General features: G+C 58.9%; 5 protein-coding genes and 1 non-coding gene across 6 annotated transcripts; 3 read left to right on the top strand and 3 right to left on the bottom strand.

Annotated features, from left to right (window-relative positions):
* Nucleotides 1-4,434: 4,434 nt before the first annotated feature.
* AOC1 (amine oxidase copper containing 1) lies at nucleotides 4,435-20,545 on the bottom strand. Its single transcript, XM_056857192.1, has 6 exons — nucleotides 20,197-20,545; nucleotides 13,334-13,441; nucleotides 7,160-8,710; nucleotides 5,934-6,222; nucleotides 5,085-5,217; nucleotides 4,435-4,713 (listed from the first exon to the last, which is right to left on the bottom strand). Exons 1-6 carry the CDS (start codon nucleotides 20,543-20,545, stop codon nucleotides 4,435-4,437), a joined length of 2,709 nt encoding a protein of 902 aa, XP_056713170.1.
* Nucleotides 20,546-20,699: 154 nt separating this feature from the next.
* LOC130484898 (small nucleolar RNA SNORD49) lies at nucleotides 20,700-20,769 on the top strand. Its single transcript, XR_008933708.1, has one exon. It is a non-coding gene; the product is annotated as a small nucleolar RNA SNORD49 (small nucleolar RNA).
* Nucleotides 20,770-30,980: 10,211 nt separating this feature from the next.
* On the top strand, nucleotides 30,981-40,061 carry ASIC3 (acid sensing ion channel subunit 3). Its single transcript, XM_056857194.1, has 9 exons — nucleotides 30,981-31,541; nucleotides 35,792-35,942; nucleotides 36,514-36,641; nucleotides 37,105-37,255; nucleotides 37,805-37,861; nucleotides 38,084-38,237; nucleotides 38,436-38,527; nucleotides 39,368-39,447; nucleotides 39,975-40,061. Exons 1-9 carry the CDS (start codon nucleotides 30,981-30,983, stop codon nucleotides 40,059-40,061), a joined length of 1,461 nt encoding a protein of 486 aa, XP_056713172.1.
* TMUB1 (transmembrane and ubiquitin like domain containing 1) lies at nucleotides 34,431-104,807 on the bottom strand. Its single transcript, XM_056857786.1, has 3 exons — nucleotides 104,347-104,807; nucleotides 102,610-102,973; nucleotides 34,431-34,445 (listed from the first exon to the last, which is right to left on the bottom strand). The coding sequence occupies exons 1-2, from the start codon at nucleotides 104,805-104,807 to the stop codon at nucleotides 102,613-102,615; spliced, it is 822 nt and encodes a 273-aa protein (XP_056713764.1). The 3' UTR covers nucleotides 34,431-34,445; nucleotides 102,610-102,612.
* On the bottom strand, nucleotides 43,065-49,693 carry CDK5 (cyclin dependent kinase 5). The gene is made up of 12 exons (XM_056857785.1): nucleotides 49,620-49,693; nucleotides 49,368-49,456; nucleotides 49,133-49,200; nucleotides 46,738-46,798; nucleotides 45,874-45,930; nucleotides 45,690-45,785; nucleotides 45,251-45,325; nucleotides 44,468-44,564; nucleotides 44,281-44,350; nucleotides 43,829-43,889; nucleotides 43,534-43,614; nucleotides 43,065-43,151 (listed from the first exon to the last, which is right to left on the bottom strand). The coding sequence occupies exons 1-12, from the start codon at nucleotides 49,654-49,656 to the stop codon at nucleotides 43,065-43,067; spliced, it is 879 nt and encodes a 292-aa protein (XP_056713763.1). The 5' UTR covers nucleotides 49,657-49,693.
* Nucleotides 77,566-95,256, top strand: SLC4A2 (solute carrier family 4 member 2). The gene is made up of 22 exons (XM_056857788.1): nucleotides 77,566-77,628; nucleotides 80,259-80,433; nucleotides 80,759-81,030; nucleotides 81,104-81,228; nucleotides 81,725-81,951; nucleotides 85,759-85,895; nucleotides 86,585-86,765; nucleotides 86,947-87,082; nucleotides 87,334-87,517; nucleotides 87,854-87,968; nucleotides 88,122-88,306; nucleotides 88,397-88,622; nucleotides 89,081-89,293; nucleotides 90,952-91,100; nucleotides 91,589-91,783; nucleotides 91,952-92,182; nucleotides 92,776-92,865; nucleotides 93,098-93,264; nucleotides 93,448-93,701; nucleotides 94,454-94,623; nucleotides 94,857-95,030; nucleotides 95,159-95,256. The coding sequence occupies exons 1-22, from the start codon at nucleotides 77,566-77,568 to the stop codon at nucleotides 95,237-95,239; spliced, it is 3,750 nt and encodes a 1,249-aa protein (XP_056713766.1). The 3' UTR covers nucleotides 95,240-95,256.
* Nucleotides 104,808-116,609: the final 11,802 nt, after the last annotated feature.

A 116,609-nucleotide genomic window follows, 5' to 3' on the forward strand; every position in this document is an offset into this window, starting at 1 on the left:
GGCGGGGTTTGGGGAGGGGAGGGACTTCAATGGGGGGGTCCATAGAGTCCACCTTCCAAAGTGGCCCTGTTCCCCAGGGGAACTGACATCTGGAGGTCAGTTGTATTCCCAGGAGATCTTCAGCCACCACCTGGAGGTTGGCAACCCTAGAGCTGGAGGCCATGTGCGCCTGTGGGACTGAACGAGGAGTTCCCCAGCCTGGGCCCAGCCTGGCTGCCCCTGAGGGTCTGCCCGTGGGGAGGGGGCTGGGTCAGCCACTGGGAGCCGCTGTGTCCTGCCCTGTGTGTCTGTCCGTGTGCCCCTCGACTCAGCCGTTGCGGAGAGATGGAGCAGGGGGAGGGGCCCATTCTCGCGTATCCCCCCCGCCCTATGTGCCCCTGGAGGCAGATGTCCCTTGTGTCCCCCTGGCCTGTCTGTCTGTGGGAATGCCCGCTCCTGGTGGTGGGGGGCCAGGGGGCTGCAGCCAGCTCTCTCTCTCTGCTTCTGGCACTCACGTCTTTGGAGCGTGGCTTTTGGCCACTCCGGCCCCTCAGCCTGTGCCCTGAGTGCCCAGGGAGGGGTTTTAATGGGAACAGAAGAGTGGGGACCGGAGCCAGGGGCGCTGCCTAGTATGGTGCTCTGAGGGGGGCGCTAAAGGCAGGTGGGTGGCATTTGCCACAGCAGAGTGCCCAGCGGGCGAAGGTGGTCCTCCACGGCTGTTTGTGGCCCTGTCCTCAGGGGCACTGCTGAGACAGCCATCGTCCCCGTCCCCCCCCACCACGAGGAGTGTGAAAGGTCACTCCTCTAGAACATTTCCCGGTGAGGATCTCTTCCCAGCTCCGTGGGTCTCTGTTGTGTCTCCCCATATCCTGTGGATATTTGTGTGTGTGTGTGTTCTCCCCAACCAGTAGCATGAACTGTTTCTGGCCCCATAACCTCTGTCCTACTGACTGTAATGGGGGGGGGATGCTTGCCCCTCTCCCCACCCCTGCCACCATGCTCCCAAATAAGGCTTGGGAGGGAGCCGTGCCCCTGCCTTCCCCCGCAGGAGCTGAAAGGCAGGTTCTCGCCCGTTGTCTTTCCTTGGTTCCTTGTGGTGGAAATTGGGGAAGGGGTTTTTTGCCATCACGGGTCCTTATAGCCCCCATTCCTTTGCACACCGTGGGTGCTCCAGTGACGTCAGACTCTGCTGGTCCCTGAGGAGGTCTGAATGCACATGACGAACCCCCCCTCCATCTCCCCCCCCCTGCATGCTGTGCTCAGCATTAGGGAATGTAGCCCAATAAACTTGCAGTCAGACGGGGCCTTCTTCGTTGCTGTTTGTGTCCATCCCTGACACCTCTGGCGCACCTCTGGGGTCAGGACGTGGAAGCCCCCCCCCCCTCCACCCTGACTCAGGGCTCCATCCTGCATGGGGGAAGCTACCGATGCACATCTGCCTTTACTGAAAGGAGTTTGGCAGCGTTTATTCTGTGTTTTGGATCGTTGAGAAATGGACTGAAAACACAGCGGCCCATACTGGAAGCCCCTTCCTTGCGTGTGGACCTCTGCTGCGGCGTCCTGTGGAGTCCTGGGTGCAGCTCCGGTGGAGGAGGCGGGGGCTTTTCAGCTCAGAAGAAATACGACCAGACTAGGTGGGACATTCTGCACAAGCGAGGCCAGAAGTTTCCTCAACCCTTCCCTGTTCTTCTCACAAGCAGAGGGCAGCTGCAGAGAACTGGGTCTCCAAAAGAAGGACGTCCTTCCACCTCCCCTCCATGCTTTTTTCTGACCTGAAAAGACCCCAAGGGGGCCTTATTTGCAAGTAGCCCCCCCCAAGGCTCCAGACGAAAGCCGGCAATTTGGCTTTCTCCTGCTGCGCCTGTGGCACTCAGAGGACAGCAGCACCGGACAGAGGGTGCTCTTGAAGCTGGCCAGCCCAGGCCCTTCGCGGGCACCAGCTCAGCCTTCCTCCTCAGCCCTGCAGGCCCCCCGCCTGTCGAAGGGTCCTCGTGGCCGAGGTGGCCCTGGCGGCATCTGCTTCCGGTGTCTTCTCTCCCAAATCCTGTAATGGGGGTGAGGGGTGGGGGAGAAATCTCAGAGCTCCCCCCCCCCGGGACCTACACGTGCTGCCTTTTAATTCACCTCAATGAGTGAGTGTAGAAAGGCAGGAGGTCCATGAACCCCGGGATCCCCACTTGCTCCCAGGGGAGGGGGAGATAGGGGCCCCTCTCTCGAGGCCTCACTGCTGGCCCCTTCCCCGCTGTCTCTCTGGGCACTGAAGAGTCTTGAGATGTTTGACGGGGTGGGGGAGCGTGAACTCTGCCCCTGAGGATCTGCGGCAGGATGCTAAGGCCGTGGATTCACACCTTCCTTCCAGAGGTGCAGGAAAGGCCGGGCACCTTTGGCAGAGAATATGTGGTTTTTAACTGAGGAATGGACTACGCTTGCCTGTGCCATCAAAGGGTTGTTCTGAAGGGCACCTCCTTCCCTCTCCAGGGGTGCCAGCGTTTCCCTCTGGCATGGGGGAGGGGAGGGGCAGCCCAATTCTGACTGCAGCCATGTTGTGTGGAGATGGGGCTCATGCCCAGAACCATTTTCCTCCCCAGCAACGGCCATGGAGAGCGGCTGTCTGCCCTGCTGGGGAAACTTAGGCGTACGAATGAGCTGAGGCCACGCCAGGCCTGCAAAATGGCCCCCTCCTCTCCCTGCACACCACTGTTGCGGTGCAAACCCTGCGGCTGCCTGCCTGAGAATTCCATCTCAACACAGGACTCTGGGGCGACCGGGTCCAGGGCTGCCCTGGGAACCGGGGTGTGTGGGTGCTCGGCTTTGCCAGGGGACCCTCGGAATCATCTTCAGGCACCGATGCAGCCGGACACTTCCAAGTGGCCCCCTCCCTCTTCCCTCCCCCCGGCCCTTCCTGGCCCTCCTGCCCCTGAATGGTGGGCTGGGCCCCTGCCAGCGTGAGCAGCCACGGCCTGAGGGTCACCTCCAAGGGCTTGGGTCTTGTTGGAAAGGGGGGGCATGTTTTCCCAGGAGCTGGGGGGGTCCTGCTGGACAACAAGGCAAGACATGAAGCTGCAAAATAAAGCAAAACCTTTTTTTATTTTGTATTTCCAACGACCGCTCATAACAATTAAGTGCCATTTAAGAGCCTTGGGCATCCCCAGTGACCCATTTACCTGCAACATTTTGTGCAACCGAAAGTGCAGCTGGGGGGGTGGGGGCAGCTCACCTCGGCCTGAAGCACTCGTATCCCACCCCACCACCCCACAGAAGCCCTTTTGAAACGCTGGTGGTGGGAAGAGGGGCTCTGGGCTCACTCCTCATAGCTCTGATCAGTATAGTTTAAGGCAGGGGGCATCAAACTCAATGGTTAGGAGGGCCGGATATGACATGCCACTTGGTCGGGCGGGGCCATGCCTCGCCAGCCCAGATTGAGAGTGGGGGTGGGTGGGTGGCTGACTCGGCCGGCTGGCGGCCCGGATAAGAGCTCTCAAGGGGCCGGATCTGGCCCTCGGGCCTTATGTTTGACACCCCTGGTTTAGGGTATTCTGAATACATAACCCTCTTCTGCTGCACAGAGTGATCTGCTGTCTTCATCTTAAGCCTCACACCAGCCCTGTAAGGTTGGTTGTTAGGTTCTCGTTTCACAGAGGGGTAGCTGCATCCCACCCCCTGATTAGGGCGATAATACCCTGGGGAAACTTTGAGGGAAGCCCCCATCAGAATGAGGTCTTGAACCCAACATCCCCCTCATCCCCCACAACACCCCCCATGTGATTTAACTGACAGCGGGAACGTGGCGAGGGGGGGGTGTTCAACATGGCTTTTAGGCCAAGGCCATGATGGGGCAAAGAACACCCGTAGCCACATCCCCAGAAGAACATTCCAGACCTCCCCGCTCCCGAAGAACCAGGGGCCCGGTGACCACTGTCCAAAAATCCACCAAACCCAGCAGGGGAGTGCCCCCCCAACAGGATGTGAAGGGCAACCCCCCCCCCGAGTGTGGGGTGTTCAATGGCACAGTGCTTCAGAGCAGGGCTGGCAGTGGCTGCGTTGATCTAATTACCTTTTAAAGCTACCTTGCCCAGCAGTCAACACCACATCTTGTGACAGTGAGTTCCACAGGTTAATTTTGTATCTTGACATGAAATGCTTCCCTCTGCCCACTTTGAACCTATCACTGCTCAGTGGCCTTGAGCAACCCTGAATGCGAGTGTTATGAAAGAGGTTTTAGTGAGTCAAAGCCCACCAGCGTAGCCTCCAACACTGCTGTCCCCAGTGTTCCTGCCAGGGCTGCCTCTTTGGGCCTGGACCGGAGTTGCTGCGGCATTTGATCCATGTTGCACACGCAGAGTTCACACGCGGTCGCTGCCTCTGCGCTGTGCCTGCCCCATAGAGGGAGCTGCAGGAAGACAGGCCGGTGTGTGTGTGTGTCGGGGGGGGGGGTGGAAGCCATCTGAGAGTGCGCTACACCTGGGAGTAAGTGCCATTGTAGCTGAAGGGTGTGTCCGAAATGCAGCTGCCGGGGCTGTTTGGTGTCCAGCGCTGAACGGTCACCCCCTTGCTGGGGCCGTCCTGGGCGGGACGGACGATGACGGTGCGGCGGGAGGCCACGGAGGGGTCCTCGTCAAAGAAGTTGAAGGGCCTCAGGAGGAAGCCCACGGCGTTGCCGGGCGTGGAGGTGTTGGGGACGTCCTCGGAGTGTGGGATGTGGAGGAAGCCGACCGTCACCCAGGCCACCAGGTCCTGCATAAAGAACCCTCCAGTTAGGGAGGCAGCCCGCCGCCCTTCTGAATGCTGTTTGGCTGCAGCTGCCTAACCAACAGGGACTTCTGGGGGAGGCCCAGATAATCCCCAAGCGCCACCATGACCCACCAGTTTCCAGCCCTCTCTTCAGAGCAGAAAAAGGCTCGCTCCGACACTGCGCAGAGGAGAGTGGCCACACAGGCAAAGGAATCCCGGCTGCCCGTGAATCTGTGGGTACTCTGGGCAACGGGCCGCAGCGGATCAACGTGGCAACGCCCCTCCGGACGCTGAGCCGAGCTCCCAGTTGGCCCCCTCTCTGGGAAGCCCCTCCCACGGTGCAGTGCACCCCCCCTCCCTCCCCCCAGCCTTACCTGGTCATCCAGACTCTCGTCGTCCTGGAGAAAGCTCTCAAAAGACACGTGGGGCTCCCAGGGGTTGTTCTGGATGTAGATGCTGCTGCTGGTGTCCTCGTCCTGGTGGTGCTGAGTCACCGCTAAGTGGTACCTGCCAGGGGACGCAGCCGCTCAGCACCACAGGAGAGCGGGGGGGGGGGCCCACAGGGAGGGGATCGGAGCCCCTGGCCCGGGACAGCTGCTGATTTGGACTCCCTGGGAACGCTCCACAGGCCAAGAGGGTCGCTGAGAGGCTGAGCTGACGGGCAGCGTTCACCCCACCTCAGGACGAGCCCCCCCCCCCCCGCTTTCGGGTGCCCGAGGAAGTCCGCTCCGTCCTCCTGCCCTGCCCTGGGGCTTAGCAAAGCCAGTCCCGGCCCCCCTGCAAAGGTCCGCCCGGGACCTGCGGGCATTCCGGGCCAGAAGTGAGCTGCAAGCAGGAGAGGGCCGGCCCGGCCCCAGGGGGGTGGGGGTGCCCCAGGCGCATGACTCCCCCCCCACCCCCGCCCCGCAGGGAAGCCCCACTGGTGCTGCTGGGCTGGGGCCTACAGGATGCCCGTCTCTAGGGTTGCCAGGTCCTTCTTCGCCCCTGGAGGCGGGAGCGGGGTGTGGGGGGGGCGCAGTTTCGCCGTTCCCCGCTGCCTTGCGTTCCTCGGGCGCCCACGCGCCAGGGCTGCCGGCTGCCTGCTGCGTGCAGGGTGACGTCGAGCTTCGAGGGCGGCCGCCTGTGCCTTCGGGAAGGCCCGTGCCGCGGATGCGGGCCCCGCCACGTGGCCTTTTCCCCGGGAGACCCCCCCGCCCGGCCCGGCCCGGCCCGTCCCGGCTGACCTGCTCCAGGAGACGCCGCGCTCCTCTTGCCAGCGGCGCGGCAGGACGCGGTGGGCGTGCGAGGCGGGCTGCAGGCGGTAGCTGCGCGGGTGGCCGCAGGGGCCGCGGCGGTGCGGGCTGGAGAAGAGCAGGTAGCGCGGCAGCGGCTCGCCCACGGGGAAGGCGGCGTGGCTCTCGCGGAGGCGCCGCTCCCGCCGCAGGACGGGCTGCAGCAGGCGCCGGCCCGCCTGCCAGGGCACGGCCCGCTCCTCGAAGGCCAGCTCCTGCGTCTCGAAGGCGTTGCCGGGCCCTGCGCCGAGAGAGGCTTGAGCGGCCAGAGGCCCGTGGCAGGGGGCAGGGGTCCCCCCCATGGGGTTGCCAGCCTGCAGGTGGGGCCTGCAGATCTCCCGGGCGACGGAGATCCGCTTCCCGGGAGGAAAGGGCTGCTGTGTGGCCTTATGCGCCCCACAGAGGTCGCTTCTCTCCCCAGAGCCCCCCTCCTACGCTCCACCCCCCAAATCTCCAAGGATTTCCCAACCTGGACTTGCCACCTCTAAGGAAAACTGGGAAGAAGGGCACGGGCGGCATCTTTTGGGCTCAAACTCTCCGATATTTAAAAAGTGTTGGGTTGGCGCAAGAGCAGCTGAAGAGTGGGACCCTCCTTCCCCGGGGGCATCTCCTTCCTCAGGGCTGGCAGGGGCACCAAGACAAGCCTGTCTCCAGGGGCCTGGATGGGCCCCCTCCTCCTGCCCTTTTGGGTTGGGGCGGAGCTTGCAGGTGGGAAGGCGTGGCTTACAGGCCCAGCCCTTCTCATTCAGGTAAGGTCTATAGGGAGGAGGGAAACCCCACCTTGTTTCCTCTCTGCCCCACCTGCGTAGGTCCCTTCCACATCCGCACTGCTGCTTGGGGAGGGGGGTGCTGGGGGCCCCTTGCAGCCAGGGAGGGGGACTGGCCCCAGGACTGCTCCCAGCACCTGGAGGTCAACCAAGGCAGCTGGGGGCTCAGTGGCCAGAGCTAGATCCTAGCGTCCCTCCCAGTACATTGAGCTGTGGCAGGCAGTGCACACAGAGAGCAATCAGCAGGGCACGGGGGTCGAAACAAGTCTGCTCGGCACTGGAGCCCCCATGGCGGTGGAGCCCCCATGGCGGTGCCAAGGAAGTCGGGCAGTGGGCAGTGATGAGTGTCCTGCCCAGAGCGGGGGCAGCAGACCAAGAAGCACCAAGTGCCCTCTGGAAAACGAGACCCACCTGCGATGTCCAAGTCAACCTTGTAATGGACCAGATGCGTGTGCATGTTGCCCAGAACATGGCTGTGGATGCGGTTGCCGTAACGGAGGCCCTCGGGTGTGTAGAAGGAGGCATGGACGTAGCCCGTGGCGTGAACTTTGGTCTCCAGCACACCGTTGGGGAAGAACATGAAGTCCCAGATGTAGTCGTAGTTGTACACCGTGGAGGTGGTGCGGAGCACAAGCGCATGACCCTCTAGGCCTGCGTAGAAGTTGGAACCGCCATGGAAGTTGCTGTCAAAATGGCGCCTCAAGGGCACTCCAGTGGGCAGCTCAAAGATGCAGATGGCACGGGGGTAACGGACAGGTCCGTCGGCATCGCACATGTGATGGGCATCCAGGAAGGTGGCGACCTCTGGGCAGTCAATTCCAGGAGCCAGTTCATGAGAGAGGGAGCCCATCACGTACCCGACATCGATGTATTTCGTCTGCATGGTGCCTGGCGAGCTCCCTCCGTAGAAGGCAATGGCCTCCTGCACACTCAGCTCATAAACGATGCGCTCGCCGTTGAAGCGCACATCAAAGAGCTGCAGGCCAGTGGAGGAACGCAGCCGGAAAGCCAGGCTCCAGCCGCTGTACTCTAGCCGGTTGCCACGGACGTAGTAACGGTGGCCGCCCGGTTCACATATTTTGGCCCCGTGCATGTCTGTAGGGGGCCCCGTGGTGAAGTTCCCACGGGGAACAAAGGTGGAGAAGAGGCTGTGCTCTGGGTGCTCAGGTAGACGCACCGTGTCCACCTGGCCCTGGGCGTATCTCTCAGCCAGCTCCTCGGGGCTGTCAAAATACTGCCCGTTGTACCAGACCTTCTGCACTTCCCAGGCGTTTGGGTCAAGGGCTCTGTGATCAATCAGGAGCTCCAGACCGACTGGGTGCAAGAAAGAGCCCTCCACTTGTCTCTGCAGGATAATCCACGTGCGACGCTCACCTGGCGCCAGGCCACGAGGGGAAACGTCTGTGAAGGTGAAGCACCGGTCGCCACACGGCTCCAGTCTGAAGCCGGAGATATCCTGCAGAAATTGCTCCAGAGGGGCCAGGCCCACCTGCATGCTCTTGTAAAGTAGCTGGTACTCTAGCTGGTTGACAGGCCTTGAAGTGTAGGCCACAGGTGGGCCAAAATGGCGGTAGAAAGTGGGCCTGGGCAGAGGTCCCACAATGTACTCAGTGACGTTGGGCTTGGCCTCGGCGCCAAAGAAGACCACAGCTCTGGCGTGGCGTCTTGGGCGGCGCCCGCCTCCATCAAGGTAATGTAAAGCCTTGCTTTTCTTGGGGGCCAGGAGCTCCACCAGGAAGAGGCTGTTCTTGCGCAGGGTCCCCCCCTCGTTTGGCTCTAGCCCCAGTTCTGGCCGACTCATCAGGAAGCCTCGGACGGCCCGCAGCTCCTCGGGGGTCAAGTCAGAGAAGATGGACGCTGCCTTCTGGGAAGGTGGGGGAGGACTGGAGGTGGCCCCCACCAGTGGGCTCAGCAAGGTGGCTATGATGACCACTGAGGTCGACCGCATCCTGACTCCGACCCCTGCTGGAGAAAGCGGGTGGGTGGGTGTCAAAAGGTGGTAGGGGAGTACAGCACACACATGGACCTAAGAAATGAAGCCCAGGGAAGCGCTCTCTCCCTCTCTCTCTCCCTCTCTCTCCAGCTGCCAACCTCCAGGTGGGGCCTGGAGATCTCCCAGAAGTACAGCTGATCTTCCAGCCTACAGAATTCAGTTCGCCTGCAGAAAATGGCCACTCGGGAGGATGGACACTATGGCGGTACTTGCTGATTGGCTCATTTGCACTCGCTTTGATGATTTCATACTTATTGTCGAAGGCTTTCACGGTCAGAGTTCATCAGTTCTTGTAGGTTATCCCGGCTGTGTGACCGTGTATTTCTTATTGTGTGGCATGATAAAGAGAACAATTCCTTTTTCCAATGAAAGATAAAAGTCTCTACAGGTTTTCTGTCTGGTTTGCTGGGTATAGTTCAAAGAAAATACCAAGACCACGGTCACACAGCCTTGATAACCTACAAGAACTGATCTCATACTTAGTTAAGAACCAGTCACTTATCTAAATAGTAATCACATGATTATGGTACAAGAGATTTCAAGAAAGATAAGATCGATAGTTTTCTATAAATATGCAAGACTGTGATGAGCAAATCAGATTTCTTTGGATGGGAGTCTCAGAAGAAGGTCAAGTGAGATTTCTGGGGGTGTAACGGGCTTTTTGATAATCCCTAAAAGTGGTGAGACAAAAGCTGAAACCTGATTTGCTCTTAAAACTGTCGCTTGCTATAATGTGATTAAGCAGTGCTGGGAACTTTGAAAAGTTCCGCATGTCCCTTCACTGTAATTGTAGGGTTAAATTTTTCATGCATGTATTTCTTATTGTGTGGCACAATAAAGAGAACAATTCCCTTTTCCAATGGAAGATAAAAGTCTTTACAGGTGTTCTGTCTGGTTTGCTGGTTATATTTCAAAGAACCAAACTCACCCCTTATTTGTCTGTATTATCAGATTTAAAGGTTGATAATCATCCTTTAATAGTTAAATCCTGGCGGCAAAGCCTATTCAAACCGTTTAACACAGGCAGGATATAAACACCTATAGAGGTGTTAGGCAGGGTTGTCTTTTTGCCTACTATATAAATAATCTAGTTAACACATTGAATGCACCAGATTTGCAACCTCCTAAACTGGCAGACAGGCATATTCATATACTGCTCTATGCCGATGATGCGGTAATTCTTTCAAGAACCCCAGTTGGTCTCAGGAGGGCGCTTATGAGAGTGGCAACGTTTTGCGAGAAAGAACGCCTGACGATCAACTATGATAAAACAAAAGTCATGGCCTTTGGTAGACGTCCTAAATATAGGAGATGGAGCATTAATGGCCACAAGCTGGAACAGGTCACCCAACATAAATATCTCGGAACAACAATCCAGGCATCTGGATCCAAGTTGGCCCATAATACTCATGTAGCCAATTGGGGGGAAAGGTCAGCCCATTTGATAATCAATTTCCTCCGGACCAAAGGGGCACATTACATTCCAGCAGCACTCAAACTTTATCAGGCGAAAACCCTAGCACAAATGCTGTATGGAACACAACTCGACTCTTCACCCTCTTGTCTTACACCCTTGAACGTGTGCAGTCTAAGTTCCTTAGAGCTGCCCTGCAATTGCCAAGATGTGTTCCAAATGCTCTGATACGTTTAGAAACTGGCATGATGAAGGTGGAGGCAAGGATTGTCCTGTCCTCGATCTCTCTCTGGCTGAAAATTAACTTCAACCCTAATGGTCTTCTCCCACTGATCCTATGCGACTCCTTTAGATCCAGATGGGTGATAGCCGTAGATGTCAAATTAAACAACTTGGATTTTACACCCCCAGCTTTACTTCAGTTAGGGTGGGAACAAGCTAAGTTAATTATATCCCAAAGGATCAAAGACATCAAGAGACAAACAGATCTAGCAAGGGCGCCTCTATTCGCTGCACCCCTCCATATTAAATACATCCTAGCACCAGCAGCCTATCTCCACTATTTAGAGATAAATAATTATAGAAGGGCCTTTACCGTGGCCAGATGTGCAGCCTTACCATTTGCTTTGCTTGAGGGGAAATATAAGAAGACACCCTGGTAAGAGAGATTCTGCCCCTGCAAATCAGGGGACTTAGAAACTGTTGAGCATACCCTCCTGAACTGCAATTTCTATACATTACCCCGTTCAAAGTTTATTGAGCCCCACTTACCGAGATTGAGACCTGACAGGGCAGGTGAAAGGTTTGAGATTCTCCTACAAGGGGGTAATCCTTCAACCACTCTTCAGGTTGCAAAATTTTGATAAGCAGCAATGAAAATTCATCGCCTTAGAACAGCGCAATTGACAGATGTGTCCCAGCTGTCATTCTTTTTTAAAATGTTTTAAGACTCGGACTGTAATTCTTTGATTGTAAGAATCTATTAGTCCATGCTTTCCGTTTTATCATGTTTTGACTGGCTAAGTGCCGCAAATAAATTATCTATCTATCTGTCTGTCTGTCTGTCTGTCTGTCTATCTGTCTATCTATCTATCGGCAGGATAAATGCTGCTGCGGTCCGTCTTGTTTGTGGGCTTCCTAGAGGCACCTGGTCGGCCACTATGTGAACAGACTGCGGGACTTGATGGGCCTGGGTCTGATCCATCAGGGCCTTTCTTATGTTTTTATGCTCTTAAAGCCCATTAACAATTCTTGAGTCTCAGTTCTTTAATTGGATGTGGGAGGGATGGAAGCCCCTGGTTCTGGTCCGGGAGCAGGGAGCACACACACAGAGAGAGAGAATGACAAGGCCAGGCAGACCACAGGAGGAAGTTGGGCCGCAGAAGGATCTGCCCCCCCACAAAGTTCCTGGCAAAACAAAATTGTGGCTCAAGTGCGGGTGGACTGGAACCCACATCCTCGGAGGGTCACTGCCCCTCGCTTGCAGGCATTTGGGGGTTTGCACACAAATGGCCAGGCCTGGAGCTCTTGCCTTTTGCGGACTTTTGACTCGGCTGTTGCAGAAAAGCCTCCGTGGTGGAGGTCCTTCTTCAAGCACTGGAAAAAGTGGGCTCTGGTCCTCTCATCGTGTGCCACAATAATGCTCTTAGCCCATAAATGTGGTATATCACTTACTCCAGAGCTGAGCTGGTGAGCTTGAAGCTGAGGTGCAAGGAAGCTTCCCCGCCCCGCCCCCATTTTTTTTTGCCATCAAGTTGCAGCTGACTTCTGGTGACCCGGTGGGGTTTTCCAGGCAAGAGATGTTTGCCCTCGCCTGTCTCTGCTTCTCCCTGCCAGTTCTCTAAAAAACTGAACTGTTTTGCAAACTTAGCTGTTAGACACATTCTTTTAGCAAACCTTGGGCTCACCCGACAAAGACCTCTCCCTGGCCGCTGCTGGGGTCTCAGCAGGTACAGAAAAGAGACCCGATCAGTGACTGAGGGGGAGAAGACATGGGGGTGCTGGGGATGTGCCCCTTTCCTCTCATCACCCGCATAGGTGCCAATGCACCGGCATGGGTAAGAGACCCTCCGCACATGAGTTTGGTGCACTGCATTTGGCCCTTCTGTCTCACTGGAGGCTTCCTTTCACAACTGGTGGCACAAGAACATTGCAGCCCTCTGTTGCCATGATCTACATGATCCTCCCAATCCCCAGATTTCCTTTTTTTGAAATACAGATGCCTCTAGCCTTTTCCCTTGTGGACCCATGAAGGCTTCCCCTTACATCTTGGATTAATAGAAAAGGGCAAGAGTCCAGTAGCACCTTAAAGACTAACAAAAATATATACTGGGCTCTTGCCCTTTTCTACTACTGCAGACAGACTAACACGGCTATCCACTGTGAATTATCTTGGATTAAGAAGAAGAAGAAGAGTTGGTTTTTATATGCCGTCTTTCTCTGCCTTTTAAGGAGTCTCAGACTGGCTTACAATCTCCTTCCTTTCCTCTCCCCACAACAGGCATCTTGTGAGACAGGAGGAGCTGAGAGAGTTCAGAGAGAACTGTGACTGGCCCAAGGTCACCCAGCTGGCTTCATGTGGAGGAAAGGGGAAACCCAACCCAGTTCACCACATTAGAGTCCGCCGCTCTTAACCACTGCGCCACGCTGGCCCATGATGTTCGGGAGTCCAGGAAGGTCCACTCTTGGTGGTGGGGGGGAATAGGATGCCTGTCTCCCAGCCCCCCACTCCCACCGCTTAATGCAGGTTGTTCCCATGCCCTGCACTCACTCCTGAAGGCATACCCGCCCCCGCACCAAGACACTCGATGGCACAGATACATGTGCTTTTTGTCGTTCCCACCCACTGTAAACACGCCCCCCCTGCACAAATTTCCAGGATCTTGAGGAATCTTCCTGAATGCCTTCCCCAAAACGTGTTCCTCTATGCCAGTCTGGGCTATCCATAGGTGCTCTCAGTGTCTAGCTGCAGCAGCTCTGGATGTAACCACATCTGGATACAACCCTAAGGCTGAGCAGGGACAATTGGAGCCCCTCCCCCCATGGCCAGCAGACCCCTCTGCCCTCAGGGGGGCTCATGCAGGGGCTACTCACTGGTCTGGCTGCCTCCCGGGTGCGTCGCCTCGGCCTGGGTCCCTCCAGCACTGAGGGCTTCTCCTGCAGGCAGCCCTTCTCATACCTGAGCAGGGAGGGAGGCGGTTGGCTGCATGGAGGCGATTGGCTGCAGCCAGGCAGGAGGTGGGGCTGAGAGGCAAGTGCCTGGCACAGACCTGGGCTGGGGGGGCACCTGGCAGGGAGACAAGAGCTGGACAGAACCAGAGCGACAGCCATAGCCCTGCTGGGCCTGACCGCAGTTCCAAGACAAGTCAGACAAATTCAGCTTGGAGAGCCAAGACCGAGGGGGGCGGGGGGAGAGGAAGCTCGGAGATGCTCCAAGGCCTGACGGGGGCATCACCAAGAGGACAGTTGTGGCCTGGATCCGCCAAGGACAGAGCAAGAAGCCAAGGGTTCCGATGGCAGAAAGGGAAAAACATGCTGGTTTGGGACGGGAGGCTCCCTTTTCCATTCAGCCCTGGAAGAGTTTGTGCCAGGAAGAGACGGAATTGGGCGACGCTCTGAGAGCCAACCGTGGGACGGAGTCTTGGGAGTCCTGTCCTTCAGAGGGAGCCACTGTGGCTCCATGGACAAACCCCTGCTTTGCCTAGGGAAGCCCCCCCCCCCATTCATTTCCTGCCCACTCCAACGAAAAGGGTCAGGAAGGACGGGCCTCCTTTGCCAGAGACCCCGGAGAGCTGCTGCCCATCAGAGCAGGGCATTGATGGGCCAGCAGCCCCAGTCAGGGGGAGGCCATGTCCTGCACTCATGCCACGCATTCATGGAGGGCAGGGGATCGCTCTGGCACGCAGAAGGACCCTCACTGGTTCCGCCCCCCCCCCCGGCTTCCCCATCTTGGGGGCTTCCTGTTTGCGAGCTTCTGGTGCCACTCAGAGTGGGGGGAGGGATGACAGTGATGGGGGCAAGGCCCCTCCCCCACCCCTGGAAGCACTGCACCCTGGGCCTGCTAATTCATGCTGGTACAGGTTGTTCCCATCTCGCACTGAGAACACTCAGGTGAGTTCCCCCGCCCCTCCAGCCACCTGCCCCCATTTTATGGCCCGGCCAAGAGCAAACTCCAAGACTGCTCCGGCTGGGCTGGGGCTGGGCTCTGATAACGGGCTCTGGGGCTGGGAAGGAGGGAGGGAGGGGAAGGACTGTCAGAGCGGGAGATGCTCCCTGCACAGAGGGGTCAGGCTCCTGTGAATGACCTGCCAAGCCCCCCCAAAAAGAGCAGCCATGCTCACTGTCTGGGGTTGCCAACTTCGAGATTAGACATACATGGAGATTTGAGGGTGGAGCCTCGGAGAGTAGAGGGATTTGGGGAGAGGAGGGGCCTCGGTAGGGGGTTAATGCCCTGTAGTCCACCTTCCAAAGCAGCTGTTTTCTCCTGGAGAAGTGGAATAAATGTTTTAAACAAATACATAACAAACAAATAAGTGATTTAAACATAATAAATGTTTATGAACTATGGCTAACAATAAAATGAGGTTGAGAACTCACAATGTTGTTAAACATTAATGATAAAATCTTCCCTGTCATTCCTGCAGGCGAGGGCTGTGGTGTGACGGGGGCTATTTCAGGCTTCAGGGGGTTTCATACAATGACAACAGCTGACAAGACAGTATCAGAAAAATTATTGATAGCGATTTCTGTCAGGGATGCAGAAAACTCCAACAGTTTGCACTTGGCAGATGCAGAAAAAGTCTTTGATTAGGTTAATTTGTTTGTAGGCACTGATTGATGGAGAGCTAACGTCGACATCTTTAGAATGCCTGAATCTGCTTTCTGACACACACACACACACACACCCTTCTGCTAGAATTGTTGTTAATGGGTGTGTGTCAACCCAACTTTCCCAGGGAGTAAGATTCTGGCTCTTTGATTTATATATTGAGGTTTTCGCTGTGGTGACCCGGATGGCGCCCTGTCCTGAAGGCGGGCATCTTGGAGACCGCGTCAGCAACGCTCAGCCAGAGGCGATCGTTTTCACATCAAGCTGCCCTACCTCTTCTCTGGTCTTATGGGTTTGCTAAGCTGATAGTCAAGATAAACCTGACTTCATGGGCACAAACCCGGACTATCAGACCGGCCTGGAGCGAGGTCACATGACCACATCTGTGTGGAAGGAGGGGGACATTCATCTCCCCAGAATCTCTCTGGCCAGCAATGACTCTAGATGGACATTCAGAAAGCCAGAAGGACATTGGAGAAGTGGTCCAAGGGGAATTTGTTCCTGGAAGGGGGAGATTCACACAGGAACACACACAAATTGGGGCATGGAGTTCCACAATTTAACTATGTGTTGTTTGAAGAAATACTTCATTTGAACCCATGAAACTGCCTTATACTGAACCAGACCCTTGGTCCATCAAAGTCAGTATTGTCTACTCAGACCGGCAGCGGCTCTCCAGGGTCTCAGGCAGGGTCTTCCACGTCACCTTCTTGCCTAGTCCCTTTAATGGGAGATTGAACCTGGTTGAACCTGGGACCTTCTGCATGCCAAGCAGATGCTCTGCCACTGAGCCACAGCCCTCCTGAAAAATTAAATTGTGCATAGTTTGCAGAATGCCAGGAGAGGGGGAGCCTCTAGGCTCAAGGAGGGGGGAGATAGAAGGTTAGTGGGACAGCGGCCGAAACAGCAGCTTCGGCCCTCCGTGTGGGACAGCCTCGCAGGGCAGTTATAATTTAAGTAACAAGAAGTGCCCACAAACCCGGTCTGAAAAAAATAATGGGGGAGGGGCCATCGGTTGCCCCCACACACACACATGACCTGTATTGTCTGCAAAAACCTGAGTGAAGAAGCAGCGGCCATTTCAGATTCTTGTAGAAGCAACCGGCCACCCTCTCTCCTGTGCACCTGGGTCCCAAGCGTCACATGAACATACGAAGCTGCCTTCTACTGAATCAGACCCCTGGTCCACCAAAGTCAGGATTGTCTACTCAGGCCGGCAGCAGCTCTCCGGGGTCTCAGGCAGAGGTCTTTCCCATCACCTACCTGCCTGGTCCCTTTTAACTGGAGATGCCGCTGGGGATTGAACCTGGGACCTTCTGCATGCCAAGCGGATGCTCTACCACTGAGCCACGACCCTTCCCCAAACACTATTCTATTCCATGTTCAGTACACTGTTGTAGCACTTCTGTTTTTAACCCTCGCTGATTTGCAGAACTGAAGATGGTCAATTTGAGCCAGGGCTTGAGGTTGCCCCTTCCAACACTAGCCTCTGAGGGAAACAAGGTGCCTCTGGGTTTGTACAGAGTGCCTTCCCCTAAGCAGAGAGGATCTATTTGCTTCCTTTCTAGCCTGTCTTGAGGATGGCTTTCGGCCACCTCTCCTGATACACTCACCTGAGCAAAGCCTTCCGAAGACGCCACCCTGCAAATGGGCAATATCAGTGGTGATCCACCGCACCTGGGCATCTTCCCTTGTAGCTCCCACCTTGGGGAATGGCCTGCTGGAGGAGATCAGGGAGGCTGCCACGCTATGTTATAGCTTTGCAGAATGCGTACAAGAAGAGTTGGTTTTTATATGCTAACTTTCTCTGCCACTTAAGGGCGACTCAAACCAGCTGACAATCACCTTCCCCTCCTCGCAACAGACACCCTGTGAGGTAGGTGGGGCTGAGAAAGTGTGACTGGCCCAAGATCACCCAGCTGGCTTTGTGTGGAGGAGTGGGGAAATAAATCCAGTTCACCAGATTAGCCTCCACCGCTCATGGGGAGGAGTTGGGAATCAAACCCAGTTCTCCAGATCAGACTCCACTGCTCCAAACCACTGCTCTTAACCACTACAAGAGAACCGTTCAGGAGGGCAGCTGTATACAGGGACATAGTGATAATGTCTGCCACAATTTGAGGCAGCTTTCATGGATTGTTTATTGTATGTTTATACTCTTTGCATAGCAGTGCTCTTTTAAATTTGTGTAATGCGCCTTAAGTCTTAGCAAGAACAGGAGATGACCAATAAAGTCGATAAAGAATGCAAAAGGCTCAAAAGAAAAGCCAAAGGCCAACAAACACCCTGTGGCTCTTCTGGCACCGAGCATGGAAATCAAGCAGGATCAAACATCGTCAGTTTTATCCACGGATTGCTCAGCAAGGGTGTCAGCGTGAGCTCCAAACACGGGTGAGGAGGACCAGGGGATTAAAAGCTCCGGCCCTCTCAAAACAGCCTCTCTGGAAGCGCTGAGTGGATGCACATGTGACAAAGAGGATTTGGGCACGGCCGTCAGCACCTCCCCCCCCCCCCCCGCCCAGGCACAGCAAGAGCTCCCTCTGCTTCAGCAGGAATCTTCCAAACCCAGATCCTTAGCGAAGCCAGGGGAGGCCGGGATTACTGAGGTGGAAAGAGGACACTTTGGACTCGCAAGTGCGTCAACAGCCAGATGAGTCCGCCCTCCTGCCAGAGAGGATCAGGGCAATGTACAAGCATGCAGCGTGTGTGTGTGTGTGTGTGTGGGGGACAACGCACCCCTTGCAGGTGAGGGCCCCGGCTTCCAAGGAAAACTGCAGATGTGGCACCCTGCCTCTCGCAAAGCCCGCCCTGCAGCTGCTCTGCCGCCTGACCCCCACCAGGAGAGCAGCAAGGCCTTCTGTCCCGCCTCAAAGCAGTTTCCAGGAAAGAAAGTCTGCAGGAGGAAGGGCCCCCATCCTTCTTGAGTGACCCAGGCCTTTGCGGGGGGAGGGGAGTCTGCTATGCCCAGGACTTTGATCTTCTGTGGCTGAGGAGCCACACCTGGGCATCCTGCCAGGAGAAAAAAGACACCCCCCCCCAAGGGGACTGGCCCTGAGGGGAAGAGCCCGTGCGAAGGTCACTGGCAGCACAGAACAAAGCCAAGGAAGAGGCAAAGTCTCCGATAAAGAGAAGAGCTGTGCTCTGCCTGCCCCACCCCCAGCCCTTGGCACAGCTGCAGCAGGGGAGGGGGTGTGTGCTCCTGCACTGCCAGATTGTCAGCGAGGGCACCCAGTCGGGCCCCAGATAAGCAAGCTCCGTGTTCTTCCCCCACCCCCCTTCCCGGTCTCGTGGGAAAGTCTCTTCAGTTTGGGAGGAAGGTGTGAAGGCTGGAGGCACTAATACTTCCACTTCAAAGCAAGCCTTCCTATTGTAAATCTGCTATCTGTTCTCAAGGTGTCAATTCTGCCAGAACCCTGGCATCTCTAGAAGCTTGAAAGAACCCAGATGTTTTGCATTTCAAAGCCATTACGGGTAATCAATTCTAGTGTGTGTCCCCTATAGAGATGACCTGTATTTCCCCCATCTGTATTCTGACCTTACGTTTGTATGGACCTACTGAACTCGTTTTGCTTTCTTAATAAAACTTTAACTTGCTGCACCATCTGGAGTGAAGTTTACTATTACTGATATGCAAGTCTGACACAGATGTGGCCCTCTCAAAGGCAAGGGAAATCTCTGGCAGCCCCCCATCCCCCGCCCCCCTACGAAGGAGCCTCTGGCACAGACCTGGGGGGCTCTGTTTAGCCCGGGAACAGGGGCCAAGGGAGAGAGGGCTGCCCCAGATGACCCACCCTGGTGGAGAAGGGATTTGAACCCAGAGCAGCCCTGAGACACATTCCCAGGGAAACACCCCAGACAAACACTGATGTGGACAAGGACTGGAAGGCTGCTGCCTGCAGCAAGGTCTCGGGCGGGGCACACCCCTCGGGCCAAGGCAGGACATGGCCGGAGGGCCCTGCTCCTAGGTGCCCTTCTCAGCCCATGCACACGCACAGAGGGCACTCATGCCTGGGGGGAGGGGGTGCGAAGAGGAAACCTGCTCAGGAGGCGGCTTCTGTTTGGCCTCTTCCCCCAGGGGATGGGGGGGAGGAATGTCGCTTTTGTCCTGTAAGCAGGGGGATGCCTGGAGGGGGAAGGAGCAGTGGGTGCAAAAAGGAGGTTCCACCCCTCATTGAGTGTGGGGCTGCCTGGGCCAGGCCTTGTCCTGGGGGGTGGAGCTTTTCCAGCCTCATTCACACTGTGGTTGGACTTGCTACTAAGGGACCAGGAAGAGTCAGGAGGGGAGTGCTGTGACCCACGGCCGTCTGTCCTGTGGAGGTTGGGGGTGCACCTCTGCCCCACAGAGGGGGGGGCTGCTAGGGGTGCCCCTTCAGTGCGCCCAGGTGCCAGAGCCCAGCCTTTCTGCCATGGGGGTGCTGCTACGCTCTCCCCTTGCCTCCCTAAGGCATGCTGGGGCTGGGGCATGTAGGTCCCACCCACCCCCCTGCCTCAGCAAAACTGGCCGGGTTCCCTGGCACAAAGGGGAGGGGCAGTGTGGCTGGGTGGTGGAGCCTCTGTTCAGCATGCAGAAGGTCCCCGGTTCAGTAGTAGCAGTTGTCTGTACTGAATATTGTCGAAGGCTTTCACAGTCAGAGTTCATTGATTCTTGTAGGTTATCCGGGCTGTGTAACCGTGGTCTTGGAATTTTCCAAGACCACGGTTACACAGCCCGGATAACCTACAAGAACCAATGTCTGTACTGAGTTTCTAACCTTAGGTAGAGGTGCAGAGGTGTGCAATTGGGTTGCTCAACCTCTAGCAGGTGGCTGGAGATCTCCTGGGATTACAACTGATCTCCAGGCGACAGAGATCAGTTCCCCTGGAGGAAATGGCCGCTTTGGAAATTGGACTCTGTGGCATCGGGGAGAGCTGTGGCTCAGTGGCAGAGCGCCTGCTTGGCATGCAGAAGGTCCCCGGTTCAATCCCCAGGGGCATCTCCAGTTAAAGGGACCAGGCAAGGAGGTGATGTGAGAGACCCTTTTCTGCCTGAGGCCCTGGAGAGCCGCTGCCGGTCTGAGTGGACAAGACTTGACTTGGATGGACCGAGGAGGGTCTGATTCAGTCGAAGGGGCAGCTTCCTGTGTGCATTATTCCCCGGGGGGGTGGGGGGTGGGCTGGTTCAGCAGAAAGAAGGCAGCTTCATGTGTGCATGGGACCCTTTCCAAACAGGTCACGTGCCCCGCGTCCAGCGCTGGGGGGGGAGTGTCTCCAGCCCCCTTCTCCCCAGCCCCCGCGCTGCGGCCACTGGGCGACGTAGCAGCACTCGGCAGCGTCTCCACCAGCAGAAGGCGCGACCATCGGAGGCCGGGGGGAGGCCGGGGGGGCGTGGCCCGGTTCCAGCGGCGGACTTTGCCGGGGCCGCGCCCAGCGCCACTCCTCCCCGCCCCTCCCGTCCCGATGGTCCCGCCCAGCGCCACTCCTCCCCCCCCGCGCCGGGCGCCGCGGTGGTATGCGCCGCGGCCTTAAGAGCGGCCCGCCCGCCGCCCGCCGGCCCTTGTCGCGCTGCCGTCGCCCGGGCGCCATCTTGGCGGGGCTGAGGGGGTGAGCGGGCGGGGGCGCGGGGGGCCTCCTTCCTTCCTTCCTTCGGGGTGGGGGGCTTCTCCTCGTTTCCCGTGGGGGGCGGCGGCGCCCCCTTCTTTCCCGGCCTGTGGGGGGAGGGAGGGAGGGAGGGGCCCGGCGGGGTGATGAGGCTGAGATAGGAAGTGCCGTCCGAGGCGAGACGTGACGAGGCCTCCTCGCGCCTGACCGCCGGGGGGGAGCGGGGGGGAGGGGACGCGCGCACGCGCACACACGACCCCCCCCTTTCCCACGGCTGATGGCGGCGTCTCCCGCGCAGGTGCCACAGGCGGCGAGGGACGGACGGATGGATGGATGGGCGGCCTGGGGGGGGGGGCGCCCGCGGCTCTCCTCCCCCCCCGCCCCAGCGCTGAAGGTGGGTGCACCACCGGCCCCCCCCGCACCCCACCCCCCCTCGTGATGAAGCCCAACCGCAACTCAGCTGGAATTACCGGCAGACGCCTGCTGTTGACAAGGGTCTTTCTGAAGGGGGGCCGCGAGGAGGCCCGGGCCCGGGGGGGGGAGGGGGCGCTCCGACGGGCCCGGGCCTCCTTTGCAGGAGGGAGGGGCTCCTACGGGATTTCGGCTCTTCCGGGGGGGGGGCGGCGGTCACAAGATGGCTGCCGCGGAAGGCGGTGGGGGGGGTGGGGGGCGCGGGCCACGTGCGGCCCTCATGGCGGCGGCGGCGGCCCTTCCGCCACGGGCGCCTCGCTGGGCTTCTTCGCTTGAGCCGCGCGTGACGGGCCTCTGGCCCCTGCGGACGGGGACGGGGGGGGGGTAAAACAAGGGTAGGGAGCCAAACGAAGGCGACGGTAGTAAAGTCGCCGCCTGGGAGGGGCAGAGGGCCGTCTGTCCGTGGCTACTGGTCCGAAGGGCTGCCGGTCCCGACGCACGCCTGCTCTCGAGGAGCCCGGCCCGCTCCGCTGGGCGCCGCGGAGCACAGGCAGGACCAGTGCTGCCCCGGTCTTGCTTGCGGGGCGGGCGGGGGGGGGGCTTCCCGGAGGCCCCTGGTTGGCCACAGTGTGTGAACAGACTGCCGGGCTGGATGGGCCTTGGCCTGATCCGGCAGCGCCTTTCCTATGTTCTTATAAAAAAAGGCGCATTTTATAAACCCCAGTAAGGAATGCCAATAAATAAAATGAAAGGCAGAAGCGCTGCTTGACAGGGTGCCTTCTAAAATTAACATCTAAAAATATTGTCTTTTCATATACACACACCAGAAAGTCTGCATGCCGAGCTAACTCAGCACCTGGCAGTATCTGTCTTTGCAGGCATCTAATGCACTTAGAGAATGGGAAGGGGAAACGCTTTACTTTCCCCCAGTATCCCTGCACCACAAGGCCGTCTCTCCTGAGCCCAGAGCCATTTCTGCCTGGCACTGTGGCTTGTAAAAACAACCGTTGGTGCTGAAGGGCTGTTAAGAGCTCATTGCGCATGTGATACATATACAACGAGAGAGATTCTGGCCAGATTTTGGTGGGAACATAAATTATTTTTGAAGAGTGGTGTCAGGTTTCACCAGAATTAAAAAAAAATCTGGTAAATTCAGCAGATGTTCCAGTTAGGCAGCCCAATCGTGCTTAGTCAGCATGAAGTCCCACTGTGTTTTTAGAATGCCACCCTGCCGCTATTGGCACAAGCAAGGTTGCCTGCATAAAGCCAGGGGGGTCCGCATTATTACTTAAACATAAAAATCCCCCACCCGGCCCTGCTGCAAAAACACTTAAAGGGCACAAAGAATACCCACAATTGAGTGTTACTTGCATTCCTCAGGGGTAGCAGGGGCAGTTTCCCCCCAGTGGATCGATCGTCCCTCCTCCATTCTTAAACAATTAAAGGCCCACAAAGTGCTCAGACTTTGGCTGATTCCCTGTTGGAATCAGTAAGTGGACGCGAGCACTGTGCCCAGGATTCTTTCTCCCAAACCTGCAAGAGAATATTGTCTAATTCCATTTTCTATACTCCCTGTAATTCCCATCACACAGATCTGATTTATTTGGGTCACCCTTTGCCAGGTGGGTTAACCCTTTCATGCTTGAAGGGCTCTCATTGAAGTGAAAGCCGGCTTCTGAATGTGTAGAGACCTTGGAGGTTGTGCTTTTGTGCCCTATTTTGACCTTGCAATAACTTATCCGTACCCCTAAGCCATTTTCCACCCACCACAAAGGAATATGGGTATGGTTAGCACTCAATCCACCACTGAAGTCTTCTGTGGCTTGCAGATTTCCTGCAAATGGAGACAGTGTGACTTTGCAGAGGTTGGGAGATTGTGGTTACTGACCACAAAGCCTATGTTTCCTGGGCAGGAATTCAGTAGCTTTGTCCACAGAACTTGCAGATTTATTTTTTCAGCTGCAACAACTCAGATGTGTTACATCCCATATTTGAAACTTTATTGGCGTACAGTTCCCTTGCTGGACTTGAGCAAGTGTGAGCCAGCCCTTCTGGTTTGAAAATCCAGCCATGCCCCCCCCTCCCCCGTACTGCCTGCTCTGTTGGTGCAGAAGAATGTCGGGCCCTTTTGGACCACCCAGGAAGAAATAAAGGGGAACAATTCTTTGTTTTCAGGAGCGATAGCACTCCATCCCCAGAAAAGTGTTGATTGGGATACTGAGAAAGTGGTGGGGATTGGACCAGGGAGGGCCTCTCGTCCGGCATCGTGTCCCACACAGAGGCCGGCCAACTGCCCTGGGTGGCCCACAAACAGGACATCGACACTGATGTTGCCTCCTGGCTCTGATTCTCAGAGGTTTGCTGCCTTGGTTCACCATGGCTAGGTAGCCGCCGGTGCTCCTCTCCTCCATGAATCTGTGTAATCCCCTTTAAAGGCCTGTGCCTTGGCCATCACGACAGCCTCTAGCAGCGAATTCTACATATGAATCAATCCTTAAGACAAATACATGGAAATAAGCCTGCCAAGTTCCATGTAATCTGAAACTTGGCATGCTTCTTACCAACTGCATAGATTCGGCAGAAAGATCAGATGGGGTTGGTTTAAGGCATTTTCACCGCATGCAAGGCATTTTCACCTCAGGCTTACGGCTCTTTCTTGTCAACAGATTGCTTCTAATGGTGTTTCTTAGAGTATGACTGAGCAAGAGATCAACTCTTCAGTCTTCGGCTGGGTGCTGCAGTAGACAGCAGAGGATGGTGGACTTCCCAGTGTCTCCCAGAGGTGAGGCCGGAGCATGATGGACAAATGGACAGAAGGGGGCCTGGGGCTTTTCTCCTCCCCCCCCCCCGCCCTAGCACTGAAGGTAGGTGCACCACTTGGCCTCTCCGCAGACCCCACCCCCTTGTGATGAGCCCCAACCGCAACTCAGCTGGAATTACCGGCAGACACCTGCTGTTGAGAAGGGTCTTTCTGAAGGGAGAGTGAGGATTCGCACCTGGGCCATGGGGAGGGAGGGGCGGCAGCTCAATCCCTGGCTGAGAGGGGCCAGGCCAGAGGGGAGGGGGGCCGCAGACCTGGGTGGGCATCAAGCTCTTTTGGAGGAGGAGGTGAGTGCCCAGCTTGGGAGCTGTAAATCTTGTGGGGAACAAATTTACTATAAAATCCCAGCCCAAACATTGCCCCCACCCCACTTGGTGCAGCTGACAAGCATCCTTCTGCTTAAAGCTTGACCCTGAGCTGGCGGCCAGAGGGAGGCTCTCGACTTGAGCTGTGTGGGGCTGGTGTGCGTGGTCGACTCTTGTGCCCGCTTCTCGGGAGTCCTGGGATGAACGGGGGTTAAGTGAGGTGGCCACGGCCGTTGAGGGACCTTGGCAGAGGCAGACTCTTCCCTGCTGGTTCTAGGGCACGGCTGTGGAACTGGCATTGGGCAGCAAAGGGGGCTAGAATGAGCTGACCAAAATGTGACTGGCTGTGGCATTATATTCCAGGTTGTGCCAGTCGACGGCATTGCTTTGCTCAAAGGAACCCCTCCAGGCCTTGAATGGAGCTGCTGCGTGACATGTGCTTCAGGCAAAGCAAGCAGGAACCAGGGACCGTCTTCCCAAAAGGAGCAGAGCGACACGTGCCAGTGTCTCTGGCGACCTCTGCCCTGCTCCCCTCAAGGATGGGACGTGGCAGGCAGGCAGGCCTAGAAAAACACACGGTGTTCTGTCTGAGACCGGTTTCCTCTTCCCAGAACTGGAAACATTTGCTGTTGCAGGAGGGGAGGGATTGTTGGTACAATTGTTTGTATTAACTGTGACAAACCTAAGTAAAATAAAAATGCCTCAGCTGAAGAGTGTGTTACTTTTTGTATCTACCAGTCAGTGTCCAGATAGTCAGTCGCTGACCCAGGGCATCATCTTTCCTCAATTACTGGGAAACCAACCATCATTAGTGAAAAGGATGTGGCTGGCAATCACTTGGCGTCTCTCACCTGTCCTTCCTGGCCAAAATGATAGAAAAAGCCATTGCGGGAGCCGTCCTGGGCCTTCCTGCCTCACTTGGCTGCCTGGGACCCCTTTCAGGCTGGGCTGTGGGACAGGCCTCAGTGAAGGCCAAAGTCATTGCAGGGGCTTCCTTGGGCAGCTGAAGGAGTTTTCTGGGGCGGGGTCCTGTTTCAGATGGGCTCTGAGAAGGGGCTGAGTCGGGCGCCCACCTGCCCTCAGCCAAGAGGGACTCAGAGGTGGTTGCCCCACCTGGAGGAAGGATGGCAGCTGGAGAGGGAGTGCGACAGCCCTGCAGTGCAGCTGCGGTGGTTTTGGTGGGACATCTGTGAGCCGATGGCATGAGGCCAAGCTGGGCAGAAGCTGGCAAGGAGCTTACCTGGGGTGTAGGAGCAGCCTGTGTGTGTGTGTGGGGAGCTAGATGGTCAGTATATGGCATAAAGCTGCCTTACACGGAATCAGTATTGGTCTCAGGGTCTCAGGCAGAAAAGGGTCTTTCACATCACCCACTCGCCTAGTCCCTTTAACTGGAGATACCAGGGACTGAACCTGGGACCTTCTGCATGCCAAGCAGAGGCTCTACCACTGAGCCACAGCCCCTCCCCAACAGACAATCCACATATGGTATATATGAACACATGAAGTTGCCTTCTACTGAACCAGGCCCTGGGTCCATCAAAGTCAATATTGTCTACTCAGACCGGCAGTGGCTCTCCAGGGTATCGGGTAGAGGTCTTTCACAATCTGTTGTGGGGAAGGGAAGGTGATTTTAAGCCGGTTTGAGTCTTAAGTGGTAGAGAAAGTTGGCATATAAAAACGAACTCTTCTTCACATCACCTACCTGCCTAGTCCCTTTAACTGGAGATGCCGGGGATTGAACCTGGGACCTTCTGCATGCCAAGCAGATGCCCTATCACTGAGCCACAGCCCCTCCCCAGGACTAGCTGGTTGCAGGATGAGCCCTTGAAGGTCCTGATTACGTTGATTGGGGGTGGGGGGCTAATAGTGCTGCCTGACTGGGAGAGGAGCACTGTTGGCACTGGAACTAGTTGGGCAGGATCTGGCCCCTGGCTTGACCTCTGGTAGTCTTGCAGACTGCTCACGGCCCCTCTGGGACAGGGACAGCTAGCACTCATAGGCTTGTAAGGGGGTCTGTTTTTGCTTGCTTAGAAAGAGACCCTCAATCTAAAATCTCACCTAAAGGAGCAACCAAACAGACCTAGAATCAGAATCATAGAGTTGGAAGGGACCACCAGGGTCATCTAGTCCAACCCCCTGCACAATGCAGGGAACTCGCAACTACCTCCCCCACCCACACACCCCCAGTGAGTACTTCATGCCCAGAAGATGGGAAATGAAACCCCCCAGGATCCCTGGCCAATCTGGCCTGGAGGAAAATTGTTTCTTGACCCCAAAGTGGCAATCAGCATTACCCTGGGCACGTAAGAAAGGGCCATGAGAGCCAAGCACTGACGCAACCCTTCGTGCCCTCCCTCTCATGATCTGCCCAAGTTCACAGAATCAGCATTGCTGAGATGGCCATCTCACCTCTGCTTAAAAACCTCCAAAGAAGAAGAGCCCAACACCTCCCAAGGAAGCCTGTCCACTGAGGAACTGCTCTAACTGTCAGAAAGTTCTTCCCAATGTTTAGCTGGAAACTCATTTGATTTAATTTAACCCGTTGGTTCTGGTCTGACCTTCTGAGGCAACAGAAAACAACTCCGCTCCATCCTCTCTATGACAGCCCCTCAAGTTCTTGAAGTTGGTTATCATATCACCTCTCAATCATCTTCTCTCCAGGCTAAACATACCCAACTCCTTCCTCTCTATGGGCCCTGGTGGGACTCGGCTGGCAGAGGAGCACTTTAGAGGACAAATCAGAGACCGTGAGGTGGGGGATCAGCAAAGGCATTCCTGATAGTGGCAAAGGAATGGGCAGCATATTTATTTGCGGGGGTTTGACCTTTTCCACTTAGACTATTTGCCCCAGGGTCAGTGATTTTGGGAAGTGGGTTCCCCCCCCCCCACACACACACTACTTTTCGGCAGCATTGTGGTGCATTCATGTTCTTCCTTTTCTTTGGCTTTTCTCTGATCTTTCTCACACACTCTTTGCTGAAAAGCCTGGATGGCTGCTTTGTGCATGTGTGTGTGTGTTGGGGGGGGGAGTTTGGGTTTTCCCAGTCCCACCCACACAGCAGCCATTTCCCCTGCCCTGGTCCCTGCAGCAGCCATCCCTCCTCTACTGTCAGGAGGGGCTTTTAAAAACAACACCAACTGGCAGTTGAATATCATTCTGTCATTATAACCTTAGAGCAATACACAAATCAGATCCTCTGAATTCCCAGCTTTCATTTTTATAAATGCCTCTAACCTCTTTTGTTATGACAATAGCACCTTTCCCCTTATATCTCTGCAAGGCAAAGGGTGAGGGATTTACTCTTGTTTAAAGTGAAATCTGGAAATTCAGAGAACTTCATTCACATATTGTTGAAATGATATTCAATTGCCAATTTATATATTTTAAAAACTCTGACAAAGCCCTGGTGGTGCAGGGGGTGGTGGAGATTGGAGGCAGGTATTGCAGGAAAACCTGTCGTGTGGAAGCCCCTCTGCCACAATAGCTCTATTGAGTCACATTCCAGCCGGGGCGGGCAAATCCCAGTCCATTGATAGCCAGATTAATGCTGGGGAGGGTTCAGGATGTGGGAAGGGCCCAGAAGCAAGCAGTCACCCCCTTGAGACTCGGCCTGCGGACAGGGCCGCAGGCTTGCAGTCACTCTGCTTGCTGCTGGGGGCATGAGGGTGGGATCAGCCTGTGCCCTTTGGGGGCCCCCCCCAGCCAAGCGAAGCAGCCCTGCTGCATCCCCCTCCCAGCTGATTGTGGCCCTTCAGGGTGAGGCTCTCTGCCCTCTCTGGCTCCGTCAGCTGCCCTGCTGGGTCCATCTGGCGGGGCTCCCAGGGCCTCTGAAGGGGCAGGGAAGAGGGCAGCTGCCCCTGAGTCCTTCTCTGGCCCCGACAGCAGCTCCTCTCAGTGCCAGAACCGTCCTCCCTCCCTCCCTCCCTCCCTCCCAGGAGCCCATTTCAAAGAGGCTGTCTAGCCCCCCACCTCCCTTCCCCGGCCCTTTCCTTTCTTTTCCTCCTTGCCCTCTGCGAGGCTGCCGTCCCTCAGCCGTCCCTCCCTTGGCTGTTGGCGTCTCCTCGGGGGTCTTCAGAGCCCTTCCCGGCCTGGGGCCCGCGTACCTGAAGGGCCGTTTCATGCCCACCCGCCCCTCCCTGCCCTCAGCCTGCCAGCTGCCAGCTACTCTCCCACTGAAGGGGGCTGACCAGGCGTCTGCTAGCGCTCAGGCGGTGTTTTCCCCATCCTGGGGCGGGGAGGAGCTCCCTGAGGAAGGGAGGGGGGGCACACTACAAGGGCTTAGAAGGGGAGGGGGCTGTAGGCATTTTCTTGGGGATTAATTGGGTTTGTATCGTTCCTTGTCTTTCAAAACTTGTGTTTGTAAGCTGCCTTGAGCCAAAAAGGACTTGTGCGGCTCCTCCTCCCTCTGAAGGGGCTTCCGCAGGGGGTCTTGCCAGTCTCCCGTTCTGGGAACGGCCAGACACAAGCCCTCCCAGGGGTTCTGCTGCCTGCAGCACAGAAACACCCTATGCTGTCCCCCCTCCCGCTGCCAGGTCCCCGGGGGCTAGCCAGCAGAGCTGATCTACCAGGGAATGAAAGGAAGGAGCTTCCAGATAAGAACCACCCCCCCCCCCCCGCAGGATGCATAACTGTTGTCTCCAGCACACTTTTTCACGAGCTGCCTCCTCGGCTGTGTGTGTCCTTGCGACGCTCCTGTGAGGTCCTGTCCCTGTTTTGTGAATGGGGATCTGAAGAGCCAAGAAGGTGGCTTCGAGTCCAGGGCAGATCCCTGTGGCGTGTGTCCCTGGCGTGATCGAGCACTGACCCGGGGATGTAAGAAAGCCCCATCTGAGCCATGCAAAAATCTGTGGGGTGGCTTCTGGGCAGCCTTGAGCTCTGTGTGCCTTGCAGCTGTGCAGCAAAGGCCTGACCTCCTCCCCACAGCCTGGCTCAGGAAACCAGCGCCCCCTCCTGCTAAGAAGTGCCTCTGAGTATGAGCAGAGTTCCCTTCTCAGCTCTTTACTGGCTGCAGCTGATGCCCGTACATCTGGGGGTGAGGAGAAAAATGCTTTTTGTTTCCTGGTCAGGACCGCCTCTTGCCCGCTCTTTCTTGGTTGCCATTTCCCTCCTCCTCCTCCCTGAAGGCCTGCAGGGCAGGTGGCTCTTGGCGGAGAGGAGCAGGGATCACTGTCCTGGCAGGACCCAGTCGGAGGCACCCTGGATGATCTTTGATGCCTGCCTGCCCCCCTCCAGCCTGCAATCCAAATGCCCGACCACTTGAGCGGGGCGGGGGAGCGAGCTGGCAGGGACCCCCCATCCACTGGCCAGTGGATCCATTTATGCCGCCCCTGGGGATGGCCGTTTGCAGGGCTGAGCCTGATTCCGGTCCATGAAGCAATTCGATCTGACTTCCTGACCCCCCCCCCGCCATATTTCCATGGAGGTGTAGAAGAGTCTCTCTCTCTCTCTCTCTCTCTCCCCCGCCCCGCCCTGCGTGTGCGCCTGACTCACTCTCGGGCGGCGTTCTCCAGTGGGAAAGACCCCCTGCCCAGCTGCCCCGCATTCTCTGCCAGAGATATATTGCCTGCTGCTTTGTTTTGGGCCAGGAGTGAGTGCGGGGGGTGGGGGCACAGACACACACACCCTGCAGAAGAGAAAGGGGCTGCAGCTCAGGTGACCGGGTCAGAACAGGGGGTCCCTGTTGAGCCCGTGAGCATGTTTGGAAGTTGGCAGCAGGGTCCTACGCATCGGGACAAAACGGGGTGGGGGCCCTTCAATGTTTTTGTGACTCCTGGAGTGGGGAAAAATATATTGGCACTTACTTTTGGAGCAGAAGTGGGATTTTTTTACCAGCCCCCACCCCTCTCTCACAATTTTCAATGCCGTTTCAGTTGAATGAAACGTCCAGGGTGGAGCGATGGAGGGGGCTTCCTCTTTCGAAGGGGACAAGCCTTCGTCCAGGTCATGGCAGAATGGCCGGAGCTTCCTAGCATTTATCCTGTTGAAATAAATTAGGGTGGGTGGCCTTAGTAACCTCCTGCCAGTCTTTTTGAGAGCAGAGCCTCCTGCCAGGGAATGCAGGCCAAGCTGACAGTGGGCTAGCCCATAATGCTGTGCAGTGCGGGAGCTGGCGTCTGAATGTGGCGGAGAAGGGAGGTTTGGTGGGTTTGCCTAATTGGGGTTGGGGAGCGTAAATTCCCCCCCTCTCCTCCTGGTTGTGGTTGTTGCTTTGCCTTTTGGGTTGGGTTCCTGCTGCCCCCCTTCCTTTCCGATGGTGGAAGAGGGGTTGTTGCGGCAAATCAGTTTCAAGGGCGCCCAACACAGGGCTTGAGCGGAGCCCAACAATGAGCTTTGCCCCCCCAGGGGGGCCTTTAAAGTGCAGCTTCTGCCCAGACTTGGCGGGAGGCAGCTGGAGCAGGGCTCTGCCCTCCAGCCCCAGCTGGAGCAGTGGGGTGGAGTAAGGGTGCAGGGCAGCAATTCGGAAAAGGAGCCAGGAAGGCGGCAAAGGGAAGGGAGGGAGAAGAGGGCTCAGGAGGGGGGAACAGAAGGGAGCTGGGAAAGGGGGCAGACGGGTGGGAGGCGTCAGACAGGAGTGCCAGCCAGCAGGGAGGCAGGTGGGGGCCGGGGAGCACGGTTGGCATCCGGGTGTCAGGCTTCTGTCCCGCAGACCCAGCGCATGGCTGTGCCTGGCCTCTCCTCCCATTCTCCCCGCCCCACCCCCGGGCAGGCAGGCAGCCAGGCCTCCTTGGTCACCTGGCCCAGCCCTTCCCTCTCGTCCCAGGATTAGCTGCCGCCGGGCTGCCTCTGCCCTGCCCTTCACTCCCGGTCCTGAAACGCAATCCACCCGCTGGGCTGGGCTCCTGGTCCAGCAGGCAGAAAGCATCCCTGCATCTTGGGAGGACCATGGAGGAGGCTGGGTGGCAGCCGGAGAAGGCCCTGGCGGAGGAGGCTTCGCCCAGGGCCTCTGACATCGTCAGCTTTGCCAGCAGCTGCACGCTCCATGGCATTGGCCACATCTTCTTGCCAGGGCGCTTCACGCTGCGCCGCTTGGCTTGGGCCGGGGCCGTCCTGGCTGCGGTGGGCATCTTCCTGTACCAGGTGGGCGAACGGGTCCAGTACTACCTCGAGTATCACCACGTCACCACGCTGGATGAGGAAGAGGGCAAGCTGCTGGTCTTCCCGGCAGTCACCCTGTGCAACTACAACCGCGTCCGCCGCTCCCGGCTGACCCGCAACGACCTGCACTGGCTGGGCCAGGAGCTGCTCGGAGTGGAGCCGCCCGACTACCCCGACTACCTGCGAGCCCTGGGCTGGCGGGACACGGAGGCCAGCCCACCGGGCTTCTTCCCCACCCGCAGCTTTAACATGCTGGATTTCTTCCAGCGCACCGGCCACGACCTGGAGGGCATGCTGCTGGACTGCCGCTTCCGCACCCGGGAATGCGGCCCCGAGAACTTCACCACTGTGAGTCCCCCCACCCCCGTGGCCGTGCCCCTGGCTCCCTGAGCCATGGACTGGCGGCCGCCACCAATCTTACGGTCTCCTCCTCGGCAGGCAAGGAGTGTGGCCTTCAGAGAGACCCTCTTTGCCATCCCTCCTGCCACACACCGGCCTGCCCCACTAGCCTGTGGGCACTCCGCCAGCCCTCTGGCCGCAACCCTCAAGCCTTGGCCACAGCCACCCCCAGCGTTGGCTGATGTAAGGAGGGGGCCGGAGTTCCAAGACCCTGGGTCCCATTCCAGGGCCTCAGGTGTTCGTGCTCCCATGAAATCCAGAGTCAGTCCAGACTGGACAGGCCAGGAAGGGAGCCGGGCTCAGCCCCGGTAGGAACAGCAGAGAGGGTGTGTATCCATCCCTTCACAGAAGTGTGAATGGGAGTTCAGGGGAGGTAAGGCCCTTGGGGGCAGAGATGGGGCCGACAAGCACAGAGTCTCTTGTGTCTCTGCTGCCTGGGGGGGGGGGAGGTCCCCCACCCTTAGACGCACTGCGTGCTTGTGGGTGGAATGTCAACGAGGGGGGGGCGGAGTTACTCCAAACTAGCTCATGGAGATACAGAAGGATGAGGCAGCAGACAGAACCCCCTTCCCCTCCTGCGGTCGCTCTCCTGGGTTTGGGGGGAGTAGGGGCTTCCAGAGAAGGGGCCAGCAGCCTGCCCCCCCCCAGCCTCTCAGGTTTCGTGCCTGCAGCGGGCACAGAGCACTCTTCCTCCTGCTCCCCCCACCCCTGCCTGGTCCCCAAGGCCGCTCCGGTTACTGCCAGAGGAGCAGCATCAAGCGCGTGAGCCAGACTGGCCTCCAGCCCAGGCCTGATGCCAAGTTGGCAGCACCTGACCCCAGCCCTTGAGATAATGGGGGGGATGGTGAGCTGGCACTGTTGAGGGCACGCCAGGGAGACCCCCTTGCTGAAAGAGCCTTACATAAGTTTGGGGGAGAACCCATTCCAGAGCACCCCAGAACTGGGCTTCTCCCCAAAGGCCACCTAGTCCAGCCCAGAGCAGGGGGGCAGCCGGGAGGGAGAGCCACTGGAGCTGGGAGAGAGCAGGTGTCGGTTCCCCACACACACACACACACCTGCTGGTTGCATTGAGACCCCCCCTTGGCCCAAGGTCCCTGTCCAGGGCGCAGGCTGGCCAGAGGGTGTCTGAGCAGGGGGCCCCATGGTCGCTCCTCCGTGGCTCGGGGGGAGCGTAGGGAGGGGATTGGTCGCATTTTCCTGCACAGCAACTCTTGAGGAGATGGCAAGGCTGAAAGGGAGGAGCTGGGTCACGGCCACCCAGGGAGGGGATTTGAACCTGTAACTCCCCAGTCGAACTCCGGCGGTGTCCTGAGAACCCCTGGCCCAAATTTCCACTCAGCCGTTGATACCCCCCCCACGAGGCTTCATGCCTCTCCTTCTCTCGTTGGTTGGGGTTTGACCTGCTCTTTTGTTGAGGGCTGCATGCGGGTCTCCTCTCCTCCATTTATCCTTCCAACAACCCTGTGAGGTAGGTTAGGCTGCGAGAGAGTGACCGGCTTAGGCTCACCCAGAGAGTCTCTTGAGCCTGCCCCCCCCAGGCCTGATCTGTTCCTCTAGCCACAGCCCCATATGGGTGGGGGTCAGTGTTGCTCCATAATTCTGCAGAATCCTGAGACAGGAAAGCCGCAGGGCCTTTTCCGGCCTCTCTCTCTGGATTCAAGTTGGCAGCAAGAATTCCCTCCCTCTGGCACGTGGCGCTGATGAGAACAGCAGCCTGCCTTCCAGGGTTGTCGTGAGGATATGCTTGAGGTTCTGAGCAACGGAAACCTGTGCTCTGCCTCATTGTTGTGGCTGAATTCCCCTGGCAGCACCTGGGCGACCCAGGTAGTGGCAGGCGTGGCTTCCTGGAGGCCTTCCCAACCAAACCCAGCCAGAATCAGAACGGCAGCCACGATCTCCCCTTCTGGGCTGCCCCAGCAGCTGGCCTTGAACTCTGTGCTCAGGACAAGGAAGGGGCCGGACATTGATGGGCACTCTTCCTCCATTTAGGGGAGGGGGCCGTGGCTCGGTGGCGGAGCATCTGCTTGGCTAGCAGAAGGCCCCAGGTTCAATCTCCAGTATCTCCAGTGGAAAGGACCAGGTGGAAGGAAAGACGGTCCTCTACCTGAGACCCTGGAGAGCCGCTGCCAGTCCGAGTGGACTGATCCCGATGGTCGGATGTTCTGATTCAGAAGAAGGCGGCTTCATCTGTGTGGGAACCTGGGAGGTGAAGGGGGGACGCTATAAGAAGGGAATTAAACAGAGTATATCTTTCATCCAACAGTGCATTTCAAAACACATAAAAAACAGAACAGACTTCTGGGCCATACAAGTCACAGACTTTTCAGTACACGACACACCCCTTGCAGTTCCTTGAAGTACCACAGATTAATCCAGTAGAACAATGTAAATGCACCATGTGTATTTAAGTGCACTGCTGGATTACAGATATATTTTGTTTAATTCCTTTTTATGGTGTTACCCTGAACCTCCCATGTTTCCAGTTCAGTTTTGGGTTGGGTTTCTCTCCCCGCAGTGGGAGCAGGATGCCACCCAGCTAGCACAGGGCCTGGCTGGAGTGTGAAGGTGGGGACAGGACTGATCCCCCACCCCAGTCTGTGCCACTCAGCACTCCTGCGGGTCACTTTGCTGCCCAGCTCCAGTTCCCAGAAGATCGATTCTCTTCTTGGTTTCCCCCGACGTCTCCTGTGATGAGCCAGCTACACTTGTGCCGAGGGGCATCCCGCTGACCTGGCTGCTTCACCCAATGCACCAACCCTATGGGGCAAGGGGCCGTGGCCCCCTTCCACAGAGCTCTGGGGCAGTGCCGAAGCCACCAAGCGCCCCTCCACTTTGGCTCAGGCAGGCAGGCAGGCAGCCTCTGAGTCCGGGGCCAGGCCAGCCTGTCTGGAAGTCGCCCCCCCCTCCTCTGAGCATCACAATCAACGGGGCCTTGAGGAAGAGGCTGGGGGGCTCTCGGCTGCCTCATGAACTGGCCCCATTTCGGAAGAGGGTGGCTCACCGGAGAGTCCAAGCGGTTGGGGTGGGGCAGGGACTGCAGCTCCTTCTTGGCACCGCGCCTGGCTTAACCTGTCGCTCCTGCTGTCTCATGGAAGGAATAATTGAATCCTGGAGCTGGCAGGGGCCAAACTGGCCACCTGGTCCAAATTTGCTGCTCAACGCATTTCCTTTGTCTTCCTGAGCTCCTCGTGGCATTCTCTGTTCCTCTTCCGCGCTGGCTCCTCGGGTCCCCTCCCACGTTTCCTTCTTGTTGGAATAGTGAGCTGGGTCCAAATAAAGGGAAGGGGGGCTTTGAGGCCACATGACTCGCCACAGTTTGTTTCAGAGGGGGGGTACCTGAACATCTCAGAGGGGCTCCCGGGCCAGCTCCTTGCCGCTTCTTTGCCGGGAAAGAGCAGGGAGCAGCAAGGCCTGGGAACGGCCTTGAGAGAGCTGCCTGGAGAAGCAAAATGCCACCCCCAAAATGATGCCTATGGAATGGAAGGGAGATGCATCCCTGAAACCCCCCTGCTCAAAAAGCACACACACACACCACAGACACACATGAGGAGCACTAGAAGGTCTGTGTTTTTTCCTTCATGCAAGCAAAGCTTTTCCTGGACACTCTGGGGGGCTTCCCCTGGGGGGAGGGGGGCTGGGACCCTTTAGCTGGCTCTGTCCTGGACCTCTGGGCTCTGCTGGCAAAGGGCCAGTCTGCCCCAACATGGTTTTGCGGGCAATAAAAAAAATGCTCCATAGCTCAGTATAACGCATGGCTCAAGTTCTCACCTTTGGCCAAACTCTTTAAACATTTTCGTTGTTGTACCGTCCAGCCTGAACTGGAGTTCTGGGGATTTTGAAAGCTCACACCCGCCTATGTGGCATTGGATTGGATGGAAAGGCTTATGTGGGTATCATTCTGGCAACAGGCCCAGGAAAGACCCCGGAGAGCCATGGGCAGGTGTAGCCAATTGAGCCTGGCTCACAGAAGGCAGCTCCTGAGGCCCCAGTGGTGGCCCTGACAGGGGCTTGTGCTCCTGGCCCCAGCAGGTGGCTCTTCGAGGTTGTGCATGTGCAAAGTGCTGCTTTTGCTGCACTGCATGCAAAAAGAGGAGGCGAAGGGAAGTGCACTGCTCTGCCAGAGCCAGGGCTCCCTCCCCATGTGCTCAGCACAGTATTGCAGGTGCCTCATGCCCCTCTCTCTCCCCCCCTCCCCACAGATCTTCACCCGCTTGGGCAAGTGCTACACGTTCAACTCTGGGGCTCCTGGCCACGAGCTCCTGACCACAGTCAAAGGCGGCACGGGCAACGGCCTGGAGCTGATGCTGAACATCCAACAGGACGAGTACCTGCCCGTCTGGGGTGACACAGGTGAGTGGGGTGGAGGGTCAGGCTTGCTGGGGGGCAGGACTGTCAAACAGGGGGGCGTCCTCTCATGGCGGGGGAGGACTTGGTCCCTGGGTATGACTGGGGGCTCCTGATGCAGCCCCATTGAAGCGAAGCAGGACCGGCTCTGGAGGGGGTCTCTTGGGACCACACACCCTGCACCGTATACTGTGTTGAATTCCATAGTGGGCAACCGGCAAGATAGAAATGCATTTAAAAATCAATTTATGAGGGTGTTGTAGGGTCTGCATTGTAGGGAGGGGGCACTCAACAAGGCCCCCCTGCAGTTGGAAGCTGGGCAGTCTGCTGGCCCCCTGCCTTTCACGGTGTGGGTGGAGCAGGCTGCTTTGGGGAGAGTTGGTCACACCTCACCTGCCCCACAGCGCCAGATTCCCACACGCGCCTCTGCCTGCTTCCGTGGGGCTCTGTGCTGCAGGGCAGCAGAGGCAGAGCAGACTCCTCCCCCTATGGCCTTCCCAGCAGGGGGGTTGCCCCCTTACCCTCACTCTGCACACATGGCTCTGCCCCCACCCCCTCCTCTTCATCTGTGTTGCAGAGGAGACATCCTTTGAGGCGGGGGTGAAGGCGCAGCTCCACAGCCAGGAGGAGCCCCCGTCCATCGACCAGCTGGGCTTTGGCGTGGCCCCTGGCTTCCAGACATTCGTCTCTTGCCAGCAGCAGCGGGTATCCAGCCTCCCGGCCGACCGACCCGGATGCTTTCGCCCTTCCCAGCCGGGCACCCCCTCTGCAGGTGCAGTGCCAGTGGGAGCCAAGAGGATGGCAAGGCCTCGCCCACCTCCTTCTGGAAAACGGATGCCCCTCTCTGACACACAGGCAGCCTCCCTTTCCCACACACACAGACACACACACAAGCACAGCCTCTTACACACAGGCCCTGAGGCCCGCGCACGGCCTCCCCTCTCCTGGCCGTGTGGGGCCAGGCCTGGTGCAGATGCTCAAGGCAGCAGGGCCGAACAGCCTGCCTGTGGGACTGAGGGGCGTGGGGAGGGGAGCCTCCAAAGCACCACACCTGTGGCTCGGGGGTAGGGGGTGGGGAGTTTGGGGCTTCAGCCAGAGCCCTGCTCCCCGGGGCTGGCAGGGAGCCAGCCGTCCTCCAGCGCTGTTTCCTTGACTGCCTCTTCCTCAGCTCCTCTACCTCCCACCCCCGTGGGGCGACTGCAAATCTGGGCCCATCGAGTCCGCCTTCTTCTCCAACTACAGCCTGGCCGCCTGCCGCATTGACTGCGAGACCCGCTACCTGGCTGAGAACTGCAATTGCCGCATGATGCACATGCCAGGTCCGGGGGGGGGGGAGGGAGGGAGTGTTGGGTCCTTGGGGAGAAGGGGGGTTCCTTGTGCAGAGCGGGCCCTGCTCCGTCACTGCAGCCCTTGGCCACAAGAGAGCGCTGTGGTCCCTCCTCCGCAAGCAGCAGCAGCAGGGGAAAGATGGGGGGGTGTGCCGGCAACCCCCTCCTCTCTGGTTCTCATGCCCCCCCTCCAGCCCCTTGTTCTTCACAGCTTAAAAATTCTCTGCACTCGCTTTGAAGTAACACAGCTAGGGGGGGGCTGACCCTCCTGCCAGGGCATAGCAGGGCAATTGCTTTGCAAGTAGACCCGCTTCCTGGCATCCTGCAAATGGTGCCTCCTGTGCCAGCGATGGCGTGCGCCAGCCCACTGGTTGGGGGAAGGAGGGCTTTCCCCCATGCAAGGCTCGCCAGGGTGTGTGTGCAGATCTTCAGATGGCCCTGGGGGGGGATTGGTGGTGTAGGTGGGCGCCAGCACGGAGTTTGGGGGGGCAGCTCCCTGCTGTGTGCTGACTTGTCTGACTCAGTATTCCTTGCGCCCAGGTAACGCCAACATCTGCACCCCAGAACAGTACAAGGAATGTGCTGATCCTGCACTGAGTGAGTCCGGCCTCCCCCTCCCCACCGTTTCTTTTGGCCCCCTCTCTGGAGAAAGCTGGCTGAGGGGCAACAACCTGGGGGACCAGGAAATGGCCGCCCTGGCCTGGCCTGGATGAGAGCCAGTCCTGCAGGGGGGGGGGAGGGTTTGCAAGGGCCTCCCAGCTTCCATCAGCCAACAGTACACCCCACCCCCCGCCGCCACCACCCGTGTTTTGTGCCCAGATTTCCTGGTCGAGAAGGACGACAAGTACTGCATGTGCCAGACGCCCTGCGAGACAGTGCGCTTCAGCAAGGAGCTCTCCGTGGTGAAGATCCCCAGCAAGGCCTCTGCAAAATACCTGGCCAAGAAATATAACCGCAGCGAACAGTACATCATGTGAGCCTCCCTCCCCCCCCCGATATGCAGAAGCCCCCTGCCAGCTTGACCCTCTCCCTCTCCCTGCCCCCGATGCTGTCTGCGCAGAGCCCTGCTTGCCCTCAGCTTCCCTGGGCATTGCTGGGGGGCCCTGCCACCCATGATAGCCCCCCACTCCCCAGAGTCGCAAAGCCTCTTTCTCTCTGCCCCCCTGCTCAGGGAGAACCTCCTGGTGCTGGACATCTTCTTTGAAGCCCTCAGCTACGAGACCATCGAGCAGAAGGCGGCCTACGAGGTGGCAGGCCTGTTAGGTGAGCGGGCGGGCGGGCAAGGGGCCCGCAGCGGGGCAGACTCCGTTCTTAAGACCAGGCTGGGCCAGCGGCTCCCCGCAAGGCTGGCAGTGCCACAGAATCCCTCTGCTTGGCTCTGGCTCCCGTCGGGCTCAGCTGGTTCTGTGGCTGTTCTGACCTGGCCATCCGCTCCCGTTGAGGCTCGGAGCTGCCAAACGGATCCTGCCTTTTCCGGAGAGTCTGAGAACCAGGCTGGCTCCGTGGATATTATTCCCACCTTTCTCATGCACCCCCTCCCCGCCTGCGTTTGGCCTCCGTGTGGTCACTGAACAGCTAAGCAGGGGGCACAACCCCTGGAAAGCTGCCGGGCCGCCCTGACGGACCCTCGTCTCTTCAGCAGGGCCTTTCCTTTTATGCAAACCACAGGGGCTTTCTGGGGCCACCCGCAGGAAGGCCAGGCGAATGTGCGGCTGCCGGCAGAGTCCTTCGCCTCAGGCGGCCACAAGGGCTTTGTGCTGGTGGTCTTCCTGTGGGGGGCGGGCTGCTCAGGGACCCTGAAGGGGCTCAGAAGGGTTGAGGTGGGCTGCCTTCTGCTCCCCTCAGCACCCTCTGCCCAGCAAGGAACTGAACAGCAGAGTCGGGGCTGGGGGCATAGATGTGGCTGAGCAGAGCGGCCTTTGTGGGGCTGGGGGCTATGTCCCCACGCGGGGGGGGGGGGGTAGGAGGGAGGGCCTGCCAAGGGATGGGCCGGCTGACATTTATCCTCCCCTGACCCCGCTCTCCCCTGTTGCGGGGAGAGCCGATGTCTGCTATGGGGGGCAGTTCAGACGCCCTTCTTCAGCTCTGCTTGTGCCTCTCCAGGGGACATCGGGGGCCAGATGGGGCTGTTCATCGGGGCCAGCCTGCTCACCATCCTGGAGATCTTCGATTACCTGTACGAGGTGAGTGGGCCAGGCCGGGGCCACCCTTGGGGGGGGGTGGGAGGGCCCAGAAGGAAGGGGGACCTTCCCGTGCCGGCAGTGCCCCTTTGCCTGGCCTCTGGGTTGGGGGCACGAAGCAGGAGCTCTTCAGGGAGGGTGACCAGTCTGGGGTGGGGAGGAGGGGGCCGGTCAGAGGAATGCCACAGCAAAAGCTGCTAAGGCCCCCCACCCCCAGAACCCAAAGGGGAGGAGAGGGTGACCAGCCGAGGCCTTTGCCGGGCACACCGCTCGAGGATTAGCGGGTGGGCAGAGCTCAAGTGGCTGGCAGGGTTTGGGCAAGGCAGCACTAAACTCCGCTCCATGGGCAGCAGGGCCTGGGCCCCAATGCAGGTTACCCCAAGTGGAGAGCTGCTGAGGCTGAAACCTCCCTCTGCTCCCCCAGTGTAGCTGGGGGGCACTTAAGGGCATCAAAGAAACACTCTGCGCATGCTCAGAGCCCAGCTGAGCCCAGCCCAATGCCCTCTGCTTTCGTCTCTGCCTCCTGCCAGGTGCTGCGGGAGAAACTGCTCGGCTTCTACCAGGGCAGGAAGCAGGCAGGGGACAGCGACAACCTGGTAAAGGGGCAGGGGCTTTGAAGCCAGGGAGGGTGGGAAGCCAAGGACTGGAAGCCTCTGGAGGAGGGGGGTTGGCAGGGGGCACCCAGTGTGGCACAGTGGGAGACACCAGCAGCCCCCCCCCCCATTCTCAGCCGGACTGCAAAGGTCTCCCTCTTCCTGCACTTCTCTGCCCTTCCAAGTGCATGGGGGCATTGTGGGGGAGGACGCAGAAAGCAGAGGCCGAGCGGGAGCTCTGTGCCTCTCCCTCTCCTGGGCTGGAGGGGGCTCCAGGCGCTCGGGGGATCGTTTCCCCTTCCTTTCTCTTCCCCGCCCTTGATGGTGGGTGGGGTGGGCTCCCCGCTGGCTCCAGCCCCTCTGCATTGGGACCATTTGCTGCCCCACAACCCACCTCATCTTTGTTTCTCTCTGCATCTCCCCCCTTTGCATCTCTGCGCCAGGAGTACCCGGAAGGCCTGCGGAGCCCCGATGGGCCCCCACCCCAGACAGCCAGGTAGCTCTTCTCCCGGGGAGGGGGATGGTGGGCCCCCAGGGCGGCCGGGCTCTCTGGCTTCAGCCGCAGGGCCCTCCCAGGCCCCTCCAGTCTGGTCAGGCGGATGCGGCAGAAAGCAGAGAGCCAGTCCTGGCCACGGGAGGGCGCCGAGGACCCATCGTGGGAGGCAGGAATGCGCCCTGAAGGCCAAAGGTCAGCCCTTGGAGACTGCACATCCCACAGGGCAGGCAGGCTACAGCCCCCCCTTGTTCCCACGGCCAGACCTCCAGCCAAGGGGTCTCTCCTCTCCGCACGAGCCAGTGCTGGGTTTGTGCCTGAGGCATCATCCAGAGTTGCAGCCAGTGGAAACTCTGGCTCTCTTAGCCCAGCTCCATCTGCATACCTGAGCAAAAATCCAGGAGACTAAGGGTGCAGCTGGTCTGCATATGAGATGGGGGGGGCTTGCTGTGCCCCCCTTCCCTTCCGAGGGCAGAAGCCCTCCTGCTCTTCCAAGGAGGGCAGGCTGGGTGACTCTGGAGGCCCCCCCCACCCTGGCCACATCCTTGCCAGCCACACTCCTCACATGGGCACGGGGGGTGGGGGTGGGGGGGAGTGGTTAGACAGCAGGGACCTGTGGGGGCTCAGTGGAAAGGGAGGGGTTAATATCCCTCACTGCTCACATCTGCAGGGGCTGTCCCCACTCGGCCCCACCAACACTCCCCACCCAGTATTTGGGGTCTGGTGGAGCAGCAAAGGTCTGGTTTCTGGCCTCCCCCCCCCTCCCGCACCAATCAATGACGGATCATTGCAAGGAGAAGCTGGACGGCCCCTGGGGGAACAACTCTCCCCCCCCCGCAAGGGACCCCACCCTCACCCACCCCTGGGCTCCAGTGTGCTTGATACAACCACTCATGCCAGAGGCAGATTTGTGCTGCACCGTCCAGCCGCCCCCCCACTGCTCACGACCACCGGGCGTTGCTGTTGAACCAGGAGGGGCTGGGACGGGGAGAGGGGGTTAAGCCAACACTCAGAGGGCAAATGAAAACCCACCCGTACGCCCCTCCTCCTTGCTCACCCCCCCTCTTCATCCCTAGAACGCCTGCCCCACACGGCGCAGCTTCTCGGACAGCGGTGGAGACACCCCGAACGCGCTTCCTTGTCACGCGACTCTAGGCTACTGCGAGGAATTTGCCTGCTGAAGGGGCATCCGGCTCCCCCCCCCACTGACTAGCCAAGGGGGCCAGTGACAGCCTCCAGGACCAGTCCCCCATCGAGAAGGAGGGGTCTGGCTGGCCCCAGCAGCTGCCCCCACCTCCCTGAGCAGGAAGAAAACTGAACTGACAGCACAAAGACAGCAAGCGAGGGGGTTAGCTCCCCCCCCCCCAATTCCAGCTTCGCTGGCATCCCCGGAACAGCTTCATCCAGAGCCCCTGCGCCCTCTCTACAGCGCCGGGGGGGGGGGGGGCAACAGATGCTGCCCAGCACTGCAGGATCTGACTAAATCTGGCCTAGTTGGACACTTAGCACTAGGTGGTAATTATGGGACCTCCTACCGTGACCCACGGACCGGACTGGACCCCTCCTGGCTCCACTCTCAGGAAGAAGAGGTTTCTATCTGCCGCTCAAGGGGAGCCCCGGGGGAAGGACCCCAGGGGACTCTGAACGAAAGATGCAGACACCCCCCTAGAGCCCCCGGGCTGCTGTCAGCTCCGCATGCCTCTCTGCCAAGCCGGGCTCTATGCATGAGCGCACTACTGCTTCATCTGTGTCCCCCCCAATTTTGTGACCCCCCCACCACACACACTGACTGCCCTTCTGTCCCTGTGCAGCATTAAAGAGCTTCTTGGGTACTTTACTGCCTCGTGTCTCCCCCCCCCCCCGCAACCCCCGCTGGGCAAAGGGAGGCAGGCAGAGGAGTGCCTGTTCCACAACAACGGGAAGGTGCTGTTGGGATATGGGGGTGGGGGGAGAAAAGTAGGCCCACCCCTCTAACCTCTCTGCTCAGAGTTGTCCTCTTGCTCACAACAGACCCTCCCCCACACACACATGCATACAGCCTCCCGTTTGGGGGGACAAAGCAAGGAGAACAGGGACCCCTTCTGAGCGACCGTCACATGTGCAGTAAAGGAACACAGATGTTCCCCCCCTCAACTCCCCTGGGTGGGGGTGGGGAACAGTCCCACATGGGGGCAAACAGCAGAAACGGGAGGGGCCGGTGGAGGTCCAAGAAGCATTTTATAGAATTCACAAATATTCACAACAGTCCCCACCCGTGTCCCTCCTCCCCACCCCCAACCCCAACCGAGGCACAGCCAGATACTGAACATGCTTGCAAGAGGTGAGGGGGGGGGGGCAGCGGCTGGGAAGTGGAGCAGCAGGGCAGAGGGAGGGGGCAAGCCGAAAACCCCGCTCCCTGCCCCGGGTCCCCTCAGGCTCCCCTTCCGGCTGGTCCCATCCGAGGGGCAGCTTCAAAACACCCCCCCCATCCAGTCAGTGAGGGGGGAGCCTCTGAGCCACGCCCGGCCCTGCAGCTGCCTCCAGGGGGGGAGGGCTTAGGGGGGGCAGAAGTCTGTGAAGTAAGGATGTTGGAGCGCCTCCTCTGCCGAAATCCGATGCACCGGGTTGCACTTCAGCAGGTTCTAGAGGAACAAAACCGGGGAGGGGTGCTTAGCAGAGGCTCCCCCGGCAAGGGATGGGAGGAGGGCTGGAGGTGACTCCCCCTGCCTCATTGTGGCCCTGATGGGAGGGTCTCACCGCCTTGGCCACGCAGACCCCAGCGGCTCCTCTCTCTGCCACGGGGCCCCCTCTGCTGGGTCGTTTTTGCAGCCCCTGAAGGCGTAGGGGGCCACAGAAGGCCAAGCAGGGGGGTGGGGGCTAAGGCTCTCTATCCACCCCCCCAGGACAGGAAGGGAAGGCAGAAAAGCCACATCAAGATCCCCTTTAGGCGGCCGATACGGACCGCCTGGGGAGGGTGCTAGAGAAGAGAGGGGCAGATGGGGGGGGCGGAGGGGGCGCACTCACTTGAAGTAGGTCCCGGCCTGTCGTGTTGAGCTTGGGCACCACGTTGACCAGCGATGTGGTGGCAGGGTACATGGGGTACGGCTGTGGGAGGACGGCGGGTGAGATGCCAGGCAGGAAGTGCCCTCTCCTGAGAGGGAGCATCTGCTGCCTCCTGTCTTGGCACCGAAAAATCTCACCCCCACCCTTGATCACCCCCATTGTGCACCCCCAGAAAGTGAGGAAGCCCCCATTTGCCCCCCGTCCGCGCACAACACTGCCTTGCGGCCCCTCCTCTTTCAGGGCCAGGCTGCCGTACCTTGTAGTCTGGGAGTTTGGTCATTCCTGGCCACTGCTCCTCAGTTGGGGTCCCCAGCAGCGTGGGAGAGTCAAGGCTCAGAGGACAGCAGATCTCAGCCTCCTTCCCTGGTATAGCAGGTGGACACCCCCCCACACACACCCCTGTCCAGCACAACACTTCGCTCCCGGGGCGGGGTGGGGGGTGGAGGATGGAAATGCCCTCCAATCACAGCCCACCTCTCACGGTGACCCCTCATGGGGTCTTCAAAGGAGGTGGTTGGCCATTGCCTGCCTCTGTGTAGTGACTCTGGACTTCCTTGGGGGGTCCCCCATCCCAGGACTATCCAGGGCCGACCCTGCTTAGCTTCTGAGAGGGGGCCAGCCAGGCCAGGGGCCCCCTGGGTGGGATCAGCCAACTGCAGTACTCCCCCCACCCCACCCCCCGGTCGCCATGCCCGCAGCCAAGGATATCGGAAAATTCTCTTCAGCTGGTCATCGACGTCGTTTCCCGGGAACAGGGGCCGTCCAGCGTTGGCCAGCTCTGGGTGGGTGGAGGGGAGGGAGGAGGTGAGAGAGCTTGGCCAGCCCCCTGCCTATGGCTGTGCCACCAGGCACCCACCCACCCCGCCTCCAGGGCATCCTCAGGGGCCATCCTTACCGGCAAAGATGCAGCCGGCAGACCACATGTCGATGGAAGTGGAGTAGAGTTTGGCACCAAAGAGGACGTCTGGCGGGCGGTACCAGAGCGTCACCACCTGCGGGGAGAGGGCAGGGCCATCACGGGAAGGCCTCCCCCAGCTCCGGAAGGAGCGCCAGCCCCCGAGAGGCACACCAGGCTGAGCCTGCAGTCCTCGGCAGAGCGGCTTCAGTGGAAACCCACGGCCGTCACTGGCACAGAGGCCACTTTGGAGGGCCCCTGCCGCGCCCCAAGGCCCAACACTGCTGTGGCACAGAGAGAGGGAGAGGGGCCAGGAAGTTCGTGCCCCTCATGACCACGTTTGGGTTCTGCTGCTGCCACCTTATCGGAGGAGCTGCAGCTTTCCTTTGGTTTCTAGCCCTCATTGAGAAAGACCCCACAGGGCCGCCACCCTTCCCCCAGCCCTGCATCTAACGCTCTGGAGGCTTCATCCCCAGAGACCCAGAAGGCATCCAAACATTACACAGCCCCTCCCTCATCCTGCACCTACTCCCAATTCTGACCCCCAAACAAAGCACGCAAGTGAATGCAAAGCTGTGCGGGTGGCGGGGAGGGAGGGAGCGAGGCTGCAACTCAGCAGGAGGTACGGCTGGTGTCTTCCTGAGCTCTCTGCTCTTGGGGCAGGGACGCCAGCAGCAATGGGGGGGGCTCCCCCAACCCAGTAAGTGCTGCTGGGATGGCTCCTCCTCGCCCCCCCCCCCGTGCGCCTCAGTCTCTCTGGTGCCTCCTGCCGGCCGTGCTCACCTCAGCTGAGTAGCAGCGTACGGGGATCCCAAAGGCCCGGGCCAGCCCAAAGTCAGCCAGCTTCAGCTCCCCGTTCTGCAGGGAAAGGAAACCACAGGTGGTTCGTGAAGCACCGGAGCACCACAGCACTGTCCCCCCGCCCAACCCTCAGATAAATGACTGAAGCCACCCCCAGCTTCAGGGGAAAGATACGGTCTTTTTCCCTAGGAAGCATTCATGGCCTGCCCTGCGTTTCAGCACCCTGAGTGAAGCAGTGCCACCTGCCCACCTGGGGGCCCCTGCAAGGACCCTCCCCGAACTCCGAGGCTCTGCCCGTTCCTGACACTGCTAAGTTTACCCAGGAGCCTTTGGAGAGGGGCTCTGTCCACCCACTTTGGAAGCCCCCCTCTCCTGGCTCTCAGGCAGGTCGAGAAGAGGGACGAAAGGGGGGGGCACTCACGCGGTTGATCAGCAGGTTCTGGGGCTTCAGGTCGCGGTGCAGGACGTTCCTACTGTGGCAGAATCCCAGGCCTTTCAGCAGCTGGTACATGAACGACTGGGGAGGGAGAGGACAGGAGGCATCAGGCCCCCAGGCCGGTATCTCTCCAGCGGCCCCCGAGGCAGCCACAGGCCGCCCCCCTCACCTTCACAATCTCGGGGTCCAGGTCTCCGTTGCAGCTGTCAAAGTATTTCTTCAGGTCCTGGCAGGAAGGGAGGGAGGAAGGGAGGGGTCAGTGGCCAGCCGGAGCCCCCAGACCTGAGCTCTGCTAGGAAGGACCTGGAGGAGGGGAAGCAGCTGGGCGAGGGAAGGGCAGCAAGGCAAAGTGTGGGGCTCCCCTGGCTGCCAACCCCCAGAGGAGGGCAACCAAGATGGTGAGGGGTCTGGAGACCGTCTTAGGAGGAAAGGCTGAAGGAGCTGGGTATGTTTAGCCTGGAGAGGAGAAGACTGAGAGGGGACATGATAACCATCTTCAAGTATTTGGAAGGGCTGTCATATAGAGGAGGGTGCCGAATTGTTTTCTGTTGCTCAAGACGGTCGGACCAGAACCAGTGGGTTGAAATTAAATCAAAAGGGTTTCCGTCTAGACATTAGGAAGAATTTTCTAAAAGAGCAGTTCCTCAGTGGAACAGGCTTCCTCGGGAGGTGGTGAGCTCTCCTTCCCTGGAGGTTTTTAAGCAGAGGCTAGATGGCCATCTGTCAGCAATTCTGATTCTGTGACCTTAGGCAGATGATGAGAGGGAGGGCATCTTGGCCATCTTCTGGGCATGGAGTAGGGGTCACTGGGGTGAGGGAGGGGAGGTAGTTGTGAATTTCCTGCATTGGGCAGGGGGTTGGACTAGATGACCCTGGCGGTCCCTTCCAACTCTGATTCTTTGATTCCTGCCAGTACGCTGTGCCTGCGCAGAAGGGAACTTGCCCACCCCCTCTGGACGCCACCTGTTTGGGCAGGAGGGCTCCTTCCCCACCCCCCATTCACCAGGGCTCCAGTTACCCTCCGTCTCCTTACCTGGTCGCAGAATTCAAAGACCAGAGTCAGCTTCTTGTCGCTGTGTAAGACATCATGCAACCTGGCGGAGAGAGAGCAAAGCATGCCCATGCGGCCCTTGGCAGGAACCCAGGCAGAGGCCTTCCCACCCAGCCCCCCAGCCCCATATACAAAAGCCTGCCTGCTTTTTCTCCCTATGGGAGTGTGGCTCAAGGGTCGGGCATCTGCTCTGCAAGTAGCAGGTTGCCGATTCAGTCCCCAGCAGCTCCAGTTAAAAGAATCCGGTGAGAGGTGACGTGAAAGACCCCTGCCTGAGGCCCTGGAGAGCTGCTGCCAGAGTAGTCAAGATTGCCCTTGAGAGACCCAAGGAGGGTCCAGCTCACTCGAAGGCCGCTGTGTTTAGAGCCTCTGCTGGCTACGCAGAAGGTCCTGGGCCCGGCCCCAGGATCAGGGAATGTGAAAACTCTCTGCTGGAGTCCCTGGAGAGCCGCTGCTAGTCAGAGCAGGCAAGGCTGACCGGCTCAGCAGAAGGCGGCTTCAAGTTTCCCCACGGGCTGCGTGGCTCAGTGGCCAGGCCGCTGCTTAGCCTGCCGAGGGTCCCCAGCTGCACCTCCAGTCCAAGGGCTCCGGTAGTGGGCGATGCGAAAGACCTCTCTCTGCCTGAGACCCCGGAGCGCCGCTGCACAGGCTGGCCATCCTGGACATCCCGGCTGACCATCTCAGGCAGCTTCGTGCGTGACTGTATGTTGCTGGCCACGGCACACGTGAACACACATGAAGCTGCCTTATACTGAATCAGACCCTCCTTGGTCCATCAAAGTCAGTATTGTTTACTCAGACCGGCAGCGGCTCTCCAGGGTCTCAGGCAGGGGTCTTTCACATCATCTCCTTGCCTGGTCCCTTTAACTGGAGATGCCAAGCAGATGCTCTGCCTCTAATTAAAAGGGGCTCCAGAGAGGATCTAGGGAATTATAGGCCAGTCAGCCTTATGTCTGTCCCAGGCAAATTAGTCGAAATGGTAATCAAAGATAGAATTATTAAGCACATCAAAGCCTGAGAAGAGGAAATCAGCCTGGCCTCTGCCAAGGGAAGTCCCGCCTCCCCATCCTCTTGGAGCAAGCGGACAAGCATGGAGGTCGATGGTGGCGATATGCCAGCCCTTGTACCCGTGGCCTTTCAAGCCTCTTTTTGCCAAGGCCCCTCACCAAGTGTAGCAGAGAAAAACAGGATGGGCCCCTCTTGTGGATTAGAAGACGGTTAGGTGGCAGGAAGTAGGACTAAACGAACAGTTCTTGCAGTGGAGGGATGTGAGCCGTAATGAGACTGGTGCTGCTTCATTCATAAATAATTTGAAATTGGCAGTGTTGTGGCCAAATTTGCAGATTATACCAAATTATTCAGGATAGTGAAAACCCACCCACCCACCCATGCTGATGGGGTCAGAACTGACTGAAACTGAGACTGAAAGAGGTCTTTGGGTTGCAGCGGACAGTTTGATGAAAATGCCAACCCACGGCTGAAAAAGGGCAAACGCCACTCTAGGAATGATTAGGAAAGGGACTGAAAATAAAATGCCCAATGCCGTCACCTCCTTGTACAGATCTATGGTGAGGCTTCATTTGGAATACAGGGCCCAGACGGCAACCAGGATGACGAGGAGGAGGAGGAGGAAACGCTTTTCCTAGGACGAAAGCTGGAGAGTCGGGAACTTTCCAGTTCCGAAAAGAGGAATTGTGGGGGGGGGGCAGTATGTGACAAGAAGGAGGCTGATTCCATTCTGGCCGGGGCTGGAGAAAGTGGGCAAGAGGGAGCTTTTTTCTCCCCCTCCACTCATACTAGAGCTGAGGGGCACCCAGCGAAGTTGTTGGGAAATAAGCGCAGGGCAGAAGAACGGGAATGGGTTTTTCTTCTTCTTCTTCCGTGCCAGAGGATGCGGGCGATGGCCCACTGGCGTCCTTAAAAGGGGGTTCGGCAGATTCCTGGGGGGGGGAAGGTCTCCCAGGGGCCACTAGCCATGGTGACTCAAGGGAACCTCCAGGTCCAGAGGCAGTGTACCTCTGAATCCCAGTGCCGGGAGGAAGGCCTGGGCTTCTGTGCCCAGGTCGTTGGTCCTCCAGCAGAGCTGGTTGGCCACCGTGTGAGACGGGGATGCTGGGCTAGGTGGGCCCTGGGGGGGGGGGAGGGGGCTCTGCCGCAGCGCCCTTCCCTCGCCAGGGTCCCCCTTTCCCAGGGAGGGAGGGAGGGAGGGAGGGAGGGGAGGGCTGTGCCCCTCTCCGGCTCTGCGCAGCAAGGTGCCAGCCGCCCCCCCCCCGCCCAGGCTTGCTGAGGCTGTGCAAGTGGTGCCCTGCAGACTCTCCCCAAGGGGGCTGGGAAAGGGGTCCCCCCCACACCCACACCCGTCCCGCCCCCGTCTCACCGGACGATGTTCTTGTGCTTCAGCTCCTTCAGCAGGCAGATCTCGCGCAGCGCCGAGCTGGGGACCCCCTGCAAGTCAGGAAGAGGGGGGGGTGCGTGGGGGGGACGCCAGGAAAGCCCCCCCCGGGCCCCCCAGGTGGGACGCCCTCTCTCCCCCCCACCCCAGCCGGCGCGGGGCCCCGCCACCCCCAGGGCCCGTGGGCGCGGCGCGCTCTGCACATGCTCGGGGGCCGCACCTCGTCGTCGTCGTCCAGCCGCACCCGCTTCAGCGCCACGATCTCGTGGCTCTCCCGGTTCTTGGCCTTGAACACCGTCCCGTAGGTGCCTGCGAGGGGGGGAGGGGGGAGGGGGGGAGGGGGGCGTCAGCCGCTGCTCCTGCTGCGGGCAAGGCGGGGCGGGGCCGCCACCCCGCAAGGGATGCAAGTGCAGCCGCCGCCCTCTCCCCCTTCCCCCCCCGAGAGGTGGGTTGGGGTCGCGCCTCCCCTCACCCTCGCCGATCTTCTCGAGCTTCTCGTATTTCTGCATGGCGGGCTCCGGGCGCCCCCAGCCCCTGCCGGCCCCTGCGCGCGCGCCCCCGCGCCCGCCCGCCGTCCCCCCTCCGGGGACTACGACTCCCGGCATGCACCGGCCGCGCTCCCGAGAGGCGCTGCGAGGCGGCCGCAGGGCCGGGACTACGACTCCCGGCATGCACCGGCCGCGCCCCTCGCGCCCGGAAATGCCGCCGGAGCCGGGCCTCAAAGGCCGCCTGTTTCCGGGTGGTGGATGGAATGGACGCGCCTGCACGAGCACGTCGGAAGGGGAAACCCGTGCAAGGAATTGGGGAGCGGGTGGGGGGAGCCTTTCAAGGGGGCCTTCTCCAAGGCCAAGGGAGGGGCTGATGTACTCTTCTGGGCGTGGAGTGGGGGGGGTCACTGGTGTGTGTGTGAGGGGTGGGGTTAGAGTTAAGGTTGTGAAATTCCTGCATTGTGCAGGGGGTTGGACTAGATGACCCTGCGGGTCCCTTCGAACCCTGATTCTAGAAAGGGTGGGAATGAGTCCCAGGGGGTTGCCAACCTCCAGGTGGAGGCTGGAGATCTCCTGGAATCACAACGCATCTCCAGGCAGCAGAGGTCCGTTCCCCTGGAGAAAGTGGCTTCTTTGGAAGGCCGATCTGATGGCATCATACCTCACTGAAGTCTCCCCCTTCCCCAAACCCTGCCCTCCCAAGGTCCCCCCACCCCCACCCCATCTCCAGGGAATTTCCCAACCCCCAGCTGGCAACCCGAGGCCGGACCCGTCTGTCCAGTGTAAACAGTGGAAGGGCACTGCTGGCACGTGGCGGCATCTGTCAAATCGGATGAGCCCAGGATGGTGCAGCTGAGGTTCTCGGGGCCCATCACAGTTCCACCAGCGGGTCTACGAGGGCGGCCTCGGCACGGAGGTCTGCGGCAGAGTTTACCCCCCCCCCCGGGGTTTGTGCCTCCGTCGGATGAGGGGCCGTTTTAGGCGAGGGGGCTGCCTGTCAGCAGTCCCATTTGTTCTGATCCCTCCAAAGAGAGGAATTATCCTGTTTTTGGGGGGTTACGATACCTGCCTCGCAAAGGAGGCAGATCAGACAAGGCTGACGGGTACCCAGAGCTGTGCCGTCAAGTCGCTTCTGACTCATGGCCACCCTCTGAGTCTTTGGCAGCCTTGCTCAGGTCTGGCCGTGAGGGCCGTGGCTTCCTTTCTTGAGTCAATCCATCACTTGTTGGGTCTTCCTCTTTTCCTGCTGCCCCAGAGCTAGGCTGCTCCAAGGCAGACCCAGAGGCGGCAACAACAGAGCCCCACTGGCTGCCCTCTGCAGCCCCCCAAGCTTAAACCACTCCAGCGCATCGCCACTGATGTCTCCTGGAGCAGCGTTGGGGGCAGAGGCCTGGCCTCTCTCTTGCACGCACAGGGTTCTCCTGCGTGTGCTTCCTGCCAGCCTCCGCCCAGCTCCTCTCTGTGTCCCGGGTGTGTCTCATGCCAGGTACTTTTCACCCAGTTTGGCTTGGGATGAGGAGCCGCCCAGCCTGACCCAGAGCAGAGGCAGCTCCTTTTCATCCCTGCTGTGTGACAGCTCTATATACAAACATCCCTCTGGAAGAGGTCAGACTTATAATAGAAGATAGACTGCGGTCTAGACCCAACACCACCTACCCATTTTCTTATGGGATTACTTGATATCATCTTGGAGAACAATTTCTTTAGATATAGGGAAACCTTTTATCTACAAATAAGAGGAGTGGCTATGGGACGGCGTGTCCCCTCCATTGCAAATATCTTTATGATTCATTTTGAAAGCAGGCATGTTTACACATCTGACCTGTTTTCCAACCACGTCAATCTATATCGACGTTACATAGATGATTTATACATGCTAATTAACACCAGAGAAACCATCGGACTACTTAACACTTGGCTTAACACCAGGAACGAGCGATACTAACATAATTCCCTTCCTAGAGATATACATATACAGATCCTCAAACAACACTCTGGCGGTACGTCCGTACAAGAAACCCACGGACCGAGGGGTAGGCTTACACTTTAAATCATTTAAATCCTAATTATTCTGAGCCCACGTGCTGTTAATTATCTCAGTCTTCACTTGTTTCAGCACAGGTAACTTTTTAACTTAAGTAAACCTCCGGGTGGGGCCAAGAGATCTCCCAGAATAACAACTGATCTCCAGACGACAGGCATCCATTCCTCTGGAGAAAATGGATGTTTTGGGGGTGGGCTTTATGGCATTATACCGCACGGAGGTCCTTCCCCAGGTTCCACCTCCAAATCTCCAGGAATTTCCCAACCCAGAGTTGGCAACTGTATGGCTTGAGCCCGGGCACTTTGTTTTTAGCTGGTAGGTGGGGGCGTGTGGAGGTACTAGCCCTCTTGCCGTGGGGAGGAAAGGGGGGCTGGCTCTGCTAGCATGGACTCTGGGAAAACAAGGTAAAGTAGGGAAACTTGTCTATTCCAGAATAAATGTCAGGAGCCAGAGGTGATACACGGTTGCAGACAACAGAGGAGAGGTTACAGAGGCAGGCCAGTTAGAAAGACTGTCAGTTTGGGCTGGGAGGGCCTCCTGGCAGCTGGCAGCCGTTGGTCTGGCATGCGTGACCTCAACCGGTGAGGGAGGAAGGGTGCGTGTCGGAGCAGGCCCTGGGCATCCTCCACCCCTGGAATCCCAGCCGTTGCTTCCTGCACACAAGAGGCCTGGCAACGAAACCTGTGAACTCTCGCTCCACTGGAAGTAAAGAATTGCATCAGAAGGGAGGCATGGTGCTTTGCCTGGGACGGCTGAGCTCAGATTGTGTGTTCACACATGCAACAAGTCTTCTTCTTCTATCAGATGTAACTCCTATGTACCTGCTGACTGGCTCATTTGCACTTAAGTTGATTATCTCATATTTAGTTATGAACCATTCAGTTATCTAGATATGATACATGATTATAATAGATGAGATTTAGAGAAAGATAAGACATTTTTCTATAAAAATGCACTCCTGTGACAAGCAAATTAGGTTTCTCTGGCTGGAAGTCAGAAGAAGAATAAGTGAGATCTTAGGTGAGATAACTTGGGCTTTTTGATAATCCCCAAAAAAGCAGTGACAGCTAGCTGAAACCCGATTTGCTTTTAAAAACTATTACTTGCTATAATATGATCAAACAATCCTATTAACTGTGATAATTTTAGCATTTATCTTCACGGTAATTGTAGGGTTAATTGTTTCATGTCTGTATTTTTTCTGTCTTGCTCAATAAAAAGAATACTTTCTTATCTCAATAATAATAAAAAAAAATCTGCCCCCGTGAGCTTTCATGCGCCCATCGCCTGGTTCAAGCTGAGCTCGCAGAGGCTGCATGTGCCAGACAGCCACAGCTGGTCCGGCTCATGAAATGTTAATGTGACTCATAAAATGATGCAAAATAACACAATAGGATCCAACCCACAGCAAACTGTACCCAGTAGGGCAGCCCACAGTCCCCCATAATTTATCCAAGTAACTTGGTGGGTGAAACCTTTTGTCTGCGTAGAAAAGCCCTCTTGAATCATTCAGTTTGTAGAGAGCTGTCAGGCCTCAGCAACACGTTGCATTTCTTGCAAAGGAACTTCAGACGTTGCAGCGAGTTACAAGTTTATTTCAGAAAGTCAGCGAGTTCAGCAGGTCATAGAGACTTAAGGCTAGAATACAGACATGGGGAAATATCGGTACATATATAGGGTAAATACAACGGGGTTGATTAGGTTTTAGAAACAAAGAAACAATACAGAAGTTAACTACCGGTAAAGACTTAAGACAACGCATATAGGAAATAAACGCGTGCGTTAACTGGCTGATCTTCCCAGGCTCCCGGCATTGTCTTGCGGGACCCGGTATCAGATCAGCGATTACTCGGGCGGGTCTCCATTGAGGTGCAGATCTTGGGCAGGAGACCGGGTGCAAACGGGGAGGAATGGAGTACACAAAAAACTCCATTTTGTCCGTGGGGGGAACCATCTTCTTATCCGGGGCCGGCAGAGAGCCTATCTGACAAGAGCTAGGAGACGGGGAGCCTTCCTGACCTCTTCAGGCTGGCCATTTCACAAGGTGGGGGCCACAACAGAGAAGGCAGGTGTGCGGGCTTTGTGTAACCCTGTGCCGTTTGCTCTTTCACGTGTTATTTTATTTCCCTGAAGGTTTCGCATTTAGGCCACTGTGAACAACCGATCAGGGACAGGTAGTCGGGTGGCTCCAGTATTCCCCTCCCCAAGTGCCTCCCCCCCCTCGGTCAGCCCGGCCAGCAGCAGAAGAGAGAGCGAGAGCGAGAGAGCACGCAGGCCTGGGGCTGGAGGACATTCACTGCTCATGTCTCTGCAGGTGCAGGCTAGAGAGGTGAGGCAGCAGGAGGATGAGCCAGGGAAGAAGAGCTGGGACTCTCCGCAGCGGACACCCTGGGAACTCTTGCTGGTCTCTGACGGAAGAGCATCTGGGGAAGAAGGGAGAGCTTTGGCCTCGCCATCTCCCTGGGCTTCCTGAGCACCTCTCGCCAGGGCCGGGCTTTGTTCAGAGCACCCTTGCTGAAGGGCACCCGCCCGTCCCAGCCTCTGCAGAGAGCAAGGAGGATGCGGTGATGATACTGCCGGCTGCCAAACGGCTGGGTTTGCCAGAAGTGCTGGCTAGCTTGGAAGCGGCCAGGTCGGGGAGGTTTCCTCTCCACCGCAATGTCATAGAATCATAGAGTTGGAAGGGACCACCAGGGTCATCAAGTCCAACCCCCTGCACAATGCCTGTTCCACTGAGGAACCGCTCTGGCTGTTAGAAAATTCTTCCTAATGTCTAGACGGAAACTCTTTTGATTTAATTTCAACCCGTTGGTTCTGGTCCGACCTTCTTGGGCAACAGAAAACAACTCGGCACCCTCCTCTCTGTGACAGCCCTTCAAGTACTTGAAGATGGTTATCCTCCTCTTCCGGCTAAACATACCCAGCTCCTTCAACCTTTCCTCCTAGGACTTGGTCTCCAGACCCCTCCCTATCCTTTTTGCCCTTCTCTGGACCCGTTCCAGCTTGTCTATTGTGTTGCCCAAAACTGTGGTGCCCCAAAGTGAACACAGTAGTCTAGTTGAGGTCTAGCCAGAGCAGAGTTAAGCGATACCATCACTGCGTGTGGTCATCTGGACGCGATGCTTCTGTCGATGCAGCCCAAGACTGCGTTTGCCTTTTTAGCGACCGCATCCCACTGCTGACTCACGTTCCGTGTTTGGGCCCCTAAGACCCCGAGATCCTTTTCACACGCACGACTGCTCCGACAAGTCTCCCCCATCCTATCATGATGCTTCCCCCCCCCTACCGAAATGCAGAACTTTGCCTTTGTCTTTGTCGAGGTGCCTTTTATTAGTCCCAGCCCCTTTCTGCAGCCGGCCCTGCCCGGGTCACGGAGGAGAGGGGTCTGCTGAGCCCGGGGGGGGGGCGGCTTTGGGGGCGCCCCGAGGCCCGCCGCCCGTGCGCAGCGTTGGGGGCCCCCGAGCCTGGCCCCGCACGCGTGGACAGGGCCGGCGAGGGGGGCGGAGGGCCCTGGGCCGCCCCCTGGGGGTCCGGCGGCGGGGCGGGGCTTGCCCGGGGCGGGGCCGCCGTGCACGTGGCGGGGGCGGCGGGGACGCGCGGCGCCGTCACGCCTGCGCGCCCGCAGGAGCAGCGCCTTGCCCCTCGGCCGGAGGCCCCCGGGGGCGCGCCCGGCGCTTCTGCGCTGCCCAGGGGTGAGTGGGGCGGGGGCGCGCGGGCCGGGCGGGGCGGGGCGGGGCGGGGGCTCCGCGCGTTCCTCCGCCGGGCGGGGCGGGGCGCTCTGCGTGTGCTCAGAAGCACTGTGGCCCCCGCAGCTCCGGCCTCCGCCCGCCCGCTGGCCCTCGGTCCTGCTCCGACGGGCTCCGCGGGCTGGGGGGGGGCGGCGGAGGGGGGGCGCCGCGCACTGGGGCGCCGCAGCCCGACCCGCCCTCCCGCCTCTTCGGACGCGGAGGCAGCAGCCGGCCGGGGAGGGGAGGGGCGGGGAGGGGAGGGGGCGGCTGGCCAGATCGTCCCCTCCCCCGGGCAGGCGGGTGTGGGGGCCAGCCCAGGGGGCGCTGGGGCGGGGGGGGGGAGGCGGGCCCTTCAGGCGCCCCCCACCCCGTAGCTCCTGCGAGGCGCAAAGGCCGAGGGGCCCGGGGAGACCCCGGAGGGTCTTCCGCGGGGCGTCCCCTCCACACCCACCCCCCCGCTGACGCTCCCGGCTGCATCTCCAGGCGGGAGTCTGGGGGGGGGGCGGGAGCGACCCCGGTCGGGCAGCACAGGACACGGGGGGGGGAGGATCGCCCCTGCCCGCCCGCCTGCCCGCCTGGGCCCCCCGAGAGAAGAGGGGCGGGGGGGGGGGCGGCCTTGCCCCCTCCCTCCCTCCCTCCCTCCCTCCCTCCCTGCGGAGGCGACCGCCCGGGGCCGCGTTGCCCGCTGGAGGCGGCCGGGCTGCGGGGGGGGCGGACAGGTGTTTCGCGACGGGGCCCCCCGCCCAGGGCCGCCCCCCCCCTCGCTCGCTCGCTCTCCCCCCCCCCGGAGGGGACCCCGGCGGAACCGCCGCCCGGGCCCCGGGGCCCCTCTCTCCCCAGCCCCGCGGCTCCCTGGGCTGCCATCATATCCCGCGGAAAACCCTGTCCCCCCCCCACTTACTTCTGGGGCCTCCCCCCCCCATGGGACATTTGGGGGAACAGTGAACAATAACCCTGTGGGGCATTTTCTCTTCTGGAACCAGTGAACGGCTTTTTAAGACCAGGTTTTTCTCTCTGGAAATGAGTCGCGTGGAAAAGTTGGAGGGCCTTTTCCGTTTTTCCCTATGAAACAGGGGGAATTTTTGGGGACCCGCTTTTCTCCCCTTTGGAATGAGTGACATGAAAGACCAGGTTTTATACAAAATACATACAACAAAGTTATTCTGCCACGTTAGATCATGACGGTAGTTATGCATACCGTAGACGATAGTTTTCTAGTTTTTTAAAAGTATAAATGTTTGAATTAATTAATACATTATATTGTGTTCAACGATAATACGTTATTAAAGAGTTCAGTGTATTCGATGGTAAAGTTTAACTTACTGTCCAAATATGTTGTTACTTGTGACTGTCTGAGACGATTGATTCTTCCCCCTGCGTGTGCCACAGTTGCTCCGGGTACAGCCATTTACAACTGGGCGTCCTTATTTATTATTCTGCCCAGTGTGGACCCAAAGCTGCTTCCATCGTTCTCTCCTCCTCCTCCGCTTAATGTGGCATTCCCTCCCCCCCACACCATGGTACTTTGGCCCTTTTTAGGTGGGGATGTTTAGCACCAGCCCCTCATAACTGCAGCCCCTAAGCGTCAGCTCCCTTAGCTGGTGCAGAAGCCCCGTCCTGCTCCCGTTCCCTGCCGGGAGGGGGGCTGAGGCCTGCCTGCGTTGCCGTCTCTGGGCAGGGCTGGTGGCCGGCCCTTCTGGCCGAGGTGGCTTCTTGGCTTTGAGTCTCAGGAAGGACTGCTGGTCCCCACACCCGGCAGGAGGATGGTCTTGGAGGTTTTGTGGGGAAGGATTTTCCTCAGGGCTCCTTTCTTGATCCTGTGGCCGGATTTGGCCCTTGGGGGTTCTGCTCTTTTCCTCAACTGAGGCTTTGGCGATCTGAAAGGGGTTTGGGGGTGGGGGATTGACCTGGTCCAGCCCTCTCAGCCAAGGCCGGATAAAGTGTCCTTAAAGCCTGTAAACCCCCAAAGACCTCCCCCCCCCGCGACCCCAGAGTGTGTCATAGTCCATCTTTTTCCTACTTTTGAATCGATCTGGTGGCCATTCCAAAAAAAAACACCCCATGATTCCAGTGAATCTGCTTACAAGCTTGGATTGGACCACAGTTCTGATTACCACTAGACTGGTGTAGTGCACTGTATGTGGGACTGCCCTTGAAGACTGTTCAGCAGTTGCGGAATGCAGTGGTGAAGATGCTGACGGTGACTTAAAGCAAAGTGGGTGGCCAGTGGAGGGGGGGGCTTTTCTTGGGGGGGGGCCTACTGGTCCCTTTGGCTGCCCACCCTGATCCTGACCTTGACTGTCAGGGGGTTGGTTTAAATCGATGGTTCCCAAAGTAGGCGGTACCTGCCTCCAGGGAATGGTGGGATTACCTAAGGGGACACTATCAGCAATGGGGTGGCAGGAGGTGGGCCCCTTCGACCATGTTGGTCACTTATTTAGGATTGACCAGGCCATGGCACCAAGCTGCCAAAAGGCACTCAAGTTTCTGCCTCCGCACAGTGGTGAAATCTGGTGGAAACTTGTAGTAAATCCGCCACCTGAGCTCTGGTCAGACCAGTGTGCCGTGTTTTGAGATGCTGTCGTCCACCGCATGTGCTTTTTTGTCTCCTTGTCATTTTTCAGGTTTTTGCTGGCGAGTCCTTAATGTCATCGGGTTGAGTGTGGCCTTTATTTTCCATTGTTCTCGATTACTGAACCTCTTGATTACGGAGCGTGCTTCTTAGCTGTACGAGTGTTATTTTTGTCTTTGCTCGCCCAATATCGGTACTTCTAGGCTATCCAATCGCTGTTCCTTCGACCAGTGTCATGAACAGGCAGCACGCAGTCAGGAAAAGCAAACCAGGCAGGGGGGCTCGACACATAAGCTGTGCTTATAACCCCCGTTTTTCTAGGTTGTATATGTATATATATATATGGGTTTGGCCCGCTACTGGAGTTTGGGAGTGGGAGGTATTTTGTCCCTGAGAAGGAGGGTTCTGAGGGGAAAGAGAGGGTTCTGGGGGGTGGAGGAGAAGGAGGCAGAAGCCACCCGGGGCAGAGATCAGGTGACCTGAGAAGGAGCCCCCAGAGATCTGCAGCAACGCAAAAAGGCTGAAGAGCAGCAGCTACCACCACCACCACCACCGCAGAGAGCCATGACGTGGCTGAAAATGCAGAAGATGTACCATGCAGCATATGAAGGACAGCAGGTTTTGCATTACAGCTGGATGAGTCAACTTTGACAGGCAATCAATCTTTGCTTCTTGCTTACATGCACTTTAATAAAAGACGAACGTTTGGCTCAGAAGTTGTTGTGTGCAAGGCAACTAAGAAGAGATACCAAAGGAGTGTGAGTGTCGATATTTCGTATTGTTGAGCAGTTCTTCAAAGGCAAGGAAATTCCTCTTACTGACATACTTGCTTGTGCAACTGACAGAGCAGCATCCGTGGGTGGGTCGCTTACTTGGAAAAAGCAGTGCCGAGTGTGTTTACCATTCACTGCATCATTCATCACCAACATCTGGTTGCGAAAACCTCCGTGATCGCCTGCACAAGTCATGACACACTGTCACCATTGCATTGAATAGAATTAAACCCCGGGCACTCCTAATAATTGGCTATTTCAGCATTTTGAACATTTATTGCTTCATACTGAATGGTTTTGGCATACTGGAGGACAACTGTGTGAGAGGCTTTTGACCTTTTTGACACTTGTGGAGTTTTTTGAAGACTCAGATGCTTTGCTCGGGGATGAACTCAAAGAGCTCAGGTGTGACATTGCTTATTTATCAGAACTATTTGCAAAGTTCAGTGAAATAAATGTACAGTTGCAAGGAAATGAGGTCAATCTTGTTAAGACCAAATCGGTCGTCCCAACATTTATTTCAAAGTTATTCAAACGCAATATATGCCGTTGCAAGCTATACCAAATTCCAAGCTTGTCTGAACTAGAAGAGAAAGGTGGGATCCAAGATCATGACCCAGAGTTTTTCTATGATCACTTGGATATGCTGCATGAAGGACGCGTCTGAGCCATTTAAGGAACTTCCTTTGATGGGAATTCTAAATTGGGTGATAAATCCATTTACAGGTACTGAGGAAGTTGGGATAGTGGAGGAAGAACTAATTGAGCTACAAAATGACGTTGAGTTGAAGCCAAAGTTTAAGAAATCCCACCAAGAGTTTTGGTTACAGAAGAAAATTTCTGCCACAGACACGGTGGTTAAGCAGCAGCTTGTTGCTTGTCCAGCATCATATTTGGCCGGATGTGGTTTTCGTGTGGTTATTCAACTTCTCTCCAAGCAAAAAAAAAATTAAAAAAAAATTTAACGTGGTGTTTTAAGACTCCTGTTAAGTGACTTAAAATTGGACATTGGGAAACTAGTATCACTTCATCAAGCCCATCCGTTGCATAAAGAATTTACTAAACAGTGAAGTTATTAGTAAATGCGGTATCTAAGATTCTTGCTAAATGAATATCAGACTTTGAAAAGCTGGTATCACCGGATGTAGTTCATTAATTCTGTTAAATAGATTAAGCAAAAAAGTTTTTTTAAAAAGTTTTAATTGGATTTGGGATAAATGTGAAATTAATTGTTACTGTTTTGAATTTGATTGTTATTAACTTCCTAGTGGGTTGTGCAAACCGCTATTCTGAATAATGCTTTTTGTAGGGTAGGGGGGGGGCTGGGGATGAGTTTATAGAACCAAGGGGTTGGTGTCCCCCCAAAGTTTGAGAACTGCCTGGTTTAAACCCTCTGCTCCCAGGCAGTTCCTTGGCTGGGCTGTCCGGCTTCAGCAGGTTTCTCTTTAGCTTCCCCTCCACCCCCTGCTAGAATTCAGGCTCTGGTACTTCCGGCCTTAGTGTTGTTTTCCTCCATGATGGATGTTGGAGCCTGCGTGGCTGCCTGCAGCCCCACGAGCAAAGCGGCTGATGGGCAGTCTAGAAATCTCCCAGCAGGACCCGAGGAAGAGCGCTTCACAGAGAAGCACGGCAGGTCCTTCCCACACAGCCTCTGCCTTTTCCCAGGCATCCCTCCCTCCCTCTTCTGCTGAATTGTCTTGATTCTCCCAAGTGAGACTCATTCTTGGGCTAAAAAGTCTTTGCTCTCAGGTGTGGTTTCTCCCTGAGTTGCACCCATGTGCTCATGGCAGTGGGCAGAGTGATGCTTGCGCCCCGGGTCAGTGTGCGCATGCCTGTGCCGCTAGATCTGTAGTGGTCTCTCTTTCCCAAGTGCAGGACGCCACCGGCCACTGCTGTCAGGAAACACTGAGTGAATCTGTGCTAACCATTTATGAAGTTTGGAAACGGCACAGCTCCCCCGGCATTGCGCAACTGCATGCTGCACAAGCTGTACAAACATCTGGGGCAAAATTCAAATTGGCATCCAGATTTTTCTAGTGGCGGGGAATGGCAGAATGGCGTCCCCAGGGAGAGAGTCTTTCACACATGCCTCAAACACCCATCCGGGCCTCTTCCACTCTTGAAGGGGCCATCTTCCTCCAGGGGAGTCAGGAGATCCTTCTTCGTGTTTCACTGACAGCCTGCCTCTTCTCCCCCCAACCCACCCACCAGAGCTGCTTCTTCCTCAGCCTAGCGGGATCATTCCTGCTGCCAAGATGTTTCCCCGCTGCCTGACATTGAGGGCACAACCCCAGGCGGAACACGATCCGGTCCGGGAGGTGCACAGTCAGCTTTCTGGGCAGGGTCCCGGTCAGCAGGATTGGGTTGCCGGTCGTTTTTCTTGACTGCTTTCCAGGGTTCCTCTGTCGGTCGGCATTTTCTCTGTATCCTCTCTTTGTTTATCCTCTGTAACATCCTTTTTTATTATTAAGGGAGAGTTTCAGAACCTGCAGTTTACAATATTTTGCCGTGTGCGGTTCCAAAAACCCTTGGCGCCTCGGCTGCAGGACAGGAGGGGGCAGGCAGGCGGTGTGCTTTACTTGTGCTGGGCTGGGGGGGCCCTCTGTCCTCTCCCTGGGTCCGCCAGCTCCTGCCTCCCTTGATGGTGCTCAATATTTGAGCCGTAGACCCTCTGGGCTGGCTCCTGCCCCTCCTCCCTGGAGTGGGTGGGAGAGGGGGGGGTCTGTGGCGGTGCAGAATGAAGGGTCTCCTGTGCATGCTCTTTGGTGGGGTCTTCTGGGACTGGAGATCCAGTTCCCCGGCTGGATTCTGGTAAGCCTTGGATCGGGGAGAAGCTGCTCGTGATTCTCTGCTGCCCCCCTGGATCCTTGAATGGCCTCTCTGGATTTCCCTCCATGGCCATGACTATTAGAATAGAAAGCAAGCAGTTTTTAACTGGAGGATCGTAGCAGAAAATTAAAGATTAGTTGGGCCTGATGAAGAGATAAAGGGAGCAAATGTTGACCAGTTCTGAATCTTTAGAAAGATAGCCAGAGGAGGAGAAGTGGAAGAAAAGATGCCCTCTTTTACCAGGGAAGGAGAAGGGGAAGTGTAGCCTGCTAGTTCTTCTGAATTCCTTGCTTTTCTTTTTTAAAAGTCACACTCCAGCCCCTTTTATTGTGAAGATATAAGGGAAAAGGCATTTCTCTGTGACAAAAAGTGCTAGAGTTCTTAAAAACAAAAGCTGGGAATGCAGAGGAACTAGTAGATAGAGTATTATAACACTATAATGATGTGTCAATTGCCAGTTTGGAGTGGGGATAAAACATGCCTACAAAAAATGTGGGTTTTCCATCCATGCAGCCTCCTAAGGCACTTTGACTGCGGTCTTTCCAAAAAGATTGTATCAAAACCAAGTTTGGGAAAGACGCTAACAAAGTAGGGGGGAACCATGGAAAGCGAATGATATGAGGGTGGTGGTGTGTGGGTGCTCCTAGAAACCCCACGTTGGTTTGGATGCCATCCTGGAGCCAGAACTCCTTGTGTCGGAGCAGTCGGCCTGAGAACCTCCCTTCTGTGGTCCGTTCGACACCAACTGCATTTCCATCCTTGGAGACTGACAGCTCAGCTGCACTGGGGAGGAGAGGATTGGTGCATGTGTGTCTTTGTGTGTGTGGGGGGGTGCTGGTTGTAGGCCCCGCCATGGCTGTGATGGTGTGGACTTCTCCCCAGCAGGGTTCTGTTTCTGTCCCTTCTTGGGGGAGAAAGACCCTGGCCCGGAAGGCTGGTGTTGATCCCTGGGGAGGGTGGGTTCCGGCAGCCAGCTGGGGGTGGGCCTTGGGATCCCATCTGCTGGTCCAGCCCCTCTCTTCTTCCCTGGAAGGGGGCAGGTTCCTCCTTGAGGCCCATTCCATGGTGGGGGGGCATAGGGTGGCCCTGGGCGGCCTCTGAAGCATGGTTAGAATGAACCTTCCCCCCAACTTCTCTTTCCCCGCAGCTCGTGGTGTGGTCACGCGTGGGCCGGCCTCTGCTCTGCACTGCCCCTCCTGAGAACAGGACGCTGCGTGGAACTTTGCCAGGGGAGGTAAGGAGACCCCCGGGGCAGCAGTGGGGTTGCAGTAGTGGGGCCTGGATTCTACCCCTGGGTAGACCTCAGAGCGGCTGGATCTGAGATTTCTGCTCTGCCCTTGGCAGAGGAAAGAAGACACATGGCGCGGCTGGGAGGATGGATCAGTGTTACGGGGTGGGGAGGTGTCTCCTCATGTTTATCCCAGCAAGGTTTAGAAGGCTGCTGAGCTGTCCCCCCCCCCCCCCGCAGTCTTCTGGGACCCCAGTAGCTGTGCAGTAGGCTGCCTGCAGTGGTCCTTCCAGTGTTGAGCAGGATGGGGGTGGGGGCCATATGCTTTGCACAGTCAGGATCTGGCCCTTGGCTGTGTTGGGGCTGGGAGGGAATTTCCTCCCTGGACTGAAGATACTTTGGGGAGGGGGGGAGATTCCCTGTCCCTACATAATGGTGTGGGGCTCCAGTCTCTGGACGTCTCTGGCTCTCAAGATGTCTTTGAAAGGGAGGGTGGGCGGTGCCGGCTGGCTCTTCTGGGAGGTGAGGGGAGAGAAGGGCAGATGGGGGAGATGAGTCTGGAGTAGGTAATTTGCCCCCCCCCTTTTTTTTAGTTCCCACACATGGCACATTTTACCAAATGTATTCCAAATGGTTACCCCCCCAAAAAATTAAATTAATGTCATGACTGGTTAACTCCTGTTGAGCACAGAGTTTGGGGGGGGGGTGCTTGTCTGCTGCCCCTTCCAGGGTGAATGGGTCAGGAGCCCCTCCGTGTCCGGGATCTGAGCTTTTCCACCAGAGAACTTCCTGGGGGAATCCCCCCCACCCCGTGGTTCTGGCAGTCCTTCACCCAGTGGCCCCCAATGTAGTACCTAGCCAGGGTTTTCCTGGCGCCCTCTTCCTTTGTCCCCAAAGCACGTTTGGGGGGGGGGGCTTCAGAGGAGCCTGGGAGCCCCCCCATCTGTGTCTGCGGAGAGCCCCCAGAGGGAAACAGCTTCCTCCACGGTAGGATGAGGCTTGGCCGGGGACCTCCCAGAGTTCAGTTCAACTTCCCAACATTTTGAAACTGGTTCTCCCCCCCCACCCTTTGACAGCCATTTTGTGGTGTCACCAGATTCCACAAGTTCTACAGGATCCCTGCAGTGATCAGTTGATCCCGGTCACTGTTGTTTTTACAAAGGTTCTGATGCTGTTTATGCAGCATGTTACGTCGCGTGGGCGATACGCGAAGAACGGAGACGGAGTTCCAACAGCAAACGCTTTATTAGGAACAGGCAGAGCAGAACTAACTATGGTGACCGGACCTCTGCTTGCATGCCCGCTTGGCCGCCTGCGGCCGCTCCCCCCCAAGTCCGTGATTGGGAGGGAGAACCCCAGAAGCCAATCGGAACATGCAGTTCAGGAGCGGGGGGGACGGACTCCAAGCTCCACAAGGTGCCTGTTTCCCCTTGATGCAACACAAGGTGCCTGTTTCCCCTTTTGTCCCACACAAGGTGCCTGTTTCCCCTTGAACCCTTCCTTGAACCCCTTTTGTCCCACACAAGGTGCCTGTTTCCCCTTCCGATTGTCCTTAGGGTGCCTCTCGGGGCCGGCCATCTGCAGGCTGGGCAATTCCTGGAGGTTTTGGGGATGGAGCCTGGGGAGGGAGGGGCTTGGGGAAGGGAGGGACCTCAGCCGCGCATGATGCCACAGGGCCCACCCTCGGGAGCTGGCAGTTTACTGACTTCTGGAGATCAGGCACAGTTCCGGGAGATCTCCAGGCCCCACCTGGAGGTTGGCAATACTGGTTGCCTTCTCCCTTTTTTTGTTGCCATATTAATGGAGGGAGGAGGAGTACAGAAGAACGGGGGCGTTGCACGCAGGAGCCTGGGTGCCCCGGGCATGGTCTCGCAGGGTCTTCTCCTGCGTGAACCCCTCCAAAAGGAAAAGGCCCAGCCTGAGGCAAAAGGAAAAGGCTTGCCAGCACCCTGCTGGATTGTGCCCACTTAGTTTGCCGGTGATGTGTGGGTGGGCAAAGAGAGTCCCGTGGGCTCCTCAGGTCCCTTTCTGGAGGAAAATCGCCAGTTGGAGATGGGGGGGACGGGGGACCTTGGCAGGTGTTCGCTGTACCGCCACCCTTCAAAAGCAAGCTGCCGGGAAGAGAACCTTCCTGCCTTTCACATCCCCCTGGGGTTCTGGGGTTGCTGGGCACCTCTGACCCCGTCTGGGCGACCCCGAGGGGCAGCCGGGAGAAACCCACCGGGCATACCCAGCCCACCTCTCCCTGGCCCCACACGACCTCATTAGGCCAGACTCCCACCGGGCCGGGCTGTTTTCCTGGGCTGCCTTCCAGGCTTGTGCGCTGGCCAGGAACGGCAGGCTTCCCTGGGAAGGGTCCGGAGAGCGGGCTCCTCGGCGCTTGCCCCCTCCCTCCCCTGCCTGCTGCCTCCCGCCATTCCCGGAATTAACGCAGTGCCCTCGGGGCAGGAGGCCAGAGCCTCCTTTCATGTTCTTTGGGGTCACTGGAGGGCGTTGGGGATGGGGGTGGGGGGCTCACATCAGCCTCCAGATCTCTGCAGCAGCCGAGGTCTCTCTCTTAGGGGGCCCTGGGCCAGCAGGGTGGGGGAGCATTCCCTGGATCCAGCCTCCCCTCCCACCCCCAGAAAGGGCACAGCAGCCTTCCTCGTGAGTCTTTGGCACCTGGAGCTGGCAAAGACTGCCGAGGCAGAGAGCAGGCCGGGCGTCTCTGCCTCTTTCCTGCCAGAGGAGACCTCTTGGAAACTCATGGCTGTCCTCTGCCTCTGTTCCCTTTGCAGAAGGGATTGGGCCCACCTCGCAGGGGGCTGTGAGGGTGAGCGGCAAAGAGGCCTCCAGTGAGCCAGATGCCCGGGGTCCTGTGAGAGTGGGTGCTGGCACTGCCCCAGAGCCCGGAGGGCCACTGGCTGTATGGAGACAGGAGCAGCAGGAGGCCTCCCTCGCCACCCCCCTCCCGGTCTGCCAGGAGCTGTTAGGTTGGGGCAGGACGGGGGAAACTCATAGGGGAGTTGGGCCTGCTGTGGTTTTGGCAAGGGGAGAAGGGGGCAAGGGGGTCGGACTTGATGACCCTGGTGGTCCCTTCCAACTCTATGATTCTAAGGTTTTTTGGGGGTGGGGACTTCCACCTCCCTTGGCTGTAGGTCACCGACCGAGTTGCCCAGGGGGACTGTTGGGTAGAGCTGAGCGGGATCTGCTCTGCCCCATGCGGTGATTTCCCAGCGGGGAGGAGAGAGTGAGCTGGCCAGCCACGGAGAAGGGGGCAGTCTAGAGGACTGAGCAGAGATTGTCCAGTGGGGTTGCCCCAGGGCCTCTTGGCTGCGGTGGGGCCTTGCCTGGGGCGCCCCACTTCTTTGGAGGCAGAAGCAGCTGGCCGTCTCCTGAACTCAGGGCAAGGGTGCTTCCGGGGGGCACTGCGGGCCAAGGACCCCAGCGCAAGCACACGGGGGGGGGCACCTGGAGGACGTGAGTGGGAAGCGGGCACAAACCTGGGGCAGGGATGGAGCTGGGGAGGCTCTCCTCCGGGAGAGAGGCCGGGGCACAGCCCCCCTTTTGGCGGGGGCTTGTCCTCTCTGCCCCTGGAGAGCTCGGTGCCCCTCTGTGCCAGGGAATGGGAGCTCCTGTGCCCGTGGCACGTGGCTGATCACCAGGACCCCTGCAGGGCTGGGCCCACGAAGCATTGTGGGGGGGGGGTTGATGGGTGTAATTAAGCAGGCTGGGTTTTTTCCCCACCCTTTCCTCCCCCCTCAAGCCTGCTAGTTTGGAGTGGTTCTGGGATAATTGCCCCCTTTGGCGTCTGGGGCCACAACTGGGAGGGGCTGCTGGTCTCTGTCGAGCACGGCTGGCAGTGGGGGTGTGTGCCCCCCTCCTGGGCTGGGCTGCTGCTTGCTGACAGAGCAGCCAGACCGGGTGTGCCCGGGGTCGGGGGGGGGGGAGGCAAAGGCTGGCCCGACCTTCTCTGCCCTCCCACGTGGCCCCTCTTGCCGCAGCAGAAGGGGGGCCCCCGCCTGCTTCTCCAGCTGCTGCTCTGCTCTGCTCACCTGTGGGTGGCCTCGGCCTGGGAGGGGCTGAGGCTGCAGCCGGTTTTGGGCTGCAGAGGGCCGCCCGCGCCTGCTCCTGAGCACCTGTGTGTGTGTGGGGGGGAGGGGGACCAGAACCCGAAAGGAGCTCCCTGCTCCTAGGGGCCGGGCATGAGAGCCAGAGGGGTTCCAGCCGTGCCTACTGTCCCTGCACCGAGGTGCTGGAGGGAGCGGGGATGGTTTGGTCTGGCTTTGTGTGGAGGGGAGCTGAACAGGAGGAGACCAGGTGCAGCGGGGGGGGGGCGTCTTGCCAAGGGGCGGGACTTGGCCATGGCTCCCACCCCCCATCTAGGAAAGCCTCCCACCTCCGAGTTCCTGGGGGTGCAGGCCTGTCCTTCTGTGCTTGTCCTGCCCACCTCAGACCTTGGGGCTCCTTCAGGCGGGTCTCGGGGTGCCCCTGAGTGATGCAGGGGGTGGGGGTGGGCCAGCCCCCCTCTGCTCCTGGGGCGCAAGGAGTGAGTGCTTCTGCCAGGAAGGTGGCCGGCCGGCCAGCCTTGCCTGGATGGCACAGTGGGGGCACCAAGGGCTTGGCTTTGCCCCACCCTGGAAGAGGAGTCCTCACCCTCCCACATTCGCTGTGGGGTGTTCCTTGCCCACGGGGCATTTGGGGGCATTGGCACGCTAGGGGGGTGGCTATCTGTTCTTGCCCTTCCCCTCCACTGCCAGTGCGCCACTGGGGTGAAGAAGGGCACTGGGAACGGCAGAACTCCACACACACCCTGCCCCCCCGACTGAGTGCCCTCTGAAGACACAGGCCAGGCCGAAATCCTCTTCCGTGTGTGTGAACGTGGCGTGTGTGTGTAGGGGTGGGTGTGTGCGTAGGGGGCACCCAGCTATCCTGCAGTCGCATGCTGAGGAAGTTGAGTGCCTGTGTGGCTGAGGGGCGGGTGGTGGGCTGCTTGTGGAGGGAGGGGCACGGTGGGACAGGCGGCATGGCCACGCACACCAACCCCGTTTCCCCACACACCCCTCTCCTTGGAGGGCTGTCTCTCTTTGGAAGGGAGGGTCTCTCTTGTTCCCTCTGGAGTCGGGACACAGCATGGCCGTGCCCGAGGTGGGGGGTGGGGGGGGTCTGTTTTGAATGGCCTTCTCAGCCTACGAATGTGGCCACGGAGCAGCTTTGCACTGGGGCTGGGAGCCATGCCCTCCCCGTGGCTCCCTGAGCCCCCCTCCTTGTGCTTCTTCCTCCCTGCGGGGGTGGGGGGCTGGCTGGTTCAGGAGAGCTGGGCCACCCGCCTGCCTTGTGCCTGGCCAGGGCTGTGCCGCCGTGCAGGCCGCAGTGGCCAGGGAGCGCCCCTTGCCCACGTGGGGAGTGGCTGCCAGCTAAGTAGCACTTGCGGAGATCTTGGCACTCCTCAGGTTGTTTGCAGAAAGCCGCCTGTCTGTGGCGGAGGTTCCAGAACAAAGGCCTCCGCTGCCACCCTCCCCATTTCCTCCCCCCCTCCCTCCCTCCCTCTGGCTCAGGTTCTAAAGGGGGGGGTGTAGCCGTCTGGCGGGAATGTGCAGCCACGGAGGCCGGCGTGCAGGCACTGGGGGGGGGGCACCCCTTCTGTCTCCTGCTTGGGGGGAAGTGGCAGCTGCAGGAAGCTCTGAGGAGGGGGCTGTCCGGGCGTCCGGTCCCAGGGTGAGCCGTGGAGGGCAGTTTGGAGCCCTGGCAGAACTTCCGGAGCCAAGGGGGCCACGGGGTGAGTGAGAGGGTGCCTTGCTGGGGGGTCAAGAGGGGTGCCCGGGGGTGTGTGTGCCAGGGAAAGGGGGCTCCAGAGCACCCCGGTGGGCGCCTTACTCAGCCAGTGCTGCTCAGCCGCCTGGTGAGGGGCGAAAGTCAAGAGGGGTGATGCCAGCGTGCCACGTGTTTTGCGGAGTTCTTCCGGGCAACCTGGCCAGGCGGGACATGTGGCGGGGTGGCAGCAGCCCTGACTGGGGCTGAGGGGAAAGCAAACTTTGGAGGGAGTGGGCCTTGAACCCGGGGCTTCCAGTCAGAGACTGGGGTTGTAGAGGAGACCTCTTTCTCTTGAAAGGAGCCAGCGTGGTACAGCAGTTAAGAGCGGTGGTTTGGAGCAGTAGAGTCTGATCTGAAGAACCGGGTTTGATACCCCACTCCTCCACATGAGCTGCGAACACTAAACTGGTGAACTGGGTTGGTTTCCCCACGCCTCCACATGAAGCCAGCTGGGTGACCTTGGGCTAGTTACGATTCTCTCAGAGCTCTCTCAGCCCCACCTACCTCATAGGGTGCCTGTTGTGGGGAGGGGAAAGGAAGGTGATTGTAAGCCGGTTTGAGTCTCCCTTCAGTGGTAGAGAAAGTCAGCATATAAAAACCAACTCTTCTTCTCCTTCTTCTTCTAGAAGAAACCCTTTGCCAAATTGGTGGGGGGGGGGGAGAGAGACTATGGAGGGTCCGGAACCTGCTCTCCACAGTGCCTGCTGTCTGTTCAGCTTATCCATACTGAGGAAAAGGCACTCCTTGTATGCTCAGAAGTACGGTTTCCTTGACCCAAGTGCTTGGCCTTCGTGACAGTTCCAGGCTGGGGGTTCTGTCCCACCTGCTCTGCTCCAGCCTGGTCCTGGCTTCCTGCAGGGGGGTCCCGCCATCTTTGCTGCTCCCCTCCCCCCATTCTGACTCTGTTTTCAAGGCCAGGATTGAGCCAAAGGAGCGGCTGTGAGCACAACCCCAGTTGTCTGATCGACAGTCTTCTTTCCACACTCCGGCCCCCTTGCCCCATTTATAAAATGGCCTACCTTCCAGGGTTCTTGCAAAATTCTCTGACAAAAACATGGAGAGCTTGGAACACTCTGGAAAAGCGCCTGGTCAATCCTGCTCAGAATGATAACGAGGAAAGCGCAGGAGTGTCTCTGAGCCTGCACAGAGTGCCTCGCCTTTCCCTCTGGACAGGTACAGCCAGAGGAGGAGGCTTTGGGCATCGGCTTTCCTGCTCTTTCGCCCAAAGCCCAGGAGATGCCCTGCTGGGAGCACCTTTGGCCTCCTTCCAACCGACCCCTCCTCCTGAAGGGCATGGGGGGGGGGTCCCCCCGGGGCCCTAGGCTGGCGGTGGTTTCTGAGCAGGGCCCTCCCTCCCTCTCACGAGCCACGGGACGCCCGTGAGTCATCCTCAGGGCACTCGGTGGAGGAGGAAGGGGGGAGAGCTATTTTTAACAGAGTGGGCGGGGTGGGGCTCTGCTGGCCTCGGCTTGCGCACTTTGGAGAAACCCTGGGGGGGGGTCTTGCCCCCGGGAGGACCGGGGGAGGCAGTGGGGGTGCTTTGGTAGGAGACATGCCCAGCCAGGGTAAGTTTGAGGAGGGGGCTGTGGTTCTCACTTCTGCCCGCTCCGCTGAGGGTGGGATTGATTTCTGTGCTTCCCCCTTCACAGGTGGGGGGCTGAGCCTGAGGCCACAGGTCCCCACCCCACCCAAGGAGCCGTGTGAGAGGCAGTGTGGGGGAGTGGTTAGGGGTCCTGGAGACCCTGCCTGGTAGCCTCAGAGGGTCTACATGTGTGTGTCGGTGTCCTGGATGCTGCCCTGAGCTCTTTTGTGGGGGGGGGGCTGAGAAGGTGGCCAGGTGCGCCCCCCTCTGCTGCAGCTGACTTATCCAGCCCACCAGTTCGTGGTGCCTGCTGTGTGGCTGGGCCAGGGGAAAAGGCAGCCTACTCCAGGCCCCTCCCCTCTGGCCACAAGCCTCCCCCCCCCCCGCGGCCCCGGCCAGCAGCACGGCCGAGCTGGTGACAGCAGAGCTTGGCCAGAGCTGCTGCACTGGACTGCAGGAGGTGAGCGCAGGATTTGATCCCTGTGGCGAGGGTCAGTTTCCCCCCCCCAGGCCGGGGCTCGGTTTTTGCTGTAAGAACAGGTCTCTGCCCCTTGTGGCTGCGGAGATCTGCCGGCCGCCTCCGACTCCCGGGCAGCTACCAGGACCTGAAAACCGGGTGCAGAGTGGAGAGCCGCCTGCCCGCCCGTGGGTAGAGCAGGTGTGGGTGGCACTGCAGGGACCCTCCTGGAGGAAACGTTTCTGCCTGTTGGCTGGAGAGTGAGTGGAAGCCACCGCGGGGCCTGGCCTGCTGCTGGGGCCGCTCCGGGTCAGCTGCGGGGGGGGGGGACTGGCTGAGACTGTTGCATTTGCATCTGCTTCTCGATACCCCACACTTCTCCCCAGCCAGGACTCAGAGCAGTGTTGAAAGTTCTCCCCTCCTCCGTTTTCATACTACAACATTTTGAGGTAGGCTAGGCTGAGTGTGGGATGGGCCCCAGGTGACCAAGGATGCTTCCATGGGGGACGTGGTGTGTTGACCCAGGGTGTGCCAGGCTGCCAGGCCACCACTCTGCCCGCTACACCACCCTACCTGTCACGTGGGGCCCGATTTGGACTGCTTGAGTGATAGGTGTCGGGAGAGGTGTGGCCTGGTACTTTGGGGGGGGGTGCTTTGTCCTGCAGCACTGGGATGAGGGTGGTCTGAGGGCCCGAGCGATGCTTTGGGTGGGTATGGGGTGATCCCAGTGGGACAGGTGTCGAGAGCAGCAGGACTCCCTCCCTGGGAAGCCTCTTTCTAAAAAGCCAAAGGGCTCAGGCCCTTCCTTCCCCAGAGTGGTTTATGAAAAGAGAGGGGCACCCCGGAGTTGGGGGCACCCAGGGGTAGGGGAGCTGCCCCACTGCCTCCAGTCCCTGCCGGCTGCCAAACAGGGAGGAATGTGTTGGAAGCACCAGAGGAGAGGGGATTTGGGCCTGGCGGCGGCGGCAGTACTGGCAAGGAGGAGGTCGCTGGTGCGCTTGCTCTTGGCCTGTCCCACCCCCACCCCCTGATGTTCTGGGGGTGGGGGCTGAGCAGAGGCCAGCGTGGTCCGAGGGGCAAGTGGGCCTGTGGTGACTTTGCCCCATAATCGCCTTAGCTGGATCAGGCGGGCCAGCCGGGGCTGGCCCCTGGAATGTGACATTGCCCCCCCCCCCCCGCAGCACTGGCAGCCTGCAATTAATGCAGGTGGGGGGAGGAGGAGGAGGGTGGCCCCGCTGTGCGTCTCCTCTGACAAAGGGCTTTTGTCTGGGGTGGGGGAGTGGCACGGCCCCTCTCCTGGCTTCCAAACGGCCCCTGGCCAAGGCCGGAGAGCATCGGCCTGGGACGGAGCGCCCTGCGCGGAGCAGAGGGCTGCTGCTTCGGGCCTGGCAAGGTAGGTCGGGGTTGCGGGAGGGACCCGGGAGAGGCCAGGCGCCTGTGCAGAGGGTGTGCAAAGGGCTCTTTCCTCCCAGCAGGGCAAAGCAGCGGGGTGTAGTGGTCAGAGTGTCAAGCAGCACTTGGGAGAGCCCTCTCCAAATCCCGGCTCGGTCAGGAAGCTCACTGGGTGACAACCGTGGCTCAGTCGCTTTCGTGTGGCCTACCTCACAGGGGTGTTAGGAGGATGTCATGGAGGAGGAAGAGCCAAATATGTCGTCCAGGGCTTTTTAGAGGAAGGGGCGGGATACAGGAGGCGGGGTGCTCGTCAAAGCGATAAGGGTTCCATTTCTACCGGATCAGAGCATGGGGCTTCTGGACCTTCCTAAGACGATGCCTTTGCCTGAGGGGGTCTGCAAACGCTGCCTGCCCCCCCCCACGCGATTATTGTCCCTGTGACAGAGACCGGGTCTCTCCCACCCCTGCTCTGATTGCTAGCCCCTCCCCCCATTCGTAGGTCTCTGAAGCCACCTCAGTATCACGCTGCCCGTGTCCACGTGATGGAGTTTGATGTGCTGCCCCTCCCCTCGTGAAGTGTCAGGTGCTTATTGTGGGGGGGGTGGGGGTCAGAGTGTGGGCAAGCTTAAGCCCTCTGCCCTTGACTGGCAAGAACGAGCAAAGGAGTGTCTGGTTTTAGTCCTTGAACTGAGCAGCATTTGTATGTTTGTGTTGGGGGGGGGCGGGCTCTGAACTGAGCCCCCACTGGCAGCCTATGGCTTGGGTCTGTGTCTGGAAGCCCTTTTTCCTGTTCCCAGCCACCTTGTATGGTGTATGGGGACAGGCACTTTGCACATGCTCAGAGGAATGTTTTTACACCTGCTGGGCAGTGGCAGACTCTGCATGCAGTCAGGGACTTTCGCCCCAAAGTTCCTTTGTTTGCATTCCAGCCTAGTGTGTGTGGGGGGGAGCTCAGGCCAAGTGAGACCACATGGGGGGGGGGGTTTGCTGTAACTTTCTGTTTTCCCTGACTGCCCTTTAACTTCCAGTTTGCTGGGCTGGCGGGAGGTGCAGTAGCCCCTCCCCGAGACCCCCGTCTCTCCGCCCGTGAGAACTGGGCTCCTACCTTCTTCTCAGCCCGGCTTTCCCCAGAACAATCTGAAGTGTGTTTATGACTCTCTAATCCTCCCCCCCCCTCCCCGCATGGCAGGCTGGATTAAGTAAAGGAATCTGCTTATTCATGGGGGGGGGTGGGTCTGGGGCCAGATTGTGGGACGGGGTGCCTCTTCCAGCCTAAGCGGGCACGTTTTCTGCCTCTACTCCAAGTCCTACGACGATTCTTCCTGTTCCTGCCCTATGGACAAAGCCTGGCACTTGCAATAGGTGCTGGAGCTCAATTGCCCCCCCCCAAGCTCTGGCCAGGCCCTGCAGGACAGCTTGCGCTCCTTGCAAATGCCCGAGCCCAGATTCACAGAGCCATGTGCTGGGCGGGGAAAGGGGGTATGCGCTCAGGTTCCCCCGTGGCCGGTGCAGGTTGCCTCACCTGGTGGCAGGGTAGGGGGGCAGGAAGGACCCCACGGCTGCTGGGTCTCTGGCCTCCGAGGCCGCCCACACAGATCAAAAGCTGGTGGCGGGGGGGAGGGGGCTCGGATCCCTGCGCAGAGTTGTCACTGTGCCGGGGGAGGCTCTGACCCCCCTTGAGTAGATGCACCGCGAGGGGCCCCCTGTAGAAAGCCCCTCCTTGCCCCCTTGCGGCTGAGGCAGCAGCAGGACCCTCTCCCTGGGGAAGCTCGCTCGGGGCTGCTGTCGCCGCTGGGCCCCTGGCCCCTGGGCACGGTGCTTGCCGCTCACCTGCCAAACTCGAGGGGGGCTGGCACGTGCATGTGGCAGTGGCTGCAGTGCTGGGTAGTGGGCGGTGGGGAGAGTCAGGGGAGGGTGTCTCAGGCCTGTGGAGCAACCCTGTCAGCCCACACGGAGGGGGGGGGGTCCATATAGAGAATGCTCCTCTTGTGTGTGTGTGTGGGGCAATTGGATGTGCCCAAAAGGCCGAGGGGCGGAGACCCAAATTCCCCAGCACTGGCACTTGGGGAGGAGGGTCCATTCAGTCCTTGCTCCTTCAAGAATGGGTCCAGTCTTTTTGAAGCCAGCTGAACTGGTGGCCAGACCACATCCTGCTGCAGGGAGTTCCACCAGTTATGGTGAGAGGCGGTGTGATATGGTGCTTTCAGTGTTGGACTGGGACTGGGGCAACCCGGGTTCAAATCCCCACTCTGCCATGGAAGCCTGCTGGGCGACCTTGGGACAGTCTCAGCCTCACCTACCTCACAGGGTTGATGTGAGGATAAAATGGAGGCAGGCATTGCAGAGGGGGCCAGCCCATGAGGATGGCCAGGCCCTGGGTGCGTGCTGTGGGGTGCTCCAGCCTTCCAGGGGGAAAGTGCTGGCTGGGGGTCATTTTCACGCAAGTGGTTTGTTACTGGGCAAGGTGTCTTGCCAGCCCTGTGAGGTAGGCCAGGAGGAAGCGGCCCGGCCCCAGTGGGGTTGGAGCCCCTGTTCTGTGCCTGGGCTGGGGCTGTGTGGGCAAGCCGGGCAGGAGAGGCCCATTCCTGCTCCTGGGCCGGAATGTGGGGCGAGGACTCCGTGGGGAGCATTTGGGCTCCCGTGGGAATGCTGGCAGGCCGGTCAGCTTAATTGGCGCCTGGAATGTGGAAGTTCTGGCTTGGCAGAACTGTGGGCAGCCCCCCCCCCCCGTGGAGCCCGAACCAGAACAGCAGCACGGCCTTCCGGACCGGGCAGTTGGACCTGGCTGGAGGCAGAGAACATCCCTGGGGGGGCGGGGTGGTGGAGAGGAGAGGCCTGGCTGGCCAGTTCGCCAGGGAGGTAGGTGACCTGTGTTGCTGGACCTGGAGAAGGGGGGGGGGGAGACGCACAAAACACCTGGAATTCTCCGGGGGGTGCATTCCCGAGGGCAAGGGTGGGCGTTTCTGGCACCCATGGTCCCCTCCCCTGGCACAGAGACGGGAGGGGGCTGCCTGCTCTTGCCTCCGCAGTAATCAGTCCTGGCCCCCTGCCTGAGGTATCTTGGCGCTTGCCAGCATCTTGCAGGTGCCAGGCTGGGGTGGGGGGGTGGGAGCATATCTTTCTCCTCCCCCACCATTGCCTCCCCTTTCTTGCATAACCGAGTCAGAGCAGAGGGGCACATGCCTGTGTTTGGGGGTGGGTGGGGGGAGAACCCTTTTCTTCCTGCCGGGGCTGTGCCAGAGGGATGGGCTGGGGGGGTGCCTTGGGGTTGCTTGCTGGTCTATACAGTGAAGTGCTGATCCACCTGAGAGTGGGGAGGGAGGGGCGCCCCGTTGCCCCCCCCTTGCCCCTGCCTCGCTGGCGGTGCCGCCTGCGTCTGCCGGGGGCACGGGCATGGGGGGAGGGGGCGGGTCTGCCGCCTTTCCGGGCCCTGCTGATTCACAGGGGGGTGACTCGCCCGCCGCCCCCCCCCCCCGCCGGCCGCCCGGGGCTTCCTGCCCCTCCCTTGGCAGCGCGACAGAAGGGGGGGCGCAGGGATGCCCGTCTCCCTCTTCCCGGGCGGGGGCGTCCTTCCTGGCTGTGGACGGAGCACCCCCCAAAACCCGGCGGGCGAGCGCCTTCTCGTGCAACAGCCCGGCGAGGTAGGCCCGGGGCGTGTGAGCGCGCCCGCCAGCTCGCGGGGGGGGGGTGGTGGCGGCGGGGGCCGGGTGAGGCAGAGCCGCCTGGTGCTGGCGAGTCACGGCCGGGCTTCCTCTTTGCCGGCGGGGCCCGATAAAGGCGGGGGCGGCCCGGCGGGCAGGCAGCGGCTGGAGGCGGCGAGGTGAGCGGGGCCCGGCCGGAGGGGGGCCTCTGCACGTGCCCCGAGGGCGCGCTCTTCCCAGCCGCCACCCCCCCCCCGGGGGGCTCCCGTGGCTCTCGGGCGCCGGCTGGCCGTGAGCGCCGCCAAGAGCAACGCGGCCTCGCCCGGAGCCCCGCGGGGCGCCGCGGCTGGACGGCCGGCCGGCCGGCCGGTCGGCGGGAGGGGAGATTTCTCTGCCCTTCCCTTGCCGGAGTTGTCGGCTAAAGGCGAGGGAGACCTTCGTGGCTGTGGGAGCGGGCTTCCTCGGGAGGAGGGGGGCCCTCTCCAGCAGGGGCCGGATGGCCCCCCGTCAGCAAGGCTGGCTCTGTGCCCGGCGGGAGGGGCAGGCAGGGTCGCGTCCGGGCCGGCCTCTCGGGGCCTTTCCTTGCGTGCCCAGGGCAATGCCCATCGAGCGCTACTTTGGGGTCAGGAAGGAATTTCCCTCCAGGCCAGATTGGCCAGGGATCCCGGAGGGTTTTATTCGCCATCCTCTGGGCGAGGAGGATGGGGTCGCTGGGAGGGTGGGTAGTTGTGAAGTCCCTGCATTGTGCAGGAGGTTGGACTAGATGGCCTTGGAGGTCCCTCCCAGCTCTGTACTTCTACGTTCTGTGTTTCTAAGCTCCTCTCGCGGGGGCGGGTGTGTGTGTGTGTGTGTATTAGGGTTAGTCCTGGCAGAGGCAGCTCCCTCCCCGAGCAGTTGCTATGTCTTTTATGGGGAGGTGTCAGCTTAAACCTTTACTTTCTCACACCCTAGCAGTACTTGGGAGAGGGCAGCCCCCAGCCTGTCCTCAGCCCCCAGATGTTTTTTGTTCCAAGCTTGGAGGCTGCAAGGGGGGCAGGCCCATCTCACCCACTTTGCTGTCACATCCTGGGCAGCCTCTGGCCCACTCCTGACAGCGTGCCCTTCTCCTGCTCCCCCCCCCCGCTAGGCTAGACAGGACAGTGCCAGGTCAGAGGCTCGGACAGAGCCAATGCCTGACTCCCCACACCCCTCCCCACCCCCTTTGTTCTGTTCCTGCCTGGGGAGCAGTCAGGTTTGGGGGGGGGGGAAGAGCGCTGCATTTGTGCCCCTCCCTGGCTGGACACGAGGGCTTGGCAGGTGGGCCTGTGGGGTCTGGCCAAGGGCTCCTTTCGTGGGAAGGGGCCAGCAGGCAGTCCTCCCTGGCCAGCTCTTCTGCCAGCCCCCCGGCCCACTTTCGTTCCTGGCTGTCTCTGGCATCTGGAGTGGGGGCCTTGGCATGGGGAAGTGCTGTGGAGGGACCTCTCCCCCCCTTGACTGACCACGGGGGGGCATCCTTTCCTGGGTCTGCTCTGTTCCCCCCTCCCCACTGGCTGCACATGGGGAGAAAAATGCTTTCTCCTACGGGTGGGTGTGGAGCCAGGAAGCGGATTGCCCAAGGTGGGGAGGGCATAGGAAGCACCCGCAGGACCAGGCCCTTGTGGGGTGCCCAGGCCAGTGGCCATTTGTTTGGGGGGGGGCATGATAAAGAAGTCCCACAAGTGGCCCAAGGCCAGCTCTCCCCTGGGCAGCTCCTTCCCTGCCTCCAGAGCCCCCACCCCCCACAGGCACTGACGGCTTGCCGCCTCTGCTCTGTGCCTGGCTCCAGGTGATGCTGCCCCCACTCCACCCTCTGAGGCCCAGCGAGAAAGAGAAAGGCTGAGGAGGGGTCCGGCCCTCACGCCTGCCGTCCGTCATGAGCCGCTCCCAGGTCTCCTCCTCTGAGCGCCACCACATCATTTCCACGGCCTTCAAGGGGGTGAGTAGCATGGCTGGCAGGAGCATTGCTAGAATCAGAGGTGCGGTGGGGGGACCTGCCCGAAGCCAAAGAGGTCTCTCAGCCCCCCCCCCATTTGCTCAGTCAAGGGCAGAGGCTGCTGCGTGGTGCTTGAGGTGAACTGGCTGCCTGCCCCCTCCAAACTCTGCCCCGGGGTGGACGTTTGTGGCCCCTACAGCAGCCAAGGGCTGGCCTAGCTGGCCGTGGGGGTCTGTTCCAAATGTGGTCTTTCATGGGTGGGGTCCTCTTGGGGTGGGATGAAGGAATTAGTGCTGGGACAAGCTCCAGGGGAGGGGGGCGCTCTTCCTTCTGGGCCTTCAATAATTAAGGACATCAGAAGAGCCCCGCTGGGTCAGACCAGTGAGGGTCCATCTAGTCCAGCATCTCGCCTCAAACCCTGGACAACCGGTTCCTCTCATGGGCCAACAGCAAGGCATAGAAGCCTTCCCCAATCCTGCCTTCTGGCACCGGGAATCAGAGGTTGACTGCCTCTGAAGGTGGAGGTTCCCCTTCATCAGTCACCATGGCTGAGAGCCCCTGATTGACCTCTCCTCCTCCTCCTCCTCCTCCATGAATCTGTCGAAGTCTCCTTTAAAGCCACCTGTTCCCATGGCCATCAGGGCACCCTCTGGTAGGGAATTCCCTCCTGACTCTGCTGCCCGTCAGCCTCAGGGTCGAGTATTTGGGGAGAGGGAGAAAAGGTTCCCTTTCTCGCTCCGCTCCACCCCACACAGCCCTCGCTCTTCGCCGCTGAAAAGCCCCCGCCTCTCCAGCCTTTTTCTTTGGTGCCTCTCCCAGCTCTGCGATGTCCCTTTTGGGGCACAGGGGCCAGAATGGCACACAGGGTCCCCAAGGAGGCTGCCCCACAGCTTCCTACGAGGGCGTCACAATCTCGGCTGTTTTATTTTCAGTTCTAGTTCTGTGTTGTTTGTATTTCCCTCCCCCCCCCCCGCCCATGCTGAAATAAAGGAACTTAAGAAGGCTCTGCCAGTTGAGTCTGTGCTTGTGATATCACTAACGAAGGGGCAGGAGGGTCCCTGCTGGGAGTTCAAGGGAATAATGCATGCTGGGATATGTAGTTCCCACACCTGAGCATAGAGTGGCAGGAACGTGCCCCTTGCTTGCAGGGGAGCGGGGACATGTGCTGGGACCAAAAGCAGCCCCGGCAGCTGCATCAGTGCACTTCAAGCCATTCTGCTTCCTCGGAGGCTGGCTGCAGTCTGACCTTCCTTTGGGCCAGTTTCCGGTGTTCCTCTGCTGGAAACCACCCTGGGGCCCAAGAGTGCCTCTGAGCACAGGTGGATGCTGACACCACCTGTCTTCTTGGGAATTACCCTCCTTGGGAGGGGGGAGATGACTCCTGCCCGTTCTTGCTGGGGGCCAGTGTGGCAGCTCCCTCCTCCTCCTCCACGGGAGCCCCATCAAGGGATCTTAGCTCTGAGTTGAAGGCAAGCCTGCATGGAGACAGCCTGAACAGAGAGAGCCACGGGGTGTCAGCACGGCACCTACGGGCGTCTCCGCCGTGGAGAAGAGTTGCCAGCGAAGAACTGGGGCTTCCGGTTGCTGTTTGGGAGGGGGGGCTGCCTCTGGGCCCTGATCCCCCCCCCTCACCTGCTGCAAGGCTTGGCCCGACCCAGCCCTCAGGCAGGCCCTCTGCTGCCGAGTCCGAGTGGGGGGTGGGCCCTTGCAGGGCTCCAGAGCCTGGCTCGTGGGCACCTTCCCTGGGGCTGGAGGCGCCGGCCAGTGGGGGTGTGTGTGTTAATGATTAACCCTTTACGTGGCTCCCTGATGCCCCCTGCAATTGGCCGGTCCTGCCGTCACGGAGGTAACGGCCAGCCGGCCGCCACGTGATCCAGGAAGAAGCCCCTCGGCGGAGGCGACTCTGCCTGGCTGTGCCCCCCCTTCCCGTCCAGTCCCCCTCCCCCGCCTCCTTTCTGCCCCCATGGACTTCTTGCTTGGTGCCCAGGTAAGCGCCGCCTGGCCGAGGAGGGCTTTCTCCTCCTTGGGGCCTGGGCAGAGAGAGGCAAGCAGGAAGCCGAGAGGGGGCAGGGGGGCAAGTCGTCCCCCCCCCCGTCCTGGAAGCCGCCAAAGGCTGAAATGTGTTTGGGGGAGGGCTGCCGGGCACCTTGGCGGGCGTCTGTTCCGGAACGCCCCCTCCCCTGCTGGCCCCGGGGGAAGGGAGGGGAGAGGGGCACCCCTCGCAGGCTGCCCAGGCCGCGCGGGGGGGGGGCCTGGCGCGCGCTCTGCACCGGCTCAGAGGCCGGGGCCTCCCCTCCTCCCCCGCCCCGCCCCGCCCTGCCCTTGGCGCCGGCTGCCCTCTGCGCGGGGGGGCCGCGCACCACCTTGAGCGCCCTCCGGGCCGGGCCGGGCCGGGCGGCTAATCGGGGCCGGTGCCGGGCGGCGCGAGGGGCGGCGGCGGGTCCGTCAATATTTGGAGTGGCGCCGCGGGGCAGGAGCCGCCCCCAGCCCGAGCCCATAAAGGCGCGCCGGCGGGCAGGCGGGCGGGCGGGCAGGCGGGCGGCGGCGGCTGGGGCATGGCTCAGGTGGGACGCGGCGCGGGGCGGGGGGGCCCCCCTCCCCGGCCGCTGAGGGCCGCGGCGCTTCCCTTGCAGCCGGCGCAGGAGGGGCCGGGCCCGGCGTCGCCCCCCTTCGGCGAGCGGGAGGACGAGGAGGAGGAGGACCTGAGCCAGGCGCTGCGCGTGGAGCGCTTCGAGCACATCCTGCAGGACTCGCACTCGCGCCCCGTCGAGGAGGCCGGCCGCAGCTACAGCGAGGAGGACTTTGAATGTGAGGGGGGGGGACGAAGGCTGGACGGGAGGAGAGCCGGCGGGGGGGGCGGGTGCAGGGTCCCAGACGGGGGGGGGTGAGAGAAAGGCGCTCAACAGACCCCGAGGATGAAGGCAGAGAATTGGGGGGGGGGGGTTAATTCTGCTGGGCAAGTGTCCCTGGGTAGAACCTCCCTGTGCGGAAGCAGTGAGCCTGAAGGCGCCAGGCAGAAGCTGGGCCTCTGTCCTGTCCTGCTTGGGGGCTTCTGGGAGGCCCCTGGCAGATCGCGGTGGGAAGAGCCCCCGCCCCGCCCCGGAGTCCCACTAAGCCCCCCTCCCTCCTCCAGATCACCGCCAGTCCTCCCACCACATCCACCACCCGCTCTCCGCTCACCTGCCCGCCGATGCCCGGCGGAAAAAGGGGGTGACCAAGAAGGGCAAGAAGCCGCCGCAGCGCAGAGCCTCCCTGCCGCCGGGGGAGACGCCCACCATCGAAGAAGAGGCCGAGGACGACGAGGAGGAGGAGGAGGAGGAGGAGGAGGAGGAAGGGGAGGAGGCGGCCAGCGACCCCCAGGCGGAGCAACAGGCGCCGCTGCCGGAGGAGAGCCCAGGCGTGCAGGTGGGGCCCGGGAGGTGGGCGGGGGCAGGGAGGGGTCCGCTTCCTCTCCGGGGCTGACCCCCTCCCCCTTCAGTTCTTCCTGCAGGAGGAGGATGCCGCAGACCGCCAGACAGAGGGGCCCGCCACCCCAACCTTGCCCCTGCGCTCCCCTAGTCACCCGGGGGGCTCCCCCACTGCCAGGAGGGCAAAGATGGGCAGGTGAGCAGGGCGGGGGCATGGGTGGCAAATGCTGGGGGGGAGGGGTTGCTGTCCAGCAGGCCTTGCTGGTGGTTTTGGGATCCAGACAACCTCCGAGGGGGGGAGGCAACTCCCTGAGGCCAGGAGGAGTGTTGTGTGTGTGTGGGGGGGGGAGGGTCGTTACTGAGCCAGCCTCTAGTGGAGAGCCTCCAGCTCCCTCAGCAGTGGAAGGGCTTCTTGCAAAGGGTGGGACATCTTATTCAAGTCCGGATTATTTGGGCACTGGGGGGGGGGGGGCTGATTGCTTTCCCGGACTCCCTTCCAGCTTTGGAGCCTGGCTCAGGTGAAGCTCATCCTGCTGCTGGAATCTGTGGTGAGGGTCCTTGGAGTCCCCCACCCCAGCTGAAATCTGACACCCTTTGGCAAGGTCCCCACACACTACCGGAGGCAGGGGGGGTGCCAGGGGAGGAGAGGGCTGCCCGCCCTGATGTGGTGGGGGGGTCTCTCTCTCTCGCAGCTCGGAGCGGGAGGAGCGCAGCGGCATGGAGGGGCCCAGCATGGCGGAGGGGGGCTCTCCAGGGCGCCTCTTGTGCAAGTCTCAGCCCGGGCACCGAAGCTATAACCTGAACGAGCGCAGGTGCATTGGCAGCATGACTGGCGTGGAGCAGGCTCGCTACCAGAAGGTGCCCACGGACGAGTCGGAGGCCCAGACCCTGGCCTCGGCTGACCTGGACTACATGAAGAGTGAGTGTGGGCGCGAAGTGGGGAGGGGAGCGCCTGCCCCCCCAATACTTTCTCAGGCGCTGGACTTCCCTGGCTGGATGCTGCAGCCCAAACTCTCGCCAGGGTGGAGTTGGACTTCCCCAAAGATGGCATCCCCCCCCCCCTCCAAAGTGCTGACAGGATCAGATGTGAATACTGTGGTGGGTTTGTCCACCGCTCCCACTGGGTCCTTCGCCTCAGGAAGTCCCAGGGAGGAAGGCAGGTGATAAATAGCACCATTAATTTGTTCAGCACTCCTTCAATAGGAGAACCAAGTTCCCTGGCAGGGCTTGTCTGCAGTAAAGCTTGCTGTGTTCCCGGGGGTGGGATGGGGTGGGAGAGAAGCCCCCTGGGAAGGATGGGGTGAGAAGCAGGCAGAGATAGGGACAGTCATTGCCTTTCAAAGAGAGGGTTGACTGCACTGGGCCATGGAAGCTCCCTCTCTGCCTTCCCATAGCCATGGCAATGGCGCATACGGTTTGCCCACGTGGAGCTCCCCAAGCGGTGTCAGCTGTGGCACGAAATCGAGAGAAATAATAAGCAGCAGGTGACAGACGGGCAGCAGCAGCCCCAGCTGCACCTCGCAGGGAATGAGGGCGCCTCTGAGGAGGGTCCTTCTGGCTGTGCTGCCTTGAAAGCCCGCCTTTCTCCTTCAGACTCAGGGCAGGTGGTCGAATTAGACCTCAATGCCTTGACACCTACAGTGCCAGCTGGTGGGCAAAGCTAGAAGGGTCCTTTCTTCTGCCCTATGGGAAGTGAGACCGAGAGCACTGCCCCCACCTTGCACACAGGAAGCCAGGCTGGCACCATATGGGGCGGTGGGGAAGCCGCTCGTGAGGAAACCATCACTGGGTCCTTTTGATCCTGCCAACTACCACCCGGGGTCAGACTTACCGTTCCTGGGCAAGGTAGCTGAGAGAGTGGCAGCAGAACAGCTACAGGCCTTCCTGGAGGGCACGTCGGCTCTGGGCCCATTTCAACTGGGCTTCTGGCCTGGCCGTGGGATGGAGACCGTGCTGGTCACTCTCACTGATGACCTCTGTAGACAGCTGGATCAGGGCGGGCCACACTGCTGGGGTTGGCCAATCTCTCAGCAGCGTTTGACACGATCGACGGTGAGTTGTTGGCCCACCGCCTTTCCGGCGTTGGATTACGTGGGACAGTCTTGTAAAGGCTGATCTCATTTCTCCAAAAGGCCCGAGACAGAGGATGGCTGTCGGGGAGAAGGTTTTACTGCGCTGGGCCTTGCAGGGGTCAATCCCCTCCACTATGCTCTTTTAACATCTATATGCCCCCCCCCTCGCCAGCTAGTCCGGAGGTTTGGGCTGGGTTGCCATCAGTATGCAGATGGCACTTGGCTGTCTCTGCTGATGGCCGGCCGGCCGCTGTCCTAGAAAATCCAGCCATGTGCTGCGGTGAAGTGGTTGAAGCAGAGCCGACTGAAACGGGACCTGTCTAAGACGGAGGTCGTGCGGCTGGTCCAGGGCGGGTCGGGTCAGGGGGCTCAGCTTCCTACTCTTGATAGAGCTCAGCTGGTACCGGCTCCTTCTGTCAAGAGTCTGGGAGTGATCTTGGGAGGCCTCCCTTTTGTTGGAGGCCCAGGTCAGGCATAGGGCCAAGAAGGCATTTTTCCATCTCCATCAGGCCCGGCAGCTGGACCCCTTACCTGTCCCGTATTGACCTAGCCACTGTGATCCATGCAATGGTCACCTTCAGGTTAGACTACTGTAACTCGCTCTACCCAGGGCTGCCCTTGGGACTGATCCAGAAACTCCCAACTGGTCCAGAATGCAGCGGCGAGGGTCCTGACAGGTCCCCTTTAGAGCCCATACACAGCCGGTGCTCCGCCAGCTACTCTGGCTCCAGGTGGAGTACCGGATCAAGGCTCAAGGTGTTGGTATTAACCTTTAAAGCCCTAAATGGTTTGGGACCATTGTATCTGCGGGACCGCCTCTTCCAATACACCCCCTCAGAGAGCATCATGCTCAGCTGGGGAAAACTTACTGGAGATCCCTGGCCCTACAACCGTCTGGCTGTCCTCAACCAGAGCCAGGGCTTTTCCGGCCCTGGTCCCAGCCTGGTGGGCCTTTCTGGCTGATGAGACTCAGACCCTGTGGGATTTAAATCATTTCTGCAGGGCCTGTAAGACAGAGATGCTCCGCCAGCCTTATGGTTGAGGACAGCGAGGGGAGCACAGGAAGGGCCGGCCCCTCTTCCCTCCCTCCCTCCTTTTTCCTCCCCCTCCCGGCCCCGTTTCCTATGATCCTTTCCCTAGCCTTCCTTTTCCATCCCTTCCCTTTCTTTTGTGGTGTTCCTTGTCATTCCATCCTCTCTTCCTCCCCCACCAGGCTGATATTGAGTAGTGGGCACTGATAGGAGGCCACCTGGAAGCAGCATCCTTCCTCAGGAGTTTCAGATGTCACCAGGAAGGAATTGTTTGTTTAGGAACGTTCTTAGATCGTTTTTGTATTACATTGTATTGGTATTTATTTTATTCATATGATGTTAGCCGTATTGAGCACGACTTTGCCGGTGGAGGGTGGGGTACAAATAACATGCATTTTTACTATTACTATTATTATTACTACTGCTGCTGCTATTGCTATTATTATTATGCTGTGCCACAGTGTGGCAGGAAGCCTTCCCAGGGCACCTGAATTGTGCCAGTTGTACAAGGGGGGAGGGCAGAAGAAGTCATCCAGGATCTCTGGCCAATCTGGCCTGGGGGGAAATTGCTTCCTGACCCCAAAGCGGCGATCAGTATTACCCTGGCCTTCCAAGAAAGGGCCACAAGAGCCAAGCACTGACACAACCCTTCCTGCCCTCCCTATCCCGATCTGCCCAAGGTCACAGAATCAGCATTGCTGACAGAAGGCCATCAAGCCTCTGCTAAAAAACCTCCAAAGGAGAGCCCACCACCTTTTGAGGAAGCCTGTTCCAGTGAGGAACCGCTCTGTCAGGAAGTTCTTCCTAATGTCTAGATGGAAACTCTTTTAATTTAATTTCAACCCATTGGTTCTGGTCCGCCCTTCTGAGGCAACAGAAAACAACTCGGCCCCATCCTCTATATGACAGCCCTTCAAGTACTTGAAGATGGTTATCATTTCTCCTCTTCAGGCTAAACATACCCAGCTCCTTCAACCGTTACTCATACGACTCAGTCTCCAGACCCCTCACCATCTCTGTTGCCCTCTGGACACATTCCAGCTTGTCGACATCTTTCTTAAATTGCGGTGCCCAAAACTGAACACAGTACTCTAGGTGAGGTCTAACCAGAGCAAAGTGATATCATCACTTTGCGTGATCTGGACACCATACTTCTGTTGATGCAGCCCGAGACCACATTTGCCTTTTTAGCTACTGCATCACACTGCTGACTCATGTTCAGTGTTTGGTCTACTAAGACCCCAAGATCCTTTTTGCACAAACCCTGGTTATGACAAGTCTCCCCCATCCCATAACTGTGGGGAGGAGGGCCCTGGGGGGCTCTCGGCCCTCTCTCTCAGCTGCCGTTTGTACTCTGCTTTATCCCAACGATCCTCACTGAAGAAAAGGAGGCTGATAATTCCTCCGTGTGAGTGGGAGATGCTCTTACCCCTGTTCTCTCACCCAAAGAACCAACCCCAGTCTCTTGAACCCAGGACCTGGCCCAGATATGGAGATGTTCAGTGGGGGGGGGGGTGAGACAAACAGTCCCACACTGGAAGTACGTGCCTCCAAGGGCATCTCCATAGCAAAGCCAGGCCCCTCCCCCCCAAACGCACACGACTCTCTGCCCCGTTGCTGCAGGCCACCGGTTTGAGGACGTCCCTGGAGTGCGGAGGCACCTGTTCCGGAAGAGCACCAAGGGGCAGGTGGTGCACCTGGGCAAGGACCACAAAGAGCCCAGCGCACGGCAGCGCAAGCATGACCGGAAGCCCCATGAGGCGAGTGACCGCATTGGGGGCGGGGGGAGCAAGGCCTCTACGTTCAGAGGCAGTGTACCTTTGTGTACCAGCTGCCGGGGGGCTGCCAGTGGGGGAAGGCAGGTGCACCCATGGCAGGTGGGCTGGCGGGCGGACTTCCTAGAAACATGAGCTGCTCAGCAGTAGGGACAGGATAATGGGCTAGAGGGACCAGCCCCGCCCTGGGAGGATGTTGCAGTCTCATTTATTGTGCTGGTGGGGCTTCCGGCCGGTCAAGGAAGGGTGCCCCTCCATGCTTTGCAGGGGGGGAGGATGTGTCCGTGGGGGGGATGCATCCACATGCTGTACAGGGAGGTGGGTGAGGATGTGTCTACTCTCAAGAAAGGTCTGACCAATGGCCATGTTTTTGGGAGAGGCCAGGATTTGCCTTACAGGTTGTGCTGGTGAGTAACACCCCCCACAAAGACTAGGGGCTTAGGATCTCCCTGCCGCTTGACTACTGGGGAGCAGTTTGGTCTATCAGCTTTCTGCCTTCCCCCCCTCCAGCCAATGAAGGGAGATTAGAGGAAGAGGACATGCACTGGGGGCCACCTGAGGGGAGGGCTATGGGGGGGCTTTCTCCTCCATCCAGGGCTCCAGGGGGCTCTTCTAGGGAGTGTCCCTGCACACGCACGCGCACCAGGGTCCAAGCTGGCTGATCTCTGGCACAGGTGTTCGTGGAGCTGAACGAGCTGATTGTGGACAAGAACCAAGAGATGCAGTGGAAGGAGACGGCGCGCTGGATCAAGTTTGAGGAGGATGTGGAGGAGGAGACGGACCGCTGGGGCAAGCCGCACGTGGCCTCGCTCTCCTTCCGCAGCTTGCTGGAGCTGCGCAGAACCCTGTCGCATGGTAAGAGGAAGGGGGCACGAGGCGGAGGCCCTCAGAAGGCAGTCGTTCCTTTTCTCCTGGGGACAGCAGGCCGGGGGGGGGGCATCCTGGTGCTGATGCAGGGTGCAGCGAGGACTCCCCCACCCCTCCCAGAGGCAGATGGCAGGGCTATGGCTGCTTCTCTTCCTCCTCCTCCTTCCAGGAGCTGTCCTTCTCGACCTGGACCAGAAGACGCTGCCGGGGGTGGCGCACCAGGTGGTGGAGCAGATGATCATTTCCGACCAGATCCGCGCTGAGGATCGTGCCAACGTGCTTCGAGCCCTGCTTCTCAAGCACAGGTGAGACTCACTGGGGTGGGCCACGCAGCCCTCTGTCCTCCTTGGGGTTCGGAGGCGGCCACAGATCTCCTCAGCCACAGAACACCAGGACAGCAGAGGGGTGACCGGCCACCCTCCGTCCTCACGCAGGGCCTGGCAGTAGGCAGAGGATGAGAGGAAACAGCCATTGGCCATCCACCCAGCTCCGGTAGGGGGAGGCAGCCCCTTTCCGCTCACTTGGGGCACGGACAGACTCGGAGCTTTTCTTGCAGCCATCCCTCGGATGAGAAGGAATTCTCCTTTCCCCGCAACATCTCAGCCGGCTCCCTGGGCTCGCTGCTGGGCCACCATCACAGTGCCAACCACGTGGGAGAGGGCCCTGAGCCAGCGGTCACTGACCCCCTCATAGGGGGCCACTCTGGAGAACACGAGACCCGGGTGGACATCGACAGGGAGGTGAGAACCCCCCTTCCCCACACACCTTCCGGGCCCGTGCCTCGCCTCTCTTCCAAGCCAGTGTGCGGCTGACGCCATTGGCAGCCAAGAGGAGGGAGAGACGCCGGCTTCAGAAAGGTTGTGCCTGGACATGTGGGGCGGGGAGAGGTAGCCGTCCATGGAGCCATCATGTCCACGAGCAGCAGAACGGGGGCAGCCGAGGAGCTCACTCAGCCTGGGAGTGGGGTGTGGGTGAGAGGGCTTTGCCGGGTGAATGTGGGGCGGGTAGAAGGACATTTACCCGCCAAGAGGTCCTATCGCCTTCTGGGGTCCTCACACCCACGTCATTCCACACAGAGGGAGGTCTTGTCCCCCACGCACCCGGGCAGCATCACCAGGTCCAAGTCGAAGCATGAGCTGAAGCTGCTGGAGAAGATCCCGGACAATGCTGAGGCCACTGTGGTGCTTGTGGGTAAGGGGCCGCGAGGGCGTGGCTGTTGGGGCGGGGGGTGCCCGCGCGCCATCCCAGGCTGTGTGAGGCGAGGGGACCCCGGAGCTTCCTGGTCATGTGGGAGAGTGCTGGGGGCCGGCCTCTCTCAGGCGCACGCCTCCTGCTCCCTCGCAGGTTGTGTGGAGTTCCTGGACCAGCCGACCATGGCGTTTGTGCGGCTGCAGGAGGCCGCGCAGCTGGACGCCGTGCTGGAGGTGCCCATCCCGGTGCGTTTCCTCTTTGTGCTGCTGGGCCCCAGCAGCACCAACATGGACTACCATGAGATCGGCCGCTCCATCTCCACCCTCATGTCTGACAAGGTAAGCCCCACCTGGCCCCCGCGGTGCCCCTGCCCCCCACCCGCAGCGTGGGCCCGGGCCCATCTCTTCAGCCTGCCCCTGTGCCCTCAGCAATTTCACGAGGCTGCTTATCTGGCTGACGACCGGCATGACCTCCTCAACGCCATCAACGAGTTCCTGGACTGCAGTGTGGTCCTGCCACCTTCCGAGGTGCAGGGCGAGGAGCTCCTCCGGAGCGTGGCCCACTTCCAGCGCGAGATGCTGCGGCGGAGGGAGGAGCAGGAGCGGCGTTGGCTCCTCGGGCTGCCTGCAGAGCCCAAGTCCCCAGAGGAGAAAGGTGGGAGAGGGGGGTGACTCTCAGCTCTGGATTGACACACATCTGCCCTTGCCTGAGCAGGGGTGGGGGAGGGTCTGCCCCCGTGCCTCATCCTTCCCCCTGCCTGCCCGCCCCACAGGCTGATGAGCTGTGGGGGGGCCTGAGACATTGGGTGGGAGAGGGTTCACAACTGCCTGCATTTTGTGAGGGCAATTGATGGGAGAACCTTTCCTCCCTTTGTCTCCTGCTTGTGGGCGACGCAGGGGGGGACTCTGACCCAGAGGGTTCATTGCATGTCCCCTCGGGCACTTGTCTGAGTTTCGCGGGGCTCGACTGAAGCGCTGCTCAGTGTGGAGTCAGAGGAGATCTGTCCTGGGGTGGGAGGAGGGTTGAGCTCTGGCACTTGTCCTCTACCTCTGGGAGGGGCTGGTAGGACCCCAGTGGCCCCCCACCCCACTGACAGTTATCCACCTGCTTAGCGCTGCTGAAGCTGAAGGTGGTGGAGGAGGAAGAGGACGACCCTCTCCGGCGCACAGGCCGCCCCTTTGGGGGCCTCATCCGGGACGTCCGGCGCCGCTACCCCAAGTACCTGAGCGACTTCCGGGACGCCCTGGACCCGCAATGCCTGGCTGCCATGATCTTCATCTACTTTGCTGCACTCTCCCCGGCCATCACCTTCGGAGGGCTGCTGGGTAAGCGCACCGGAGGATTCGGGACACGAGCTCGTGGCTTTTTGAGGAGTTGTACACAGCAGCTTCTCCAAAGGAATATTGTCCAAAGCGGCTTATCTCAAAGGAGAGGAGCATCACAGCCATACAATAAAATCAAAACCAAACTGCACTAAAAGGATACAAGGCAAAGATTTTTTAAAATTTATTTTTATTATTTCATCTTACAACCCCGCCCTCCCCAGCCGAGGCCGGGCTCAGGGGAGCTTTGGCTCAGCTATGCCTGCCCCACCCCCAAGTCAGCACATGGTCTTTCCATAACTTTTTTGGAAAGGCCGAGGCTGGGATAGGGGCCACGAGCCACGCCAGCGGGAACCAGAACGGCCCGTTTCCATAAACAATAAGTTAGGTTTACAACCAAGCCACAAAAACAGAACAGCGGCCAAGGAACTAGACTGAACACCCCACTCCAGGCCAGGCCTAGGGCAGGAGTTGGAGCTGGAAGTCCCCCCCCCCCATCTCTCTCTGCCCTCCAAGCAGATGTCTTTATTTACTTAACATAAGAGCCCGGCTGGGTCAGACCTGAGGGGGGGGGGATCTAGTCTGGCATCCTTTTCACCACAGCGGTTGCCCTGGAGGGCCTCCCCCACCCCTGCACATGGATTCAGAAATTGGCTGCCTGTGTAGATGGTGGCTCCCTCCCTTTATGGTCTGCCTTTCTTGTTGAGATGCAGAGGACAGGACTCGCAAGAATGGGTTTAAATTGCAGGTGGAAAGGTACCGGTTGGATATTAGGAAAAATTTGTTTACAGTAAGAGTTGCTCGACGGTGGAATCATCTGCCTAGGGAGGTGGGGGAGCTCCCCCTCTCTGGCAGTCTTCAAGCTGAAGCTGGACAAGCACTTTTCAGGGATGCTCTAAGGCTGATCCTGCATTGAGCAGGGGGTTGGACTAGATATGGCCTGTATGGCCCCTTCCAACTCTATGATTCCACAATTACAAAATTCTAAAAGCAGTACAATAAGCAACAATATAGTACTTACAATAAACAAAGCAATAAACAGAGTTAAATAATTAAAGAATAAAATCAAAGCATAAAAACACTGCCATGCATCCGATAAGCTGGATTTCTCACTGAGAGAACAGTGAACTTTAGACAGTGTCACCCATCCAACGAACGATGCAGTATGAAAGGGAAGGAAAAAGGACTTCATAAGAACATGAGAACATAAGAAAAGCCCGGCTGGATCAGACCCAGGCCCATCAAGTCCAGCAGTCTGTTCAACACAGTGGCCAACCAGGGGCCTCCAGGAAGCCCACAGACAAGACGACTGCAGCAGCACCATCCTGCCTGTGCTCCACAGCACCCAAGATAGGCATGCTCCTCTGTTCCTGGAGAGGATAGGGATGCCTCATGAATAGTAACCATTTGTACTAGTAGATTTCCTAAGAGATGGTGCTGCTGTGTGGGCGGCAGGGGCCAGAACAGGTGCCGGCTCCCACCAAGCGCTGGCTCAAGGCCCCGGCCGGCTCCAGGAAGGCTTCCTTGGCTTAGGAGACAGGACAGGTCTGGGCATCTCCTCCTCCATACATGTCCAGGGAGATCCTGCTTTGCTCTGACCACGCAGTGGGCAACACAGATGTGCAGCTCCTCATTCTGTCCCCCCCACCACCACCACGCAGGCGAGAAGACCCAGGGGCTGATCGGGGTCTCGGAGCTGATCATCTCCACCTCTGTGCAGGGCATCCTCTTCTGCTTGCTGGGGGCTCAGCCCCTCCTCATCATCGGCTTCTCGGGGCCCCTGCTCGTGTTTGAGGAGGCCTTTTTCACAGTGAGTTTGGGGGTCACCGCCTCACATGGCCTGTCATCCCTTGGGGTTTCCAAGGGCCCAGAAGCTTCCACCTGGGGTGTCAGGGACATGGAGGGGGGAGGAGTTGGTGAGTCTCCACCTGGCAGATAAGGATTGGGGGAGCACAGCCAGTGGTTTGAAAGCACCATGCGCTGTGCACCCACGGCACCCCAGACTCAAAAGCCAACGTGGTATGGTGGTCCAGAGGGGTGGACCCCAATCTGGAGCACTGGGTTTAATTCCCCACTCCGCCACATGACTGAAAGAGATGGACCACCGACCTGACTTGATGGGATGCAGCTTCCTCTTTTGGCAATAAAATGGCGGCGCTTCATAGCTCACCAAGGCAGAGTGGTAGAGGAGAGAATGGGGGACTTTGGTTCCGGGGCAGCCCCCACAACGAGCCCACCCTGAAGGGGAGGGGGCGCTGGCCCTGGGCAAGCCATGGCTGTCTGCCTGTCTGCCCCCAGTTCTGCAGCTCGCACCACTTGGACTACCTAGTGGGCCGCGTCTGGATCGGCTTCTGGCTCATCCTCATCGTGCTGGTCATGGTGGCCTCCGAGGGCAGCTTCCTGGTGCGCTTCGTCTCCCGCTTCACCCAGGAGATCTTTGCCTTCCTCATCTCCCTCATCTTCATCTACGAAACCTTTTCCAAGTTGATCAAGGTGACAGGAGAGGGGCAGGAGAGAAGGCGGGGGGGGGGGCTCGGGAAGTGCCAAGAGCAGCTTTGGGCAGTGGTGAAGTCCATGGCTATTTCTGCTTCCTGGGGTGGGGTGAGGGACTTCCTGGCAGTTTCCCTTTGGGAAACTCTGCTGGCTCTTTGTTTGGGACAGATCTTCCAAGAACACCCCCTCCACGGCTGCAGCAAGGCCAACAGCACCGAGGCAGGAGGCCAGGAGGAGGACAGCCCCGTGGTCGTGGGGAACGTGACCGCCAGCCGAGCCGCCTCCCAAGTGACCGGGCAACCCAACACGGCGCTGCTCTCCCTCGTCCTCATGGCCGGCACCTTCTTCATTGCTTTCTTCCTGCGCAAGTTCAAGAACAGCCGCTTCTTCCCGGGACGGGTGGGTGAACCAGGGTTTCAGGGAGGTGGGCTGTAGAGGAGGGGTCCCCCAAGTGGGGCTTGTGCAAAACAGGGCTGCTGTTTGGCCACTGGGAATCTGGTCGGCTGGGCAGATTTTGTAAAGTCGCTTCAGCAGTTGCTGCCAGCGCAGCACACAGGTCGTCGCTGTACGACTGAAGGGAAGTCGTGCGCGTACAAGAACGTGCTTTCAAGCAGTAGCTCCATTTTAAAAGACATTTCATTAAACAGACGTTTTCTGACTGAAATGTTGAAGAGTGACCCTCCCCCTTCACAGGCATTGTGCAGTTGGCTCCGCCTACCACGGCAGCCATTTTGTGGTTGCGCCCACTGCCCCGTCTCAGAATTCCGAAGGTGCCGCCCCCAGGCTCAGAAAGGTTGGGGGCTCCTGCCCTAGAGGCTTATTGCTGCAGGCTGTCTCTGTGGTGGTGTGGCCAGGGCAGGGGTACTCTGCACACCCTCAGAGGTTTTGTGCATTAGACCAGGTGGGGTGAGGGCTCAGATCTCCTGGCATGTCCTTGAGGGACAAGGAAGAGGCAAGCAGGTCTCTGTGGCTGAGAAGGTGTCTCTGGACAGGTTCGCCGGGTGATTGGCGACTTTGGGGTCCCGATTGCCATCCTCATCATGGTCTTGGTGGACTACAGCATCCAGGACACGTACACACAGGTTGGTGGTGGGGGGCATTCTCCTTCTAGCTTGGCCTCTGCAACGTGGTAGTTCATGGAATGAGAGGGGACCAAAAGACTCTCCCTGAACACCACAAGGGAGGACTAGCCTACATTCCGCTCTCGGTACGCCAACGGGGGAGGAGAAATGCAAAGCAAACAGCTTTGGGTGCCCCCTCCCCCAGTCCCCTGGCATGGCCGCTCAGCTGCTGCCCGTCTGGTCCCCCATGCAGAAGCTTTCGGTGCCCCGCGGCTTCTCCGTCACAGACCCCGAACAGCGGAGCTGGGTGATCAACCCCCTCGGGGGGAAGGACCCCTTTCCCATCTGGATGATGGTCGCCAGCGCCCTCCCCGCGGTCCTGGTCTTCATCCTCATTTTCATGGAGACCCAGATCACCACGTGAGTGAAGCAGGTGGGAAGGCGGCGCTAGCCCCACCCGAGGGCTCCGGCAGATGGGGTTACTGGTCCCGCCCCCACCCCCGGCGAGTCTTTTTGCAAGCAGCCATGGAGGCCGGGTGTTTGGCGGAGTCAGACGTAGCCCTCCAGGCCCTCACCTTCCCCACTTCCACCTCCCGCCCCCAGGCTGATCATCAGCAAGAAGGAGCGCAAGTTGCAGAAGGGCTCCGGCTTCCACCTGGACCTCCTGCTGATCGTGGCCATGGGGGGGTTCTGCGCCCTCTTTGGGCTTCCCTGGCTGGCAGCAGCCACGGTGCGGTCCGTCACTCACGCCAACGCCCTGACCGTCATGAGCAAGTCCGTGGCCCCCGGGGACAAGCCCAAGATCCAGGAGGTGAAGGAGCAGCGCGTCACGGGCCTGCTGGTGGCCATTCTCGTGGGTGAGTTCCCAGGCCTCGGCCTGCCCGTTCACCCTTGCCACAGGGCATGGCTGGCTCTGCCCACAGGTGGCCACTACCTCTGGCACATCTGAACTCTCCTGGAGACAAAGCCCAACCAGGAAAAGCTGAGGGAGTTGGGAATGTTCTACCTGGAGGAGGTGGAGGGGACGATGACAGGATTGATGTCTTGAAGTATTTGAAAGGCTGTGCCTTAGAGGAGGGCAGGGAGCTGTTCCTGTTGACAGCAGAGGATAGGACTCGCGATAATGAGTTTAAATTATGGGTGGAAAGGTACCAGCTGGATATTAGGAAAACATTTTTTTAGTGAGAGTTGTTGGACAGTGGAATGGGCTGCCTAGGGAGGTGGTGAGCTCCCCCTCACTGGCAGACTTCAAGCAGAGGCTGGACAAGCACTTGTCTGGGATGCTCTAGGCTGATCCTGCATTAAGCAGGGGGCTGGGCTAGATGGCCCGTGTGGCCCCTCCCAACTCTACGATTCCTCTCCCATCTCCCTGGCTAAGGGAGCCAGAGGCCAGCCAGAACCCCCTCCCCACACACACACAGCAGATTCTTCCAGGTGGTGCAGTGGACAGAGCAGGGGTGCAGAGTCCACCCCAAGGGGAGCCTCGGGAAAAGTACTCCAGGGCCTGTTCGGCCTTCCTGAGAAGCCACTGTTTCTTGCTCCGGGCCGAGGGGGGTGGGGAGAACCACACACCTCCAGCACTTCTGAGCAGATACTGCCTCTGCCTCAGGCTTGTCCATTGTGATCGGGGACCTGCTGCGCAAGATCCCGCTGGCCGTGCTCTTTGGGATCTTCCTCTACATGGGCGTCACCTCCCTGAACGGGATCCAGTTCTACGAGCGCCTCCACTTACTGCTCATGCCCCCCAAGCACCACCCTGACATGCCCTACGTCAAGAAGGTCAGAGCTGGGGGAGGGACTGTGGGCCCTCTGCTGCAGGCAGGGAACCAGGCTGGGGGTGGGGGCACAGCTGGTCTTCACGCCGTGGGCCCAGGGGTGTGGGGCTACTGAGCAGGGGAGAAGCCGTGTGTGTGCCTCCTGTTCAGAATGGGGGTGGTGGTGTCCCCACCCCCGGGGCTGCCGAAGGGAAGGGGCCAAGAGCGGGCCCACAGCTACTCCCTCTGCCTGCACAGGTGCGGACGCTGCGGATGCACCTCTTCACGGGCCTGCAGCTGGCGTGCTTAGCGGTGCTGTGGGCCGTCATGTCCACAGTGGCCTCCCTGGCCTTCCCCTTCATCCTCATCCTCACGGTGCCCCTGCGCATGTGCCTGCTCAGCCGCATCTTCACAGAGCGAGAAATGAAATGTGTAAGTAGTGTTTGCCGGGTGGGGGGGAGGAGCACCAGTTGCAACCGGCTGAGCCAAAACCCTGTGGGGGCCAGGGTGGAGGCACAGCAGTGCCCCCCCCCCCACTAAGTCCTTTCTCTCCTGGCCAGCTGGATGCAGATGAGGCGGAGCCAATACTGGACGAGAGAGAAGGCGTGGATGAATACAATGAGATGCCCATGCCGGTGTGAGGAGGAGGAGGAGGGGCCACGGAAGAAGAGCTGGACTTGGGGGGGGGGGAGCACCTCTGTGCCTTCTTCACTCTTTCAGCTGGGGGGGAAACAGGCCCTCATCAAGTCTGCAGCCAGGGATCACCCCCCATTCCTCTGCAGCCACGGGGGAGGGGGGAACAGGGCCACCCCTTTGCTTTCTTGCACCAGCTGTGGGGCCGGGGGGAGGGAGGTGTCCACGCCTGCCTCTTCCAAGTTGACAATTAGGGGCTCCCTACATACTATGATTTTATTTAAGAGATTAATTTAAAACCAATAAACAGTGTTGTTATAAACTGGTGGGGGGTTATATGCCCCGGGGGAGGGGTTGCCTTTGCAAGCCCCAGGGCTGGCCTTGAGCAGCCCAGGAGAAGCGCCTTGCTAATAAAACAAAGAAAGCCGGCGTTGATTTTCTCCACTTCCATTTTATTGCACACCTCCTTCTCTCCCCTCGACCTGTTCCGGCCTCACAAGGCAGCCCCACGAAACGCGCCAGTCCTTCTGGCTGAGGAAGGGGCAGGAGACAGGTGCCTCCCCACACGCTCTACTGCCTCAGAGTTTCTGCCGGCCGACCGGCCACCCCTCTGGGGTGAGGGGGGGGCGGGACGCTGCCTTTCCCACAGGAGCAGCCGCCTCCGCAGGGTCATGCCTGGACCGGCAGGAGCCTCAGCTTCTGGCACAGGTACTGCTTGGCCCCCTCCACGCCGCTCACCCTCTCCAGGTCCATGTAGGGCAGCTGCGTTGGACGAGAGGACAGAGGCCGGCAGTCACACTCCTCACACGAGTGGCGCTGCCGAGGGCTGGGGCCAGATCCACCACACCCAGCTCAAGACGAAGGAAGGGCGTGGGGTCCCCCCTCCAGGACAGGGCCGGGCCCACGGGCCCACCCACCGAGGCTTCCGGCATCCTTCCCCGGAGGCGCCTTCCCTCGACAAAGGAGGGAAAACCCCGCTTACCTGCAGCAGGTTGTAGCCCAGCAGGCGGAGATGCCGGTCGCGCATTGCCCGAGAGCCCACCAGCACAGCCGAGCCCTGGCAGTAGTGCCACTTGTCGTTGACAGACAGCACCACTCTGGGCGAGGAGACAGAGAAGCGTGCTGCCATGGGGGGGGGGCTCGGCTCCTCCCCCAACATCCCAGCCCCACCACGGAGGGTTCTGGGAACATATGGGGGCTTCATGCTCCCAACTGCTTCAGCTAGGCAGAGCCAGGGAGTGGGGGGGGGTTGGGGTGACACAGCAGCAGGTAAAGACCTCTCCCAGGCACTGGGTTGGTCCTTGAGAGCACAGCCACCTTTGGGCCAGGCTGGGGCCAGGGGGCGGCCCCCAGAGCCAGCCCAGCACTGCCTGCTCCTTTCATGAATGCCTGAGAATCGTTCACACAGGCTGCACACACACCCACTTCTTCCTCAAGCTGCCGGGCGCTGAGCCCCGTTTCCCAGGCAGCAGCTCATAGAAGAAGCGAGCTGATGGCTTCCCGGAAACTGTACGTGTGACTGAGCAGAGGTGACTCTGCCCTCCAAACACCGCTGGCTGCACCACGGCACCTGCCTTCTTCTGGGCAGCAATTAGTTGACCAGGAGAGAAACAGAGGCAGCCAAGAGCTTGGGGGAAAGTGAGTTACTTGAAGCGATGAAGCAAGCGGCTGATAGCCCCCCCACCCAAATCCTTTGCTAAAGGTTCAAGATCCCAGCAAATACCTGTGGATTTCCTCAGCTGCCTCTGCTCCGTCTGGTGCTGCTCCTGGGGAGGGCGCTGGCGGAAGAGGTTGGCCCTCCGTTGGCAGGTGCTGCTGGGGCTCAGTGCCCAGGGTGTGGGTACGGAAGCGGGTGGTGAATTCAGCTGTGCTGCACAGAGAGTCAGCCGGAGAGCTGCCCCTTGTGGCGGGGCTGCTCAGTACAGGTGCGCAGGGCTCCTCCCGCAGGCGACAGACACAGCCCTGGGGGGCCAGTGAGGGTAGTCTCCCCTCTGGCAAAAGGGGGCTTCCCGTCAAGCGACTGCCCAGCCCCTGCGGCTGTCGGGAGAGTGGCCCCCTCAGCGCAGCCCAGGGAAGGGTCTGGACAGCAGGGGCTACAGCCTGGGAGCAACGTGGGAGTACAGAGCCGGAAGGGGAGATCTGGAGCAAGAAATCTACCAAGGGAGAGAGAGAGAGAGAGAGAGAGAGAGAATGACAAGGCCAGGCAGACCACGGGAGGAAGTTGGGCCGAAGAAGGATCTGCCCCCCACAAGGCCCCTGGCAAAACAAAATGCGGGGGAGGCAAGAGGCCACAAGAGGGCTGTTAAAACTCCTAAGGTTTAGTTAAAACTAAAACAAAGCTTTGAAAACCTTAAACTCTAGACATCGGTCATCAAACTAATTTTCTGTGAGGTGGGGGGGGGGGCTGAGAGAGCTGTGACTAGCCCAAGGTCACCCAGCTGGCTTCATGTGTAGGAGTTGGGAAACCAACCCAGTTCACCAGATTAGCCTCCGCTGCTCATGTGGAGGAGTGGGAAATCAAACCCGGTTCTCCAGATCAGACTCCACCGCTCCAAACCACCGCTCTTAACTACTCCACCACTACATAATAAGAAAAAAGGAACAAGGGTGCATTCCCCAAGGAGGCCTTTGGAAGGCACAGGGATGCCCACAATTGAGCACTTCCAAGGGAGCCACACCACCAAGCGCCAGCCAGGGCTTCTAAGCAGCACCTCTGCCTATGCAAGGCTCGGGTAGGAGAGCCAGTTCCCTTCCCGGCCTGTTTTCAGGCTTCCACAAAAGTTTGCTTTGCCGCTCATAGAGACTGTGAGCCAGACTGGACAGACACACACACCCCTCGCTCTGATCGAGCAGGGACTTGGCCCTGGCTTGAAAAATGTTTCTGAGGCCAAATCCGGCCCAAATGAAGCCAGCCAGCCGTCCTCTCGCGTGTCGGAGTGCCACCGTTCCCTGACCCGGCACTGTTTCCCTTTTCAAGATGGCTCTCACCTGCGCAATATCCTGGGGGCAGCACCTCATCCTGCCGATAGCCTTCTTCCCCCACAAGCTGCCGGAGAGCCTCTGCTACCAGGCCTTTGTAGCTGGGGAAGGATAGGGGCAGAGGGGAGTCACCGGAGCAGAGACCCAGAAGGCAAGAGCCCTGGCACAAAGATGGGCATTGTGGCCAGGGACGGACGGACTGAGAAAGGGAGCAAGACCACACCTGGGTCAGGCACCTAAAGCACCCACCAACAACTCCCCCACTCCAGAACGTCCTAATGATTCTAAATACCTCTTGCTAAAAAGATGTGGATGCTGTGAATTGTTCCCCTTCTCTCTTACGTATTTTTATTTATAACATTTCCCACCACACTTAGGGTCTCCAAAGGTGACAAACAATAAAAACATTAAAGCAAGATTAAAATACATATAAATATGTAAAAACAATTAATACCAAACGCATAAGTGGTAGTAGGGTCAGTGAGAATCAGCGAGGGAACAGCGGAGAAAACCGCTGGCAGAAGACAATGGAGAGAGGAGAGAGACCAATCTCCCTGGGGTTTCCGAGCCAAGAGAATCTTTGAGTCTCTCTCCATTCCTCCTTGTATCTGAAGAAGGGAGCTTTGACTCTTGAAAGCTCATGCCCCGAAAATCTTGGTGGTCTCCACGGTGCTACTGGACTCGAATCTAGCTGTTCTATTGAAGACCAACACCAGGATCCTCTGAAACTATCCGCCAGTTCAATGTCTATCTTCTCATGAAAAAGGACATTCTCTAAACAACCAAGGAGCTCACCCTGAAAGTGCACATGATCACCCCCTCTCCCGGGCCGGCCCTTCTCACCTGTACTTGTGGTTGGCCTCGTCAGCAGTGAGAGCACCGTCAAACATGCAGACACGGAACCGGGGGTCAAGGCGGGGTCCGTCGTATTCTGGGACCTCCAAGGCAACAGCCACATCCAGAAGGGAAAGGTAGCGGCGCACAATCAACCCACAAGGGCTACCTGTGAAGGAAAGGCACGTGAGAAGTTAGCCCATCTGCCACAAATCAAGCCAAAAAGGAGTCGATACATGAAAGCCACCCCTCCCCCCCACAAAAAAATACCCAGAATATATTTCTTCCCAGAGGACTCCCCCCCTCCATTTTTTTCAGGAAAAATTAAACCATTTGGAGCACTGGAGGGGGGGAAACTATGAAATATTTTCTTCTTTTGTAAGGAGTAAAATGCTTAAGTGAAGGGTTTTCACACAAAATGCAAAGCATGAAAAAGACTGGACATCTTCAACTTTTCCAATAAAAAAATTCACAATTTTGGTGAACGTAGGTAAAAAAAACTTTTTTTGCTTAAATGTAAATAATTTTTGCAACAATTAATATGTAGTAAATGACAATAAAATTAAAGGACTCCATGTTTTCAATGTTATCAAGTTTAGCTTCATAGCCAAAGATGCTAGTAGTCCTACTGTATGAGAGAGATTTTGTCCAACAACACTTTCTCTGAATTTCTATGGAATCATTTTTCATTTTTTCCTGCCTCTCAAATGACAATAATTAAAGATATACATGAACACATGAAGCTGCCTTATACTGAATCAGACCCTTGGTCCATCAAAGTCAGTATTGTCTACTCGAACTGGCAGTGGCTCTCCAGGGTCTCAGGCTGAGGTCTTTCCCATCATCTACTTGCCTAGTCCCTTTAACTGGAGATGCTGGGGATTGAACCTGGGACATTCTGCATGCCAAGCAGATGCTCTACCACTGAGCCACAGCCCCTCCCCTAATACAATTTGCAACTCTTGGGTATACCTGCAATTTTTGTACTTCTAAATTCCATAAATATGCCAAATAGTACAATTTTTTATGCTAAGTGGTAAATGATGCAATTCATGTTGCTCGACGCCCAGCCTCATGAGGTCAGGAAGTCTCCCCCTGTACCAGCAGTCCACAAACTATGCAAAACTGAATGATGCAGAACATTTTAAAAAGCAATAGGGTTACATTATAGTGCTTAGTTCAGGAAGATGTTTTAATAAAGAAAATGGGACTGTGGACTCTACTACTGTGTATCGTAGGTACTGTTTGTTGCATTCTCCTACTATGCAGTTTCTATAATTTAACATGTCATGCTAATACTTATGCTTTATCTCAGCTTTCTACTGTCCTAATCCTATTACATTGTTTATTGGATGTTTGCACTGACTTATACTGCTTAATGTGCCTTGGGTCTTAGTGAGATAAATAATGTAAATTTTAAAAAGCTTAGGCTTGATACAAAGGCATCTAAAATATTTCAATTCCCCCCACTCCCACACACATACACAATAATCCTTTCCCTCCCAGGGCTCCAAAATTCCCAGAAATTTCACACCAGCAGGAAGACCCTCCCTGAAGTGGCTGCCCTGCTCCCTTCCCACACTTACTGGTGACGTTGCAGAGGAAGCCTGGAGAGAAGACCCTGTGCAGGACAGCCACAGGGAAGTGGCCCAGCTGGAAGAGGGACATCAGGATGTTGACGGTGGCCAGGGGAGAGGCGGCCGTCTTCTGCAGGAGCACAGACTCCAGCTGAGGGAAGAGCTCCGGGTGGTTGGAGGGCCGGTAGTTTGTGCGGCTGAAGGGGAAGACCAGCTTCTGGATCACCTGCAGCGGCGGGAAGCAAGAGGGAGGCCTGGACTCGTCTGCTTAATTGCCTGAGGCCTGAGCGGCACCTTTGCTACCCCGTGGTCCGACGGTGGGCACTATGCTGGCCTGGGCAATCGGCTGCCCACATTGTGTTCTGGGACCCTATCGCGCTGCTCACGTCATCTGCACAGCAGGGTGACTTTCGCTGCGCCTGCCCGCATCCTGCCAACCACGTCCCATCTCAGCGCACAGCAAATAAGCCACACGAACCAGACTCCCCGCACCCCCAATTTGAAGAAAAGGTTGTTTTTTATATGCCGACTTGCTCTACCGCTGAAGGATCGAACCGGCTTACAATCCCCTTGCCTTCCCCTCCCCACAACAGACACCCTGTGAGGCAGGTGGGGCTGAGAGAGCTGTAAGAGAGTTGTGACTAGCCCAAGGTCACCCAGCTGGCTTCATGCGGAGGAGCGGGGAACACGAACCCGGTTCCCCAGGTTCGCCTCCGCCGCTCCCGTGGAGGAGGGGTGGGGAATCGAACCCGGTCCTCCGGGTCAGAGCCCACCCCTCTCTTCCCCGCCCTGGAGGGGGGGAGGCGGGGGGGAGGCGGGGGGGGGGCGGCGTCCGCCGGGGCCCACCTTGGCGTGCAGGTGCGGGGCGCGGGGCAGCAGGAAGGCGGCGACGGCGTCGAGCAGGAGCGGCTGGCGGAGGCGGTGGCGCGCCACGTACTGGGCGATCAGGGCCACGGTGGCCGGGCTCAGCCGCTCGGCCTCGCCGGGGAGCCAGCCTGCGGGGGGGGGGGGAGGAGGAGGAGGTTCAGCGCCGCCCTCACGCGACCCCCGGCTCCCCCCGCGCCCGCCGCCCTCCACCCACCGGCCATGGCGCGGGCGAAGGCGGCCGGGCGGCGCTGGCAGAAGGGCGGCGAGCTGAAGAGGGCCCGCAGGGCGGCGTCGCCGGGGGGCCGGGCTCTCGGGGGGCTCCGCGCCCGCAAAAGCTCCAGCAGCCTCTGCAGGCCGGGCGGCGGCGGCGGCGGCGAGGGGCCGTGAAGGAGGGCGGCTGCGGCGGCGGCGGGACGCGGGGCCCGCAGGAGCCGCCGGAGCCCCAGCATGGCGGGCGGGCGGGGAGGGGGCGGCCCGCTGCGCCTCAGGCCCCGGCAGCTCCCCGCGACGCCGCCATCTTGTTTCCCGGCAGGCCTCGGGCGCGGCAGGAAGCCAGCAGGCAGCACTTCCGCCGCGCCAGGCGGCCCCGGGGAAAGGAACGCACGAGCGCCCCGCAGAGGTAGCCGCTGGCACTGCACCCTCGGAGGGCGCCTCAAAGACCAGCGGCAGGAGAGGGGTGGGGTGGGGGTGCGGAGGGCCAAAGGGCCGGACACCCCCCCCCCAGGGCCCCTCTCCAGAGGGCCGACAGCTGCCCCCCTCCCTTTCCTTCCCTGCCGGCCACAAACCCACAGGAGCCACTTCTTTTCCTTCACAGTTGCCTCTTTAATGGTAAAACACGCACTGGTCCGCTCAGGGCCCCGGTGCCTCCCCCACCGGCCGGCCCAGCACTGTGGAGGGGGGCCCCCACCTGAGCCTCAGGCGACCCACCGGCTGGCAACCCCCGAGGTCACCCAGGGTCACAAGGAGGGCCTCAGAGCGGCCGGAGGGGATCCCGAGTCCGATGGCCGCAGGGCATTCTGGACGGAGCCCTCCTCTTTGTGCCAGAAGTAGTCTCCCCTCCCGCACACACGTTCCAGGATGGGCACAGCGGCTGGGGTGGGGACGGAGCCTTCTGCCCCCAGGCACTATCTTCGGTACACAGCAAAGGCCACAAAGCTGAAGACCAGGGTGAGCCCAGCCAGGCAGGTGGTGGCCGTGGCCGTGAAAACGTGGCGGTACTGCATCTGGAAGTACCACAGGGCACCCAGCATCAGCACAAAGAGCGGCACCATCAGGCTGCCCACGTTGAGGGCGGCGTGCGCGTCTGCATTGGCGGCATTGGCGTGGGCGCCGGCGGGCACGGACGGCGATCGGTGCTGCAAGATGTGGCAGTGCAGCACGCTGTTGTGGGTGAGGCGCAGGGCGCTCAACGTCTGCGAATCGTCCCGAAGCAATTGTCCCTGGTAGATGAGGCGCACCAGCTGCTCCTGGCCGGGGAAGTGGGCCCTGAGCAAGGGGGGAGAGAAGGAGGACCCCCGTGAGGCAGGCAGGCAAGAAAGTCGGGAAAGGCAAAGGCAAACATCTCTTCACCCAAGGAGGAATGGAACGGTGGAGTTCTCTGTCAGAGTAGTTCATGATGGCAGTGAGCAACAATGGCTTTACAAGAGGACTGGGCAGATTGATGGAGGAGAGAGAGGCCCGTCAGTGGCTTCTAGCCATGGGGACTAAAGGGAACCTCCACATTCAGTTGACCTCTGAATCCCAGTGCCCGGAGGCAAGACCAGAAGAGGCCTTGGCCTCTCTGCCCTGTTTGTTGGCCTTCTACGGCCACAGTGCGATCAGATGGATCCTGATCCAGCGGAGCTCTTCTGGTGTTCTTATTATGAGGCACCTCTGCCATGTGAGCCCTCAGCTGGGGCCTGAGTCTGACAGAGAACTCCACCGCTCCAGACTTTGGAACCCACCGCATCAGAGAAACAACGACCTCCACAAAAGGGGGCCCGGGGGTCTGAGGCCGTGGCACGCCTGGGGGTCTCAGGCCATGGGACGGCTACGATGAAATCGCGTCTCATGGCCAACCTTTCAAGGTCCTGTAAACAACTGTTTTGGTTTGCTGTATTTATTAGTCAGTATTTAGAACATTTTTATTCCCCTGACCTCCACAAGGCAAAAGACGGACAGTGATCCCTCTGGTGCAAACCAACGGCAGGCTGCTCACCTGCCGGCCATTCTTTTCATGCAAGGGTGCTGGGGCACTGAGCGCCAGTCCCTTGACCAACAGCATCTGACTCTAAACAGGAAATAGCACAGGCTCCATCCATGGTCTTGCTCTGGAGTCTCCAGACAACTCACGCCAAACTGTTCTACTAGAGCAGAAGCTTCTCTAGACCGGAATACCCTGAAGTGGGAAGTGGCCCGCCAAATGACAACAACGCCTTCCTTTGCGGCTGGGTAGGTGGACACGGGCAAGCCCCTCACCCTTTGTTGAGGATCTACACAGCTGGCCAAGCCTTCCTGGATCCTCAGAGGGCACTCTGGGCCTTTGCGGCCTCCTCTTTTCTAGATGGTCACGCTGCCGCTCCCCTTCTCCTTTGTGCTGGCATCATGGCCTTGTTAGGGTTCCAATCCCAGTCCCCAAACCAGCATTGGAGGGTAAGTGGTGGTCCTTGCAGGGGCCCTATTCAAGTGTCAGCCAAGAGAGCCTGGGACCGGAGGAAGCAAGCATGCACTGCAGAGTCTGGGTGAGAAGAGGCCTGAAAACAGGGGGACCGGGGGGGGGGGGGGAGCGGCTAAGCACCAGCCTCTCAGTGGCGCACGCAGCCAGCAGCCGTGCTGCAAGGGCCCCACTGCCAGCCAAGAGACCCTCTGGGATGCCTCACCTTTTCAGGGCTCCCACGGTGTCCTGGGGGCGCACCCGGGCCAGGCGCTCCGTCTCATTCAAGAACTTCAGTCTCAAGAGGATGGTGCCGCTGCCGCCGTCTGCTGGGAGGCTATCGGAGGGGGCGCCTCCCCCCACAGGGGGCGGGGGGCGCTCCAGGGAGCCAAGGCCCGCCCTGTGCCGCAGCTCTCCAGTAGGGCTGTCTGGCCCGTCCGGTGCGGCCCCCACTGCGGGCTCTCCCTCCTTGACCGGCCGCGCCCCGGCCCCTGGCCCGCTCAGCCCGTCCTCCTGCAGGCCCTCTGCCCCAGCCTGCCCTGGGGCCAGAGGTGGGGTGGCTGCAAAGACGGGGTCCCCTCGCTCCACGGTGCGTGTCGAGAACCAGGCCAGCGCCAACACCAGCAGCACCGACAGCAGGCCGAAGAGAACCGTCACCTCGTCCCCCACGCCCTCGATCAGAGCCATGGCTGGTCGGCGTGGGTGTCGCTGGCCTGGGGAGGGCAGAGAAAGGGGCCCGTGAGGCCTGGCAGCAAAGCCCTGAGTGCCCCCCCACACACACACACACACAGCACACGGCGGGCGCTCCCGAACCAACCAAGGGTACGGCAGGTGGAGGGTTAGGGTGCCAGCCCCATAGAAAACCCAGGGACCCCCCCTCCTCCGCTGCGCCTCTGCCGGGTGCCCGCCCCACCCGGGGGGGGGGGGCCACGGGCGAGGGCAGACTGCTTGATGCACCAGCCTCCCCCCCCCCGGCTGAACGGGCACAAAAGTCTGGCAGGGGCCCCCCTCGGATGCGCCCCCACCCCCAGACACACACACACACGGTGCTGCTGTCCTCAGCCGGGGCTTCTCGTCCTGCGCCCAGGGGAGGGGAGGGGAGGGGAGGGGAGGGGAGGGGAGGGGCCGGAGAACTCTTGACCCTGGCGGGCGGGGCGGCCCAGGGCCGGCAGGAGAGTCGCGGGGGGCGGGGGCACCGGCTCGCCCTGGGCCCCGTTTCCGGGCAGCCCGCAAGGAGGCCCTGAAGCCCCCACCTCCCCTGCCCCCCCCACTCATCCACCCACCCGCCCGCAGGCCCGGCGGCTCTCCGCGCCAGATGGCACCGCCGGGGGGGGGGGACGGGACGGGACGGGGACGACCTGGGGCTCCCCCACCCCACTCGCTGCCTGATCCCCGCCCCGCCGCCGCCCGGCCTAGCCTACCTCGCAGGGCTGCGGGGAGAGCCCCGAGCAAAGCGGGCGCGGCGGCGGGGGCGCAGGGGGCCTGACCCCCCCGGGGGGGCGGCCAGGCGGCGGCGGCAGTCGCGGGTCCCGCCGCCCCTTCACCCGCGGCCCGGGCGTGGGGGGGGGGCTGGGAGAGGGGGGTGGGATCAGCCCTGGCAGACCCCCGCCTGCCTGCCTGCCTGCCTGCCTCTGCCGGTCCCGCCCCCTCCGCCGCGGCTCCCTTCCGGCGGGGCGCTTCCGGGCGGGGCGCGCGGCATTGTGGGCGCTGTAGTCCTCGCCCCCTCTCCCCCCGCGCGGCCTGCTGGGAGGGACGCAGCGCCTCCCCCCCGCCGCCCCCCGCCCGCCTCCCTCCCTCTCTCCGCCGGCCCCGGCGGGGAACCCCCAGTGGGACGGAGGCGTCTGGGGTGGGGGAGCGCCGGGCCGGCCAGGAGGGGCCGCGGGGCGAAGTGCCCCCCCAACCCCCAACCCCAACCCCCCCCCCACGGCCACCGGTGCCAGCCCCGGACAGAGGAGACAGAGGAGGGGCCCCCTGCCGCCCCTGGGCGCCGGTCCCGGCTCCTCCTGGGGGTGGTCAGGGGCAGAGGCGCAGCGACCCCCTCCCCCCCCCCCCATCGTTTGATGTGTCATATTAATAATTATGCTTTGCTTCGGTTCTGTTTTTAGACAGAACTATTATTATTATTATTATTATTATTATTATTCTGCAGCCCTAATTCCTCTTGCGTCGTTCACTGAATGCCCCATCCTCTCGATTAAATATCGACTCACCCTGTGTCATCTGCCTTGAGGCCCAGTGAGAAAGGTGGGCTTTAAATACCATAGGTAAATATAGGAGAAAGGCAAATTACGGTAATCGCACGGTGCCAAGAGAGATGGGCCATTTTCTGAGTAAAACTCCTCTTGCGGGATTTCTCTCTCTCTCTCTCTCTGCCCTCTTCAGCCAACAACAGGTGCTAGCCAAGACCCACTCCCACCCCCCCCCCCACCCACAGAGACCCAGACCACCCCGAGGCCGCTCACAGCAGCTCTGTGAATTAGCTCACTGGTTTCAATGGGACCCCGATGGGAGGGGGTGTTGTGCCTAGAAAACGTTACCCCAGGTAGATCTGATCAAGGATACCTACCGCACTGGAGATCAGGAATTACTTTTAGAGCTTATGCTATTTAATGGTACCAGTTTAAACAGTACAAGCAGGGATCAAATCTCTCCAGCCGAAACCAAAAGAGTCACACTGCAGAAAGGATCACATTGTCATTGAGCATTGATCAACCTTCATACACTTCTACCAATAAGGATACATTTTCTATTTTTCCCATGGTGTCATTCTTGGCTACTGAAATTAACAACTCAGCAACTTTGGCAGCAAGCGATTCTCTAATTACGCATGCGTTAGGTCCGAACAGAAAGTTCCCCTTGCAGAGAACATCAAGGTCCCTTTAACCAGATAACAAACTAGCGATGCAGAGGAAGCCGGCTGTGTTCGGGATGTTGCAGATTGAGGAATGTTAGTGTATGTGGATGCTTTATGCAGGGTGAATAGAAAGAGAAAAGAGAGGAAGGGGGGCGGTTCTTGACACACATTTATCTACACGGGTGTCATGTCTAAAAGGAGGATTCCTGCACCTGTTTATGTACACAGGGGCAGTTTATAGTGCCACAGGTAAAAGACCTTTATTTGGGGCACTTCAGGGGGAGTTTGCTCATCTTCCAGACGGCTCTTTGAAGACAGTGTGGTGACTGGTTCAAAGAGGCCAGAAGATCGATGGCCCAATGAGAGCCAGTGTAGGGTAGCGGTAGCGGTTAAGAGCCGCAGACACTAATCTGGAGAACCTGGGCCTGATTCCCCACTCCTTTGTCTCCTTTAGACCCTGCCCTCCCAGGTGGGCCTCTGCTGTTTGCTCTCCTTCATTTAAATCCCTACATTGGTCGCCTCCTTCCACTTGCGGCATTAGTTTAAAGCCCTCTTGAGGAATCTCTCCAGGTTTCTTCCCAAAACATTATTTCCCGACCTTGAAAGGTTAATTCCATCGCGTGCTAGTAGGTTGTCATTCAGAAAACCTACCCCGTGGTCCCAGAACTCAAATAGCTCCTGCGGGCACCACCAACGCAGCCAGTGGTTCACCTCCATTATGTTCCCGTTGCATTCCCCTTCCTCTGACAGGAAGGATCAAAGAGAACACCACATGTGCCCCCCATTCCCTCCAGCCTCCTCCTGAGAGCTCCGTAGTCAGCCCTAATGTTTTCAATGGTGTTCATGGCTGAGTCGTAGGTTCCCACATGGACCATCACAAATGGGTAATAATGACCAGTTCTGGTATCCAGTCTAAAATATTTTAATTTTTGCCCCTGGCGAGTAACACACCTCTTGGGCCAGGGGGTCAGGCCTGGTTACATGACCATACCCCTCAGCAGGGAGTCACCGATGACTAAAACTTTCCTTTTCCTTCCAGTGCCATCTGTTCGTGTGTCTCCGTCCTCCTTGTTTACGTCAGCGTGGGGAGGACACACAAGGTCGAGACAGAGTTCCAACAACAACGCGTTTATTGACGAACAGAACAGAACTAGGGAACTGTGTAAACCGGCCCCGCTTATATGCCCCCCTGGCCGCCTGCGGCCACTCCCCCCTGATCCGTGATGGGGGGAACAACCCCAGGTCGCCAATGGCGCGTCCTGGCTTAGTGCCAATGGGGTGCGCTGGCTAGGGCCAATGGCGCATGCAGGTGTTAGGAGCTTTCGCCAGGGACTCAAGCTCCTAGGTTTCCCCCCTGCTTACCGGCCTAACTATTTACATACATAACACCCCTCCCCCCTAAGTCTGAACAATGCAGGAACACACATAGTCCTTGAGGTGACTTGGCCGCTACCGTGTGCACTGTGAGTGGCGTGGCACTGGAGCAGGGGTTTCCGGACGTTCAGCGGGTGCTGGGCTGTCGCCGCTCGCGGCAGCTGGGTCGTCCTCCGTTCCGTCTCCGGGCAGGGTGGTCTCGCTGGCGGACAGGCGGGTGGTGCGGGCTCCATTGTCTTGATTAGCGTTTGTTCTGCGGCGCTGGTGAGCTGTGGCAGCTCTGGCGCGGTGACGCGGTTGGGCAAGTCTGCAGGGCGGAGGCACAGTTGATCGATGTGCCGCCGCAAGACTCACCCGTCCAGAGTGGTAACCCTGTAGGATACCGGGCCGGTTGCTTCCTGGACCGTGGCTGGGATCCAGGCTGGGCCGGCGCCGTAGTTCCGGGCATAGACCGGGTCTTCCTGTTCAACGGTTCTCGGAACAGCAGGGCAGAGCTGGCAGGGCTTCTCCGGTGCAAGGTCAGGCTGCAGGAAGTCGAGCAGTCCTTTTGGCCGGCGACCCATTAAAAGTTCTGCGGGGCTACAGCCCGTTGTGGAATGGGGGGTGATGTGCTGCGTCAGCAGGAAGTTTGCCAGCTGCACGTCCCAGTCCCTGTGAACGATGCGCCTCAACACACTTTTGGTCGTTCGGACCATTCGCTCAGCCTGTCCGTGGAGGGGTGGAAGGGTGCCAAGGTCACATTGCGGATCAAGTTCTTTGCCATGAAGTCTCGGAACTCGGCAGACGTAAACTGGGCCCCGTTGTCAGAGGCAACAGTGTCCGGCAAGCCATGGGTTGCGAAGAGCCGGCGCAGCTCCTGGATGACAGTCCGTGAGGTCATGGATGCCACGGCCAGGACTTCTAGCCATTTGGAATAAGAGTCCACAATAACTAGAAACGTCTTGCCTTGGAACGGCCCCGCGAAGTCGATGTGGACGCGGGACCAGGGTGCATGCGTGGACTCCCATCACTGGACTGCAGCGCGTGGCATATCGGGGCGGGACTCCTGGCAGGGCTGGCAATGGCTTACCCACTCTTCCACTGCAGCATCGATGCCCGGCCACCAGACGTAGCTTCGCGCTAGCGCCTTCATTCGGACGATTCCCGGGTGGCTGGCATGTAGTGCCTCCAGGACTCTCATGCGCAGTTTGAGTGGGACAACGACACGGCTTCCCCAGAGCAGGCATCCCTTGTGTATCGACAGTTCGTGTTGCCGGCTGGCGAATGGCTTGAATTGTTCCCATGGCCGAGCCGCAGGCCACCCCTTTCCCACCCAGTTGAAGCCACTGGCGAGGGTGCGATCCTTTGTGGTATACGCGGCAGAGACTCGAGGAACAGGATGTTGTATGCCGGGGATTGGTCGGGTTCGGACCCCTCAAGAGGCAAATGGCTGAGTGCATCCGCGTGGCCGATGGACTTCCTGGGACGGTGCGTGAGATGGAAGTCATAGGCATTTAAGAAAATGGACCAGTGGAGCATCTGAGGCGACAGGATCTGAGGCATCTGCCAATCTGAAATGAAGAGGCCCAGGAGCAGCTTGTGCTCAGTGACGATCTCGAACGGCCGGCCGTATACGTAATCATGGAATTTTTTCATGCCAGCCACAACGGCGAGTGCCTCCCGGTCTGTCTGCGTGTAGCTGCGCTCCGCAGGGGACAGAGTCCGGGGGTAGAAGGCGATTGGAGCCTCCCTCCCATCGGGCATCCGGTGGTTGAGGACCGCTCCGATGCCATAGGGCGAGGCATCCCAGGCCAGCACAACCGGCAAAATGCACGAGCAGGCTGGAGGAGGAGTGCAGGCCCTTGGCGGCATCGAAAGCCCGTTGCTGTGGCTTGCCCCAGGCCCACGGAGTAGCCTTGTCGAGGAGGCGGTGGAGGGGCTCCGCAACAGACGCCTTGTTGGGCAGGAAAGCATGGTAAAAGTTCAATAGTCCCAAAAACGCCTGGAGCTCCTGCTTGCACTTGGGGGGGGTGTGCTGTGGATGGCCGCAACCTTGGCTGGGGTCAGGTGGATGCCGTCAGAGTTGATTAGGTAGCCCAGGAACTCCACTTGTGGCAGGCCGAGCTGGCACATCTCGCACTTCACAGTGAGGCCGGCATCCCAGAACCTGCAGAGCACCCCCCGGACGCATTCCAGGAGCTCCCCCTCCGTGCCGGCCGCGACCAGGACATCGTCGAAGTAGGGAACGACGCCCGGTAAGCCTTTCAGGAGATCTTCCATCAGATTCTGGAAGATGCCGGGTGCTGTGCTGACCCCAAACTGCAGGCGTTTCACCCGGAAGGCGTCCTAGTGGGATGAGCAGCCGGGCGGGTGGGCCTTTGTAGCAGCCCAGAGGGCCGTTCCAGACGTGCTCGAACTCAGTCCAGACGGCGTCGAGCTGGGCCTGGTCGATGTGGTGGATGCCCATGAGGTGGATTCCCAGGGCGGGGAACCACTCGAGCCCCAGGAGGCTAGCGCGAGGACCCTCCACGACAACGAGGCGCAGGCGGAGCTCGAAGTGCTTGTGGCAGATGGTCACAAAGGCGATGCCCTGAACCGGCACCCGAAGACGCTGGTAGTCTGTGATGAGGATCTCCGACAACTGCAGCTTGGGAAGGGTCGTTCGTGCGGCCAAGGCAGAGAAGGTGTCCACCGAGACGATTGAGAGCGCTGAGCCGGAGTCTACCTCCATCACACATGAGGCGCCCTCTATGTGGACGGTGAGGGAGACTTTCTGAATGCCGTGGATCTTGTGGAGCTGAACGCTGTGCAGCCGGGTGTCGTGGCAGCAATGGCAGGGAGTGGAGTGCTCCTCGTCAGACAGCTCGTGGACGGGCTGGGCAGTGCCATCTTTCTTGCCCGGGCCCGACGGCCAACCCTTTTTGGCAGAGCGGCAAACCTTGGTGATGCCCCCTGTCACACAGGCTGAAGTTAGAGCTCATATAAGACGACTTAAAAATGGGAAGGCCCCTGGTGAAGATGGAATCCCACCTGAGCTTCTTAAAAAACATGAAGACTGGTGGGCTCCGCTTTTGGCGTCTATGTTTACTTACATAGATTCTACAGGTCATATTCCAAAGGGCTGGGACAATGCGGTGGTGATTCCTTTTTATAAGAAAGGGAATAGGAAGGATCCCAGCAATTATAGACCGATTAGTTTATTAAACATCATTGGGAAGGTCTATGCCAGTCACCTCCTGGAAAAGTTTACAGCGTGGCTTACCCAGGAAATGATAATCACACAGGCCCAGGCAGGGTTTAGAGAAGGGAGAGGTACGTTGGAGCATTGTATAATACTACAACATCTTATAGAGAAATACAGCTCTAAAAAAGCAACATCCCTTTATGCCACCTTCGTGGATTTTAAAGCAGCCTTTGACTCAGTTTCCAGGACCCGCCTCTGGTCCAAATTAGGAGAATCCTCCATAGACAGGAGACTTCTTTTCCTTATTCAGGCCTTGCACAGGCAAACATCTATTAAAATAAGATGTAATAGGAGCGGGTGTCTAACAGATCCTATTCCTTCAGTTAAAGGTGTTAGACAAGGCTGTTTGCTTGCCCCGTCGCTGTTCTCATTTTATATAAACAACATAGTAGACTTTTTAAGTTCCGAGGATTTGCATTCCCCTAAAATAGCACAGCATAGTATCCCTCTGCTTCTCTATGCAGATGACATTGTGATCCTTTCTAGAACCCAGGTTGGCATGAAAAGAGCATTGAGGAGACTAGCCAATTTTTGTAAATCTGAAGCTCTTCGTATAAATTATAAGAAAACCAAAGTGCTCGCCTTTGGGAGCCACAGAAGAAAGTACAATTGGTCGATAGATGGAAATAGCTTAGAGCAGGTCATGTCGTTTAAATATCTAGGTGTAACATTCCAGGCAAATGGCCTCCGAGCAGAACATCATAGACAGGTGGCGTTAACCGCTGAGAGATCCGCCTATAATATATTAAAAAAATTTAGGAAGAAAGAAGCTTTTTGCATTCCGGCAGCTTTAAAACTCTTTCAGGCTAAGTCAATTAGCCAAATGCTATATGGCACAATCTTAGGCTCAGCTAAATCCAGTTATACTCCTCTGGAGAAGGTACAATCCAAATTCCTTCGGGCGATCCTACAAGTCCCCCGCCTTGTTTCGAATTCCTGGGTCCGCTTGGAAACAGGCATGTTAAAAATCGAGGCAAAAATTACTCTAGCCTCAATCTCCCTTTGGTTAAAAGCCCATGAGGCATCAGAGGGATTCTTACCACTGCTTAGTTTGGACAATTATAGATCTAGATGGTGGATGCAGTCTGAAAAAAAAATGGAGAGTTTTGGGTTTGCACCACAATTCCTCCTAGAGCAAAAAAAAGATCAAGCAAAGCTCCTGATTAGACAAAGGATCTTTGATATTGAGAGACAAACAGAGCTTATGAGTTCCCCAGCGTACCTGGCCCCTATTAAAACACGCTTTTGTTTAGCGCCAGCCGAATATTTATCTGCTATTGTGCTAAATAACCAAAGGAGAGCATTTACTCTGACTAGAGGGTCGGCTTTGCCCTCAGCAATTCTGGAGGGGAAGTACAAGAAATTACCAAGTTCCAAGTGGGCATGTCCTTGTGGATCCGGCGAAATGGAAAGCACTAGTCATGTTCTATTTAGATGTACCTTTTATGAGGGAATTCGTCAGAATCTAATTTCACCTCTTATTGACATGATGGAGTCCAGTTCAGAGGAAGAGAAAATTAAATTCCTCTTATGGGAGGGAGACTCTCAGCAATCTTTGCAAGTAGCCAAGTATTGCTCTGTAGCTATTAAAATTCGGTCGGAGAAGGGTATTAGTGATTTTAATTGATTTTAATTGATTTTAATTGATTTTAATTGATTTTAATCGCTTTATGCCTTGTGAATATCGTGATTATTAACTGTATAACTTTATCTGTATTTGGTATAGAGAGGTTTTAATTTAATTTAATTATTTAAATTCGTAATCGATTTTAATTGATAAAGTTTGTAGTTTATCTGGCTATTGCCGCAATAATAAAATCATTCAAACCTTGGTGATGTGGCCAACTCGGCCACAAGCCTGGCAATTGGCGTCGCGGAAACAACAAATGCGGCTGTCGTGAGGTTCACTGCAGCTGGCGCACGGGCGAGCCACTGGGCCCCGTGACCTGTGCGCCCTGGCAGACATTTTGTGGGCTTCGTCCCCGGAGTTGGCGTCGCTGGCGTCCTTGTAGTGGATGGTTGCCCCCTGCGGAGGCTGCGCAGGGTTTTGGTCGCCAACGCGTTCAGCCCACGTAGAGGCCTCATCTGCCGTGGCTTCCTCGACGGCAGCAGTCAGTGAGACATCCTTCCGAGCCACAAGGCGGCGCACCTTCTCATTCCGCAAGCCGAAGACGAGCCGGTCGCGGAGCGTGCCCTCGAGGTCCGGGAACGAGCAGAAACGGGCCGTCTGGCGGAGCGCTGCGAGGTAGGCGGCGACAGGCTCTCTGGGTTCCTGGTCCCGCAAGTGGAAGTCCAGGTGATGGGCGAGCTGTGTAGGCTGGGGTGCGAAGTGGTTCCCCAGTGCTGCCATGATGGTGTCGAACAGCGTGTCGCTCAGCTTCGCAGGGGCCAGAAGGTTCTGCGCCAACTGGAAGGTCCAAGGGCCGCACACGCTGAAGAACAGCGAGCGCTTCTTGCCGGCGTCCGTGACATCGTTTGTGTCGAGGAAGAACGCGATGCGGTCGGAGTAGCTTTCCCACTCGCTGGGGTTGGCGGTGTCTAATGCTTCCATCGAGCCTTTGGTGGCCATCGTGCAAGGTGTTGCGTCTCCGTCGTGCGTCCGAGAGATATCAGCAAGGCGAGCCGGACTGCCTACCCGGCAATATGAAGTCGCGGAAGATCGAAGGTGATTTCAGCGAGAGTTATTTCAGTAGTGGAGCTGGACTGCCTACCAGCCTTCGTCGCCACTGTTACGTCTGAGTGGGGAGGACACATGAGGTCGAGACGGAGTTCCAACAACAACCGGCCCCGCTTATATGCCCCCCGGCCGCCTGTGGCCACTCCCCCCCTGATCCATGATAGGGGGGGAACAACCCCGGGTCGCCAATGGCACGTCCTGGCTTAGGGCCAATGGGGTGCACTGGCTAGGGCCAATGGCGCGTGCAGGTTTTAGGAGCCTTCGTCATGGACTCAAGCTCCTAGGTTTCCCCCCTGCTTACCGGCCTAACTATTTACATACATAACACTCCTCCTTCTGGCTTCCTTGTGCTGGTGATTCTTCCTCTGGCCGTGTTTCCGTCTCTGCTGCCACTGCAAGGGCCTGGAATCGATTACTGAGTTCTAACGGCACTGAGTCTTGCTCAACGCCTCTGGGGTCGTGCTGTACTGCTCTGTGGAGTCTCGTTAGGGCAGGCCACCACACTGTTGTCCCTCTGAATCGTCTCCCCTTCCCTGCGCAGGGCATCAAGGCTTCTGTTAATAAAATCCTCCCCTTCCTTGATCTTATGGAGAGTAGTAATCCTTTCCTCCAGGCTCTGAATCTTCTCCTCTAATAGCCATATCAACTTACACTTCTGACAGGTGAAGTCCATCTTGTCCTCAGGGAGGAAAACAAACATGGCACACTCCCTGCAGGTGACTAGGAATGGTCCATGAGAGTTCATCATCACCTTCCAAGTAGATTATTTCGCCCTAGAAATACCTTGGTGTGTTGATCTAACCTGAAACTTACAGACCTGACCAAATGTCTGCCTAACCCAAAAGGGGTAAGAAGCACAACAATGTAAAGCTTCCTGGGTCCCCAGACCCGATCCCCCCCCCCCCCGGCTAAGAGCCCTTTAGCTCTTGCTCTTCGACTGGCGCTTCTGGTGAGGGGGAGCCTTGCAATTGCAGCGGCTCACAGCCCCCACCTCTCAACCGCCACAGCAACAGTAGAAAAGGTGGGGCCAGCAGGTAGCCCCAGGCAGAGCGGGGCTCCTCGCTCAGCAACACACCAGACAAAAGAGCCCAGAGAACCAATTGGAAGCCCCTCGCCGGCAGGCTCCCAGCGCCCACTCAGCCTCACACAGCAACCTCAGCTGATGCTCCCCAGCAGCAGTTTCAGGGGAGGCAAAAGCCACGCTCTCCTCCTCGCCAGCAGCTCTGTCCTCAGCTGTGTCTCCCAGCCAGCCCACCTGACTCAGTTCTGCAGCCACGACACCCCTCCCCCCCACCTGCCTTTGCTTCCGTGGCCCCAGGCTGCACCCAATGCCATTGGGGGAAGTCGCCGTAAGCAGGGAGGACTGTTTTGGGGGGTGGGTACCCACTCCCAACAATGACCCTGAAACTGAATCTTGGCACGTTTGGGTTTGCCATTTGCTGCCTCTGGTGCCCATGCCCCTTGGCACAGAGGGCAGCTGCCTAGGTCTGCCTGGGAGGGGCACCCCTGCAGAAGATAGCCAGCAAACAATGCAACAGAGTACGGGGATCACAGCAGTTACAAACAAAGCAAAAAATAAGGGTCCGGCGTGATTAAACAGAACAAAAAACGGAATGACAAAAGCGGAGAACCAGGCAGGACGAGTAAGAGATGCAATAAAGAGTGGAACGGACTGTGAGGTCAGCTGCCATGGACCGGCCGGGGGAACGGTCCCCACTCGGGTGGAGGCTCTTCAGGCTCCCTGGCCAATGAAGCCAGCACCACGGTTCGTATCCCCCCCAGTGACCGAGGGCCACCAGCAGGAAGGGGCAGCCTCCAGACAGTGGAATTAAGTGGCTAATGGAGGCACCCTGCAGAGGTCCTACAGAAGCCCGAGTAACGCGAGGGGAAAGGACCACCAAGCCAGCCAGGGTGGCCACAGGAAATGTCACCCAAGGAGAAACCAACAGCCCGATAGCACCTGAGCCTCTGGAAAGGCTGGCCGGCCTTCAGGGAATGGCTCCGTGGGGCAGAGCAGGCACTGGTTCACTATGAGGCAGCTTCATGTGTTCACCATTCTGCAAGGAAGGCACCCTCCATCCCAGCACCAGGCACACGGAGGGAAGCGAAGGCGATGCCCTGACCCCTCCTGCGCGTGGAGGGAGGGGTGTGAGTGGCTTTAGCAGGCCAGCCGGGAAATGCCAGGCCTGCCATCGGGCCCTGCTGCAAAAAACTCCTATTATCGCTTGGGGCGATTAGCACCCAGCTGTTCTGGCAGCTGCCTCCAATTAACTCCAGGATCTGAGAGGGCAAATTGTTCCTCTGGGCCGGAAGGAAGAAGGCGTTCAATGTGTGTGTGTGTGGGGGGGGGGAGCGTTGTAA

Source organism: Euleptes europaea, chromosome 11 (genome assembly GCF_029931775.1).
Source record: "Euleptes europaea isolate rEulEur1 chromosome 11, rEulEur1.hap1, whole genome shotgun sequence".
NCBI lineage: Eukaryota > Metazoa > Chordata > Lepidosauria > Squamata > Sphaerodactylidae > Euleptes > Euleptes europaea.

Coding starts and splice junctions, on each gene's coding strand:
- SLC4A2 (XM_056857788.1), top strand. CDS start 77,566: ATGAGCCGCTCCCAGGTCTCCTCCTCTGAGCGCCACCACATCATTTCC. Junction 81,952..85,758: donor TGACCTGGACTACATGAAGA/GTGAGTGTGGGC, acceptor CCGTTGCTGCAG/GCCACCGGTTTGAGGACGTC. Junction 88,307..88,396: donor CCACCCTCATGTCTGACAAG/GTAAGCCCCACC, acceptor CTGTGCCCTCAG/CAATTTCACGAGGCTGCTTA.
- TMUB1 (XM_056857786.1), bottom strand. CDS start 104,807: ATGGCTCTGATCGAGGGCGTGGGGGACGAGGTGACGGTTCTCTTCGGC. Junction 102,974..104,346: donor ACCGTGGGAGCCCTGAAAAG/GTGAGGCATCCC, acceptor CCCCTTGCTCAG/GGCCCACTTCCCCGGCCAGG.
- AOC1 (XM_056857192.1), bottom strand. CDS start 20,545: ATGGCGCCCGGGCGACGGCAGCGCGACAAGGGCCGGCGGGCGGCGGGC. Junction 8,711..13,333: donor CCGCCTCCCTCCCTGCTCAG/GTATGAGAAGGG, acceptor TTTCTCCAGCAG/GGGTCGGAGTCAGGATGCGG. Junction 4,714..5,084: donor ACGAGAGTCTGGATGACCAG/GTAAGGCTGGGG, acceptor TTCTTTATGCAG/GACCTGGTGGCCTGGGTGAC.
- ASIC3 (XM_056857194.1), top strand. CDS start 30,981: ATGGAGGAGGCTGGGTGGCAGCCGGAGAAGGCCCTGGCGGAGGAGGCT. Junction 35,943..36,513: donor GCCCGTCTGGGGTGACACAG/GTGAGTGGGGTG, acceptor TCTGTGTTGCAG/AGGAGACATCCTTTGAGGCG. Junction 37,256..37,804: donor CCGCATGATGCACATGCCAG/GTCCGGGGGGGG, acceptor CCTTGCGCCCAG/GTAACGCCAACATCTGCACC.
- CDK5 (XM_056857785.1), bottom strand. CDS start 49,656: ATGCAGAAATACGAGAAGCTCGAGAAGATCGGCGAGG. Junction 43,890..44,280: donor CAGCTGAAGAGAATTTTCCG/ATATCCTTGGCT, acceptor TGACTCTCCCAC/GCTGCTGGGGACCCCAACTG. Junction 43,152..43,533: donor CAGGCCGGGACCTACTTCAA/GTGAGTGCGCCC, acceptor TTGTTCCTCTAG/AACCTGCTGAAGTGCAACCC.